This window comes from Populus alba, chromosome 1 (assembly GCF_005239225.2).
Source record: "Populus alba chromosome 1, ASM523922v2, whole genome shotgun sequence".
Classification (NCBI taxonomy): Eukaryota; Viridiplantae; Streptophyta; class Magnoliopsida; order Malpighiales; family Salicaceae; genus Populus; species Populus alba.
Window position 1 is genome coordinate 11865909 of NC_133284.1, and position 140582 is coordinate 12006490.

Sequence of the window (140582 nt, forward strand, 5' to 3'; positions counted from 1 at the left end):
TTTTTAGAGTGTCCCTTTGCTAATAACCAAAAATCCAAAAAATCTTCCTGTCATTGCAAATATATATTTGGTAGAATTCAACTTTATTTGATGCAATTACAAAATATAAAAAAACATATTCCAAGTCTTGAAGATGTTGCTCAAAGTTTATGCTTTTAACTAACATATCATCAACATAACCTCTAGATTTCTACACAGCTAACCTTTGAAGACCATGTTTACCATCCGTTGATAAGTGCCTCTTGTAATATTTAAGCTAAAAGCATTGCTTGATATCAAAAATTTCTTTTATTCATAATGAATGTTGCTTTTTCTTCATCATCCTAACATGAGTGAGTGTTTGATGATACCCAGAGTGAGCATCTAGAAAACTCAAGGGTCAAAACTAGTTATGGAGTCAATCAGCCTATGAATTTTAGGCAATGAAAAGCTGTTCTTGGAGCATGCCTTATTGATGTCTATGAAATCCATATACATACATCATTTTTCACTTGCCTTATTTACCATCGCTATATTTGTTAGCCACTCTAGGTACATCACTTTACAAATGAATCCGGCCTCCAACAACTTGTATATTTCTTCTAAAATAACTTTTCACCTTTCTTCACTAAAATTTCTTTATTTTTTTGACACATTAAAGAGAGAAAAAGACACTTATTTAAATGATGACAAGCCACCTCTAGATTGATGCCAGACGTATAAGATGTCTTGAAAGCAAAGTTATATTTTTTTAATATTTAAAAGCTCCATCAGGATGTTTAAGGTCTAGATTGGACCCAAATTTGATGACAACACTTGTATTAGCATAGATAATAACTTCATTCAAATATTTTATGGCATATATCATCACTTTAACTTTTTATTTAATATGGGTCATCTAGTACACCTATAAGGTATTTTTTTTCTTTTCATATAGGTTTATATGCATCTCCTGAACACCAATTGGTTTCCATTTACCATCACAACTCTTTTGTTAATGGGAAACTTCATTGTTAAATATATCGTATTGATCACTATATTGATCTTATGCAAATAAAAGGCCTTCCTAGTATGACATTATAAGCTAAATCTATCTTGATCATCATTAAAATTTCTTAAAGAATACGACACTTAGAGTAGGTGATAATAATGATAGTTAGGTTTAGTGCACCTTCTACTGACATGTCTCTTCCTTTTATTCGTACTAGGGGTGTCTTCGCTAGAGTTAACTTATATGGATTTACATTTATCTGTTTCATAATTTACTTAAAGAGAATATTAACATCCTTTTCATTTTTCATTAGCACTTTACCTATATTATGATTTTATAGGACTATGGTAATCACTAGGAAATCCTTATGAGGAAATGTCACTACTTTTCCATATTCTAGAGTAAATACGATGGGTTCATGATAATAGTTTTGGAGTTGCAAGTAAAGTACATGTTTTTCATAGGCTTGACCTTTCCACTTGAATCTCCCTATACTCATATTCCTTACAGGATCACATTGATCTCTAGTAGTGACTTTTAGGGAGCCTTAACTTCTTCTTCTTCTTTTTTTATGCTTTTCATACTCTATTTCTTTTTTGATAAATTGTTTGAGATACCTTTTTAGTAATAATTATCTCTATATTTTTTCTTGGGAGCATAATATTATTTTGTGTCATGTCCTTTGTCCTTATGAAAAAAAATAGTATTTCTTTAGATTGCATTTACCAACATCTCTTTTCATGGGTGATAGATACTGTATATAATCTTTTCTTTTAATGAATGTCAATAATTTTATTCTAGTGGTGTTTAGAGAAGTGATTGTCAATCTACTTTGTATTGGGCCCTTAGGGTTGCTTTTGAATGGCAAGGAGTTGGCAAGTGGCCACTTATGATTTTAAGATTCTTCTCTTCATCTGTGAAAGCATGGGTGCTCTTGACTTGCCACACTTGCTTCCTATATAATAATATGATTCTTTATTGCTTACTTAACATTAAAAAAGTCTTATCGAGGAGCGTATAAAGTCATCCATGGTGAGAATAGTTATGACACCCATTGATCAGGGCTTCTATCAAGGTTGTTAAAATCGCGATTTTAGAACGAAACGGAAAACCCTTCACAAAATCGGATCGTAAAAACGGATCGTAAAATCGTAAAATCGTAAGGAATTTTGAAATACATTAAAAAAAATTCATGTTTCAAATAAAAATTCATACATAGTTCAAACATATTAAAAAACATGTTTCAAATAAAACTTCATACATATTTATACCAGAAGAATTTTTTCTAGATGCCATAAGTTCAAGTGTTCAACAATTCAAGAATCAACTCAAATCAGCCCTGTAATCAATCCAAACATTTTATGATTATAATTACTGTTTTGTTATACATAACAATTGACAAAATACGAAGTTTAATAACACTTCTGTCGTAATTAATTGGGACTGTTAGCCATACAAAATTATTACTTATTATAGACCTCAACACTAAATCACTTGCAGCATCTAACAAAACCAGCCATATGCGGCATACAAGGTCCAACTTTTCTATCATTACACAGCACATATACGGCATACAACGAATTATTCAAAACAAAGAAAAAGCTTTAGCAAGAACATGGTGGCTTCTCTATCATTACACAGCACATATGCGGCATACCCAGAACAATTCCCTCATTTTATTTTCAAAAGAACACCAAAAATCAGAGAACATGAACAATTCCCAACAGGCCAACAATATACCCAGAAACACAACAAGCAAAAAAAATTCAATAAAACCAAGGTTTAAAGCTCGGATCGACTGGTCTGATCCCAAGCCTCTCGTTAATTTTATTTCTATTACACCCTCGAATTCAATTCTCTTTCCTGGATGGAAGAGACAAAAGAAAAGACTACAAAAACACTTAAGAAGTGCAGTAATGGTACCTGGTTATGGAAGCTGAAGGTTGGATGGTACTCGTGCATGACCCAATTGGTCTTGATCCCGTTAGGAAGCAGAGACCGAAGGTGAAGCAGAGACTGAAGCTGAAGACCGACGCTGAAGCAGAGACCGAAGGTGAAGCAGAGACTGAAGCTGAAGCGAGGACAGAGTCTTCTGACTTCTGTATTTGTTCAAGCCTTCAAGGCCGAAGCAGAGAAGCGAAGACCGAAGATGAAGACCGAAGACTGATGAAGATAGGTGGGCATTTTTTTTGGGGGGGGACGGGGGACTTTCAGTGCAGGCTGTGCAACAATTATATGGGGGGGAAATTATATTGAAATCGTACAATCGGTCCTGAAATCGCGATTTTAAGCGATTTCATCCGATTTCTGCGATTTTACCCGATTTCAACCCGATTTTACTCATTTTCGATTTTATAGTCCGATTCAACTCGTAATGCATGTTTTGACTCGTAAAATCGGACGATTTTACGAGTCAAAACGCGATTTTGACAACCTTGGCTTCTATAATAGTGGGCTATAACAAGCCTTTTACTTTTATAATCTTTTTGCTGGACCTTTTTAGGCAAGTTTTAGTACTTTTCCCCTCTTTCTAGGTAATAGAAAAAAGTTTGGTTGGAATTTTTTGGGTAGGGATGCTTGTACTAAAACAAGCAATCAACTTGTTGTATAAATCAGAAAACCGAGCAATGAACTAGGTTCTAGACTATGGTAACAGGCTCGAGCAGACCCACGAAATATGGTTAGGAGAATATTATACATCCCATCACTATCTTGTATCACTAACTTTAAATTGTTCTTAACATTCTATACATGTTCACTACGGTCAAATAGACTATTATAGTTGTTCAGACTTATTTTTATGGCTACATAATTTTTGGAAGATGAGTGTTTAATACACCCTGGCATGATATCAAATCTCTTATTTTATTTTCTTCTTGTCATGGCGTTTTATGCTCAAGACCACTTGAATTAGACACTATGGTGGGGTGAAGGTGATAACAATAATTATAGTCATGAGTGGCTATGGCCTTGCCTATTAACTTGTGGAGATCTTATCGAGAGGAGAAAATTGCCTCTTCATGATAATAAGACCTACTTCTTGGCATGGTAGTAACATGGTGATTTTCTTGTCTGCTCTCTTTCATGTCATTTTGTCCAGTTTTTTTTAGGAAATGAATTTGTCTGTGTATAGGTTATACATGATGAGAATACGGCGCAACTAATTATATAACTTGTATGGGGAATATCTTTAAGTTACTCTGTGTACTTCAAATAACCTTAATAAGTGCTCTCATTTGTTGAGCAAGTTGATGAATATATATGGAACTTGCGAAAATGGTGGGAGATAAATTACTCTTGCTCCTGAAGTTTTCATTTTTCTTCCATTAAAAACCTTAGAAACAATGAATAGGATGTGAAAATAAACATAATTTACGTTTATTTTTTCCACAAACAGCGTCATTGGTTAAGTTACAGAAAAACTTTAACAAATTTCTTAGGTTTTTCCATGGCTGACAATTAAACTAGAGTAATATGAAGTGGATTGGTGTTACCTGTAAAATAAAATTTCTGGTGCTTAAGTTAGTTTAAAACTCATCGAGAGAGTTTTAATAGAAATGATAAACTAGTAATGTGTAATAAGGAGTTGCTTTTTTTTTTTTTTTATATATATATCACTATGTATATTGGTATTTAAATATCTTGATTTATATTTGAAGATGAATAGAAAGTGTAGCTCACCATAATATGGGTGACAAAGATAACGTAACTTGATTTGCAAAGGTTGCTAAACTGCTAAAAAAATGGTGAAAGTCTGTTCAAGATGCTTAGCTTATAAAGCAAGTAGCTAACCTTAAAGAAAAAATCCTACCCTTGTTGGCTACAAAGAAAGCCGCTTGATTGGTTATGTTATCATCCAATTAAAAGAGATAGTGTTAAAATATTAAGATTATTTTTGTACAAATATTGTGGAACTTATGCAGAGAGAGAGAGAGAGAGAAGGTCGATCATCATGGTTATATAGGAACCTCTTATTTTACCCATATATATGTATTATTAAGTGTCACTATAATATATTCGTCAATTGTGTAGAAAGGAATTAGATCTTCATGGGCATCAAAAGAACATTTAGAATTATAATATTATTGCTCAAGAATATCTGAAATATATACTATTCAAATGCAATATAAAATATGAATTAACCTTCTTTCATAATTGGAACAAATTCATATAGATATGTTTGTACGAAGATTGAAGAATCAAATAGAATATAAAGTGTAGTTTTTGAAAAAATAAAAATGAAGTAAAAAAAGTAATTGTGATACTGGATGTAATTAATTTTTTTCATTCCTTTTCTTACGACATGTTAGTTAATTTATCTTATCTCATAAGTTAATTGATATATCTTGTTTATAATTGTGATAATTATAAATAATTAAGTATAATATTACAACTAAAAAAAAGTATAATGGGATAACAAATTACCTTGTTATCATGTTAGAGAAGAAAAAAGTATCATTTTAATTGCGAAAAAAAAATACTTTTAATGATTACAAATATCCAATCAGAAATTACAATTTAAATGTCACGTCATCATAAAATTTAAATTACGAGGAAAGACTAAGTTATTTCTTCTTTTTTTTTCTTTTACTTTTATTTTTTTTCCTTTACCACTCTCTTCGAGCCTGTTTATTTTTGTGTTTTAAAAACGTTTTTGAAAAAAATATAAATTTTTTTTATTTACTTCAAATTAATATGTTTTTAGTGTTTCCAAATCATTTTGATGTACTGATGTTAAAAATAATTTTTAAAAAATAAAAAAACATCATTGGCATGTATTTTAGAACAAAAAATTATTTAAAAAACAACCGCAATCACATTGTCATACAAGCTTTCAGCCATTAGTTTTTGTGGTAGAAAGTGTGGTGTGGTGTGACCACAATTAATGACTATTTGAAAATTATTAAAATGTTTGTTGAACAATATGGGACCCATATAATAATTGTGGCCTCACCGCAAGTTCATCAAAAGCATGTCATACCTGCTTTTCATGTTCTCCTGACCTGCTTTTCATCGTCCCTTTGTTTCCATCAACAATTTAAATTTTTTTCTTGAAACTTGTCATTATTTTTTTATTATCACCTTCATACAACATGTTGACAATGTTTAATGCCTATTGAACTTGTCATTGTTATTTATTTATTTAATTCTCTAATATCTAAGAAATACCATAAAAAATTTCTTAGGTATTGTGTTATATTTGAAAAACTAATGTTTAACATTATTTAATAGCACTATATAATTTATTTCATGGTATAATAGTAGTAGTTAAATCAATAATATTTCAATTAAAAATCATCAATATTAATGTCTTTTTTAGTTATTTTATAACCTTAATTTGAAAAGCATTCTTAACTAAACACATTAAATTACGTTTTGTTCAACCACAATTTCAACCAAACATAAATTTTTCCAAACCAATCTTAACTAAATATAATATTTATAAAAACAACTTTTAAACCGCAACGATATTTTACCACCCTTTTGTCCCTTCTTTTTCCTTTATCTCTTCTCTCTCCTTAAACATCAACAATCGAAATTCATTCATGCTAATTGAACTGAAAAATTAACCAATAAAACACACAAAAAAAATCAAACTTGAAATTTTTTAAACAAAAACAATATGTGTTGAGATCTTAGCAAATGCTGTGTACTACCTCAAGGATACCATGGCCATGGCCATCTGACCAATATAATTTGCCACGTTTCCAGATAAACCTGAGGAGAAAAGGACATAAAGGCATTCAATCTCTCTAGGACGGATTTTATCAATTTGCCAGAATACCAATTTGGACCTATGGATTCCGTGCTCAGAGCAATTGCCAATGGATTCTTGTATGTCTCGAACAATTGCTTAATTATATCAACGATTACCACGCTTGCACCAAAACCCATTATAGAGAGATTGAATACCTCGATGGCCCTCCTCATCTTGTAAAGGGTTTACTATAAAATTATAATTTTACATGGCCATGGGATTCCTTTTGAAATTCCTAATTTGTGCAAGCCTTTTCATGTGTTCTTGAGGATTCTCTATCTCTCCATTGTTGATACACAGAGAAAGGAATTTGAATCTGCTATTACAAGGGTTTCAAGCAAAAGGAAAGAGTACATAGTGTGCATATTGATAAAAGAGATTGCATCAATAATAATAATATATATATAAAAAAAAAACAAGGTACTGGTTAACTCAGAACCAGCTATATCCTTTTGCAGAACATGTGCTTATCTCGAGTGGATGTTTGACGCACCCGTGTTTTCTCCCTTGACAATTTCCCTGGGTGAAAGAAAGCTTGGTACATAAGGACTGGCTTCAAAGTTTTGAATCCCATAAATTTTAAGAAATCTGAAGCTCCTGTCTTCTGGATTATAGGAAACCATAGCCTTGGATTTATGTGACATCAAGATCTCGCCATTGCTCAGCAAACTTATTGGTCGATACAGGTCCCAGTACCATATGATATCTGTGCTTGGATTCTTTAAAATGAATTCCTTAGTCCAGGACTCTTGAACACCATATTGTTTCATCACCCATATATCAAAACTGTCACCCAGAGGATAATCAAAGAAGTAGAGGCATCCTCCTAATACCCCTAGCATCATGTCCCCAGTCCTGTCCTTGTCATTAGGGCCAAGATGAGGAGGTGCTGAAACTGGTTGAAACAGCTCCCGCCCAAATTCAAGACAGTATATAAATTCTGATTTGGAAGGATCATTAACAATCCAATGGAGACACCCACCTACAAAAGCATTATGGCATCTCATATCTATTGGAGGACTGAGGGCACCTCCATGAATGCTTGTCCATGTACCCTTTCCGAGTGTGTTATCTCAGCCTCCAATTTCGATGGCTGCTGGACGAACTGAATCACCTTGTACTCATCAGTCTTTGGACTGTGCCCAAACCAGGAAAAAACATAGGACTTGTGTTTCTTCTTCGTTAGGGGTAGGGTGATATAATCACCAACAAGGGGATTGAGTATGCTAATATCATTTGGTGAATGAAAATGGCGTATACATATCAATCCATTACAGGTGTTCACAATTTCAAAGTTCCCAGTTGGGAAACCGAAGTCAGGACTGAGCTTCACTGCTGCATCAGGACTGCATATATCCGAGGCTTCTAGATCGAGTAAGCAAAGGCTTCTAGGTCTGCGTCGACGTCCATGTCTGTGGGATCGAAGAATAAGAGAGGCAGGTGCTCTAGTGTGGTGCAGTTTGGCAAATTCTGGGGCTAATATAAGATCCTTCCATTTCTTGCACACACACATGCAACTGAAAATGGTTTTGAAGGGTAGCCTAGAGAGTATATCGACGAGGTTTTGAATGGGTAATGCTGAAATGGACCGGAAATCATCTCCTCCTCCTTCAGTTTGGGCATCATCTCTGCTACCCCTGGGACTGGGGTTGACATGGTTTCCTCTCCTCTTCATTTTTCATGGTATAGCTGCAATGGCCCTTTAGCCATTGATTTTGTATCCAAGGGCTTGTATTTGAAGAACGAAACTTATTGTGCTCTTAAGAACATGAGAGGATCCAAGACCCCTTTAGTTGATGGTGCCATTGCCTGGTAATATGGTGGCTAGGGTTTCATGTTTATAAGAATGGCATTCTTTCTTCCCTTGTTAGTGCCTCCTAATAAGGAAACTTTTCTTTTGGTATTTTGAATTATTTGCTGTCTAGTTCAGTGCGAAACAGTCGAGATTTTTCTTTAAATCTGAAATTATGATCATTCCTCGTTTAGATTGTTTCTAAAATTGGGAGTAATTAGGATTGCACAAAACCTTCTACTCAAGATGCCTACTTTCTATTGGAGGGCATACTAATTAAAGTATGTCTAGCCATTCAAATTTGAAATTGCATTCAAACAATATTTCATAAAATTTTAATTTTTTTAATTTAAAATTAATTTTTTTATATTTATAACCAACTCGTTACTCGGTTCAAAGCCAGAGGAAGAGCAGCGGTTGGATGAAAGAGCTCCAGACCAGTGTGCTAACGAGGCCTTGGATAACCGATACCTCTCAAGGAAGCTCACCCTGACCTCCTGCATCTGCCCTGGGAAGAGTTGACTTCTCAGTTCTTCCTATCTCCTGAAGGTTGCAAGGAGGAATGAATGGTAAGTATAATAATGGTCAGTCAGGCGGCAGGGGAGACAAGACGGTCAAACGGAACTACTGCACCGGGGAAGCATAGGGAGGAAAGGGAGCCCGGAAGGTGGAAGAGCCAGGGGAGGCCGGCTGATGCCAAGGAAAGTGTCAAGGAAAAGATAGGAGCGAAGATATTTCACCCGGCAGGAGCGAAAAACTAAGGGGTAGGAAAATTTTCGTTTGCCTCTGATACCCGGCTAGCTCATTTAGATGAGGAGCAGAAAGGGAAAGATCTCACAAAAACAAGCTCACGTGGACCAAAACTGTATGATTAGTGTTAGTCCAAATCTTGCATAGAAATTAGATAGAGAGAAGAGGCAATCATTCTATGTATGATATTTTTCAGGTGAGCATGGAGCAGAACTCCTCGGAATAGGTTTGAGACAGAGAGATGAACTAATGATGGATGGATGGATGGTGCCATTTACGTACATTACAATGGCAGTATTTCTAGAACCGGACTCATACTTCTACGTACATGCCTGACAGGACGACCACAAATAGGCTCTCTGCTTTTTTTAGGGTGAGGTGGACAACGGAGCAACATCACCAACAACAAAATTAGATTTTGGAAACAAAGAAAGCTAAATGATAACAGGATCAGTTCAAATATAGGTCATAGATACAATCTATTCCAGCACAATCCTTCAAAAAATCCCTGTCCATCTGCCTACAGCTCTCTTTCTTTTTCCCAGTTTTTTTTATGCCTCAAATGTGCAAGCATCATCTTATATTATTTCCTTTCTTTCAGGATTTCATTCTACAATGTCATTGGAATGGCAAGAAAAGGTGATTATTTTCTTTGCTTCTTAAACATTCTAACCCTCTTGATTTCGATGACTATCGTGGTTCAAATTTCTAAAACATGGGAAATCATCACCTTCTATGGCAATGCGAATTGTGCAAGCTTCTTACAAGTACCAGTCTTCATCTTAGGAGTGGCTCTTTTGGTTATCTCGGTCCTCGGATTGATGGCTTTGTTTTGTCGAGCATCGCCTCTTCACCGAGTGTATCTGTGGGCAATGTTTTTGCTTGTAGTTGTTCTCTTAGGTTTTACAATATTCTCCTCACTCGTAACAGATAAGGGTCCCAAGGAGACAGATTCAGGTAAAGATCAGAGTAGGCTTCAGGATTTTTCAGGATGGTTGCAAGGTCATCTGGTAAATGAAAAAACATGGGTAAGAATCAAGAAGTGTTTAATCAAGGCCAGAGTTTGTCAGGAGTATGCCAAGAAATTGTCTGCCTTACCTCCCGATGTCTTGTCGGGGATGTTGCTTCCTGTTGAGGTATCATAACATCTCCATCTCTGCCAGACTATTGATTACCAAAGGCTTTATGATCAAATTGTTTGTTAAATTTAATGTTATGTTCAAGTAAGTTTTACATATATGCTTTCTCGATTTCTTTTTTTTCTTTTTCCAGTCAGGCTGCTGCGTGCCACCAAGTAATTGTGGGTACAAGTTCAAGAATGCGACGTTCTGGGATGCTCCGAAATCAGGCTTGGGTTCTAAAGGTGATGGATGCCTTTCATGGAAGAATGGCCATGGCACTCTATGCTACGATTGTGGAACTTGCAAGGCTGGATATCTTCATCAAGTGAGGAATGATTGGAAAGCTTTGAACATTTTCAACACATGCTTCGTCATCTACCTCATCCTCATCCTTGCCTTTGGATTTCTTTGCTGGCCAAGCGATCAGAGCAGACGATTATGACCCTTTTCCCAACTCTGCTAAATATTTAGGTAACTTCTACTAGGAATAGGATACAGATAGGCACAAAAAACCTGTATAGTTTTCATTTCAATCTGCCTAAGGCTTCCAAGAAAAGAAAAAGGGAACCCTTTTCTGCAAATATGTGATTTCCTTCGCCAATTTCTGCAGGGTTGGCATTTTCTGAAAGCTTGAGCTTCCTAGTAGGAGCTAATGGTGCATGTTCATACAAGTTTAGTTTTTTTTTTTTTTTTTCATTTCATTTAATATGTGATTAACATTTCTATTTGCATCATAAACTTATTGTATACGCGATGTCCTCATGATGTAATCTTTTTTTTATTCTCTTAATTACAGGAATAAGTAGCATTGGACTAAGCTACTGTTGATTTTAATCTGATGAAATGAAGGCTTATCAGTAGTCATATAAAAACAATTTGGTGCATGCACTCTATTTTCTTCAAAAAAATCACATCTAAAAAGTCTAGTTGAAGTGCCAAGAAAAACCAAGGAGCAAGCAGCAAGATGTAGATTGCTTTGATATTAACATGATCTTGGACAAATGTGCACACGAGGCGGATTCTTCGTGTTTCTCTGACAAATCATTGTCAGTTGTCACAGCCATTTTCAGCAGTCCATGCAAAGTCTCTAACTAAATTGGCCACGAAGTATTCTCGGTGAAGCAATGCCATGGTAATAGCAGGGCAAGCTCTCCTACCAGCACAAAAAAGGTACCATTTTGATCTCTTTTATACCCTTCATATCATAAACTACTTCTCGATCGTCCCCATTTTTTAAGAACCTCTCTGGTATAAATTCCCCAACATTTGCATCCCATGCCATGTCTGCTACCGTGAAATTAATAATCGAATTTTTGGGTACATCGTAACCTTCTAATTTTGTATCCTCCGTGATCCTATGTCGTAGTGTAAAGTGTCCTAGGGGATGCCGTCAAGGAGTTTCCAAAATTACAGGCTTCAAACAAGACATTCTCTTCAAACCCTCCTCTTCGATTTCTTCTCCTGGTTTTACTGCAGCATTGATTTCTTTAAGCAAGGTTTTATTGTATGTGTTGGTGGCTAACAATATTAGCCATGACACTTTGCAATAGTTATTGAATTGTCTGTCCCGCCATGAAAAAACTCGAACACAAACTCACCAATTCTTCATCCGAATACTTCCTTCCACCATGTGGAAACTGAAAATCTGTCAAGGTGCAACATAGGACAAAATGCTTTCTTTTCTTGTGCCTTTTCTCTCGTTGTGCGTCGATTAGAGGCAGGAGGAAGTTCTCTGGTTCACAGCGAACTTCTAGAAGTTCTTTCCACAACCTGTGAAACAGAATCTTTCCCGACTGAGGCATGAAATTACTAAATTTAACTTTAAAAAAATTTGTGGTTATTGCACGGTGCACTGCTGTGATGTCTAATAACACTCTTCATATTTATCACCAAAGCACAGATATATTAGCAAGCATGTCACGGCACGTTGAAAATGATCGACAACAACAATTGCTTTGTGGTCCGTCCTGGAGCTTCCAGGAGTTTTTTCCTTGGAATGTTCATTGCCCATTTTCGACAATCAAAATACAAATGTAAGCGTGAAGGGTGAAAAGCAGACATGAAATTTTGACGGAGTTGGAGCCATTGTGATCCATAAGGTGCAGGAGTCACAGCAGTAGTCTCGTTGCTTGACATGGCACCGGTTGTCTCGAGAGCTGGCGGGTGACTAGCAAAGGTTGAACCATTCTGTACAGGCACCATGTGGGCAGCTTCAGGGGTGGTTAAGAAAATGGAAGGCTCGGATCCTAGTTGTAGAATAATGACAGGGCCATGTTGAGCACATAGTTTGCGAAGAACAGGCTACAAGGAAAAAAAATTCCTGGAAAAGTTTCCTAGGAAGGGCAAGGTAAGGGGCCCTGGTGACAAGTTTTTGTTATTATGGGAGAGATCAAGAAATGATAGAAGAAAAACGCACAGGCAAAGAAATGCAATCAGTAACAAACAGAGCTCCATTGTTGCAATGAATTAGAGAAAGATTTATAGTTCAACCAAGAGAGAGATTTATAGCTATTAATTGGTAAAAGGGGGGGCAAGCGGATAAGATATTGCAAGCCAAAAGTTAGAACCAAAACACTGATATACATCCATATTGAGCAGTGATAGAGATGAGTATAAGATATTGCAAGCCAAAATTTTGAATTCGAAAGGAGATATCCACACATTTATCCCACACTCTCCTGCTTCAGACTCTGGATACCTTTGGGCCATCTCCCTTTGCATCATCTTTGAGCAAAGCAAACCTCAGTTCATGAACAATTGCTCTTCCTTCTATACTCAGCAATGTGTAACTTTCAATTTCTTGATCATACCAAACCAGAGTTTTATCCCACAACAACAAAACATCTCCATCGTCGAAGACAGCTATCGCTCTGAAAATAAACGGATTCTGAACCCCCACTTCGTTCTCAATGACAAACATTTTAGTCCATGACTCCACAACACCATACTGTCGCATTACCCATATCTCCTTAGTCTCTGCACTTTCAATCTTGTCTTGACCGCAGAAATAAATAGAGTCTCCCAAAACCCCAAGATTGAGTATTTGATAGCCCTCGAATTCAACAATTTCAGGCAATGCAATCGATCCAAATTGCTCAGTTTCAAAATCAAAAGTGATTATTTGATCCAAATCATCATCCATATCCACGAGAAGCCAGTGAAACGCACCATTGACAAATGCTTTCATATAACCCCAATGGTAAAACAAACAAGACTCCAAAATATCTGGGGCAGTCCCAACAGTTTTCCAACTGCCATTGCCAAGTGTATACACATCGGCTTGCAAATCTTTCTTCTCATCTAGCTTGTAAATTCTAATAGCCTTAAATTCATTGGTTTGGGGGCTAAAACCAAGTCCACTTAATTCCGTCTCCAAATCCCTCCCCACTTCAGCAGGTGGGACACACATATACTCCCCCGTGACAGGATTCAAAATGTACATTACGAGATCGTCAAAATAAGGATTTCTAGACCTAAATTCACGTAAATAAAGCAATCCATTGCAAGAATTGACAAACTGATATTTCTTGATGAAGTTGGCAACAGGATTAAAGAAGCATTGTTCTCCTTGAAATTCAAGCCAGTGGAGGGTTGTGTAGTCTTTCATGCAGAGAAATAAGGTGGAGGGTTCTTTAAGGGATAGGTAAAGATTGCCAAAATCAGGGTCTAGGAGAATAGCTCTCCATGACTTGCAAACATACCTGCAATCATTTAGAAGCATTCCGATTGGGAGTTTGCAAAAGATGACCCTGAGCATGTCGTCAGGAAGCCTTGATATGTAGCATTCAATGGCTTCCGGCTTCCCATTCTTGTTTCTTGATGAAGCATTTGCATGGTGGCGACGCGGTGGACCCGTCATGGTGCTCTTTGCTGGTCAAGGGGTTCTTGATGTTTCCCACTCCTTTCGAGAGAATGTGGCGTAATTCTGTGTTTTTGGCGTTTAGAAAGAAAGAAAGGAGATGGAGAGAAATGGGCAAAACCCTCGAGGACTGAGAGACTTGGCCCGTTACAGATAAGATAGAAGCCCAGATAAAGGAGGCTACAAATTTCAAGAATTTTTTTTTTTCTGGATTTTTTTTCTTTAAACATTTGTGTGTTTATTAGTGTGATGAAAAATATTTTTTAAAAAATATATTAAATAATTTTTTCATATATTTTTATATTTTTCATAACAATATATTAAAATTATAAAAAAATACTAAAAAACATTAATTTAATATTTTTAAAATAAATATAAAGTAATTAAAAGTAAATATTACCGCACTTTCAAATATATATTTAGTAATAATTAGTTAAATAATAATTGGATATAAATTTATCATTATTGAAGAAAGTTAAAATTACAAATTAACCTCAATTCCCTTTCCTTTTTATTAAAAAGTTTCTTTCCGAGCAAGGTTAATGTGTCATTAACGTTAAGTTGATGTAACAAATACTAGACTTTTTTTTTTAAAATAAATATTTTTTGTTATTTTTATTTATTTTTTTTAACTTAAGAATTTTTTTATTCAATGTTATTAGATTTTTTTAGTCTATTTTAAAAAATATTTTTTTCTATTTTGTTTTTCTGTTTAGATTTTATATTTTTTGTTCTACATGTAAAGGTTGTAATAGCTTTTTGGCTAGTAAAACTTGGATAAATAAAAATTAAATATTTTAATTTATAACAAACTTTGTTATCCCTTATTTTTTACAGCCCATGGTGGAACTTAGGGCCTGAGGGGTCTTTCATAAAACAGATATTAAAATCATTTAAAATAAGCTAAAAAAAACATTTACAGATTTTAGGGCAGAATAGTTTGGATTCTTTAAACCTAGTTAGAGGAAATAGTGAAAATTTATAATTTTTTATTTCATGTTAATGTTTTGATTTCAAGTTAAACCATGAACAAAACAATAAGAAATGGTTTTTTTTAAAAAAAAAAAGAATGAAAAATATTAATAACTTATTGCTTAGTAAATCAACTCTAGTGTGTAATATTGAATCGGTAGTTGGGCAATCCCAACCTACTTTAGTTTATAAAAAACCTACATTGATTTTTGAACAATATTCTACTAGAATTATAAGAAAAATAAACATGAAATTATTGACATTGCTCATTTAATTCAAGATCCAGATAATCGACCATAAATTTAGAAATACCCAGTTAACCAAAAAGATGAAATCTAAAGCGCATAAATTAATCTAGGGTCAACCTTTGATGTCTAAATATTCGTTGACTACTAAAAAACATCCTTATTAATTTTAGTCTCACTAGTTAAAGAGTATTTTTAGCTTGAATCTACAGAGAAAAAAATTGTATTGTATTTTGTTTTCATTGCTATTTATTTTCAACTAAACTAATTGGAAAGCCATGATCAAACATATTTACTTTTAAAGGATTAAATTATTGGAAGAAAGTTAATGATGAGGAATAATATGTTTTTTTACTCGTATGAAAAAAGATTCAAACTCAACTTATAGATTTGTTGTTAGATGCTTGGAAAATGTAAAAAAACAGTTATGTCATATTGAGAAAATGATTGAAAGGCAAACTTCTCAAGAAATTTTAAATAATCAATTGTGTATTAAAGCCTCAGTAGATATTATTTGTTGACTTATATTTTAAGCATGTGATTTTAGAGGACATGATGAATGATCTTAATAAAAGAAAACTAGGGTAATTTTCTTGAAATGGTGGAACTTTAAGCATCATATAATGAATAAATAGGTGCTCTTGTTTTAGGAAATGCTCTACACAAAACTAAATACACATCACCCACTTCATACCAAACTCAAAAGGAATTTTTACATGTCTTTGCTAGAAGTATTCGGTCTATAATTCGTCATGAAATTGGCGATGCAAGAATTTATTTGAATATTGATAAGGCTCAAGATGAACCCAAAAGAAAACAAATGATCCATTTTATTGGATTTGTTTATAGAATTGAATTTATATGAGAATGATTTTTAGATATCATGCATGTCAAAGATACAATTATTGGTAGAGATTTTCTATGTTTTATCTCATCATAATCTTGATATTTAAAATATTATAGGATTAAGTTACAACGATATTAGTAGTATAAATGAAGAGTGGAATGGTTTGCAAGCTTTACTCATTAAAGATTATTGTTATGTATATTACATACATTGTTTAACCATTAATTATAATTTGTTTTTTTTGTTGCAGCTAGAGAAGTATTTGATGTTCACACTTTATTTTAGAATTTAATTTTTATTGTCATCATTGTTAACGCTTCTTGCAAGCACAATGATAAATTACAGGCTTTTCAAATAGCTTAAATTGAACATTTAATTGTTATTAGTGAAATTACAACGGGTAGAAGAGTTAATCAAGTAAGTGGTTTGTAGTGACCTAAAGATAGTAGATGAAGTTCACACTTTAAATAATTTATAATTTATTATAAATATATAGGGTAACTTGCTTGATTTTTGAGAAAATTATTTCAGATGGGTCTATTTATTCTCAATGTGGTGATGCAGCTTTTACAGTTAAGTTGCTAAAAAAAATTGATTTTTCATTCATCTTACATGTAATGAAGAATGTTATTAGAATTACTGATCTACTTTACTAAGCCTTGCATAAAAAATCTCAAGATATCATTTGGTGTATACCACAAAGATGTTGATTCAAAAGTTAAGAGATGATAGTTAGAAAAATCTTTTAGAAGTGACATCATTTTGCAAGCGTTAAGACATTAAAGTTTCTCATATGGATGCTTGTTTTTCTATTGTGGAATGATCTCATCGTTAAAAAAAATCAGTAATAATTGAGTATTACTATCGAGTTAATATATTTATAGCTATCATTGATCAATAATTGCAAGAGCTAAATAATAGATTTAGTAAGCAGATAAACGAGCTTATTATGTTAAGCGCAACTTTGGATGCCTACAAACTATTCAATGTTGAAAATATATGCAGGCTTGTTGATAAGTTCTATCCTTAAGATTTTTCTGACCAAGAAAAAAAATCAGTAAAGATTCTAGTTGCAACATTATGAGCTTAAAGTATGAATCATCTAGAGTTAAAGAATTTATCACCAATTTCTAATTTATGCCACGGATCGGTAGAAAGTGAAAAATCAATAATTTATCCATTAATTGATAGATTAATTTGGTTTATTTTAACTCTTTCTATTTCAACAAAAACTACCAAATGAGATTTTTTAGCAATAAAGATTGTTAAAACAAGTAATCTAATGAAGGATGATTTTTTTATAGATTATTTGATTGTATATATAGAAAAAAGAGATTGTTGAAAGATACTCAATAAATATGAAAATCAATTATTTCTATTTTATGAGAGAACAACGAAGACAATTAAAATAAATATGTAAAAAATTTTCTTTATTATTTTATTGTTATTGTACTTTATTTTAAAAAAATTAGCTAACAAAAATAATGCTTTATTTTAGATATTGTTTCTTATAGACTTTGTGTGTTTATATTTGATGGTTATGAAGATTAACAAAATTAAAGTGGTAGATGCATTATGAAAATTAAATTAATTCATAGCTTTGATTCAATTTGGTATTTCTCTTAGCCTCTTAGCTCATACAAATGTCGTTCTATATTTGTAGTAAGTTTTTATATTATTTATCTTGTTTGTACTAAAATTTGTATCATTTTATGTTTTTCTTGGCACAAAACTAAAGCATGCAGTCTTTTTGTGTTTATAACTCATGTATGATATATTAGAAAAAAAATTACATGTCTTGTTATATTAGTTTTGGCACTCCCAAGAAAATTATTCTTGATCCGCCTCTATTTGACAATGTAAATTGATATCAAAGCAGGACAACATGTTCGTGGTGGAGGAGGATAATTTTCAATTGAGGGTTTTGATTTATAACAAACTTTATTATCCTTTATTTTTTACAACATTAATTAGTATCAAAGCAAAGGAAACATGTTCATAGTAAAGGATAATGGTTTTCAAATGCGGAGGTTTTGCCTTAAAAACATTACATTCAAGAACTAAGCTCTATGATTATCATGGTTGAAAGTCACAGAGGATGCGTTCAAAGTGGAAAATGATTTTCTACTGATGAGATTTTGCTTTTTATTTCTTCTTATTCAATTTAATTTTTTTTATATTCAATATTTTTAGGATTTTTTAGTTTTCCTATTTAAAAGGAAAACTTTTTCCTATTTTATTTTTCCATTCAATATAAAAAAGGTTTTATGTTTTTTTTTTCTATATAAAAAGAGTTGTGATAACCCTTTTATAAATGAGACTTTAATGAATTAAAAATTAAATATTTTGAATATTTTCTTTTAGTTATAGTTCTCCTGATCTTTAAAAGTTTTGACTTATAACATACCTTGTTATATCATTTGTTATATAGGACTCATATCCTAAAAGGGGCCATAATAAATAATTTAAAATTATATAGTAAATAATAGTTGGACTCTAGTTCTTTTAATTTCATCCTCTCATGTTATGTTAGCATAATTTTAAGTTTGTGGTTTTTTTACTTTGGTAAATTTTAGGTGTTGTGAAACATTTAAATATTAAATCAAAGGTTGGTATTACAAAATATAATTTTAGGTTATTTAAAAAAAAATTTAAATAATAAGGACCAAAGCTAACATTAAAAAAACACATAAACCTTTTTTTTATTATTATTGTTTATGGGATGCAAACAATTTAGTCTAGTCCCTAAATTTGTTATTTTTACAATTTTGTCCATATTAGCATTGTACATTTCAATCCTCAACTTTTTTTTATGTTTTAGTCCTTGAATGATAAGAGATAATAGCGAAATGAGCTAAAAAAAGAAAAAGCGAGAGAAAATGTTTGATTAACCACCTTTCAATCATAAAAAAATTGATTTTAATGTCAATGAGTTTGTATTGAATATAAAAGTTCAATAAAGATTGTTTTTCTCTTAAAGCATGTTGGAAAAAAAGATTGGGACACATAAATTTAATTTGATTCGATTGAATTTTTTGTTTTGAGAGTGATTATAGGATGTCCTAGGGGTTAAAAATTGATTCATTGAGTTTTTTTTTTTTTATTATGTTTATAGGATGTTTTTGGTGAAAACAAGTTGAACATTGGACTTCTAAAATCCAAAAACTTGGAACCTAAGTTTTCAGCCAGGACTTAAATTTGAGCTAGAAAATGATGCATTGTTTATTTTATTGATAAATTAGGATCCATTGAAAAAAATGACATGCTGGTTTTACAATTCAAGTCAATACGTGTATGGGCTTTATTTTTTAGTCCAGACTCGCAGGCCCATCCTTTAAGGCGTAGGTGCGATTGAACTTTTTGTTAAATATCTCTTAATTTTTTTAAAAAAAATCTGGAATAAAAATTATCTTTAAATAAATTTATTAAAATTTACAAAACACTTAAAAGGTGATGCTTTTACCATACACTACCTTACAAAGCACTGTGTATTCTAGTAGTCCTTTTTTTTTTTTTTTTAATCTATGTATCTTTTTCTATTTTTTATTTTATCTTTCAACATTTAGTTTGTTAGAGATTAAGTTTCATGATTTATTTTAATTTGCTTTATACATGATTGACTCAAGTTTTTATTTATTTTTTTAATTGACTATTTTTTTTTAATTTCATCCTTCAAACTTTTTATTAACTTGGAATTAAGTTTTATAATTTTTTTGTATTTGCTTTCTACGAGGTTATCTCATCTCATGACTCAAGTCACGAGTTTTGTAAATTAATCTGAGTTAACTTAGGTCATTTTTTTAATCCCATTTTAAATTGATGTTTTTTTTTTTTTTAATCTTATCATTCAACATTAGATTTATTAGGAATCATGTTCAATAATGTATCTTAATTTTCTGTATATATAGTTATACTAACCTAATGCCTCGTGTCTAGGGTTTGGTAAGTTAACCCAAGTTGTTTTTTTGATTTGTTTTCTATGAGATTATCTTGGTCTTATAACTTATCTTAACTTGAGTTTTTTAATGTCATTTTTTAATTGATTTTTTTTTAAATTTTATAATTCAACATTTGATTGATTGATAATTTAATTTCATATGTTTTTATTTGATTTCTATGGGGTTCTCTTGCTCTCATGAATTAGGTTGTAAGTTTGACAGATTAACTGGAGTTGACTCGAGTAATTTTTTGTATTTATTATTTTTTTAATTTGATTATTTAACATTGAGTTGATTGAGAATTAAACTTCATAATTTATTTTAATTTACTTTTTGTATGGTTATCATGGTCTCATTAGGAATGTTTTGGGCAAATGGATTGTTGGTTTCATTATTAATATCGGGATTTAAAAATTAGTAGGTGCTGAATTATGGGCAATTACTAATGGCTTACAATTAGCTTCGTCCAAAGGATAGCATAAAATTATTTTGAAATCTGATTTGTCATCGGTGATTGATTTAATCACTAAAGTTAATATTATCATTGACAAAAATTATAATCTAATCATGCAGGCGAGGGATTTATTACCAAAAGAATGTGATATTTAGATTATCTATGTCTACAGAAAAACATATTCAGTGGCCGATTGGCTAGCCAATTATGGTTTAATTAGGATTTCTTTTGATAGATCTTCTATTTCCTTTAATGACCCTTATGTGGGTCTTTACTGTATCTTGTATTATAATATGATTGGATTAACTCTACTGTGTTTAATTTAATTAGGTGTTTGGCCCCGATTTCAACAAAAAAAAAAATCATAGTCTCATAACTAGAGTTATGGACTTCACAAGTTGACCTAAATTATCTAATATGTTTTTGTCTTAAGTCTTTTTTAAAGATGTCTTGAATGTTTTTAGTCAAATTATATTTTTACTAGTCATTTGAATTGTTTTTGGACTTGCCAAGTTGACCAGGTCAACTCCTGTATGCTTTTTTTTTTTTTGCTAGAAAAAATATTAACAACACCTATATAATTTTTTTGTGCTAAAAAAATAAGTATCTAAGAAATTATCCAATTATATCAAGGTTAAAACTTTCAATAATGATATTGAAAATTATTTTATAAATAATTATGTACATGTATATATTTTTTTAAAAAATATTCTCATTATTATTGAATATAGAAAAAGAATAAAATATTTTTTTATTATAATTTTTACATGATTTTTTATATTTATACTTTTTAGGTGCATCCAAATCATCAATTCATGATTTTTTTTATTTTTTAGTCAAGATTTATTTTTATGATCATAATAAATTTTTAATTAAAAAAATATTTTTTTATCAAGACAAAAAAATACATGGATAAGACAAAATATTTTACAAATATGTTTTTTATTATTATTATTTTTTATTCAATAAACAATGTTGATAATGAAAAAAATATTATTGTTAAAATAAAATAAAAAATATATAAATAAAAAATACAATTTAGAATATAAAATATACTCTTTGTAATTTTTTATAAATATTTTTTTTATTATATAATTAAATAAAAAATAGATTTTAAAAAATATTTCGAGTGTTATGTTTCAAAACGAAGAAAAAGGCACAGCTATCCTGCCCATATACACATGGCATGGCTAGGCAAAAAGCGAGCAAAAACCAATGGCCGCCCACGCGCGCAGTCACATAAACAAAACGAGAGGACCCACCACACAGCATTCTTTTTATTTTTCCTTAAGAACAGATCGTATCAAATCAGAAGGATAGATTGTGAAGAAGAGAGAAAATGACTCGAGGAAAGCAGAAGATCGAAGCCCAGAGGAAAAACGCAGAAAGGAATCAGAAATCTAAGGGATCTCAATTTGAAGCCCGAGCTGTTGCTCTGAAGGTTACCTGCCCCATCTGTAAGGTTATCACTACTTTACTCTCTCCTTTTCTTTTCTTTCGTATCATCATACACTTTTATTTTTTCAATCTGATCTGTTTTTTTTTTTATTGTTGGAATGATTATAAATCGTGAAATTAACTCTTGATAAATTTTGGGTTCTTTTCCTCTCTTTCTCTGTCGTTTAAGACTGTGGGTGTCCTTTTCAATATGGTGCGTTTTCAGATAACATGGTGTGGGTTTGAAATTATACTTACTGAGTGTTAATATAGTGGAGGGGGAGGAGATTGGTGATATTGTAAACCTATTATCCGATAGAGAGCTCCCAAGTTGTTGTTGTTTACCAAAAAACACTTGGAGGGTATAGAGACGAACTTGAAGAGATATGATTGTATTAGGTTATTTTTCCTGTTGTTTTTGTGTCATTAGGTTTTGTAACATTTTTTCTTGGTACGGCTTTGATTTCTCTGTGTATTTAGTTTCTCAATTAGAAGTTGAGAATTTAAGGTCTGCCTGACGGCATTCTTATTTAAGACGACCTTTTTCAGTAAGGTTATTGCTCATTCACGAGGGTTTTACTTGTTCTGGAAGCTTTAAGTCGAAAATCCTCCTACAAGCTTGTCTTTGGCTAGTCAATAAACCAGATGGTCCAGACAAGATTTTGAATATGATTCACACTTTGGACTGTGAGATGCACTATTTTACATAGGGACTTTGATGATTTACATGTTAATTTCACATAAAAACTGATGTGGGTTCTTTCTGAAATTGATGCTTGCCTGTAGTGCCTCAGTGCAGCAAATTATATACGTCATTGTAAATTTAATTGTGGATCAAAGTTATGGTGGTCTCTTTAGAGTTACCACTTGATTCTTATGTTTTCAATCTGGATATGGCGTGGTTTGTATGTTTATCTTTCCTTCAAAACCAAAGTTTGCCATTCCAAACTAAAAACATTGTGGTTTTACTCTTGACTGTAATCCTTTTTAACTATTAACGCAAGTTTTTGAAGTAAAAATACAGTGCCGTTACTCTCTAGCCATAACCTTTTGTAAACTCTTATGTCACTTTTTTTTTTCATATTACTTCATTATAAACAGTCACTTCATGAGCTAAGATCCAAATGCCACCTTTATACCTTGTTCCTATTCCAAGTGCTGTATTGGCCAACATTTGTGAATTGGATTCTATAAACTGCTTTCACTTCACTAGTTGAAACTACCTTGTGTTTTAGTGAGATTTACCCAAAAAAAAGAATAGAATTTGTTGAACAACTTATTTCCACTAATTTCTTAATATTTCAATGATCAATAATCTCCTAATGCTTTTCTTTTACATATTTTTGCATGTATCTATAACTATATATAAAGGCGCAAGGTGCATAAAAACTTTTGATTAACTATGTTACCCTTAAATACTTTTGAAAGTCTATAATACCTTTAAATCATTTAAATGCCTTTTATACACATTTGATTTAATACATATATATTTCTATATTACTTTTTGAATATGTGTTTTCTATTTATTTTTCTTTTTTCTAATTCATGTTTCCTATATAATTTTTTTCCTGTTTTTCTAATTATACCATGTTTCCTATATTCCTTTTCGAATTTAGTATCCGATCTCATGTTTCTATATAACACATTCAATATGCCTTTTTTATAACACCACAAACTTTTTTTCCCGAACACTTTTGTTGTAGAACCTTTGATTGTAAGCGTGCATCAAAACATCATAGAATCTTCTCTTTTTCTCAATCCATGTTAGGAAAACCCCTTTTTTCTTTATTCACTAAATTTTATGGTTTCCACTTATTATATTCGATTCAATAAACAATAAAAAGAAGAATACATTGCTCAGCAGCCCCTCTATAATTTTAAAAAAGGGCTTCTATCATTTCCATAATATTTTTAGCTATTAGAAATAAAAGACTTTGATTTTTTTTAAAAAAAAAATTAAGTATTTTAAACTATGGATGTTATATATTTTTTTAATATTTTGAATATAATTCACGAATATAAAGCAACTCATATAGTAATGTTTAACAACAATTGAATAATCCATGTGCAAACAGAATTGCCTAAAAACTTGTGTTTAAAGAAAGCATAAATTCACTTCCAAGAGTACAAAACTCTAATAAGAAATTGAGATAAGCAATAGTTAAATATTTAAAGGATTTAATTTCTTGTTTAGAATGCAACCAATTCAAGGATTGAGGCTTTAAAAATTATGATATCTGAGGAACTTAAAGGAGTGTTTTGGATTGGGTTTTGCAAGGTTTTAAGTGGCTTGAAATTCCAAAATATGGTTTTTAGAATGACCCATTTGGGATTATGAGCCTGCATTTTAACTTGAAAAACTGAACCACAATCCCTAACATGGACTTGCTAAATTATGAAATGAGTGTTTAGGAGTGCGTTAGCTTCTGCTTTTGGGCGTGTTTCAAAAGCATGTTTCACTTGAAAAATCATCAAATTGATGCTTTCTTTCAGTGCTATTTGATGATTTTGATATGTTGATGTTAAAAATAAAAAAAAAATCTGAAAAAAAAAATCATTTTGATGTATTTTCAAGTGAAAAACACTTTTGAAAAGTACCGTGCACCACAATACAAAACACACACATGAATTGTGTTCTTGTCTAGAAATGCCTGCATATATCTCATTTTGGTACATATTAAATCTTGCTCTTTTTATTCAATTAACTACGTGTTGGTGGGGTCATGATGCCCTTTATGGAAGAAGACTTGCCTTTTACTCAAACTGCAATTTAAGGAGAACAGCCAACAGGTAATGACAGGTTCATGTTATTGGTCATATCTTCAACGGAGATGATAAGAAATTTAGACAAGGTTTAATCTCGCATGTGTAGTTTCGGGAGTTCATTTTCAGTGATCAACCTGAGATTGTGTTTTGGTCAGTTTTGAGGGACGGTATAATTGCCCCATTAGCAGTTCTTCATGAGAACATTCTTTTGCACATCAATCCTTTACAAAATTCTTTATTACAAGCAATTTGTAAGGTTTTTGCTAATCCTTTTATGGCAGCTATTGTTGATCTTTGTGTTTTTGGTTCATAGATTTGGTTTATACTAAACACAAGTTGCCTTTTTTGATTTTCAGGTTCAGCTGGCGAATAGTAATCAACTAGGTGATCATTATGCCTCTAAACATCCAAAAGAGAAGCCTCCTGCTGAATCGAGCTGATTTATCTTGGTCACTTGTGTAAAGAAACGAAGTTGTTCCAAACTGTCAAAGCATTATGTCAATGAATGTGTGTGACTATTTTGTCATCTGAACTCCAGGAATTGATGATGTTTGTTTGTTGTTTTTTCATGTGCGAGCGATAAGTTTACATGGCTTTGGTGTTGATTTTCTCGTTATTGATGTTTGTAACGACCATCAAGAACTGTTTCTTTCAGAATCAGCAAGTATGGCTACATGATTGAAGGACGGAAAATTTTGAAACATGGAGGTGTAGTTTGAAAGTGGGGAATGGAAGTACATCGTTATGGTGGGGATAATAGGCACCAATTAAGTCTTTTGTGGGAGAATTGTAATGGAATCTGGGCTATCGCAATGGTTCTGTCGTTATCATTGAGAATATAATGAGTTGTGCTATACAATCCCAGATCAGATTAACATTGTTAGCGTTCAAATTGCTCCGTAGGATGATTTGTAGAAAAGGGAGGGTTGATCGGTTTAAAGTTTAAACTTGTCTCCGGACAGTCGTACATATTCCTGGATGTGGTTTTATTGCTTGGTTGGCAGTAGAGTATGTGACGACCACAGCAGTACAAAGGAAAATGTGAAGGAATATTGATCCTAATTATGAGATCATCAGGCCTTTTTTTCACTTGCTCAGGAATGAAAGCAGTGCGGGAAGCAAGTCATTTTGCAGCTTTGATTTTTTTGGGTGCAACCTGTTTTTCATTAAAATTTGAGATTTTTTTTCTTTTAATTTTTTTTTATATATTTTTAGATTGTTTAAATATATTCATATTAAAAATAATTTTTAATTTTTTTTAATATATTTTTCCAAACAAAAAAAAACTTTTAAAAATAATATTTATCATATTTTCAAACTAGAATTCATTCTCTTCGCGAGACTGGCATAGTCCAGTTACATATCATAATCTTATTGAATAAGAGGCATCGTTATAACCAACAAGAGAATGCTGTTGTATTATTAATTTGATAGATTGCCAATGTGGTCCAAATATAAGCTTTGCAACAATAAAGTTTTAAGAGAAGCAGCTTGAAAAGCAAAATGCTCTGCATTTTTCTTCTTTGCAGCAATTGGAACTTTTAGTGTTTTTGAGTTGTTCCTAGGAATTTCTTCCTTCTTGTCAAAAAAACAAAAGGGTGAAGCATGAAAAGGATCCTGTGCGTGTCAGTACAGCCATGAGATAGGTTAAAAATCTCAACTTTTGATAAAAATACATTATTGGAGTAAAGTTGATATTTAAAACTAAACTAAATGCATACAGATCTATCAATAAATATAAGGTTAGACGGGTAGTTAAGGGATATGATCATATATTTCATGTTGATTATTCATATAACTTTGCTTCTGCTGAAAAAATAGACACCATCAAACTATCGTTTGTTGTTATTGCACACAAGAACTGGAAAGTGTTTCAGTTAGATGTTTAAGTTAATATTTTTAAATGATGTTTTGCAGAAAAATATTTATGTTAAATAACCAATTGGATTTGTGATCCAAGGAAAAGAAGATAAAGTTTTCTTGCTAAAGAAAGTTTTATATGGATTAAAGCACACCTGTAACCTGATATAGCAAAATCAATAATTATTTTCTAAGCTTTGACTTTCAGAAAAGCTTATTTAAGGCAATTTCCTATGTAAAGAAAAATAATAGTAATATTCTCATAATATTCTTTTAAGTTGATGACCTTATAGTAATGGGTAATGGGAAGCAATGCACGACAAGTTAAAGAATTCAAGCAGAAAATATAAAATGCAAACTTTTAAAATGATTGATCTTAGCCTCATGACATATTTTATTGGAATGGGATTCAACCAAAGTAAGAATGAAATATTTATTTGTTAAAAGAAGTGTGCAAATGAAAATTTGAAGAAATTTCATGTGGAAAATTGCAAACCAACCGCTACTCCAATTAATCAAAAAGAAAAATTTAGCAAAGAAGATGTAACCAATAGAGTTGATGATGAAAAGTTCAAAAGCATGATTGGTTGCATAATGGATCTAATGACAACTAGACTTGATATACTCTATGCTACAATCCTTCTATTCCGTTTCATGTATTGTTCAAGTGAAATATATTTAAGAGCAACCAAACAAATTCTAAGAATTGTTAGCTTTGGTGTTCAGTTTTAGAGGAGTCAAAAGTTAAGGTTGCATGGTTTTTTTACGGTGATTAAAGGGATTTAGTGATGATATGAAAAACATTTTTGGATTCTGTTTCAGCCTAGGATAAAAAAAATATTTTCATGATTATCAAAAAAACAAGACATTTGATGCACAATCTACTACAAAAGCTGAATTTATTGCAGTAGCAACAATAAAAGAAAATTATAGAGGTCTCACTGGATAATCAAGCAGCCATAGAAATTTGCCACAATCTAGTGTTTCATGGAAAAACCAAAGCTAACAATGAGGTGATGTTAATTTACTAGAAGTTTGAAGATCAGCTAGTAGACCTGATTACAAAACCAATTCCAGTTAGCAAGTTTGAGCTTTTAAGATAAAAGATTGGAATTCACAGTTTTTAAAGTAAGGAAGAGTGTTAAAGATTACTTCAGGACTGACATAAGTTCATGTTGCCTTTCTGTAATGTTAGTTTTAGTTTTTTTATGTTTCAAGCAAATAAAAGGTTGTGTTAGTTTGCTAGTGTCATGATTTAATGCTATTAATTAGCATTTCAGCCTTTTCTTTTACTATGTATTGTAAGGATGTTTATCAAATCAATTATCCTCAGCCTGCAATACACTAGTATTCTTATTCTTCCAGTCTTTTAATCTCTTCTGATTTCTTTATTTGCTTAAAAACTATCACCTCAGAAGCAACCTGGACACCTATGTTGCTGTGCTCCGACTCGTAATCAAAGATGGAGAGAAATGTGAAGAACAATATTGTATTCTAGCTTATTTGGTATTGCTGTTGTATGGTGGAGGTTGGTTTTTACCAGAATTATTTATGTAGTTGTAAGGGTCTATGATTACAATATTATATATCTATGCTTCGTTCCATTTACACTTCAGCTTTTGACTCAAAATTTGACATTAATTATGGTATTATTATTATTATTATTTTCAGTTTATATTTGCCAGTGACTCAAGATTGCTGAAAGGCAAATGCAATGAAGAAAGAGGAAACAAAAGATAAGAAAATTAATGATAGAATTGATAATCCAAAGTAAATTCCTGATTTTTGAGTGTGATTGCTACCGAGAGTTTCAGGATATTTTTGTGTTGTAGTTGTCCTTTTCCATTAAAGGAAAGCTGGGTGACCATCCAAAGGGCCTGCCTAGGCATGTTACCAAATGACAGGCTAATGGAAAAGGTGGAGGAGGCGAATATCAAGCTACATACAATCCTTTTGGATATGCCTGAAAGCAGAAATAATTTACTTGCTCGAGAAAGAGAAGGCCAAGAAAGAAAAAGGAAGAATCTGAGCACCTAGCTTAACACGCTCCCTACTCCTACCTTACATAGAGGTCCTTGAGCTCCACGTGAACGCTTTGAAGTGCAAATGCTTGGGCAAAAATTGAAGGCAAAGTTTCTTGTGTAAATAAAGACCATCATCTATCGCTAGTGGCTTCAGCTAGCACCAACATGATTTCTTTGTATATAATTCAAGCTTTTTCAGAACAGGGTTTTGCAAGTAGAGTTCCAAAAGACATTTTTAGTTGAATATTTGGTCATAGCAAAGGCTGCGCCTTTGGGCTAAGGGATAACTAGAGAAGCCACCATTTAAAGCCTGCTGCTTCAGTTTCTGAAAGACCTACACCTACGTTTCTTCATCCAGTAAAATAGGAGTGTTGTTTTGTCACAATTCCCGGCTTTTTTGAGGAGTGGAAGTACCTTGTAATCTTTGCGAGCACGTTCCGGGTTCAAGCTCAAGCTCAAGCTCGGTTGTGCAGGATGGTGGGGAGGTGCTCAACCACAAGGCTACTAGGGTTAAAAAAGTATCTAGCTTACAAACCTAACCACCCCCATCCAATCCAGAATGCCCATAGTCGAAGGTTAGCGATAAAACTACTTTTATTGAAGAAATGCTGATTTATGTTATAAACCAAGTGCAGTACGTATCAACAGATTGGCTTCCTAGATCCATTTTACCATTCTTTTTCCCAAAAGAAGTTTTGATGCATTATTTAGTTAAAACTACACAATTTAAATCTGCTGGTTGAATATCTCTGCATCCATCTCTTGTACAAGTAACTAAGAGATTCCTCTCACCTCATACCCATGGGAGACTGTGAGAGGTGATTGCTTTGAAACAGGCCTATCTTCAGACCACAGCTCCAGATTTACTGTCCCTGTTCCCCAATGGATGTAACACTTAAAAACCTCATTAATGTTAAACCGATTGACTAAAGCCAAGCCCTGACATTGATCCACCAGCATCCATTCACCTGAAAGAAACGCAATGAATGATATCAAGATTGACAAACATTATTAGGCTCAATATATGCACTATACACGCTCTCAATAAACTATGTTACTTTATTAGGCCCCCAGTTCTTGCAAGAATTAATGAAATGTTTAATGACTGGAGCAGCGCTGAGGTTATTGTAATTACACTGTTTCTTGATACTTGCATTAACTAAAATTTGAGCATTGTGATTACGATTATTTTGTAATTATGAAGGATGATCAGAGTCATTTCAGCAAACCTCGAGGATTGTTACTTGTTAATGAAATTTTCCCTAGAGCTTCCCATCTCTATTGTTAATTTTGGGATTAACAACAGGGACTTGAGTCAACTTCAGGACCTCTGCTTTGTAAGCAATAGTCCTTTGCCAACTTTGCTTGATCTCATGGTTTGTTTCCTTTCTTTATCCATTCCAGTTCCATTTACATTCTACATTTTCCGCTACAAAAATTATATAAAAAAAATTTGTATAAACACCATAAAATAGGGTGACATGGAACTTACCATTAGGCAGAAGATTCTCTTGATAGAACTGATCCCCAGATTCAGGCCATAATTCATGCTTTGATCCATCAATGGAGGTGAATGAGACAAAAGTTTCAGTGGGGTGAAGGAGAGTAAACGTCGGGTGTACTCTCAAGCAAACCAGTCTACAACAAAGAAACAACAATAGTTTGGTATTCATAGCTTTATATACATGTTGGCGCATGCTTGTATAATGATTAATAGGAAAGAACGTGAGCTTACAGTCCTAGTACACATTAAGCATAGGGGAGGACCAAACAGGAAGAAACAAAGAATATTCAATTGAGTTAGCATGAGGAAAACTGAGTACTTTTTAAGGTCATGTAAAAAGACTGCAATCCTGTAGAGAAACAATGAAGTAGAAAATTGTTTCTGGGAAATTAACGTTTTTGAAGATTATCTCACGTGAAAAGACTGATTTTGTAGAGAAACAACAACGTAAAATGCAATTTCAGAACCAATTCCAGAATGCATCTTCTGGTAAAAGACCGCAAAACAGCTTGTGCAATGCATGTTGTCAAACTTCATAATTCATGTTCTTGTTAATTTGTTTAGCACAACAAAATGATAGATGGTAACTGTGATGGAAAAACAGTTAAACAATATTCCATGTGATGGATTGAAAATGTCATTATCGGTTGGTGCAAAGAAAGCCTAAAGAGCACAGATCCTCTTAATGGTAGATGAAAGAAATTAAAATCATCATAGATAAGGAATGTTTCTGGATCTAACCTTGAGAATCCACCAGAACCAGCACCAACGCTGCGGGCTATAATGCCAGAGTCAATCTGGAGAATCTTTGGATTATCTTTGAGTATAGATATCTGCCGTCGAAGAACCAGCCCTCCACCAATATTACCTTCTAAAATAAGAGATTCATCCTCTTCTGCATGCTCAAGATCCCGCCTACAAGCAGCGATTACAGGCATAAACATGGGTATCTAGCAGATACATGAAAAAGCCAGGGACTACAGTTCTTTTCAAGTATGAGAAAACAGAACAAATGCATTAAGGAAAGAAGAAGTCCCCAAAAAGTGCCTCAGTAAGGTCAAACTATCCATATTGAAAATAGGGAAACTCCATAAATTTGATCCACGTGACAAGAATAGAAATTTATCTATTTATTTTTATTTTATTTTTTTGATATAGTTGATTGTGTGACCATTGATATTCTGAAAACAAAACAAATTCTCAAGGAAGTTAAGAATTGTTGTTTGATTTATCAGTTATATGAGTTAATAACTCACTCTTTTTCTCTACCCTGCACTACTTGAATATTCAGTCATAAGGAAGAATTGGTCTTTTGTATCAGAAAGGAATTACATTGGAATCATTTATGTTCCCAAAGATCAAAAACTACAATGAAATTAGTACAAGTCAGCAACTTACTCAATGACACTATATTCTTCAGAACATCCTGCTGACCGGTACTCGGTTCCACTATACTCTTCATATCCATCAATCTCAACCCTGCTATGAAGCCACTGTGTTCCTTCAATCATTGCCAATAAAAGGAGATAGTGAGTTTTTGGATCATATTAGGTGAACCTCTACTCTCAAGAACTTCAAATTACCTTGGCCAGGTTAGAAAAAAAGAAGAAGAAGAAAGAAAAGTTTTGCTGGGTTGTAAGCATTACCCGAAGGAAGGTGCTCCATGGAAATAATTCTGCCTCCAATCCAGGGAACTACTTTAGCAATCCAATCACCGTTTTCCAATTCAACAGGGACTTTTGAAAGCTCCACTACTCCCTTGGGTCCAGAAACCTCTTCCAACTCTGGAATATGCTTGGCACATTCTGCATTTGAGAAGTTATCTATGAGGACACAAACTGATTTGAAAATAAAAAATAAAACCTAAAAAATAGCATTTTGAAAGAACTATGTGATGCATTCAAAAGTGTGGAATGACAAGCCTATCCACCTAAAATATATACATTAAATATTCGTAAAAAGACTGCAAGGAAGTCAAGAAATGATTTCCATCATTCCTGCATCTCAATCACCATAAAGGAAAAAATTCCACGAACTCTAGCAATAACACATAAAGGCAGAGTTAGAAAACCACAAGCAGCCTCCTCAACTACAATAAGCCAATTAGTGTCTATCCTTTTGAAAACCTTTAAACACACTGAAAGCCCTATCCTTGGAGGGCATCATAGCCATCCAAATATGATTACCAAAGGAACACAACTACAGTTGTGAGAATGAATGAGACATACTAAAACGAAGATGTGCAAGTGAAATTTCAAGAAGAAAGGAGAATATTCTATTCTGGCCCACATATTGAATGCATATGCCCCGAGAAAAGTAAATATTCTCTTCATGAAAATCAAAATGGAGACTAAACTAAAGAAGAAAATGATGAGTTTTTAACCAACAAGAATTATGGGCCTGTATATTTTAAAAATAGCTTATAACTAATGTTTAAAAAATTACAAAAAGGCTGAAAATAGAGGATATTGACAACCAAAAAGAAGTACCAATACCTAACCGGATCCTGTATTGTTTCTCACTGGTGGACACCAGTGTAGAAACTTCAACTTCTGTGGGCATATTGATTTTCAGGACATCTCCATCTATGCCCCATGAGTCAAGCTGCTCAAGGATAAAAAGATTAATAAATATTTTAAACATATGTTTCACCAGTGGTAGTTTCCAGTGAACGCCAAGTATGCCCTAACAATGTTCATTGACAACAGAAGACATACCATTGCACCTCCACCAAGCAATAACTGCACACGCAGACGGCGTCTGGGCCTCTTCCATGATCCTTCCATATGGGAAACTCTGACAGTAACAGCTGAAGATTGAAGTTCGGCGACATAACGTGTCAACAGATATCCACCTCTGGTGAATTCATACCCATCACCTTCATCTTCAAATAGTAATCCTTCAGCATGCCCTACAAATGCAGGAATGTAATGCAACCAGGTCAAACCAATCCATCAACATACATTCTCCGACCAATACACGTGCACATGTAAAGAGCCAGAAGGTACCTTTTACCAACCAACGTTTTGCTTCACAAAACAGTAGGACAGGCTTAAAAAAATGTCTCATCAGTTAAAAGTGAATAAGATTGCATTAGTATAATGCGGGTTGTGGGAACACTGAGGGGAAAATGATACTTTCCCCAAACTTACCAATTCCTAATACTGGCATGCTAATTGCAATTGATACTCTATTTTTTTTTTTTTTTGGGGGGGGGGGGGGAAGGGGGGGGCATGTTACTATTCAGAGTATCCAAATTCACCATGCTTAACACCCTATAACTCCATGGCTTGCCATGGTCTAATTTGCAAGCTTATGAATGGAACTAGCAGTTTATGAGGTCCGATATATCAAACTGCTATCATAAGGCCATATTAAACTTCACATCTTTGAGCAAACAATTCAACACCTGCCCTTTATAAAAACTAACAAGCGTGAGAAATACCATTTTGATCTAAAGCTACAAGGAGTGTCAAGTCATCTGACAGATTTGCTTCACCAACATGCTGATGTGGGGGAGCCAAAGGAATTATTGATCCTCCTTGCAAATATAATGTCGGTAAATCCTGTTGCATATAAAGGTAAGTAAGAAGATATAATTAGATGAAGTAGAGCAAGATGAAAATAATAGATACCGGGTGTGAATCATCAAAATCAAATCTCAACCAGATTCCCTTGGGCAGCACTGGATGCAATCTATCCATTCCCTGATCAGCAATGGTGCTGATGAAAATAAAAGAGGATTAGTATGAATTGCATAGGGATGCTGCAAGAAAACGCTAACTACAAAGAGCTCTACCAATTATCACCCAAGAGACAAACACAACCAAAAAGAATTATGACAAGGGAAGATGATGACATTGTAATTGTTCCTCAATGCATACAGAACTATTATACTGTATAGGCATATTCTACTCTCTTACAAGAATGTTAGGCATCAAGCAAGCAAATATACAGTATTATATAAATACTCCTACCAACACTGCCCCTCAAAATGGTACACAACAGCACAGGTGTCTCTCAAGCACATCTTGCAAGAAATAGAGATTTTATCACCAAGACAGTTAATAAAGACACTGGCCAACTGATCTCTATACCATGTATAGTGCATATAAGTTAACCCCCTAAATCAAACACATTTAAGCTAGTATGAATCATTAAATAAGGAGAATGAGAACCTTGAAAAGACAAGAAGAGGACCCAGCAGGAAGGAATTTTCAGTGGTCCTTAAGCCAGGATCTTTTGGATCTGCATGGGCAATTTACACAGAAACAATAAGCAACCATAATGAATGTAAAAACATTCTGAAGTTCCTTGAATGAAGTAAGATTATTCAACTGCACATGGACATACCAGCAAAGAAAGTTGGAGTTGCCACCGGGATACCTGTTGTGTGTGCCAGATAAAACAGAGTGTATATATGTGGTAGAAGTCGATAGCGCCTCTTTAATGCTAGACGGCACACTTCTTCACACTAATGGAACTAAAGTTAGTAAGCAATAAAAATTGATGGTAGAACATAAAAAGTAGCTACATTAACCAGCAACATGGAAAAATTATGGTGGCAACAAAGCTATAAAAACATATGATCTTAACAAGAGGTATATGTGGAAGGTAAACTGTTAGCAGTTACAACAGATGACAATGTTCTTGCAAATATCAATTGCTCCAGACTATGCACAAAATGAAACATCCAAGTTCATATCACAAGTAAGAAATAAGTGAGAGGTATCAAATTGCAAGCATGTGTCACCAACCTCTTCCCCGAAAGACCATGGCTCATGATCATTTGTGCTCTTTTCAGAATGCCCACGGCAGAAAGGAAACATAGCACCCACACCCATCCACCTTCCAAAAAGTTTGGGTGTTGCATTTCCAGCAAATCCACCAATATCAGGTCCAGAGAGTGGCTGACCACTGAGTCCCTATCCATAGTGTAAAACTTAAATTAGAGCAAATGACCATATTGTAAGAAGAGAAAGTAAAACTTTTAATTTCATTTCGTAAAAGGGAGCACTTTCCCTTTCTGACAACAGTTTCTCTCTCTAAAGAAACAAAACCAAGTACTAAATTTTGTAACATATGGTGCAATGGTCAAATCCACGTGGTTACCATTTACACATGACCTTTAAGAGAAGCTATTAGGAAATGACTCTTCAGCTTTGGAAGGGAAAAAATCAAAGCATTACAAAAATGATGATGTGAGGATCTAGGGACACATATGAGATAGATAAAAGCATAACTTATAACATACTAAAAGGTGAAAAATGAAGACAATTTGCCTAATTCTCATTGGGTAAAAAATAGGCTTACCAATTGAAGTACCATGGAGATAGACATGTGTACGTGCTCCCAGTTTGAAAGGTTATCTCCTGTCCATGTTGCAGCATACCTTTGACTACCAATAAATCCAGCTCTGGTGAGTACAAAAGGACGCTTATTTTCATTAGCTAACTTCATCCCCTCATATGTTGATCTTGCCATAAGCATGCCATATACCTATAAGTGAGAAACCAACAAGAATGACTAGAATTTCAAATTTTATTTTCTTCACAGTGATGAACGCAAACAAACCATCAGAAGAGCAAGCAGTTCATAAATTAGACGAAATAGTTCTTCCAGAGGGTTGCTGGCAAGAATGCATAATACTGAAGAAAATAATAGCACTGGCATCCCATTCTTAGATATCATTATCTTGCCACAGGGGGGAAAAAGATTATAGTTTTGGGGGAATACATTGTGATAGTGTGAGTGATTCTGACAACCTCCAATTTCTTCATCTCCTAGATGTAAATTGCTCTCAGGCATCGTCTTTGTAACAGTCTGAAAAGCAAAGTAATGAGACCAAGAAATGACAGCCAGAAATGGAAGGCTTGAGAAAGAAGCACAGTATTACTTTGAAAACAGCTGGCTCATTCATATCATTCCATATGCCATCAACACCATTAGATGTAAAATCTTTAACTAAAAGAGCCCACCAAGCACGAACTTTTGATTGTGTGAAATCAGGAAAAACACAGGGCCCAGGCCATACCTCCCCTGGACGTGGCAATAAAACCATAACTTGTCAATGATATCCTAAAATGTAAGAAAATTAAGGGTAATTACTAAAGCATGCTATGCTACATTCATACCAACAAATGGCTCCCCATCTGCTTTCTTGATCCATGCATCATTTTCAGAACCACTGTCATAGATCAGATATCCTTCTTCTTTCTTGATACCAGGGTCAAGCATCCAAATCGCTTTAAATCCATCATCATGGAGATCTTTTACCAAAGATTGTGGATCTCGAAAACGTTCCTGAAAATATTAGTTATAATATGACATTATAATTCAATAAATATTTCCTTTATCTGCCCCTCATTAAACATCGAAACTAAACTGATGTCCTTTCTATTAGTGAAACCCCTTCCTACCCCAAATAAAAATCCAAACCCTCTTCTCAAATACAATGAACCTGTCAACAAAGGATCATTCAAGCAAAGCACATGCCTGGTCAAATGTGAAACAGCGAAAGCCATCCATGTAGTCAATATCCATCCATATAACATCACATGGTATACCCTTCTCTCGAAAAGTTCTGGCAATCTGCAAATTTACAAGGCTCAGCAGCCAGAACGGATATACAATGTCAAATAATATGAATGAAGTAAACAATTTTAAGCAATTGAGGGCCTCTAATATGGGGTGAACAGAACTTTGGGAAGATTGCATTGAAAACTGTCTTTCCACAGCTAAGAAGAATAGATCAAAACAGGGGGCTAGCTTGAAATCCTGTAATAGTTAACATTTTACATGCATGAATCCTAAAAAAGTGCACCTCGCGAACTCTCTCGTCTGAATCATAGCTCCACCGGCATTGTTGATAGCCCAATGACCACTTCGGAGGCATAAAAACAGTTCCTGAGGAAAGTGACACAGCATAAACAAATAGCAAACCAGATTTTTTCAAATATAATAAAATAAGATCCTATTGTCTACTCTGGCTGTTACTGAATGGTTTCTAACCCACAAAGTGGCAAAAATAGTCTTAGATGTTCCAAATTTAAAGATAAAAAAAAAAAAAAAAAAAAAAAAAAAAAAGGAAAGAAGAAAGCCATCCATTGTGAACTGAAAAGCCTTGTCAGCAATGCCAAATTAATTCAAATTCTCATTTTGGCAAAGTTCCATGCCCCCATCATCTTAGGAGCCTGCCCCTAGCAAGATCCCAACTGTTTCATGGCAGTTAAGCCGCCATCATTATGCAGCCCACTCCATCATTTCAACCTTTTATATTCCCTCCTCTTCCCGCACATATTTCTGTTCGTTTTAGCCAATTCAAAAGTCAATTTGCCATTACCCCTCCACTATTATTTGCTAAGGAAGAGGATATACACTGATTCCCATTTCTCTACTCTCTAATTTCTCCACAAGCCTCTCTACATGCTCATAACAAAAGCCATTATCACATAAGAAACCCCAGATCAAAACATCAGAAACACCAAAACAATTCCAAAACCCAAAAAACAAAGATCAAGTCACCAAAAATCCTCTCTAACTGTAACAGTAAAGTAAGAGTCCATTTTTTACAATATATTTTTCATTCCATAAACACACACAATAAGTAAATGGACCAAATGCAATAACACATGAAATGAGCAGACAATTAACAGGACATCCATAAAAAAAGCAATTGAACCAGGGCAGAGAACAGATTCAAGAAGCAAATCAAATCTAAAATGGTTGGGAAGTTACCAATGGCGTGAGACAAAGATTTCAGAACGTCTGTGGGAGAAGCAAAAGGACCAAATGTAACAACAGGGTATGATGATGGAGCAATGAACTGAATTATTGATTCCTTCCTCAGATCAATCTGCTTATTGATGGTAAGGGTGAAAGTTAAAATTAGGGAAACATACAAGGGATAAAACAATAAAAAATGTTTTCATTATTGGAACATCACCTCACAGCGTAGCGTGGTGTCTGCAAGAACCCCTAACGCCTCTCCATTTGGAAGAACAGCCAGCACCCAAGGATGTGACTGGTACAATGATGTAGTTCCAGGACCATAACCCCATGCATCCGTGTTCCATGTGAAAACCTACATTAAAAAATCTTATATGTAAAGAACCACATACAAAAAACAAATCAATCACGGCTGTTGCATCAAACAAAAACACTTACTCTTTTTCCGGTCCTCTCAAGCTGTCCACTAACTTCTCCAGTTCCATAAAAGGTGGTACCATCAGGAAACTAAAACCCCAAACAAATTGTAAGCTGTCAAACTCGGAATAACTCAAAAATATGAACATAAAAGATTTCAAATTTACATTTAGATAGGTACAAATACGGGAAATATGTAACTACCCACCTCGAATTTAACAATCTGCTTCCCAGAAACACATTCATAAGTAGGGGTATATGAAGGAACACTGTGACTCATGATTGGCGTGTCCCTATCTTTGCTACGGGTGAATGAAAGGCTGGGATATGAAGCAGCTCTAGCTTCTGCAGAACAATCAAATCGAAAAATCCCATCCTCCAAGATAGGCTGAAAAATCATATCCCCCGCGACAACATCAGCAGCGACTACCTTAGCTTGATCATGATCAACCATTTTTGACATCGATCCCCTGCAACTTAGCTTCTTATCAAGCCTCCTCTTTCTGCATGCCAAAGTTTGAAAAGAAATTCAATCAATCAAGCAGTGAAAGAAGCACAATTAAAAAAAAGTCATGGACAAATGAAGCACTACTTCAGTAATTAAAGGGAATGAAGGATGTTACATGATCTTAGATATCAAAATAATGATTCCTATATCAATAGAATTAATAGGTCAAAAAAATTTCAGAAAGTGGGTACGCTTCCGCATGCATGCATCACATATAAAACTGAACTAACATGAACTTGTTGTTTCAAAACTTCAACCAGCTGATTCACAAATTAATATTTCCTACCTAAACTCAATCAAGAAGCAGAAGTAAAAAAGCCATGGTCGAGTGATGGTTGAGAAAGAAGAACCTGGAAGCGAATGTAAAGGCTGATGTGCAGGTAGTTGTTGAAGTGGGGAAGAGAGAGTGAGGAGGAGGGAGTTTATGATGATGCCTAAGCTTTGAGATTGTCGGTGTTAGTCCACGTTGTTGTCCACTACTGCCCACCAGTACTGTTTCCATGGGAAATGCCAGAATCCTGTCTTATATTATATTACACTAGTGATATTGGGTACTTTGATCGAAAGATCAAAACAAAAATATAAAATAGATTAATTTTAGAATACACACATCCCTCCTTCCCCACTAAGGTGTTAATTATTGAAGGGGCGGTTTAATTTGGTAGGCAAAGAGAGGGAGCACGTGGAACTGCTACTTTCTCCTTTGCCTCTCTTTTTGGACGTTGTGGCAAAGAATCAGCTTTCGGAAAATACTGCTGATGGACACCGCAGCATACGAGAAAAGGAAGTGGGACGTGAAAGTTGCCATATTTTTCACCCTGAAAAATGATTTGCTTGACCAAAGGAGATTTGATCTCGACGAGAGAGGGATTTGAAAACTAAAAATCGACGAGAATCTCTAAGAAATTATATCAACACTCTTGTGCTTCGACCGCATGTGTAAACTTCATGCTTCATTGCCTTGGTTAAACACATCCGGTCGACTCTATGCTGTTTCCCGGCGTTGTCATTCTTGAAAAAATGTTTAGTTTTCAGAATGGACCACTCAGGGGTCTAATACACTGTCCTGTTTCAGGCAGGTGAATGTTCACGAGGCTGCTTCAATGCTTTCTTCTTTGTGAGTAAGCAGCTACACACTGAGTCACTGTGATCTCTTTTACTGCATTGTTATACCAACTAGTTTTACAATTGTTTTTATTCTACACACAAGCCATAGAGCCAATATCAGTTTACATTCCAGTCGCCATTACCATTCCAAATGCAATCTGCATTCAGATAACCAATTAGGCAATTATAGCAATTAAACTGGCAATCTAGCTTTTCTAATTTCGTTTTTTGCATTGAAAATGGCTAATCACATGTTGCTTCAGATCTTTAAACCGAGGAAGGTCTCTCCATCTGACTGATCTTAATCCTGTTGCAGAATGTCATGTAACTACATCAAACCAAAAGAGGAATTACAGGACAACTGAAGGCAATAGTTGTGTACAGGAATGGGCAAACTTTGGGACTCCACAATCAAATATCGGGAAAATCTGAACATGCTCCTTGTCTGTTATGCATCAGCACTCATCCTGCAGGCATACCAGAGCTAAAATTGTTAAATCAGAAAGATAAGCGGCAGCAAAAAAACTCAGAAATCAAAGCAAGCTTGAGTTCAATATGTTCATTACTTGGAATCACAATAATCACGCCAACAAGAAACACAAGATTCAAAATCTAGCAGCAAACAATATCAGCAAGAGCAACAAATAGATTCCATAATGAAATCAGACCAAAGTGCGTGGTAAATATAATTACCATTAAATTGGTTTTTATTTATACTCCTGAACACAGAAAATCGAAACCAATAACTGGTTTCAAAATGGTATAAGAATGGAAATTAATTTTATCATTGAAAACCAAATATTTAGGGTGCTGCTTTAAGGAGACACAGCGGTGGGGGCTCAAAAGTTGGGATGAGAGAGAGAGAGAGAGAGAGATGATGCAAGGATGATGGCACAAAACAGCAAACCACAATTTTTATAATCGTTCATAATGATGAAAAAACTATCTTCGTCCTACAACCATTTCTTGTACCCTTTTTATTAGACATTGCACCACAAACTCCAAGCAAATTAATTTCAAAGAGCCAAGAAGGCTAGTATGATAACAGGTTTATCTGTCTTTCATTATTTGATTGTTTTTTTTCCATTTAAACTTGATTGTCAAACAGAATCTTAAAGATACAGCCCCTGCTCCATTCTAGCACCCTTTCAGTGATCAAATGAGTTAGGGGAGCAGCTAGAGGAAAGAAAAAAAGGGAAGCCTGTCAATACTTTCTCCTTTTAGTAAGGTGCAACCCCACTAATCTTATTTCCTATTCCCAATTATTTGCAAAACCCCTAACATCTTGTCTGAAATTCTCCTACAATAACAAGAATTCTCAGTGGCTTGACCTATATGATAAGAAGCCTAGAATAACTCTGGAACCTGATTTCATTAGTTTTGCACGAACTTCGGAGCTTGGGCAAGAAAAGGCATTTGGCTAAGATTATTAAGTGAAGGCCAATGAAAAAAATAAAAGATGGCCCCAGTCAACACTATAAGGATTAAATACTGGGGCCAGTAATAATTACCAGCTAAGAACTTAAAGATAATTCAGACAGATTAGAACCCGCAATCTCAAAGCTTATGCAACTTATGATCTTCAAAATTGAAATGTAAAAGCATTTTAGAATAGCAAGAGTTTGTCAAAAAGCAATTTTATTCACATATGATGAAATTTTCATTCCAAGTTCACAATAATCATGCTTCAACATGAATCATCAGCATTTGCATTAGAATCAGTGAAAATAGTTAAGCAGGATTGAAAAACGATTTTCATCTAAAGTATCTTCTGAAGCAACAATAGCAATTCAAATTTAAAAGCATTTTAGAATAGCAAGAGTTTGTCAAAAAGCAATTTTATTCACCTATGATGAAATTTTTATTCCAAGTTCACATTAATCATATCCTTCAACATGCATTTGCATTAGAATTAGTGAAAATAGTGAAACAAGATTGAAAAACAATTTATTATCTAAAGTATCTTCTGAAGCAACAGTAGCAATTAAAATAGCATAAGACCCATAAATTCCTCATAGTATCTGAAATTCTGAAAAGATTCACATATATATCACTATAAGCATCAAGACAAAGTATCCCAAAAAACCTATTGATGGAACTGGTATGTCTGCAATACTCACCAAGAGAATCAATAGCCAATGTAGCTGGGATCTCCAACATATTCTGCAATTTGCTCGAGTTTGACATTAAGCAACCCATGGCTACCATAATCCTGCACAACCCCAACCTCTCTGTCCAAGTCCCTTTGAACCAAATTCCCATAAGCTCCCTCATGCTTCCCATAAAGAACAAGAACTGGACCCCCACGACGTGGCAATGCATTCTCAAGAAGATCCTGATCTACACTTTGCACCAACTCCCTACTTTCATCCATACTTACATCACACTTGTAAGGCCCAACCACATCCACCACCTCTCCTTTCTTCAAATACAATTTACCCCCTTTCAAGTCCTTACTAATTATCCTAACCCGAATATGACTCCTAAGCCACTGAACTCCTCTCTCTTTAACAATGCCACCATTCCCAATTATCAAACTTTCTCTACTCTCCACACTCCCCTTATTAACTGGCCGTTGTTCCCTATCCCCGTCACTCGATTTCTTCTCTTCTTTGATCTTTAAATCCTTCAATTCCTTCAAACACCTCTCCTCTTCTCCCGACCCCAATTCCGCAACATCAGAAACCCGAACTTTCACACTCTCCCCGCTCTTTTCTACAATCAAAATAATCGAATCCGAACCCAGCCACTCTACAATCGTACCTTTCAAACCCAAATTTTCCTTTTTACCAAAAATCACTCTAACTTCTTTACCCACAGAAAACCCATCTTTATTCTTCTCTGATTCTTTCTCTTTAACACTACCATTACCATTGCTACTATTTTTATTACTATTTTTTGAATCAAGTGAGGCAGAAAAAAAGCCCAAACCTTCTTTATCAGTTCTTTTAGTGTACTGCTTGATTTTAACATCTTCTTTAGCATTCTTTCCAACACCTCTCCCTTCATGCCAGCCATAACCCTTAAGCAACGCTTTGGCAAAATCCTCAACTGGCATTTCTTCAAACTCCTCAAACCCTCGATCCTCTGGCAACCTCTTCAAATCATACCTCAATTTCTCCAACATTACATCCTCAACTCTAGCTTCTTTGGTCAGAAAAGTGGCGGTGGCGGTGGGCAGACGGAGATTGAGGCCGAATGGCATGGAATCGGGGGAGTCGGAGGAGAGGGTTTGGAGTTCGAAACGGAGGTCGGTGGAGGGGTCAGGGTGGAGAAGGAGATCGATGTTTTTCAATTTTTTGTGGGGTTGGTATTCGTTTTGTATAGGTTGGATAATCGGGGTTCGAGTGCTTTGTAGGGTTTTTGTGGGATCGAATTCGGTGACATATTGTTTGGTGTTGTTATCGTTTGATTGGCCTTCGTCTTTGTCTGAGACTGGTTTTTTTGCCTGCGAATTCGAATTTGATGGAATTGAGAAGGAGAGCTTCATGTTATTTATTGTCTGTCCGAGGCCGTCTGTGTTTCGAGATGCTGCTGCTGCTCATGATTCATAATAACGAGGATGAAGGATTTGATTGAAAATTCTTAAAATTCTTTAACAACACCTGGGCTGGGTTCTTTAAGCTAAAACTAGGAAGTTGCCCGGCGCTATCATGATCGTGGATAACTTCTCAGCAATGTTATTAAATTCAGTGAAGCTAAATAAATCATTATGATGACTCATAACCTGCTCGTTAGATCCGGTGAAGTAAACTTTGTCAGGTCTGATTAAATGTCGCCTAATTAACTTTTTAAAAAACAATCAGTTAGAAAGCAACATTCATTTAATATTTTTATAGAAAAATGTTGAACTATAATGTTTTTTTTTATTAAGCTTCTGTATAGGAGTTGTGGTAGGGTGATTTTTTAAAATATTTTTTATTTAAAAATATATTAAAATAATATTATTTTTTTTATATATTAGGATATCAAAATGATATAAAAATACTAAAAAAATAAATTTAAAGTAAAAAAATAATTTTTTTTTAAAAAAACACTTTTAAAATACAAACACACTTGTAAGCAGATAAATTCCCACAACCACGTGGCCTATATAATGGATATGATTTGGCTTTTTATTCATGTTGTTTAAAAACTATTTTTAATCAATTAAATGATTATAAAAAAATGTTTGCAAAAAAAACAATTAATTAAATTAGCATAATTATATTTAACCAGTGTTTTTATCTATTTTTTTATCTTTATATAGCAATATTGCAAGGTTGTTTTTCTGGTATATTTTTATGCACAATCATTCACACAAAAACACAAACAAAATTTACATAGTTTGGTAACTTAAACTTACTTCATAGCTCGAGATAGCTATAAAAAATTCACTATATAAAAAAATATTATAAGATGTCAAATAAAATTGTTACACCACAAATTTAGAATAACATAAAACTTTTTTAGGTTTCGCATTTTTAGAAACAAAATCACCTTTCCAAAGCAAAACGACATGAAAAAGGAGGGATTTAGCCAGTTTATTAAAACATTGAGAAATGACTAATATCACACTATAAAAAAAAAACTAAAAAATAGTATAATTTAGAAACAGTCTAAACTTTTTCAAAAAAACAAAACATAAAAACTAAATAAAGCGACTCAAAAAAGGCTAGAACTTGAATTAACAAAAGCTACACCAAAAAGGAGTCTCACAGTAGCCTGTGAGTTAAATCATTATTCACTGGAATAGTGATTTCACAATTTTATCCCTTTATTCAAAAAAAAAAATTAATATTGGCTATTGGGGTAATTATATTTTTTATAAATTTTATTAGTCATTATCAAATTTTTAAAAAAAGTAAATTTTTATTGATTCAAATGCACAATAGAATAATCAAAATGTCCTTATAAGTAAAACAATTTAAATTGGCATCAAGTGGCAATTTTGTATTTTCTTTTGTTATCATTATTTCAACTAAAGGACAATTTGTTATTTGACCAAATATAAAAAATAATGGATAAACAAACAAAAACATATAGTAAAATGACCAAAATACCCTTAAAAAATAAAATTGATATCAATGGGTCTTTTATCTTTTTACAATGGTTTTTCGTTATTATCAAGTCTGTTTAAGAGAAATTTTGTATTTGATCAAAAAAATTTAAAAAGTTATTAAGGCACATCAGAGGTGTCAACGGAATCAAGCAGTGCAGATTGCACTTTCTAACATCTAAAAATATCATTTCATCATTGGAAGCATTGTCACGGTATCTTTCTAGTGATGTGATGTGTGTTGATGATGATGGTTTAGTTTGTCATTAGTGAAGTTTTCTTTTTCTTTTTTGTCTCTCCTCCTCTGAAAATTGCATGTTAACCACCCTCTTTGTTGTTGGTATTTCAACTTCAATCATTATTTTTTTAATTTTTATTTTTTAATTTTTGTTCCTAGATTTTTTGCTGAAGTTTTATTTTTTGGAATTTCATCTTTCAATCCCAATTTACCATATATTATTTTTTTCCAATTTTTTTATTCATTCTTTTAATTATTTTTGTAGACCTTTTATTGAATTGAATTTTCTTTTCAATTTTATCATTCACTTTAAAATCTGTTTTTACTTTTTACTTAAATAATGATCCTCATTTTTTTTAATTTTTTTGTCCTTTTGTTCAATTTGTTTTTTCAACTTCATGCTTCATTCAAGAGTAAACTTTATTTTGTGTTTCATTTTTAATTCTTATTCTTTCAATTGTCATTTTTTTTATTTTAGATCTTTTGATATAATTAATATTTTTTTCCACAAAAATCATTCAATATTTAATTGGTTGGAAATTAGACTTCATAATTTTTTCAGATAGAGTGTTTCCAATCTAATTTCTCAAGTCATGATTTTGGAAATTTAATGTGGGTTGACATCTTTTTTTTATATTTTTTTTACTTATTTTCTTTTTAGCTTTATGATTTTCTACGTTTTCTTTTCTATTAGGTTATCTCGATCTCATGACATGTGCTTAGTGGCAGAGCCACATAGTATATTAGGGGGGCAATTGCCCCCTTAATTGTTTTTGAATAATAGGTATTAATTTAATTATTTTGAATTAATTAAAAGTTATATTATTTTTAATTGAATTAATAAAGGTATGGAATTAATTTTTTTCATGGGATGAATAAGCAAACATTTTAATTGTTGTCAATGAATAAGTATTGATATTTGCAAAATTAAAGGTTGGTTTTTAAAAAAAAAAACTATTTTTTTTGTTTTTAAAAATAATTTATCATGATAAATTTAAACTATCAATGTTGATCCATATCCATGCATTATAATGGTAATGGGTGTGTGAAATGAGTTGTGATGAATTAATGTGTATTTTATCATGAATTCATATGGAAGATTTACAATTATTATGTAACTGAACTTAATTTTGTTATTATGAAAACTTAAAGAGAATGATTATAATGTAAGCTTTTTTATGTTAAAAGTATTTTTAAATTAATTTTGCTTTATACGAGTCGCTATATTTATTTCGAATTAATTTTTAACGCATATCCATATAATATATTTGCCCCCTTATTTAAAATATTTTGGCTCCGCCACTGCATGTGCTGTAGATCTTGTTGGTTAACCTAGGTTGGCTCGCTCCTTATTCCTTGAGTTACAGATTTGTCATGTTAACCTGAATTGACTCGAGTTAATTTTTTTTTTTATCCAATTTCACCCTTTTGTATTTAGTGGATTAAGAATTGAACTACATCGTTTGTCTCTTTTTACAAAAATATTTTTTTCCTATATTATTGTTATCACTTCTTTTTTTAATTTAGTCCATTCATTGTTATTATCTTTTTTATATATATAATCTCCTTAAAATATAATCAACTTATTTAATCCAATCCGGTCCATGCTGAATTGCAATTTAAATAAAAAACATATATGTATATATATATATATATATATATATAAAGTTGCATTACCTAACATTACCCGACAACCATAAACACATCCTCAGCGTGAGAATCCTTCTCAGATGAACCTGACCTGTCTTCCAGGGAACAAGAGCGAGAAGCCTGTTCATTGACAGAATTCCCAGTTCCAGATGCTTTACATGCTTCTAATAAAAACTTAAATTCAGATTCTCTCGTACAACTTCTCTTTTCTGTCTAGTAAATAACTTTATCTGGTATTGAACAGCTTCAACTTCAGTTTCCATTGTTTGTTTCTTTTGTCAGAAAGAGTTCTAACGGTATTCTGATTGTGTTTCGTGCTGTCTTCTGCTAAAACAAACGAAACAGATTGGTTTTGTAAGAGAGACAGCAAGGCATGGGGGATGGGTAAAAGCTCCTTCCTATGGTTTGGGCAGAATCCCAAAAGGGTTAAACCCAGTTTTTTTCGTGGGGTCATCATGCAGAAGGACGCATTCCTTTTTTATTTTTGTGTTTCAAAAATATTTTTAAAAAATTTAAAAGTTTTTTATTTTTTTCTTTACTTTAAATTAATATTTTTTTAGTATTTTCAGATCATTTTGATATGCTAATATAAAAAATAATTTTAAAAAAATAAAAAAATAAAAAACATTTTGATATATTTTTAAGTGAAAAGAAAAGCAACTACAACTATACTCTGAACAAGACCATCTAAATGGGTTTCACCGAATTTTTTTCAGAAATCAATTAACTGATTTGGGTGTTTTCCTGTTTGTTAAATATGTTTACATTAGAAAAGTTAGTGGAAAAAAAATTGGCTGAATGAAAAACACAATTCAGTTAAAATAAAAAAAAATATTTTGATTTTCAGAAAAATATTAATTTTGAATGGTATACACTTAAAAAAATGCAGATAAAAATAAAGTAAAATGACTATATTACAATTAAAACTAAATTTGTTAAATTGATGTCTTGAGATTTTTTCATCATTTCATTATTTTTTGTAATTATTAAGTAGATTTCAGGGCAATTCGGTATTTTTATAAATATAAAATATTATTTAAAAAAGATTGGTCGGCATGTGCAGTGGACTTGTTGTTTGTTGGAGGTGTCCACGCTCCTCAAGCAACAAATGCAGTGCGTCCTGTCGACCAAACGTTGGCTTCTAGTATGACAACTTTTATTTTTTTATTTTTTTTATTTTTTTTTAATTAAATTTTTTTTATCTATCAGATTTAGTTTCATTTATTTTCATTACTATTTATTTTATTTGAAATAATTTATAAAATTAGAAAGTAAAAAAAAATTCAATCACATCCTCTTTCAAGTTTTTTATCTATTTAATTTGATTCCTTTTTTTAATTGTTATTTATTTTATTTAAAATAATTTATGAAATTAAATTTTTTTTTAATTTTTATTTTCTTTTAACTTTTTTATATGTCATATTCGGTTCCCATTCTTTTAATAAATTTTTAAAAAATATTAAAAAATTATTTTTAATAGCATAATCAATACTAGAAAGTGTTTTTCAATTTATTTTCTAAGATACTGCCAAACATAAAAAATTAATAAACTTTTTAAGAATTTACTTTCCAAAAAAAACCACTTTCTAAAAATCAAACTATTTTTCAGCGAACAAACATAGCCCTTTTATTATTATTATTATTATTATTATTATTATTAAATCATTATAACAATATAAAATACCCCTTAATATCATTTATAGGTTTTTTGTTTTAAAGTGTATTTTCCCGCTTTTAAAATGAAAAGACTTGTTTATTCTCTATAAATTTAATAATAATTAATGAGCCTTATATACCAATTTCGATTTTTTTCTTGTGAGGAGTAAAATCATGAAAACAATATTTCAATTAACCAAAAAAAAAAGGTGGTGAAATGTTTTTTTCCTTTTCATTGATAAAAAAAATGTAGCAAACATTGAATATAAGTGTTTTCAAACTTTAAACCAAGACATGCCAAAATTCTTTTCAATTAAGAGGATAATTGGGTAAATAATCACGCCATTTGATTAAAAATATAGAGAATTTAGAAATTACAACTCATGTCTCGATGGATAAGATACGATGTAGTTTCCGTGTATGTGAAAAGTTTCACATTATAACAGAAAAACATTCAAGACTCCCAGGTAAGCACAGTAAGACAACACTCACAGAACATTTTAGTGCAATACAGAAAGCAGCAAGGCGACGACGATGAAAGGTATTAGCTTTCAGAGCTGTAGGATGCTTCGCCTGATGAAAAATTCTCTCTCGAATGACGCTTCATCTCCTCATATGCCCATTCAAGACCGGTGCAGTAATGGAGTGGCGGGTTAAATCTGCAATCATTCATATCATCTGGCAAGAATGCACCGTTCTCTATTAGAAATTTGACTGCTTCTTTCTTCCTTTCCTTTGCAGCACGGTGAAGTGGTGTCCCTGTGAAATGTGAAAAAATATGTATCAGCTACCACAGTTACAGAATATAAATTGCGAAGAGAAATAAAGGAGGGCAGAGAGGGAGTTAGGTGCTTGAAAACTCTATTCCATGAGTTGAAGATACTTACAACCACAGGCACCCAGGGTTCTAGCATCAATATTAGCACCACGTGCGAGCAATTCATCCATAATCTCAAGGTGACCACCCTGAGCAGCAAGATGGAGCGCGGTCAGGCCTTTTGATTTTGGGCCCCATGCAGGCACATTAACATCCATTCCTTCATCGAGTAAATGTTTCACCTGTTCAAAAAAATCCTCAATCAACAAACAATACCCACAGTCTAATTCTTTGCACAGCTTCCTTCAGTACAAAAGAGCGCCTCTCTTGATATTTACACAGAAGCTTGTGTAAGTGAAAATATACACAAACACAATGATGCAAAGCAAATAAAGTTAAAATGAGAGGATACTGTGACATAAACAAAATAAAAAACTGGCTCTCGAGGAGCCCCATTCTTCTATCTAATTTTCCACCCCTAGAATGGAAGAGATAGAACAGATTATTGTACCAACAACTACAGTAAAGCATGTGTATGTAGCAGATTGTGGAAGATCCAATGAAGGCATAGGCATAAAGGGAGAGTGGGGACTTTTTTTTTCTCAAATTACTTCAAATGAAAAGGAGACTTCTATGGCGAAAGATCTCATCTTGGTGTTTAGGGCGCCAGCTAATTAAAGTTGTTCAATGCCAAAATAGCTACCAATAATCAGACCAGAACCTTCCAATAATTGTTCAAAATAACTAGCGGGGATTAACTAACTAATTCAAGAATCCAAACACTTTATCCTCATTGAGCCACGAATTTTTGATCTCCAATCCACTAAAATAAAGTCAGTAACTAAAGACAAGGTTACAACTTTGAAAGAAAGAAAGAAAGAACACTATTTTGCAGCTTATAAAGAAATTCCCGTCATATTGCTCTGGCAAACAACAACTCGTTAAAAGACTCAAGTAAATCTTTAAAGGGCATCCATTAACATAAACAAGATATAAACTATACAACTCCTCATCAATATAAAGTATAAACACCAGAGTCGCAACAAGTAGCAAACTTAACAAGCTCCGGAGCAAAATAAAATAAAATAAAAAGTGAGAAAATAAATAAAGCCAAAAACAGAAAGGAAGATATAATAATTACCTGTTTGAGATCACCTTTTCTAGCACCAATATGAAGCGAAGTCCAACCTCTATCATCTCTGCCAACACCCCCAACTGACCTAAACGACCGTCTTCTCGACAAGTTACGCCTCAACGAAACAGCAACACAATCTTCCTGTGGCATAATTTTTAATTTCAACAAAAATACGCACACGCACACAGAGAGACCAGAATCAAACACAATCCGACAATTAGCGCGTGCCTGTTCTTTTTCAATCAAGTCCTCAATAAGATCCAATTAGCTTTTTTTAATAAAAAAACAAGAAGAAGAAAGCTCAGCAAGAAAAAGGGCAAACGACAGATTTACATGTTCAGTTTTCAAAGAAAAGAAAATCGATTTAGCGAGAAGTTGAGTAATGATCAACACAATACGGAGAGAAAGGATTGAGGCCGGGACCGAAAACACGAAGATTTTCACAGATAAGAAAGGCGAGAGGTGAAGAGATTATAATCATAGTAAGAAATTCGATTTTTGTGAACCCTAATTGGTATTTAAGAGGCGATTAATTTTTCAATGAATCCGGATATGATATGATATGGAGATTATTTACGAAAGAGAATTGATTTTTTATTTCTTTGACGCCCAAACCAAACCCTAAATAGTTTTCAATACCCAGAGAGAGAAACAGAGAGAGAGTGAGAGTTCTGTTTGTCTGTTTTGGGGGGGGGGGGGTTATGCCTACGACACACACAATCACAAATCGCGTGTTCTATATTCCTTATTATTAACTGGTGCCTACCTTCAAAACGCTGCGTGTTGGTACCTAAATTAAAATTGAAAAAGACAAGGGAAAGCATATATAGGTTCCACCGAGACTTGAACTCGGGTTACTGGATTCAGAGTCCAATGTCCTAACCGCTAGACCATGGAACCACCCTTGATACCTACTAGCCTCAGTAAAAATACTACATGTTAATATCCCAGCAGATACATCTCGTCTAAAAATACACTAATTCTAAAAAAATATGTATATTGAGTTTTTAAAAAAGTTTCTAACCAACTGATAATATATTATTTAAGAAATAAAAACGATTTATAGAAATTTTACATTCTAAAAAATATATATATTGATATTTTTTTCATTGTTATATTTTTATTATACTTCAAAATTCTATTATATGTAAGTTTTTTTTTTTTTTGAAAAAAAACCTAAGTCTCATTAACGTTTTAAATTGGAGCAAGATTAAAAGTGCATTATGGACTGCTATAATGCATTAAAAAATTTTCCCTCCACACAAGGGGTGAGCTGAATTTTAAAAGGTAAATTTATCTTTTTATTAGTTGGCATTAATAATTTAAATGAGGTAAATCATTCTTTTCACATTTTTATTACATAAAAGAATTATTAATTTACCCTTTAAAACACATAAAAAATAACTTGGGGTCAACAGTGTTTTTAAATTTTATCTTTTTTTTTTTCACGAGATAATTAGTAATTATCCTTCAATTTTATTTAGTTTTTGATTCATTCTTAGTTCATTTCATTTTAAATTCTCTCTCTATGTATTATAGTTCGTTTAAGATTTTTTTTATAACACATATAAAAAAAATGTCTAAGATTTTTTTTTATAACACATAAAAAAAATAATCAATTAATGAATTATTGAAACTTGAGAAACCTGAAAGTATTTATTTGGTTTTTCAAGTTTAGAAAAATGTCAAAAAAGGTATAATAACCCTTTAAAAGAAAAAAAAAACATATAGATATATTAATCATACAGCATGGAAAAAATAACTAATATTTTTTCTGTAAGAAATGAGGACATATTAAGAAAGATTGTCAAGAAAGATATACTCATGTTTTTAGCAAGTCATGAATATGGTTTTTATTGAAACTCCTAGTAATACAAGGTGAATTGATTCTAATTCTTCAATTCATATTATTAATATCATGCAAGGCTTTCCGAGTCTAACGAAGCCGAAAGAAAATGAAGGAGCATCTATTTAAAAAATTTGATGTGCTTTGAAGTTGAAGCTATAAGAACTTTTAGATTAATTTTAAAATTTAGATTCGGTCTGGATTTGAAAAATATCTTTTATGTTCCATCATTTTCTAAAATTTGATTTCAATTTCCAAAACATTATGATATTAGTTATGGATTTTCATTTAATGGAAATATTTTTATTATTTTAAAAAAATAAATTTTCTATTGATGATAGAACATTAATTAATGGTTTATATAAAATTGATTTAGACACCACACTTTTAAGCTCAACTATTTGTTAATGCATGCTAATTCTAATATTAAAAGGAGCAGAATTGATGAGAATCCCTCCATGTTATGGCATAAGAGATGAGGTCATATATCCATTGAAAGAATGAAAAGATTAATGAATTGATAGAGTTTTAAAAACTTGGGTTTGTTACATGAGACTAAACAATTTCTTTCTCAAAACTTTGATACGAAGGATTTGAATGAAGTCTTTTATGTCATTGACATAGAGATTTACAAAGACAAGTCTCAAAGGATATTAGAATCATCTGAAAAGGCATGTATTAAATTTTTTTTTTGAAAAATCCAAGGATGTCAAATTGTACACCTTTTATTAGCACTTCTGTCAAAATGAACAAATTCAATCAAAATCAATACCTATAAAATGCATTGGAAATATAACATCTCTAATTTTTTTACCAACTTCTGACAACATATAAAGTCATGGTTATTAAAACAAGAGTAAATTTTTTTATTCCAATAAAAAATTTCAGCAGAATTTCTCCTAATATATAATGATCTCAAGTGTCAATATCAATATAAATTATGCAAATCAATCTCATTCACCAGTCCAATTTATCTGGAATCGCATCCCATTAATATCTCAATAATATTCCACCGCATTATTTTAACATAATCAATATATTACACTATTAAAGCAATGTAAAACTTGAATAATAAGGAAATGGTATAAGATAAACATGATTACTACATAAATACAAGTTCTTCTATGCTAAAACATTAAAGTTCATTTACTTCAGTTTACACACCAAAAGAAATACTTGAGATATTAGGATTCATTGTCTATACATAGAAAATTATGTACAACACTTTTCCGATAATTAGTACAAGGAAGTAATAACAAAAGTTCATTCTTGACAACTTCGTAAAAGACTTGAAACAAGAATTCGCATGACAATACATTAATCTTTTTTCATTATGGATTAATATTATTTCAAATAATTCTTAAAGAACCCATTCCTAGTTGTACTTTTTTCTTTACTTATACTTTGTTCTTTTTATTCTAATCATTCAAACAACAAACTTGATAATTTTTCACATCTCATTTCTTCTCCAATCTTTTTAATTATCTTTCTTGAATAGCTTAGTAACTCAACTATACTACTTCCAAGCTGATTAACTCAGTTATTCATTACAAATACTAATTAATCTGGAAACCATTATTCGATTATTCATAAATTCAATGAATTGTCATGATTATCAATTGTTTCAATGTTCTTATCTAGAAGCCAATAATTCTAGTAATCATAATTGAATACTAATCAATCTAACAACCTTACTTGGATACCAATTATCTAGGCATTCCTATTTACAAGCCAATAATTCATGTAATCGTAATTGGATACTGATCAATCCGACAACCTTACTTAAATGACAATTATTTTAGGTTCCGGTAATCCTAACCAGGTACCAATCAATTCAACAACCTTACTTGGATACCAATTATTCCAACAATTATATTTGGCGGCCAATAATTTCATTAATCTTAAATGGACACCAATCAATTCAACAACCTTACTTGAATGCCAATTATTCTGACAATTTTATTTGGAGGCCAATAATTTCATTAATCTTAACCGGACATCAATTAATCTAACAGCTTTACTTGGGTGTCAATTATTTTGGCATTATGTTTGGAAGCTAATAATTCTGATAATCCTAACTAGATATTAATCAATCCAGTAATTTTGCTTGAATGGCAATTTTTCCAGCATTCTAATTTGGAAACCAATAATTCTATTTTCCAACATAAATTTCTTACTTGAACTACATATTACCAACTTGTGAGATTTCAGTAAAATCTTGAAATAAAAAAAAATAACATTTAATTTTGACTTCTAAAAGAAAGAATAAGAGTCATTGAAATGTTGAGCATCTACCTCAAGTTTATTATCATCTAGCTATTTCTAAGGTTCCTTTTTAAACTTATTCATACATAAATTATATTTTCATCACTCTTGCTATGCAGGTCGAACCAACTTCATAAATTATAAGGTTCTTTTTTTTTTCCATGCATATTAAACCTAATCATTTGCAATTCACACCATTCATCATATAATTAGTCAATATTAAATCAAGAATTTACCAAAAACTCATCCTCTCACCCTAGCATGTCTGGCCAAACTTCTTTTCTCTTAAAGGAATGCATAATTTTTTCTTAAAATTCTTTGAAATCATTGCATTGTTTGTTCATTTAGTATCAAACTAACATAATTCTACATGAAATACATAAAAGATAATTCAAACAACATTAAACCCTTTTTTTTCCATCATCTTGATCGAACGTCACACTAAGGTGGAAGAAGGTTTTTCTTCTTCAATTTTTTCAATTAATATCTTACCCAATGATTTCTCATATTAAAAACCTTAATCTAACATGAAGACATCTATTTAATTATTTATTCATTTAAACACAATTTACATAAAACTCTCACTTGCAAAACATATCAATTCTCATCAATAATTCACCCCAAACACAAATAAGGTTTCTCACCTTTTAAACACAATAAATGAAGGGAATAAAAACAAGAAAGAACAAGTTTTATTCATTTATTTTCCTTTTCTCCATTTTTCTCCTCCTATTTGTAATCCATGTTTAAAAGGGCTACAATGATTTTTTTTAAGGAGATTTATTATTTTAATTCAATTTAATACACATCAAGTGTACAAATTTCATACGATACCTTTGTAAGCTTAAGAGATATACACTTCAATTCGCCAATTTGGCTCAATTAGTGATGCTTGATTAACACATATTAAAAATAAAAAAAAAAAATTAAGACGAAACATTAACCTGATCCGTCCCAAACATGTTAGAGCATGTTTGAGAGTGTGGTTGCTGTTATTTTTCAAAGTGCTTTTCACTCAGAAAAACATGCCAATAATATTTTTTTATTTTTAAAAATTATTTTTGAGATCAAAACATCAAAATGATTTGAAAACATCAAAAACATATTAATTTAAAGTGAAATTTTTTTTTTAATTTTTTAAAAAATACTTTTTCACCACAATGTCAAACACCCTATAATCCTGAGCCCTAACCCGTCGTGAAATGTGGGGGCGAGAGATGAAAATTCAACCCACCTCGACCTGTTGTCATCCTAAAATTAAAATTAAAATTTTGAAATTAAGATATTAGAACAATAAAAATTAAAATTAAAATTAAAAAATATATATTAAGAAGAACACTTCGTCACCAGATGACTTGATTCATTTTTTTTTTAATAGATTTTCTCTTTATTCATGCAGTAAAAATGAACGCACAAAGAGCAAGCACACAACACTGCAATAAAACAATGAGATAATTGAATCATCAATGAGATGAAAAAAAAAATCTTGTATTTAATGCTCCAATCATTTTCAGTTCTATCTTCTCACAGAAGAAAATGTTTACAGGCATGACCTGTTCCTTGAAGCATTTCTCTCCGAGAGATACAGTCATGAATTAATACATGTATAGATTTCCCCACGTTGATACACCAAAAGAATTTCTCCCATCATCCGCTGATGTCCAACTTGGCAAAAAGAGTTCCTCTAGTATTATACCAAAACAAAAGGCAACTGTCTGTACGTTTACTGTTCATACGTTTTTTCTTCTCCCCCCTCATCTCAATACAGTTTTTCCTATTGCTATTCGTCACCCACAATGCAAACTTCTTTTCTTGACTATCCTAATCAAACCATACAATTTAAAAGCAAACGAAAGATCAATCTGAGAAAGTTTTTGACCTGCTAGTTTTATATATTATTTTCACGGATGAGTTTGTTCAAAAGGGTTGTCAGCAGGGCATCTCTACGCTCAGCCCTGCTCTCTTCTCTTATCCTCCTCTGTTCTTCTCTCTCCCTCCACGCCTGCTCAATCATTAATCTCTCCCTCTCGAGCTTCTCCATTGACTGTCGCCATTCCTGCTCAAACATCTGCCGCTCATGAGAACGCCTTTCCATCATCTCTCTCCACTGCATCTCCATCTTCTGTTGCTGCTGCAAGAACTCCTTGAGCATTTCTTGAATGCCACCAACAGTACTACTGCTTGCTCTTGGAGACTTCTCCGCTATAATTTTTTCAACCTTCCTCTTCCTAGAATTGCTTCTGACTGGCTTCTCCTCCTCACTATCATCTTCATCCTCATCTTCTTCTTCTGAGAATTCATCCGAGGATCTATCTCCACTAGTTCTTTTCATCTTTTTCCTTGACTGAGTAGAACCTGCCTCAGATTCAAGAAGTAGTCGCTGCATGTTCTTAGCTCTTTCAGTGAACACTGCATGCAGTTCCTCAAAGAACGGGCATTGCCGGCCAGTCTCAGGATCAGATGTCTCCTTTCCCTGATTAATTGCAATCAACAGTATTGATTAAGAGCACATGGTGCACGGGATGGATGAATACATCAATTTAATATATCAATCACTTGTTGGGTGAAAAGCTCAAAAGACCCAAGAGACTACAATAATGGAGCCATTTTGAACATATAGTAGAGGGTATTCATTAATATTCTAGTTTTTAGACCAAAAGATGCAGCAAAGGAGTTTTTATCATGCATGCCCATATAAACATCTTTGGCTAACCAAGCCAGTGGTTGAATGGTCCTACCTAATAAGAAGTTACAATGAAGGGTTTTACTAACAAGCACCTAGAGCACTTGTTAAGGTGCATTTGTTATAGTGTTTGGTAATCAATACATGCAATTCTAATCATTGTTGAGCCATTCACATATTGAATTTCAGTATTAGATTATAATTTTCAATGCACAATGAATGCACCTTAACTAATGCCACATGGGCACCCGTTCGCATTACCCGTAATTTTATAAGAGAAAGTTCAGTTGTATTAGAAGAATAGGTAAGTAGGCATCGCGGAGAATACAGCCTATAACTGACCTACTTTAAACTAAACCAAAACTCACCAATGAGAATATAAACAGTATCTGAAAGAAGTTTAAAAGGCAGAAAAATCCTTCTAATATTTGAAGTTCAATTTTGAAGACGTTGATGTATACGGCATAACATGGCTGTAAAATATCTCATGGGGAAAAAGGGAATTGAAAGCAACGTAATACAATGGAAGGAGATTCTGATTGTTTCTTCTCTCCATTAGATCACATCACATTCTACCAAACATTACCAAAGGATATCAGGTGCTCCATGGCGAAAATCATCCTGAAAAGGACACAAAGGTCTGCTGCAGCTAATTTGATGTTCGCATAACTCTCTCTTAACTTTTTTTAGACCTATTTTACAGAAGGTTCAGCAAAGTCATAATTTAGGGATACCAGCAAGTTCGTGATTTGTAACTTATATTGGTATCAGTTCAACATTTAATGTTTTCTCAGAGACTGAAATTGTTTCCTTGATTAAGGTAAATGGGAAACAGGTTATCGACTGTGAAACTATCAAGGTAAATTGCTGTAACATACCTACAAGGTGAAGCAAGCTAGATGCCCTTTGCTGCAGCTACTTTTAATTGCTTCAAAGCATGTAACTTGTAAGTTGTAAGTAGCTGACGCACGAAGGTCACATCCCATGTAGCTAAATTAGTGGTCTAGAATCCCTTAATTACTAAGTTAAGTACAAGAAGCCACATGTTTTTTTTTGTTTTGTTTTTTTTCGTTGTGTTGTTGTATAATTGAAACTGCGTTGGTTAGCTAGAGAATCCAATAACATCCTATCCCCCTTTCTCCATAACCTTCTGCATAGATGAGTAAAAGAGCACAAGTTGGTTCCAAATCAGATAAATAAAGGAATTTGTAGGAAGGAATGTTGAAAATCTAGCATGAGGGGATGGGATAGGTTGAGGGGATGCTGGCAACTCTAGAAACAAACTTCCAATGTAACACATTCAAACTAACACAATATAACTTAAAGACCATGCTACACCCTTTTATAGAGAAGATTTTACAAAACATAGAATTTGCTTACAGACTGCAAGGTTGTATGCTATAGCATGCAACTGCAATTAACAGCTAAAACACAACTAGTATCCTTCCCCGTTAAGTTACTTCACAGTAAATCATTTTTTTTTCTTCATTACTTTTGAAAGTAATATTTAAAATCTGACATTGAAAAACATTTCAAGCATTTGTTTTTTCTCATGCAACATGCCCTAGTATTTTTAAATATAGAAAAAATCGCCTCAAAACAACAAGGTATTTGGATAACCATTCAAATTGCAGAATCATTAGACAGTCTATCATCCAAGGCTAACCGCTCCATACAAAATCTAGCTTCCAAAAAGACAGTCTTTTACACTAAAACACAATTATGTCAACAACTACACTCAATCTGGGAACAGATCGAACTTAACCCCCCAAGCTTGCCCTACTCCTAAAGTCAGAGTTTTTAACTTCTAATGATCTTCCTTCTCCGTTCCTTTCATTCCCTTTTTGTTCCACCACTAGCATTATCCATGTCCTAACTAAGTTCATTCCCTCTTTTATGCATCATTTCTATGCATTACACGCTAAACTTAAAACAATCATTTCAATTTAACTCAACTGATTAACAAGTTATGGGTCACAGATATTTCTTATCAAGCTAATTACACTCATTTTACAACCCTATTAAACCTAGCAAATCCTAGATTTACCAAGCAATAATCTCCCCCCCCCCCAAAAAAAAAAAAAAAAAGAGGAAGAAAGGTGAAAAGGACACAACTTTCTTAAAACCCATTTCTTATTACATCCGAACTCCAAAGACACAAGAAAACAATACCTTGTAACGATTGACGAGGTTTTTCCACTTGCACTTACACTGTTCGGGTGTCCTTCGGTAACCCTTCTCTCTCATTTTAGCACTCACTATCTCCCATAAAGTCTTGTTCCTCTTCGTCACAGTAAAATCCTTCTCCAACTCCGCTCTAATCCCAATAAACTCCTTCGTTTCTTGAAGTCCCCACTGCGGTTGTTGTTGAGGTGGACCCCTCGGCGAGATCTCCGCCGTTGGACTTAGCATCGCCGCCGTTGGCATCATATTTATCCGCCCTAGCCCGTCCCCTTCCCCTCCACCGCTAAACATCATATTTACGGTGCCGTATTCGGGTTTTATAACGTCTTTGTATATAATCTGAATCGACTATGGCTTTAAAAAGAAAGAATGGAAGGCGTGTTTTTTGATGATGTTGTTGTGTTTTGTGCTTTTGGTTCTATCGCTATGGTTTTGCTTCTTGGACAAGACAGGTATCTCTTGTTGAAAGGAAAGTCGTACTTATGGGTGGAGACTGGAGAATGGGTTCAAGGAAAAAAAGGACAGATTTTGCGTTTGATTTTTACTTTCCTTTGTTTAATAAGACATGCTTTCTTTTTAAATACATTTTGGTTAAAAAAATATTAAAATCTTCTCATACGTCATAGAAAAACATTTAAAATAAAAAGTGGGTTAGAAAGTTAAATAAAAGTTAGTTTTTAAAAATATTTTTTATTTAAGAATATATTAAGATAATATTTTTTATTATTAAAATTTATATATATATATATATATATATATTAGCATCTTAAAATAATTTTAAAATATTCAAAAAATGATTTTAAATAAAAAAATTAATTTTTTAATAAATAGTATTTTGAACATAATATCAAATATATTTATAGTCTATGTGTATTTATTTTAAGTATGATAATAAGTCATTGGTCCATCCTATGATGTGAAATTTTTAAAAGTCATTGGTCCATCCTATAATGTGAAATTTTTAAAAAAATCATTGGTCCATCCTATAATGTGAAATTTTTAAAAAAGTCATTGGTCATGATATGAAATTTTTTAAAAAAATAATATCATAAAAAACTATTTAATATTATAATTTAATATAGACTTTAAAACTCATGGATTTGACTTTTAATCTAACTCAAGTTTTAAATTAGCTCGCGTGGATGTTAATTCAACGTAACTCAGTTGATTTAATAGGTTCAAAATAACTCGAGTGATCAATAAAAAATATGATCTAATTTTAAAAAAATCAAGATTATATATTTTTTTAATATTAAAACAATTGCATATTTAATTAATTTACACTTCATGGTTTAATTTGTCAAACATGCGACTTGAATCATAAACTCAACTGAGATTAACAACTTTATTGTTTGTAAACTATTTTGTATTTAATAATAATAATAATAATAATGATAGAAACTCATAAGATTGAACATCAACAAAACATGGAAATATTTATTTGAGATTATAATAATCTTCTAGAAAATAAATTTAAATGATTAATAAAGATTAATTTAAAATCAATTTAATATTAAAAAATTAATTTTTTCAAAATTAAAAAAAAAATAAAAAGGGATACGGTCTTTACAACTCATATAAAAAACTCAAGTTCCTTTAGTTTCATAGATAACAATAATAACAATATTGTGAAATTTATTCAGCATCAGGTTTCACATTCTTAGTTATATCAATGTCTTTTATCCATTCTTGATTTTTTGTTCTTTGATTGTGATATATACAAATGTTAGGACAATTTGTTTGTTTATCCATTGTTTTTAGTAGTGAATGAGGTTTGATGTTACTTTTCGTTATACAGTGCAGGCCGCTACAAATTTTTTAATTAATGTAAAAAGAAATCAAGATGATTTAGAAAATAATATATTTAATTGATTTAGATCAATTTAGATTAATTCTATTAAATTTATAATTTAAATTATTAATTTAATTGCATCTAATAATATATTTTTTCATTTAGTTATATAATAAAAAAAATAAAAATCAATTCCAAACTGAATAAATATTTACCAATGAAATTAAAATAAATCAATAAATAAACCAACAAAAATGAAATATTAAAAGCAAAAATCAGGAGGGAAATAGAGAGAGAAAGAAAAGCATGCTAGGTTGGGCTGAAAACAAAATGAAATCAAGTATTCATTAAAATTCAAAATATATTATACAAATAGCAAATAAGCAAAGTTTTGTTTTTCAAAATAATATAGATCTAAGAGTTATTTATAATTTCATTTTTATAATTCTTCGTAACCTGTTAAATTATGATAATTAAATTATATATTAATCATTCTTTTTCTCATGCATTTCATGTGGTGAACATATTGATTATTATATTTTAAAATTATATTTCAAAAAATTATAATATTTTAACAATTTAAATATATATTCAATTATTAACACAGACACGAGAAAATGTGAATATATTGCCAATCAAGATTTATTTTTGGGTTTTTCAGAAAAAAAACAGCTATAACAAATTGCACAACCTAATATATATGTACAATCACACACACACACACACACACATATATATAATTGTTAAAATATATATTCGATGAAAATGTCCCTTGAATTACCAAAAAAAAAAAATTTAAAAAAAAAACATAAAATAATAAAAATTATTAAGAAACTTGAAAACCTATAAAAAAAATTTTTTTTAAAAAAAAACATTGTATAAAAGAGAAAAAACAAAAAAAAAAAGGAAAGGAAAAAAAAAAATTCAGGCATGCGGAGCCTAGATTGAATGACCCAACACACATGGGCCTCACAGTTTGAGCCATGTGCACATGAGCTAATTTTTGTTTTTTTCTTCTTATTAGAGGGTGGACTGTAAATCTTGGGTTGAAATTTTTGTCAATCTTATGATTAGGAATGAAATCCTTTGATAGTTTGTGTAAAACCTTGAGTAATTGTTTTTTTTTTTTTAATTTTAAGTTGAAGATGTTTTAAAGAGTCTAAATGGGTATTAATGTGACTAAGTTGTAAACCCTTAGAAATTTAAAAATAAAATAAATAACAAATAAGTAATAAATTAAAATGAGTGTACGCTATAAACATGTAAGAAAAAAAATGACATGAAAAAGTGTTGGTGTAAATTATAATGTGAAACGGTAAAAAGTTAGTAAACAAACTAAATAATGAAAAAGTAAAACAAATATATTTGAAATAAAAATGTGGTCCTAAGAATTTAATGAAATAATTAGTACAATCCATGAAAGGGTGAAACAAGAAATTTTTTATTTATAGTGTAAAATCACCTACCATTTATTTTTATGCTATTAGGTATAATTCTCAATTTAATTGTCAGATCAAGCTAAAATTTTATAACGAATCACTTGACACATTGCTTTATTTTAGGTTAAAATCTTAGGAAAATCAAAGAAAGAAAAGTTCATACGAAAATGACAATAATCAAACAAAAAATAACATAGAAGTTCTTTAATGACAATTTTGTAAAGAAGTTAAAAAAACTGAAAATTCAGCTTCTTTTTCTCCTATAACTGCCAGCCGAAAAGGGAAAGGAAGTAAACAAAACAAAAATTATAAAGGAATCCACCATTAAAAAACCTTGAGAGAAACAAAAAATTTAGATAGACTAGTGAGGAAGTGAGGGTTTAAACACAAGATTTAAAAGAACAAACGAGTAAGGAAAAAGGAATAAAGAGAAAAAGCTCAGGCAAAGAGAAAAGAAAGAAAGGGGAAGCAAAAAACTTTGACTGGTTTGCATTCGAATATCATATTATTATTAGGTAAAATATTACAAACTTGTTTGTACAAGTTTAAGTGAAGATTAATAAAGTTTATATAAAATTTCTAAAATTTGAATTAAAGTTCTTAGATAAAAAAAATTGTGATAGCGAATGTTTTGAGGATGGAATAGAAAATAAATAACTTTAGATGATGATAATTGACAAAGAAAAAATTGTTGTTTTATGAGCATTAATCATAGGCCACGTTAACGAAAAATAGGCAAGGATGGAAAATCAAATAAATGAATCTAATTATCATGTTTAATTGAAGTTGAGTTTACAATGTTACTCTGGACTAAGAACTTTTAAAAGTAGACAATAGATAAATTCTAAGTATTTTTTTTATTGGGTTTGTGTTTTTATATGTATTTGAATATATTTTAAAAATATTTTTATCTTAAAAAGATATTAAATTAATATATTTTTTAATACATTGACATTAAAACTTTAAAACATATTTTAATATATTTTTAAATAAAAAATACTTTAAAATACCAATCACATGCATAGTGACATCACTGCAATGCATCTTGACGTATTCACGAGGCTTCCTACGTTTAAAGCTTGGTGATTGAACTGATTTTTTTATTACAATGTTTGAACTGGTTTTCAAGAAAACCGAGATTCTGTATTTTAACTTAACCCCAACTAATTTGAAAATTAGACTTAGTTAAAGTCTTTTTCTGTTGGTTTTTTCTTAGTTCGAAGCTTTTTAAAATTGAGTTCAAGGTCCCGCATGCTTTTAGCTATTTGAAGAACCCTCGAAAAATACTAAGATTCTCGATCGCACGTTCACATGTAGTCCTTTTCATGAATTCAATGTCAGTATCAAGAGACTATTTAGCTTAGTTGAATAATAATTAAATTGTTAATATTGATGCTGATAAAAATCTAAAGTAGGTGGGGTTGTCATGTGTGCACTTTTCACGAAGGCAGAAATTATTTTTTATTACTGTTCAATTCGGTGGAAATTCTATGATTTTTCCAACTTTGATGTATGCTTATGATAGATTTTCTGGTCACTGTTTCATTTTGATCCCTAAAGTCAATTTACATGTTTCTTTTACTTTATTTCATGAATGGTTAGTGGGCCGAAAATTAAGGGGAGAGATGACGAGAAGTTGTCATCGGGGAGTTTGGTGACTGTTTCGGCTATGATTCCGATCAAACGGATGTCAAGAAGTTACATCGATAAGTATATTTGATTGATGGACATGGAAATAAGTGTTGAAAAACTCATTAGGATTACAATTAAAAATAAAAAAACCAAAGTTATTATAGCTTTGCTCACTTATTATTGTGTATCAAAGTAGTAATTACAATAATTTCTTTTTTTTTTCTTTAGTTTTTTACAATTTAATCCTTTAATTTATGATAAATTCACATGTATTTTTTTAAAAAATAATTTTTAGTCAAAATCCATATTTAAGTGTTAATCAAAAATCTCTAGGCATATCAGGTTCAAATAACATGAGTATGACTTTATTCCAAATCTAATATCTTTGAGTTCAGTTATGCTACGAGTCCAATCAGACACGAATTTGATAAGCTACCAGACTCACCATCCATGGAGTCATCTACAGGTTGAGCCCAAATAGACATAGATCTAGTAAGTTATCGCGCTCGATGTTCTTGGGTTCAGCTACATGTTGAACCCATTATATACATGGGTTTGGCAAACTACTAGACCTAACATTATTAGGTTCAGCTATGTGTTAAGCCCAAATATATGGGTTTAACGAGCTGTCAAACCCAACATCTTTGAGTTCAGTTACACTCAAAGCCCAAACAGAATTGAGTTTGACAAACTATAAAATCCACCGTTTGTGGCTTTGGTATAATACCAAGTCTAAGTGAGTACATGTATGATGACTATTATAGACCCCATATTGGGTCATAAGGTTTCGTTTGTTCATTCTTATGACTTTTTAACATAAAATGTTAATGTCAATAATACTCATCTCTTTACACCTATAAATATATAAAAGTCTTCCAATGGCCTACTATATTTTCATTGCTATTAATATTGTGTAAGAGATATATATCCATCATTAATATGGTGTAAGAGATATTTATCTCTTATTAATGCTATCAGGAAGAAATGACTCTTCACCTCTTATATTCCAACAACATGATAAGGTTTAGGGTTTATAAATACCATTTAAACCATCTAGATAAATGGTTCATAGTTTCTATTTTTTAAGTATTTATACTTTAATTCTCATAGCATTTATCATAAAAAAAAAGAACAAACTCTTGTTCTTGGAATTTAGATCTCATTCTCTCACTTAATTACAAATATCAAGTGTGCATTTGTTAAATAGAAAACTAATTTTTGAAATTAATTAATAAAATTTTAACATTAATTACTAGCAACATTAAAAGATTTAGAGGGAAAACCACCTAAATGAACAATGAAAGGAGGTCCCTTTTTTTATTTTTTTTTACTTTAATTTTTAATTTTATTCTTTAATAATTGATTGATTTTAAATTAGCATTCATAATATATTTTGATTTTTTTTTATAAGGTTATCACAATCTCAAATAAATATCATGATATTTGATGAGTGCTTGATTTTGTGAGCTTCTATCCTTGGTATCATATAATTAAGTAAAAAATAGTATAGAAAATAGAGTTATTAAACCCAAAGAAATCCAAGACTTAAGTCATGGACTTCGCAAGTTAAGATGTGAAGTCGGAGTCGATTTAACATGTCATCGTCTTAATATTAAAAAAAACAAGATATTATCTTGATTTTTTTTAAAAGTCAATCCATATTTATACTAGAAATTTAGGCAGCCTTAGGATACACCAAGTCAATCCAAGTTAAGGCAAAAAAAGTTTTTTTAAAAAGAGTTATTAAACTCAAAGAAGTTCATAATCAGGTTATGGGTTTAAGGGCAAAGCCACGAAGCTCAAGTCCATCTAATAAGTCACCATTTCAATATTTTTTTAAAAAATATATATCATCTTGAATTTTTTTTTTAAAATCATATTATATTTTCATGTGTCATCCAGGTTGTCTTTAAACTCGCTAAGTTAATTATGTCATATCAAACAATTTTTTCATGTGATTTAATTTGAAACCCGAGCTATATAATGATTCAGGTAAAAGTTTCGAGGTTAGCTTCTGAAGCCATATTTAATAAGAAAACCAAAGAATTCTTTGCAGCTTTAAAATTGTTTTTACATTAATATTTTTTATTCCGATCCCCAACATACAGCAAGCAATAAACTACGATTTATTAAATCATTTAAAAACCCATTTATGATATGCACGTGGTGGGTGCATCTTACAGTGGCAAATAAAGGAAAGAAAAAGAAAGAATCTCAATGGGGAATGGAGAAGGCCCTTTACTTCTTAACCTCTTTTGCATGGCAGAATCTTTTCATATGGGACGATGGGGCTGCTGGTCGTTATGTCTTCGTCTTGGTTTTATCTTTTCTTCTGTGGAAAGGAGGAGAGAGCTCATCAGAGTCTGAGTGATGGCTATGAAAAGTTAGAAAAAAAAGATAAAAGAAAAATGAAAATCATTTCGCAATGGCCAAAACTGCACTGTTTTTTTCCATGTTATCTTTCTTCTGCTGTCTTTTTCCTGGCATTTCTAGAACAACTGTATGCATGGGTGGGGGCTCAGATTCTCAACTTCAAAACAAAATCTGCCCTCAAAGTTTACTAAACAAAAAGTTAGTAGTGCCCATTGAAACAAAAGATTGGTAGGCTACTGAACGAGCGAACCAAGCATGGCTTGGACCAAAATATATCGAGCCATTAAATTTATTATCTTATTTAAATTTAGTAGTTTAATTAGATGGACTTTTTTTTTTAAAAAAAATTTGATCGACTTTGTTTATGCAACATTATGATATAATTGCCTTTATATATCCCAACAATGTCGATGAAAAAATCAATTGTCAACTGTAGATCATTTAGAGACTGTTTGGTAATGAGTTGAACCTGCGTTTGCCGAAATTTTGATTTTTTTTTTTTGCTAAAATTGAGTTCGGTTTGTACTTTTTGGATCGTTTTGATGTGCTGATATTAAAAATGATTTTTAAAAAAAAAAAAAATATCATTGGCATGTATTTTCGGCACGAAAAGTTATTTAAAAAGCAACCGCTATCACACTGTCAAACACACTCTTAATAAGCTTATTTCTGCACGAGCTTGTTCAAAGACCAATTGAATAATGACAGAAGTTTTTTATTTTGATGTTTTAAAAATATTTTAAAAAAATATTGATTTTTTTTAAATTAATATATTTTTTAATGTTTTAAAATTATTTTAATACGCTGATGTTTAAAATAAATTTTTTAAAAATAAAAAAAGTATTATTTTAGTATATTTTTAAATAAAAATATTATTTTTTGACATTATTAATCATTAGTATAGAACCTTTTTTTAGTTTAAGGTGTGTTTATTTTTGCCATGTTTTATAAAATTTTGATTTTTTTAAATTTTTTTAATTGTTCTAGAATATTAAAATTAAAAATAAATTAAATAAATTTTATATATTTTTAAATAAAAATATTTTAAAAATTAATTACATTTGAATAAGAGTGTCGTGTGATTCTTCATCACTGCAGCAAACCCCAAAAATGCTACGAGGATAGTCGTTAAATACACTGTATCTTACGGCTCATTTATAAATATGGTCGGAACATATTTAAAAAACTAATATATTTGTGATGTTTTTAGATATTTTAATGTGTTGTTATTAAAAATAATTTTTAAAAATTAAATAAATATTATTTTAATATATTTTAAAATAAAAAAAATATTTTAAAAAATAAAACGTACGAGCAACCTTCAAAGCAACTAGTAGAGCCCTGTCTCTTTGTGAATTTGTGACATAAGGCTAGCCGGTAGCCACCTTCATTTGCGGGTAAATGGCAAGTGTAAGATCAGCATTGGTCAAAGCTTGAGGTGGGTTGCTTTTCATCTCCTGTTTAGTAACCAAAATAAATAGGATAGGGACACGTGTCTCATAGGGCCATAGGAGATACTACTATTCAGTGCTTCGCATGCACAGCGGAGATATTTTCTTCTTCTTTAACAATGTTATTGAGTTCAACCATTTTCCTAAAGTCAACACAGTGACTCGTGGATCTTATCTTTATGCTAGATATTTTCTTCTTCTTTTTTTTGACAATGTTATTGAGTTCAATCAAGTTCGCCTGAGTTAACACGGTGACTTGTTGATCTTATCTTTATGCTGGTTTGAGTTTCAAAGTAAATTATGTGTGAACTTTGAATTGATCTTGTCTTTATGCTGGTTTAAGTTTCAGAGTAAATTATGTGTGAGTTAACCTGTTTAAAAAACCTGATGAGTGCTTCAATTTGATTGTTTTTGAAAATTAAAAACAACATTGAGTTATTTTTTTTTTTAAAAACGAGAACAATAGCATTTTAAATTGGTATTGGTTAAATTAAATTAACCTTTTCCATCCATAATTTAGATCATGACCTTGGCTCTTATTTAATAACTTAATTTTTTAAGATCTATCTTTTTATCTTATTAAAAGATTATAAAAACAAATATTTGCGGGAAAGAGAATGAATAAAACTATCACTGAGAAATGCATTGCTTCAATCTAAACTTAATTTCCTTATTAATGCATATATTGATCATTTGAATGAAAATATGTTTTTTAAGCATTGTTTTTTAAATAAAAACATATTATAATATCAAAAACAAGGTTTTCTTTAATAAAAAAAGCTAAGATAATGTCTCGAGATATCTCGTATATGTATGAAGGAAAAAAAATTTAATAAATGCAACAGAATAATGTAACAAATTCACAAAAAAATTAATGAAAAATAATTTTATTTTTCTGTGAATATTCGGTAGCAATCTTTCATTTTTTTTTATTTTTACAATGTTAGTTACACTGCAATCCAAAAAAAAAGCTGTTAGCATTTTTCATAAAAACATACAATATTATTTAAGAACCATAAAAATTGAATCCTAATTTAAATACCATGCTAATATTTTTAATAGTGCATTTCCTTGAAGATTTGGGAAAAAGGACAAGGTGACTAGGCCAAAAAGATAGGCCCGCGTGTGCTTGGCCCAGTAAAAAAAAAGGATTAGCGCACCTGTACACTCCACGTTGAAAATGCATTTTCTTATAGGTTTTTATTAATGTTATTGACATAGCCCGGTTAAGCAAGGGGCCACTTGAATAATAAATAATCCAACTATTTCTCAAATAATAAAAAGCTTCAAAAAGGGAAAAAAGGGTTAAGTTGATATAACAAACCAAATTATCTGATAAACAAGATGAACTACGAGTCCACACGAACTGAAGGGATAAAATACAAAAGAAACTATAAAAAGTTAAGAGAAAGCTGTCTTCTAAAACAAACAAATAAATAAATAAATAAACAAAAAGGTGTAGCTGCCACTGGTAGTGTATATATGTACCCGGAAGGCGTCCCTCGCTACAGTTCCCAAAACCCAACCAAAGCAAGCGAAGCTCCTCTGAAAGTAAATGGCAGGCCAGGAAGGAGATGCAGCGAAGCCAAAACAAGACCAAGAAGAAAAACCAAGAGAAGACAGGCTTCTCTCTTCTTATTTAGGCCTGAGTTTCTCTCTTTTTTTAGCGATTCTGCCTCCAAACTCCATTTCCTTAATACCAAACCTCCAGACCCAGATCAGAAACCTCTCAATACGCCTTTTACAAGCAGAAGAACAGCTAAAACAAATGAAGTCAAGAAGAAAAGAGGACTCAAAAGCAAATGCAAGAGTTGTAGAGATCTTTGCTAGCCACAGGAATGCCTGGCAAGCTGAAGAGAAGAGGTTGCTTCAACAGATCGACTTTGCAAGTGAAGAAGTGTCTTCATTAAGAGCTAAAGTTGAAGACTTTGAGAGAGAGAAGGAAGAGTGGCAAGGAAAGATTCAAGATTTGGAGAGAGAGGTTGGTGAGAGAGAGGAAATGATTGGGTTTATGTCACGAAATGTTGTTGCTGGTGGTGGTGGTAGTGAGTTTGTGGGTGGCGAGGAGGAATCTGGTAGGTGTGGGAGTGGGGAATGTTATGGTGGGGAGGAAGAGGAGGAGGAGAATGGCAATTTTGTTTATGGTCAACAGTATTATCAGCATTTACTGCATCAGCAGCAGCAAGGGAGTGATGGAGGTTTCAGTTCTGATTTATTAGCTTCTGCGTCTAAGTTTTGGAGCGAGACAGCTAGTACTCTCTGGCAGGTTTTGCTCTTCTTTTAATCTTTTCTGTGCCTTCACTTCAGATTCATTTGAACTTTGGGGATGGAAATTATATTATCTTCCTGAGTGTGTTTGGACTTGGGATTTTAAAATGGAGGAAAAGTTAACAGAATTGTAGGATCTTAAGATGAGTTTATGTTGTCTGTTTTGGTATTTTGGATCTTCCTTGTCAATTGTCATTCACAGACATCTTCCTTTGACATGGAAATTCATCCCTGCATTTTCTTTGAAGAGAAGGAAGAGAAAAGGTTGAATTCATCTCCTTTTTCACAAGCCAATCCAGAAAGTTATTTAGTCACTATTGACTTTCAATTCAATTTTTATCTTAGCCTCAAGCATGGATTAATTTACTACATCTTCTGTTGAGTGTATAAAACAATCCTTCAATTGTCTGATTCTTTGTCTATCCCTAATTTGCATTTTGTCCCTTTTTTTCCATCTAGGAGATTTGTTGATGCATATTTTAGTTTTTGGTGCCCAATTTAAAAAGTAGCTTTGGATATATGTTAGTTTTGGCTCCTGCTTGAAAAGTAGATGGACTAGTTGTGCTACTCTTACCATATAAAGTTCATTGTTTCACTGGACCACCCATGCTTGTCCAAGGCATGACAACTGAAGTTTGTTTTTATATATAATGACACTGTTGATGTGGCATTAGATTTCAACTTAACACAAGTGATCATGCATGATAAAACCACGAAAACCACTAAGAAGGATGTAATGATTTTGATGGTGTTATGATCCTGGTAAAATACAAGTCTGTTATGATTTCTCAACATCTGCAAATAAATTCTTATATAGACAAAATCAGTGGTTATGAGTATCTAAGATAGTTAGATAAATCTATCGGTTAACTGGCACTTTTCTCGTCTTACAACAAATATGAATCTCTTGGCTACGGTGGAGTCACCCTGCAGTTGATGGTGATCCAGTATATTTTCAGGAACATTGCTTATGGTTAAAGCAAGTTTTTTTTGTCAGCTGCATAATTAGTTTTTACCTGGGGCTGGTGAAACATGGCATCTGCTTCAGTTATAATCATGCTTGTTTTTCCATGTGAGTGGAGACTATTGTCCTATATTGTTGTGGCGACTTGTCTCTCTAAAGATGACTTGTCAGTGAAACACAAGGGCCCATTTGGCCCTCTAAACTCCATAGTCACTGATCATGTGCCCGTTCAGTTTGGCCTTCCTAGATTTCATAAAAAAATCATGTAGTTGAAATTTTAGAGTTTAAAAACACAAAAAATGATATGGTTTTGTGAAATTTCTACCCATAGAATCTAATTCATGGTAAGTTGAAATTCTACCTGTTTTGTACAGCAAATGCCTTTTAACGTTTTGGCAAACTTGGTACCAATATGATCAGTTAGTTAAGAGACCATTGGCTGCTTCTTGACCCTTTACCTTGTTTCCACTGTAACAGTTGGTGGGGCATTTGATTCTGTGAGTTTCCAGAAACTAATGCAAAAAAGCGATCTATTGCGGAATTCTTTTTCAAAGTAATTCAATTTTAAATGTTTAGTTCCATGGTTTTTTAATTTTAAATATTTATTTTTGCAGGATGTACAATATGATTCCCATGAATCACTCTATCACATGAAACATTTTGTAGCAAGGTAAATCTAACATCCTTTCTCTCTCTCTCTCTATACATATATATATATATATATATATATATTGTTGCTGCAGTGTTATAACTAATGAAAGGGCAACTTACATTTCTTGATCAGAAGAGAGTCCCCGTGGAAGGTAGATGGTGATTCAACAGGTGTGTCCTCTAAATTAAAATTACTCGAAGAGGAACTTCTGAATTTGGAAAAAGTTGGAAAAACAGATATATCAAAGGCTCCATCACTAATGAGGAAGCAGGCAAAGAGATATCAAGCTCTAGCAGGAAAGATTGATGATCTTTGCAGAAGAATGGTAATGCATAAGTGATATATCCTCTAGTTTATACAATGTGCTGTCATATAGTTTTTTATAAGTTGATTTTCTGTTTTGTTTTTCATCCTTTAGTACTTTTAGGACCATCTACCTAAAGTTGAGCATGATTCTGTTTCTAAAATATGCAAAAAAACTGCATAGTTACATTGTCCTTGAGCATGTAGCATTTGATATGGTAGAGCATGCTTGTCATTTGATATTGGTTTGCTCATAATTTTGTTTACCTAGGATGAAGCTGAAATGATGAGTTGTTTGCCCCATTGAGTTATCTAATTAAACCTTTTTTGATTGCAAGTTGCATGGTCTCAAGGAAATTATTTATTCTTATTTGAGAAAAAAAATTGAAAGGAAAGTTCTCAGTTCCGCATTGTGAACAATTTGTATTAGGAAATCCATTAAATCTCTTCCAAATGATTGCTTATATGGTGTATAGTGCACATATGTAGACTGCTTTAAAGTGAATCCACCATGAGTTGATGAGTTTAATGTTCGCTGCACTTCCTACCTGCCCCAACATTTCTTTTTTCCATATAGGCTTTCATTTGGATAAGTTTTAATTTATGGAGGTGTCTCAAGAGAAGAAACTTATAACAAATCTCTCGTGCTCCCTCAAATGCACTGTTGAAGGTAGCTTTAGTTTGTGCATTTGTGCTGGTTTTGTTTTGGGGTCAAAACTAAACCCTGGTCTGCCTGTTGATCTTAACTCTTTTCTCTCACAAACACATTCATACAGAAATGTAATTCTGTGTCCTATGCTTCTCTATTAATATTTATTGAGTTCTTTTCTATGTCAGGCTTGTTGCTTAAAATCTTTCCCTGCTTTTACAGCAAGCTAGTGATCCATGTGAACCTACACTCGGTCCAGAGTTTCGAACACAGAGGCAGACAGAGTTTTTGCTTGAAGCATTTCGGCTCAAGGAACGGGCATCCGAAACTGGACAGAAGCTGTTGGCATTACAAAATGAGATCATTAAGAGCTACTCTGGGGACGAGGTGGGGAGCCAGGCCAAGCTCACCATGAGACGTTCCTTCGAGGCCATAAGGAACAATTTAAAAGAAGTTCAGAGAAACTTGGAAATATGGCTGGCCAGAATTATTGGAGATCTTAAAGGGATTCTGGCCAGAGATGGTGCCTCTTGTCAACGTGAATATTATATTTCTAGGTATCCTTTTGTTCAATAGAATCTTCTGACTGGTAGTCTCGAGTACTGATCTAACTGAAATATATTAGCCCTTCTGGTAAATATGCTGATCCAAGGCTTGAAAATAGCAGTCAGCAGCCACATGGAAATATGATCGTTCCACTATGTTTATGGCAGCATTCCTATAGCAATCTATCTAAATGTTGAATAGTAAACATGTTGATCCAGGAGTTCTAGGACTGTTATTAAAAGTTGATCTGTTGTCCTTTCTACCTTTAGAAATATGGTTTGGAATTGAAACAATAGATCGACAATAACTCTTCTAAAAAAGATGTTTTGCAAAACATACTTTTTCGTCCAGTATGTTTGCTTCAAGGCAAAATTCAACGCTCTTTCAAGTAAATATTTGGCAACGAGGGGGTAGTGAAAGGATCATTACCATTTTGTTACATGATAGCAGCCTAACAGGAACTATATGTTGGTTTGAAATGGTCCATTCATAGAGAAGTAAAGAAAGTAGCTGTTCATGGACACTGCAAAGGACCCCAACAGTGGTCGATTTACAGCTCCGTCAAAACATGCCAACCGCTAAGCAGCGCTGCCTCTAGTAATTACCTGTAGGCTTCATGCTATTGTTTTTACCTGTTCGAAACATTGGCGTTTTGTCAATTTACTGTTGTTTCTTGAACAGGATTTGTCTATTTTCCGTCCATTGCTTTCAATGATAGCGACAGCTTCCTACACATGGAGGAAGTATAAATGCTATTTAATTCAGGAGTAGATCAAGTTTGTGGGGGAAGTCCCCCATCACACCGTTTGATTCATATCCATCGATCCATGTGCGTAGGTTACCCAGGGCGGCAAGACACATAGAAGCTCTGTTTCGTGTGATGTTATCTATGTTAGATCATATTTCATTTTTTACTTGCAAATGTAAATCCAGCAGTTTTGCTCAACTTACAGTAGCTACAATCTGCAAACAACAACATGCATCTTGTCTCCCAAAAGAAGTAGGGTTAAAGCTGCCCCATCCAATTCATGCAAGAACCTTAGGTAGGAGTGGGCGCTGCCCCCTCAGATGCTCGCAAAAAGTGAATCGAATCATCATATATATATCAACCATCAGTTTGTAAATATATAGTTTAAATAATCTTCTGATGTAAACACTGCATTCTTTTTTTTATTTTTTTTCTGTAGATTGATATTTGGCTTCTTGTGGGAACCCAGTAAGGATCAGATGATGTTAAGGCATTCACTATAAAAACCATCCCGACAATATTTCATTGTTCCAAACCAGTTTTAATGAAAGTACATGCTAATAAAACTAATTCAAAGCAGCAGAATTCAGAGTAAAAGTTTCAATACAACAAATTATTAACTTGCGTTTTAACTATTTCAAACACAAGGAAACATGAAGAACATAACTAAAAGGTCAAGACACTAGGCAGAAGCAGCAGCTTCTTCCAGCAACTGCTTAACCTTGGTGATATAGTCACTCATTGCTTCCTCCTTGGATTTTCCTGACCAAAAAGATATATATCCAAGAGTTAAGAAATGTATCAGACAATGAGAGTGGCTATCGTTAAGAAAAACAGGCAAGAAACCAACATCCTAAGAGCATAAATTGAGAATCAATACCTTCAACAGCCTTCCATGCATCCCACTTTGCCCTGTCCCTCATGTTGAAAATTCCAGGGCGGCCTGCGAATTGCCACAAATAGAAAGGGTCGGTCAAAACGGACAGATGGAAGAGAAAATGTTGATTCCAATAAAAAAACGCTTTATGTTTAAGAAAAGCATCAGGGGGATACAATCTGAGAGGAGCAAAATACTCACTGGTGTTCACTGGTCCAACAGTGGCTTGCTTGTAGAGTCCATAGAGGATAAGTTTGTTCTCATTTGTTGTATTTTCTGGCAGAGTCTTGGCTTTCTCAGCATGCTCCTGAAATTCCTCCTGCGCGAAACCAAACCCCATTTGTGACATCAAATAAACAACTTAAACGTCAAGCATGCAAAGCAGCTGAAGCCAACTGGCTAAAGCAAAGTTCTTTGCATTTCACATCTAACTGCACATAAGATTTCATAAATCTCTTGTCTTGGAAAACTAGGAAGGAAGAAATGCACCGTCTAAAGAGATCAGAGCCTGAAATTGATTTTCCTAAATCTATATTAATCCATGACTAGACCGTGACTCTAAGCATTGACTGCAGAATATTAAAATTTGACTAAAGCAATCGAGTAAGATGTCATTACTGCGATGGGTCGAAACAAAGATCCACAACTACAAGTACAAGATCTGAAAACCAAAGAATCAAGGTTTATATTAAACAGAGTGACCAAGAATTTCATGCAGCTACACCGACACACTAAATGCGCTAATAAGCATGAAAATTAAGACTGCCCCTTAAAAAAAAAAATAAAGGGTAAAAAATCCACATGATCTAATTCTAACGCATAAGCCAATCCTATACCATCGATCGATCATTAAATCCCATGTTAGATCTAATCAAGAAAGATTGATTACTGTGTGCAAGAGATCAATTTACAAGATCATGATTATCACACCTGCAAACCCATCGCGTTACTTGGAGTGGGATTTCTCTGCTCCTTGTTTTTTTTTTTTTGGCGTGTCAGATAGCGAAAATGGAGAAGAGGCGTGTATTATACAAGAGAGTTTCAGAGTTAAAACACTTGCTGATTGAGGAGGATATTCAGGTGATGTTGTTCCAACACGTGGCTTGTTTCGGTTGGTTGAACTAAATGTTAAGGGCCAGCAGCGTTACATCTGTTAGTTTTTGACCACCTATCTTCAACTGGGCGCCTCTCTTCTCAACACCAACAACACAACCTCTCTGCCTCCACCCACTTTACTTAAATTTTTGCATTTCATTCATGATTCTGTCATGGAATTCAGCCGAGAGCAACGTCACGAAAAGCTATGGAGGCGCATCTATAATAGTTAGTAATATAGGAGAAACCTTACATTTCTCACCATCACGGTTGCTTATATTCTGTTGGTTTGCTAGCTGGTGGATTGGTTTCAGGGCACCGTGCTTTTGCTCTTGCTGTGTTTTTCTGGTTTTGGGCTGTGTTGTCTCCTTCAGTTTATATCACATGAACATGAATGTAACTGAAGATTTCTTTTGCATTTACCATGACTGACATACCTAAACGAAAAACAAAAGGAAAAAACCAAAATGCAGTAGATGGGTGGAAAGATTCAAAGATTTGAGGGAAGGAATTGACTGAAAACCGTATGCAATTCATCTTTTCTTCTTCTCTTCCTGTTTTGTTCTTCCCTCTCCTCTCTCCCTTTTTGTTCCATTGTAAAAATGTTGATTTGAAATAAAAAATATATATTCTTTTTTATTTGTAATATCCTTTTTTTTAATTAAAAACCAAGGTAATTAAAATAAATATTTATAAAAACTTTCAATGATTTAAATTAAGGAGATAGAAATATACCTTTTTAATCAAAGCTCCATTTCCTTAATCATAGTTTTCTTTTTTTTTTAGACAAAAAATATTATTTTATATCATAATACCATCTCTTAAATGAAACTATATCATGATTTGAAAAACAAGTTTCAATAAATAAATTAAAAAAAAAATCATGACTCAATAGTTTTTGATAGATAATATAAAAGTATAATTAAACGTAAACGCGAGAACAATGATGTTCAGGACTTAAATGTAGACACTTAAACAACAGAAGGACCAAATGGATTTTTTTAAAAAAATTAAGGGATCAAAATGTATTTTGTATCAAAGTGTACACTAATGAATAGTACTTTCATTATTCGAAAATCCGTTTTGTTTTAGCACATCAGTAGTAATGCTCTAAGAATAAGTTTTTTTTTTAAAAAATGATTATTAAGTAAATCATCCGAACCTAAATTAAAAAGTTAAATCCTATTTATATATAATTAATTAACACGTTCATGAAAATATATTTCTCACATATACTACCCTTAACATTATTTTATTACTGAAAATCCAAGTCTCCAAGTGAAGAGGACAGGACCTCCTTGATGGCGCATAAGCCCTTTTAGTTGAAGGGGACCAAAACCTCTTTCAAGGCCCATAAGACCGTTTTGTTGAAGAGGACAAGAACCTCTTTGCCGGCCCATAAGCCTTCTTGTGTTTTAATTTGCTGTTGCTTCGCCCAATCCGACCTGCTTCCTCGAACTCAATGCTCCATTCTTCTCTGCATCAAGCCAACCTCCCAAATTCAGGTAAGCAAACCTCTGCTCAATTTCTTTGCACATCACGTCGTAGCCCTGAAATGGAACTCTGCATACTGTTTTAATTCCATTTAAGAAGAAGAAGCAAACGCATTAAAAACATGCTCTCTTTACTGTTCTTAAAGAAAACATATAGTACTAATCACCATCTCTTCCAAATTCCCAAAAGACTATTTGTTGCTCTTAGCTCAACAGCAACATCAACTCAATCCATAGAAGTTGAAAGAATTGCAAGAATAATCAATGACCATCCATTTCCAAATCAACCTCTACATCCAACTCTCACCCACCATATTCCACCAACTCTCCTTACCACCGCTTTTGTTGAAAACGTTCTTGGCCGCCTCTTTGCTGCTCACTCTAATGGCCTTAAAGCCTTGGAATTCTTCAAATATTCGCTCAATAATCAAACCCATTTTTCCCCAAGTCCTGATTCCTTCGAAAAGACGCTTCACATACTTGCCCGGATGAGATATTTTGATAAAGCTTGGGATTTAATGGTTGAAATTGGAAAGACGCATCCTTTTTTGCTTACCCTCAAGTCTATGAGCATAATGTTATGTAAAATTGCTAAATTTCAATCTTATGAGGAGACCCTTGACGCGTTTGAGAAAATGGAGAAGAGGGTTTTTGTTGGGAGGAAATTTGCCGTTGAAGAGTTTAATGTGTTACTTCGGGCGTTTTGCACTGTGAGGAAATTGAAAGAGGCGAAATCTGTGGTTGTAAAGATGCATGAGAGGTTCCCTCCTAATGTTAAGACCATGAATATTTTGCTGTTGGGGTTCAAGGAATCTCGGGATGTTACTGCAATGGAGTTGTTTTATCATGAGATGGTTAAGAGGGGGTTTAAGCCTAGTAGCTCAAGTTATGGTATTAGGATTGATGCTTACTGTAAAAAGGGTTATTTTGCTGATGCTTTGAGGATTTTTGAAGAAATGGAGAAGGCTAATTGCTTGCCGACATTGGAAACAGTCACCACGTTGATTCACGGAGCAGGGGTTGCTCGAAACGCAATGAAAGCCAGGGAGTTGTTTGATGAAATTCCTAAGAGGAATTTGCAAGCTGATACTGGGGCATATAATGCACTGATTAGCTCACTAGTTAAGTGTAGGGAAGTGAAGTCTGCCATTCAGTTGATGGATGGGATGGAAAAGAACAATATTCATTATGATGATATGACCTATCATACAATGTTTTTAGGCTTGATGAAATCAGTTAGTATTGAGGGGGTTTGTGAGCTTTATCACAAGATGATTGATAGAAATTTCGTTCCCAAAACACGAACTGTGGTTATGCTGATGAAATTCTTCTGCGTGAATAGCCAGATTGATCTGGGTTTGAATTTTTGGGGATATCTGGTGGGGAAGGGGTATTGTCCTCATCATCATGCATTGGACCTTTTGGTAACAGGATTGTGTTCTAGGGGGAGGTCGCATGAAGCTTTCAAGTGCTCCAAGCAATCATTGGAGAGAGGAATCCATGTCAGCGAAGCAGTGTATCGAATGTTGGAGAGATTCTTACTACAATCTAACATGACGGACAAGCTGGGGGAGCTCAATCAGATGATAGAGAAGTTACAATCTGTTTTGCCCCCATCAAGTGGGAATTATATTCATAGTCCTCCCTCTGGTATGGAGTAAGATGTTTCTTTTAAGAACATATTAATACAATTTTATCTGAATTGGAAGAAATGCTCGATGGTCTGATGTGATTTTGGTGATTTTATACCAATTAAAGGGAGTGAGCAACATTATGGATTCCTCATTATAATCTCGGATTTTCTACTTTACAGTGAATGAATCTTATGATAGTGTTCTGTGATGGTTATGGAAGTTAGCAAATGAGAGCAATGTTGAGGGTACTGACTGTAAGATCACAGGGAGAAAATAAAATTGACCCAAGAAATTAAGACCATAGTTTCTGGTCAGGTGCTCAATCCATGCACGGTATATATGAAATCCTATATACTTGGCTATATCACGATTTTAAATGTTACACCATGCAAAACCTGTTAGATATGGTGATCATGAAGGCGCTTTTACTTTGGAGCAAAATGCGAACAGAAGAACTGTTCTGCAAATTGGTGATCCACAGTATGATATGTGCAAGCCACTGTTATGACAAATTTATGGAATTTCTTTGCTTGTCCGTTCTTTGGGCTGCAATACTTTCAAGAACCTATGTATGCTTTTGCAACATTTTGTGAGCATCATTTATCGTGACTTTAGCATCTGCCCTGTGGGAAACAACATAAATATGAAACTGGCTTCACAATTCCAATCAAACAATTTCTTTGTCATTGGATGTAGGTCTGTTCTCTGTTTTATTATGCCTCTTGAATTTGAACTACAATCTTTTTCAAGATGAAATATGTTGATGGAACTGGATGATGAGCTATATAAGAAAAAAAAACAAACCCAGGAAATCTAGCAAAAAGATAGAAATTTGATTACATTAAAGCGGGTTTTCTCTTAAAATTGTTTCATTATGGATGTGCTCTAAATGTCGAATGTTTACTTGAAAGAATCTCAATTGCTTGAATTCTGTCTGCTCTGGGTTTTAAGTATGACTTCAAGCAGTGATTGATTGATTTTTTGATATCTTTGTGAGTATTTGTCATCTGCTCTGGAGGATTTACAAAAAAAAAAAAAAAAAAAGGGTTGAAATGGGCGATTATATCATTTGCTTATGATTTCACTCCATCAATTGTTTTAGGTCCCAGATGCTGGTTGTTTAAACAAACTTTTGTTGAATGCTCCAATAGATTTGAGGGTAGAGAATTTGGATAAGATGTGGGTCCAAAAGCTCTGGTACTGATATATCGACCATAAGGAATGTGAGGATACATCTTTGTGATATGATTGGAAAGAATGAAGAGGAGAAAATGGAAGAGAAAGGCATAATTCGTTCCATCGTAGATGAAAGCTCCAAAATGGGACATTCTGAAGTTTCAGGTCAACATCTCCAGGCTCTGATAGCAGGAAGTCCACCCAGCAAGGCTGCATCACCTAATTTGGTGGCCACACTCAGTGAGAAAGTGTTCTAAGGCAAATCATTACTCGTCTCTATTGGCAACGAGAATGAACCCTGAGGCTCCATAGCTATCTTTTGCGATGAAAAACCTCAAAAAACAAAAAACAAAAAAACCGACATTGAGATATAGAACTCAAACCAACAGGCTGCAAAGTCCTAATGTTAAGTTCTTTGCTCATGCTTTAAAGGCCTGCAATCTGGGAAACTCCAACCATGGGGTAGAGTAGTAACCACAACCACGCAAGGAGAGCAAGATTCAACATTTTGAAAGATTTTTTTTTTAATTCCTTTGTAAACACATTGAGTTAATCATAAATTAATCCTTATACTTTATTGAAATTAATTAATTAATCAATCCTTGTAGTTTCAGAATCTATCTATTCAATCTCTCTGTTTTTTTTTTTTTAATAACAAGAATCTTGACTACAACGTAGTACTTTTGTCAATAAAATTACGATAAAAAGAAAGAAAGAAAGAAGAAGAAGACATTTTTGACAAAAAAGAAGAAGAAGAGAGAGCACGTCGAGGAAGTAATTAATTATTTGTTTTAATACAAGAGAGCTAGTTAATTAGCGAGGAGTAAAATGTCATTTAGGCTCAAGAAAAAACAAAAAGGAAAACAGGATGCTTTAGCTCATTGAGAGCCCGACTCTGCAAATGGAAGTTAAAAAATTTAACAGCAAAACATAACTGCGTTTCTGCAACAAGAATGGGTAGAGGCAGAGGCAGAGGCAGAGGAGGAGGAGGAGGAGGAGGAGGAGGAGAAGCCGAGCTTCACGCGGCAGCGAGGTTAGGTGACATGAAAGCGATGGAGACAATTGTCAGCTCAAACCCTTTGGCTATTAACTCTAGAGATAAGCACTCTAGAACTCCGTATCCTCCTCCCTTTTAATTTTTCAATCATTGATGCAGTATTTTAATCAAATTTATCTACGAATTTGGGGTTGCTGTGATCCATTTAATCGCATTTTTTTCAAGATTTTGTTAGCTTTAGAGTACCTCTACTTTGGAGTTTTTGATTGGATGCTCTTTTGGCTAATTGGTTAAAATAAATCATGGGTTTCTTTCATATCCATATTTCATGGTGCTAAGTCGAAACAAAAATTTGTGGGTTTTTGTTGTGTTTTGCAATGTATAATATAATGCTAATCTGTTGTGATGTTCATTTTCAATTGTTGAAATGCTAGATTATCAATCAGATGAAGGCAAACCTTTTTGTTCATTAAATTTCTCTGAATTAATTGCATGTCAAGATAGCCGGTGTGTGATCTAGCGTGAAGCATAGGTCTTCTGAACTGACAACGCTAGTATTTTGGGTCTTTTGGCGATGACTTGAAAGGGAAATTCCATACTTACAATTTTCGTACCAGCACAGTCAATCTTGGTAGAAATGTTAGCTAATTGCACATTAGTGAGATAATAGATATGAGTAGAACAATCTTTTGTGCTGTCCAATTATCTTCGGAAAGGACTCAGAGAGTAAAGTGAATTTTTTCTGTCTTTTGTATATCTACAAGCAGGCTAGATTTCTATGTAGTTTTCTTTCGTTGTCTATTAAAATTTCAATATAGATATCAGCACAAGGAATAAATAGTTAATGGAATTATAGCTGAAGGATTGACTGGAGAGAAGTCCTATGTTTGCTCTATATCCATTTGCTAGCTTGTTTGCGTTATTGACATATTTGAAATTTATAGTTCAGGGAAAGGCTCTTTGAAGTTAATAATTCAAGCTTTATGTACAAATAAAGATACTTGCTAATGTCCTATCAAATTGTGAACCATTTAAACTTTTGTCATGAAATGAAATAAGAAAATAATTATATCAGGCATCATATCGACAGTTTTCAACCTTACATTGGCTCTTCATTTTCTTCTTTTCTTTCATGAAATTGCTGGCTCTGGTGTTTCGTGCTAATTTCTGATAAGAACTTCAAAAGATAATGAAATTGCAGGATTTAGAATTTTGCTTCCTTGACACAGTACCCTCGTTTCATAGATTGCATTTAGCTGCATGGTCTGGGCAGGCAGAGGCAGTGACTTATCTCTGCAAGCACAAGGCTGATGTTGGCGCTGCTGCCATGGATGACATGGGAGCAATTCACTTTGCTTCCCAAAAGGGTCATTTAGAAGTTGTCCGCACTCTGCTTTCATCCGGGGCTTCCATCAAAGCTTCCACCAGAAAGGGCCTCACTCCGCTTCACTATGGTGTTCAAGGGTCCCATCTTGAGCTAGTCAAATACTTGGTAAAGAAAGGAGCAAGCCTTACTGTCAAGACAAAAGCAGGAATGAACCCTCTTGATCTTGCAACCAATGAAGAAATCCGCCTGTTTCTGGAAGAAAGTGAAAAGACACCGAAGAAAGAAACCCTGAATGGAAAAGACAAAGCTGAAGTATCTGAACCAAAGACATCATTGGAGGATAAATCAGAGTATTCTGGTGGCGAAGCTACTGCTGGGGAGCATGAAGAACAAGTGAATGAAAGTGTTAAGAGGAAGGGTGAAACAGATGATACCAAGGAAACCTCGTCAGAACTGAAGAGAGCAAGAGTTGCACTTAATCATCTTCTGAGCTCAGACGACACTCAGGAAGAAGAAAACCTGTGAGGATAGTATATAAGATAGCGGGCTAACTAACCTTTTAACCAAGCATCCTGGCAACAATGTTCTTGTCTTAGGGTATATCATTTGTATGACTTGAAAAAATCCTTCTTTTGCACTTGCTTTTGGACATGGATTTACTAGTTATCTTACTTTGTGCAAGCTTTCATATCTCCATCTTTTTCATGCATCGAAAGTCAAAACAAAGCTACTAATCGCAAGGCATTTTGCATGATTCCTGCACTTAACGCCTATGTATCTTTCCATTATATTTCGTCTCTGATAAAAGCAACAGATCATGTATAATGCAGCAGCCAAGTGTGACGTGATTACTCTTGACGTCATAATGTAAATCAAATTTCATAATGTAAATCAAAATAAGATTGATATATTTTTAATATCAATGGATTCTTCATGATTGATGTTTTTTATTGTTGAAAAGTGGATGGTCGGGAGCTTTTTTTCTCCTCTCTATTTCGAGTTTCGACACAATGATTGACATTTTTTATCATCAAAATGTTATTATTGATCAAAAACTTTTTTTATTTTTATTTTCAGTGACCTTTTCTTTTATCTTTCAATATCTATGAACTAAAATATAATAAAATAAAGTTTAAAATAAAATATAAATACCTAAAATTATAGGGTTCAAATATGAAAAAATAAAAGATTTGAAGGACTAAATTGTGTTTCGTGCTGTAGATATACAACAGCCACATTGTATGTTTGTTGTTGTTACAATAAGATGAACAGTAAAAAACGATACTGTTAGTTTATTTTTAATTTAATTTAATTTTAATGTAACGTGATTGTAATTTTAATTGTAACTTATAATGTAATTCATAATCGTAATTGTTAGGAAGTAAATTGAGATGAAAAAAAAAAAAACATAAAATGAAAGCATTAAAACGCCAAATGAAAAAAATGAAGAGAAGAAGAAAAAAAACGAAAACACAGGACTCTTTCTTCATTTCTGTTTAGAAGGTGATTGTATTTATTTTTTTATAGTGTTTTTTTATTTGAAAATATATTAAAATAATATTTTTTATATTTTTTAAAAATTATTTTTATATCAGCACATGAAAATATCTGAAAATACTAAAAAAAATATTAATTTAAAATAAAGAAAAAAATAAAAAAAATTTAATTTTTTTTAAAAATGCTTTTCTAAGTGGGATTAGGGAAATATATTAGGTTTATAAAAAGTAACTAAAGCATAAAAATCTTTGGGAAGTTTATGTTTGTAGATCTACTCGATTGATCTACAGTAAAGGAAATGTAATTTGTATGTTGTGCCCTTGCTAATTTGCTTTTAATGTTATTATTCACAGTTGTGCCCTTGCCGATTCGCTTTTAATTATGCTACTATGCACAGTGCTACAATGGCTATCTATGATGTGGTGCAGCTTGTGAGGGCTGATGTTTCCACAGTTGCTCTTGGCATTGCAGCATCAGCAGCTTCTATAATTCTTGGTGGTGGAACGAAAGGCAAGCATTCATCGACCTCTTGGAGCCTGGAGGAGCTAGTGGGCAGGCAATAAATGTGGAAATTCAAGCACGAGAAATTATGCAAAACAAGAATAATGTAATTAGAATTGTTGCAGGTTTCACTGGTCGCACAATCGAGCAAGTGCAAAAGGATATTGATAGAGATCGATACATGTCTCCAATTGAAGCAGTTGAATATGGCATAATTGATGGAGTTCTTGATAGAGATAGCACCATTCCTCTGGCTCCAGTGCCAGAAAGAGTGACACCAACCCTGAATTATGAGGACATTATGCGTAAAGATCCAATGAAATTCTTGAATCCAGATGTCCCTGATGATGAGATATACTAGCTCAGAGCATTCTTTACAGGTATATCCTACTCTACATGTGTTCCTTGCAACGTACACTTCCATGAAGCCTTAAGAATTACATGTTATGGCTTGGGGACTGTCGTTTTGCCAAACTGGGATTTTTTGAGAGCAGATGCAGGAAATGGTTGCTTGTTTGTCTTCTTAAATCATTTTCTCATTTTCTCTATATGTTTGCCTTATTAAAAGAATGACCTATATGAGAAAAATCCTTGTGTCTTTAAGAATTTCTCGCCCTCCTTGTGCCTGGTCTCTTTGCATTTCCTTGCTAGATATCCACCACAGGGAAAGCAGCTCGGTGACCGGAAGAAGACTCCTTAGGTCATTCCATATTTTTATTCTTGAAGGGTTAAAAGCACTCCAAGTACTTCCTTTTGACACAACAAAGCCCCTTCTTCCGGCTAGGGAAAAGAATTATTCTGTTCTTTCCCTACATCTTTCCTCCATGGATTCTATGCTTTTCTTTCCTTCAACCAAGGACCGGGTTAACTTGCATATTTAAGAACATTTTCATACACATAAAAACCAGAACGAAGAGCGATAATCAGAAAACGTGGCCCCAAGACCAGTCATGGAAGGAATGACGGAAGCTAATGATCAAGCAGAAAACACAAGGTCAATAAGGGATCTTCCACCAGCTCACTACACATTTAAGATCGAAAACTTCTCCCTATTTTCAAATACGAAGGTAGACAGCGTCGAATCAGGTGACTTTGAAGTTGACAGCTACAAATGGTACGTGCGCTCAACTTTAGTCGCACGCATATGTAGTTTGCCTCAAATGGTTTCTTCTTCCTCTATGTAGTTTGCCTCAAATGGTTTCTTCTTCCTCTGTGTTTACTACGCCGCCTTTCATTCCATGATTAAATTTTTTTTCTTGCAGGAGATTATGCCTCCATCCTAATGGAAACAAGAAAAGCAATGGGGATGGACACATATCTCTATATTTAGCATTTTCCAAATCGAATTCCCCCCCTCTTGGTTGGGAAGTCAACGTGGACTTCAAGCTGTTTGTTTATAACCAAATCCACGACAAGTACTTGACCATCCAAGGTAAGCGAGCACACCACTCGTCAACTCATCAACTCATCAACATTGTTGTTAACTGTTTTGGTAATTGAGCAGATGCTAATGGGAGGGTGAGACGCTTTCATGGAATGAAAACAGAAATAGGTTTTGATCAATTACTTCCACTGACTCTCTTCAATGACGAGTCAAAGGGATATCTAATCGATGACTGTTGCATGTTTGGAGCTGAGATTTTTGTTATAAAACATACCAGCAAAGGTGAATGCTTGTCCCTGGTGAAGCAACCTGTCCACAGCACTTTCACCTGGAACATTCAAAACTTTTCAGCACTAGATCGAGAATCTTGCAAGTCCCAAGTGTTCGCTGCTGGAGGGCACAAATGGTACGTAAAATTTAAAGAAATGCTGTGTAATCAAGCGGGCGGGCCGGGTTGATGATTGTATGACTGTGTTTTCAATTACATTTGTTTACGTAGGGCTCTGTTGGTTTATCCCAAAGGGAATTCAACATTTGAAGGCAAAAGCTTGTCTCTCTTCTTAACCCTGGAGGATTCTGAAACCCTTCCATCTGGACGAACAATGTATGCAGAATTCACGCTGCGCGCGAGGGACCAACTTTTCGGAAAACACCTCGAGAAAAATGGTCAGCTGAAATTTTTCTATAAATTGATGTTCTTATTCAACTTCTTATTGAGCAGAAAAGGTGGGACTGTTTCTATTCTTACTAATCAATGGTTTAATTGATCATATGCTGCAGCTAACTGCCATTTTTCTAATTCAATCAGAGATTGGGGTCACCTGAGCTTTATGCCTCTCGATGAGCTCAATACTCTTGCAAAGGGATTTCTGGTTAATAATACTTTGGTTGTTGAGGCACAAATTCATGTGCTTACGGTGGTCAAGGAACTCTCCGGGAGCTGTGCTGATATGCATGGCAAGACCTAATTTGCTATATATATATATATATATATATATATATATATATTCTCAGGCACCATTGCAAGTTAAGAACTCGGTAGCAGAAATTGGCTCTGCTCTTGTCTGTGACATAATTAATTATCTATTTTCTTTAAGTTAATGTTGTTCACAGTTTTTAATACGTATTTCTGAACAACATTTGTAGTCTTATCACTCAATTTCGTGACATGATGTGATCATGCCTCGTTACAATTATATTGTATTACCCAAGAACATTACTTCCTTTATCCAGATTCTTCTTATATTACATAACAAGCTTGAAAAGCGGACAGTTCAATTAATAATGTCATCTTCGTAATATAAGTGTCCGATCTTGATTAAAAAAAAGGTTAAGAAAATACCCTAAGTGCTCAACACTTAGTGTTTGAGATTATACGTAGCAATTGTTTTTCAAAAGTATTTTTTATTTGAAAATACATCAAAATAATATATTTTTTTTTTTTAAAATTTATTTTTAATATCAGCATAATAAAACGATTTAATTTTTTTTAAATAGTTTGAAACAAAAAAAAAATTAAAAAAATTCAGAAAATGTTTTTTGAATACAAAAATAAACACACTTTTAGACATGAAAAACAACAAAATGCTAAAAACGTTATGGGAAAACCTAAATTTTAACCTTGTATTACCATATTATCAATACCATTTTCTTTTTTTATCAATTTTATCCTAAACATAATAAACATTGATAATGCTATTCTTCAATTCATTTGCTAATGATATTTAAGCGTTTTATTAAATTTGCTCATTCTCTTTAAGTATTTTTTATTAAAAATCTCAAAATAAACACCAATTGACTTGATCTTCCTTTTAAAATATGATCGATTGGACCTTTCTTATTAATGAATTTTTTTTTCCTTGAAAACAAAATTTAATTAGTTTTTGTCCCTAAAAAATAAAGTTATAACTAGACATTTAAATATTTTTCCTCTTCTTTATAGACATATAATCAATGATCCTGGATTCATCCTAAAAATTGTTTGAGATAGTATAGGAGCACATGTTCTTTTTTATTCTCTTAAAGAGAACTATTGATGTGTTGTTTTGCTTGTGTTATCATCTTGGAATGCAATATATTAATCCATGGTCTTTTGATTGTCCATTAAAAAGAGTTAGAAATTTTGAGCTTCTTATCTTTTGGGACCCTCGCACACCTAGACCTAGGATTTATAAGGTTAGTTACTGTACATAATTTTCTCTATTGTGCACACTATCTTAAATGGATTTTTTATGTCATGTTTTTCAAGAGCTCTACTAACAAAGATTATTCCATAATTAACAACCAAATTGCACATGATCCATCCCTATATATTAGTTAATTTTTCTAAGTGTTATGTTCCCTCCTTAACTTACCACTTTTATATTTTTCAATTGATTGATAGTCATGATTTTTTGATTCTTCACAAATTGATGCGTAGATGTCTTTGATGCCCAACTTGTTAAGTGAAACTGCTTTTGTTTGTATATATGCTAATTGGTTTGTAAATTTTACGAATGGATACTAAATTAATTTGTTCTCGAGTTTTTCTTTAATAAAGTGTTGATCTATCTTAATATGCTTTGTTCAGTCATGTTGAATTGGATTGTAAGCTAATTCTATGGTTGTCTTGCTATCACAATATAGTCTTATCCTATCACTTGACGTGTAGTTATTTTTAGTAAGTAGCTCATTCAGTCATAACATCTCACACAATCTTTCGTCATTTCTTTGAACCTGGCTATTACACTAGATAATGCTATTATTTCTTGCTTCTTACTACTTCATGAAATAAGGTTACCTCCCGCAAAGATAAAATAGGTTGATGTGAATTTTCTAATCTATATTTGTATATCCATCAACATTCAAGTGCCTTATTCTTTGAGATCATAACCTTTTTTTAGAAGTTAATCTCAAATCTCAAATATTTTGATTCACTATATTCATGTGATTTTCACTGAGATTATATATAATTAGACTTACTAGACGTCTATCATAAGCTATATCTAGACATGTAAATGATAATTAAATTAGTTTCCTAACCAGCCATTGATATCTGTCTTTATTAGGGGGAATTTGCTTTGTTTATTCTCTAAGGTCAAGATTTTGTACCATTAAAGTGTTAGCTAGTTTAAAATCTAGCATGTTTATTTTTAAAAGCAAGTCTAGTATATACTTTCTTTATGATAAAAAAAAATACCTCTCGTTGACGTAGCCTCTTCAATAAATAAAAAATATTTTACCCCCCTTAAAGTTTTTTATTTCAATTTCAACGGCTAGATTTTCTTAAAGTTTTGAGATTTCTTTTGCATCACTACTTATAATTATCATATTATCACCATATATTATCAAGGTTGCTACCTTTCCCCATTTATGTTTAAAAAACATGGTATGATTTGAATTACTTTGTCTAAATCCATACTTCTTCATAGTTAAATTGAACCTTTCAAACCATGCATAAGTTGATTGTTTCAACCCTTATAAACTTTGTGCAATTTACATAATATCTAACCAATGAGCTTATAATGTATGGAGGTAGAATATCCATATACACTTATTCTTCAAGATCTTCATGGAGGAAATCATTTTTTTATATATACAATAAACTGATATAATGTTTAATCTAGATTTGTTGCTAGAGATATCAAAACTCATATGTATTCAAATTTGATGCTGGAGAGTAGTTTATATCATATGTTTTAATATATCCTTTCATCATAAGTCTTGATTTATACATTCCAATGGTCTTGTGTACCTTATGTTTTATATAAAACACCCATATACATCCTATAATTTTCTTTTTTTTAGGTAGAGAAGAAAAAACTCCATGTATGGTTTTTCTATAGTGCCCCTATTTCTATTATATCGCATGAGTTCACTCTAACAAAGAAAAGGACTTTCTATAGGTTGCTAGGAACATACATAAATAAGAATTGGTGTACAAAAGCTTGTAGTGATTGGTATAGCTTTTGAGAGGATACATGGTTGAAAATTAAGTATTATGATTTCTCAACTATATATTCTAGAGAATACCAATTTGGTGGTTTCCCCTAATTATGCTTAAAAGGTAATTTATATCTATTAGGAGTAATATTATATTAGGAAATGAAGTTTAATGAATTTTCTTAGGAGTATTCTTAAGAGATGTCTTCTAGTACTCTTGAAGAGAAAATGCCTTCTTCTTTTGTCTCAACAACCTATAGTTAGATTGGTTCTAGGCCAGTACCTTTTTTTTGTTTCCTATACCATCAAAGTATAAGTTCATCAATAACTCATTTTTTCATGTGTCTTGCCTTAAAGAGGAGAAGTTGATGAGGTTAAGAAATGTTGTTCTGATTCCAAAAAGATAACATCTATATTGACATATATATGTTAAGTAATAGGATGATAACAACAATATTCTTTTTGACATGTTTCATATTCTATAAAAATATAACAAACAACATATGAATCAAGCTTAGTGTATTGATTTTTATGGATATAAACAAAGGCAACGTAACTAAAGATACAAAGAGTAAGAATTAATATGAATGAAGGAGTTTTATATGTAAAGATATGTTGGATTGAAGTCTAAAAATCTAATTCATTTGAAGTCATTGGATTCATTAGGTATAATGTTATGATAACTACCTTATTATAGTGATAATATAGCAAGTGAGCTATGGTAATGAGTGCCATAACTATTTTTAAGATGCATGTTCTTTCTTTTTACAATACCATTCTATTAAGGTGTTTGAATACAAAATATTTCATGAAGAAGATCGTGTGTGTGGAAGTATTTGTAAAATTCTTGATTATATATGAGAAGAATCTCAATATCATATGGAAAAAAATTCAAAACCATAAAATGAAACATATTGAAAACGCTAAATACCTCATGTTTATTTTTCATTAAATAGAGCCAGGATATACGAGTGACAAACTAATGAACACTAGACAAAGTGGGAGATTAGTAAGAGTTTCCAAACATTCAAGTAAATTAAAGCAAATGGTGTGTTTCTTCTATGAGAGCTTACTAGATATGATACTTGATGATTTTTGGCTAAGATATATCTATCATATTTGCAATCAACTCATTCAAATTTAGAAAAAAGCTAGGAAATAAATGCTTGAAATAGCTAAATTATGGATACTCTAGCTAAAAATATCATAACTAAATTTGTTTCTATCAAATATGTGACGAGCCTTGCATGTTATATCTTTTATTGGTATAAAGATCATCCGAGTAATATAGTGCCTCTCTTTTATTACTATAATCAATGATTTTGATGAGAATATCTTGAAAAACACACAAAAATTAGATACATTAGGACACAATAATATAATTTCTTAGTAACATGTTTGACAAATATTATTGTTTTAATAGCAATGGAATAAGTGAAGTGTTGGATAGTAAATGAGATGGCGAGATGAAAACTATTTTAACTCTAATCTTTTTGGTGTTGTGATGTCATTAAAGTCTTTTTAATTGAATGTCATGGTTAGTGGCTCGTAAATCAATTATCCCATCATTGCAGTCTTTGTAATCAATAATAAGGAGAGTCGAATCATAGTTACTTGATTCACTAAAGGTAGTGGGATCTTTAAATAGTGAAGTTAAGAAATATAGAGATTGTCACTAAGACTATAGAGATCGAAAGTGGAAATATGTAAAATTGAGGGACTAAAATGGATTTTCACCTAAAACTATAGGTCAATATGATAATGGACCAAAATTAAATTTCAAAAGAACTACAAGGACCAAGGTTAGTGTATTAGTAACATGCAACTCGTTTTATTTTAACACGAACGAAGTTATGATGTTATAATAGTGTCTAATTTCATGTATCAAAGGAAAAAGTTGGAATAATTTAGGTCATTTTATTAATCCAACGCGCAAGCTAGTCGAAGAACCTCCTGAAAGAAATACATCAGGCATTCATCAGGCATTCCCTGGCATGAAAACGCCTTCTCAACTGCCACCATGTTATAAATAATCACTTAACAAAAAACAAAGGGCAAGTGCACATGGTCCCTTTCATTGCTTCCATCAGACCATTTCTTTAATTTGTTTGAGCTAAGCATCTACTTCTTCAACGCATTTAATTAGGTTTGAATTTCGATTTCTTATTATTATATTGTTTATTAAGAGGATGTTTGAATATTCTTCTCTTAAGAATTTTAAAAAATAATTTTAAAGAATTTCGAACAACTTATTGTATATTTTTTAATGTTTTTTGTACTGTTTTGATGTCTTGATGTAAAGAATGATTTAAAAAAAAACATATTTTATTTTAATGAATTTCCGGAACAAAAAACATTTTAAAAAGCAACTGTTATCACACTCTTAAATATCTCTTTAAATTATATTATTTTTATTTTATTTTGTTATTACTGTTTTCCAAATGTCAACTTAGGGACAAATATAATAGTCAAACTGAATAATGATCAAGAGTTCCTATGGTTTGATAGACAATGAAACATTTGTCTCTTTTGTGCAACATCAAAAGTAAAAGTTAGGTTGTCTTGGTGCAATTTCTTGCAAAAATGTGTTCCCTATATTTGTCAAAATTATTGTAGTTTTTTTTTTTTTTTGTTTTTAACTGAACAAGGGTTGTACTTTTGCACATGTTCTCTTGACTAGATTTTGAACTACTAATTATAGGGATCTAAAGTCCAGTTTCGTATTTTAGTCTCTGGCCCCTGAAGTTTCTGATCGTTCTTTCACTGAAAGGATTCTTTTTCTTCCTTTTCTTTTGTCGCAAGTATTACTAGTCCTTTTTTGAGGAGGGAGGAGGTTTGACACATCTACTTGCTTCTGGAAAAGGTAATATGATCAATGATAGATAGAAACAAGGGAAGCTTGACAGGCAATTCAACTGTAAATTCAAAAAGTGGTTAGCAGCACAGCTTCAGTTTTTTTATCAGAGACGCGAGGGGGAGAAAAGGGTGATGGAGACAGAAGGAAGAGGGTTTGCAGACTTGTATAGGAATTCAAGTGAAGAGTTATTTCTCAAATCTTTGATGGAGACCTCAATTGGGATGCCAGTACCCACCATGGAGATGTTGGGGTTCAATAATCTCTCTCACGACTTTCGAGCTAACAGCGAGGAGCTGTTCAAAAGCTGGCTTACAAATGGAGAGGCAAGAAAGAAAGTTTAATCTTGATTTGAGCATCAAAACCTCGAGCTCATCATATGCTTCTTCTGCCTTTGCAGGATTATTGACTGATCATCTATACATACCATGAGTATTTCTGTTCTTATTTTCAAAACTTGAAACTCAATTACATGTAGTTGGCTGCCTTTTAGCGCTAGATCTTCCTCGTCAGAAAACCAATATTAGACTGACAAAACATCATGATTTGTATTTTTTTTTTAAAAAGGACTTGGTTATGGTCTAATTATTTTGTCATTTAATTGGTCAGCTTTGACTTTTGCCAGGCTTTCGATTCATTGATTGTTGTCAAGTGGTTGATAATCTGAAGAAGTGGCTATACAAGTTAATAAACCAAAACATTTCAGAGCTCATCTGTTCTGTTAAATCTGTACATGACTGTTTAACAATAAAGCATCTGCCTTGTAGTGTTATTCAGAAACATAAGAATTTTTCATGAAGTTAGAAGGCACATTCCATTATAAACTGTTATTCATGCACTGTTTTCACTTTCCTTATATATTTCTTTTCCTCCTCTGATTTCCCACCCTAACCGAGTGACATCTCTTCTTTCAGAATGGCTATAACTCAACAAGCATAGCACATCGGACGCGACAAACATCAAGAAGGTGAGTAGATTGAAATAGTAAATTTTGATAGAGAATCGACGAAACCATGCCATGCTCCAAATTCAGGTTGCCCTCGATTTTAAGATTGTTTTGAAAAGGGTTTTTCTGCCATGGTTTTTTTTTTTTTTTTTTTTCTTGTGTTGTTTAACTTAAAAATCTCGAATACAGCAAAGTAAATCTTAATGGTGGAAAGTGCATAGTCAACTCACACTCTGGAGCTAAATGTAGCTACATTTCCGAGCAACTACGTTACAAGTTTGTTTGACTTAAAGGAAGCTATATTACCACTTCATCCTCCACAAACTTGGGAAACACCCAGTAGGTTCCAGTCGATTGAAATGCATGGCCGGCCCATAATTCCCTTGCATAAGAACATCATAGTAGAAAATCATCTACCCTTCTCAGTTCTAGGTATCTAAACAATAGGGCGCTTCATAGGTAATTTGTTTCTGTATTGGAATTTGAAAACTGTCGTTCGAAAGGCAAGTTCTTCTTGGGTCCTCTGGAGTTGAATGCCTGAAATTGAAACCTGATGTCCTTTGGCCTGTTAGGAAAACTTAATTTGCTCACGGACTTAGCAATGCCATGTTTGAGAATTAAGAAATATGGATAGCAGAAATATGAGTTCCTTCCCTGCAGATCTCTGAATTCTTAGAGCTTTTATTTTGAAACCCTTCTTGTTCATCACATGGCCAGCTTGAGATTGTTATGGAATCATCTAGGTGAGTCATAATGGCGGTAATAGAATATACACGTAATGCTTCATGTGCCATTGAGGTAATATAACCTCTTGGGGGTTCTGGCAACTATGCATGTCTCTTTTGCTTCAGTTCTTTTCCCTTGTAACTAAGCATGGCTTAATAGATCCTTCCCAACTGATTGGTTTTTGATAGAGGACAACTATTTTTCCACCATTCTAAGGGGAATTCTACTTTCTGCACCCTCAACCACAGCTACTTTGCTCCTTCTGTCAAGTTTTCAGTTCCTCAAATATTCCTTACTAGCACGTGATACTCTTTAAGGAATATGGTCATGCAATCTCAACCTTAAATTCTTCACACCCTTGTATCTAATTTGTTGCTCCTTCAAAGTTTGAAAAATTTCTGAGCACCGAGTTCTGTCTATCATGATTCCATAACTGAAAAAATGTTCAGTTAGGAAATAGAAGTTTTCTTTCTGACAATTACATGGATAACACATGAATTACGGGAGTGATAATTACAGGATATCCACCGAACTAGTCAATTTGACCAGTCAGCAACATGGAAGTATACCACAAAAGAAAAGGAGCAATGATGTTTTATTCACACAAAATAATCCAATAGCTGATGATATTTCTAATGACCTCAATCAACAATCAGCCAGGTAGCTGCTGCACCCTTCTTCCATATGCTCTTGTTTGTGCAAGGTTACATGATTTCCAGATTCAATAATCTATATGGATATCGTATGATCCAAGAGAGTCGGTATACTTTGCCGTCAAGAGAATAGCGATTCTGATTTATCATTTTGTTGTTACTACTTTTAGCAGGAATGCTGCTGAAAGGACGATGCCGGCTAGTAATTTATATCTGGCTAAGGTCTGTTATAATTTGTTATGTGCAGAAACTTTTGTTCAAATAAGACTCTGGATTTCTGACAGTGTCTCATCTCTTACGCAGACATGGTTTCACAGTTCTCAGCCCATGACAAGAAGTCGATCCTCTGAACTAAGGTATTAGCATTACGGTGCACACATTCACATCAATCACATCCTTGATAAGTTTTAGTTAGTGATGCTTTAGTGTGCTACTGGCTTCAAATTCTTCACGTAGATGATTATCTTACATCTGGCAGAAGTCAGTGGAATGCATTCTTTAAGTCATAGAAATAAATTTTACTCCAAAGAAAAATCGTTTCTTTGCTTCATTGTCCAACTTGTTTTGCAGGAGAAGGTATGTTGCTATGCAATGTGCTCAGACAAATAGAGGTATGGAAGCTATGCAGGATGTTTCTGGGCATGGTGTCAACAATTTGAAACATGAGTTTGGAAATCGAAATGGTTTCAATGACCCTCCTATGCATGACACTGCCAATCAGCTGGGCCTGTTCACGTCTCCATCCAATTCATCCTCATCTACTTTTAACACCCCACAAATGAGCAGCATAGACAAAGTTTCTTCTGTTGTTAACATGTTAAAGGGTACACTGGAACGCAAGAAGCTACGTAGCCAGATTGAGAAGGAAACAGTTGAAGATAGTCTTAATGCATTTTTTCATTCTCAAGAAGTTATAATCAACTCTACTTCCGATCAAGGAATAGGGAATGGCATTTACGAGATTCCTCCAGGAAGTTTTCAAGAAATATCATCTGGTCAAGTTAAGGATCTTGGGGTTTTGCAGGCAGTTCAAGGACCCATTGATCTTGACTTCGAAGGTTTTGTAAATACAATTAACCCAATTCAGCTGGGCACAGTTTCTCGAGAACCTTCTCAAAGTGAATCTTCTGCTGCTGCGCCAGTAGTTTCATCTGGCTTTGATGCATGTGATGGTCCCAGCAACTCAAGTCAAACTCTAAGCGTTTGTGAGAGCTCAAGGAAACAAGTTGGAAATGGTAGGAGTTCAGAAAATGGTTCTAGAGCCAAAGGTGTGCAGTTTAAAGAATGGCCTCTGTTTTATCTTGAAACATGATTGATTTAGTTTCTAAGTTTGTTCGTGCATCTTACATTTCAAACGCAGATTTTAGAGAACGGATAATTGACAATTTGAAGGATGATCGAAAGGTATCTTACACGCTTCAATGGAGAATAAAGTATTCTGATTAAATATGGATTTCCTTACCTACTTCCTTTCTCTCTTGCAGAAGGGGGGGCTCATCCGATATGGATCCGAGACTTCGGCAGGTTCAGGTAATCACCTTATCCTTAAGAATTTCATCAGCATGACTGTTGGCTTTCCTATGCTTGGCATTACTGAAAGGAGGAGGAGTCACCATGAATGTGTTGCACTTTTGGTTTTGATTTGTTCATGATACAGAAACGTAGTTCCTGAATAAATCTGCAACTTCCAGTTTTGCTTGCGGAACACAATTTTCCTGTAGTTCTTCTTTATTATCACCCGTTAATATTGTGCTTGAAAACTTCATTCGTTTCATCTGGTATGCTTATTGTGATTTAAGCAAAGCATAAAACCCATGAAGATGCTTCTCTGCATTAGTGTATTGGTATGCAATATCTGACCAACCAGATTCATGCAGTGGACAAGGGGGACCCAACTAAAAAGCGGAGAGTGGAACGTTCGCGGAAGTAAGCTGAACTTTTAATCTCTCAGCTTTATTGGCTCTGTTATTCAAACTTTCAGAATCATTTTGATATGACCTGCATCAGGAATAGATTGATCAGTCAGTTAATGGTTAGCAGTTGTACTGTCAGATACTTACGATATCATGACTCAAGCATCACAGTTAAACAACTGAGAAAATCAAATGGCTAATTATCCTTTCGTTGAAGTGTTTAGCATAAGGATATATGGAAGATCCAGACTGCTCCAAATTGCACCGCTAGACCTCATGAGCTATACGAGGATAACAAAAGTAACTTGAAATTAGTCTTACAGAGAAAGACAGCATGTACAGGTTTTAGAGGGTAGTTTTTTCCTGCTAGGTTTGATTTACGTTGAATTCTTTGGTGATGTTAGAATGGCGGAGGCAAAGGAACGGAATATGACACCAGCAATCCCGACCGATATGCAGTCAATCCTTAAGCGATGTGAAAATCTCGAGAAGGAAGTACGATCACTCAAGCTGAACTTGTCTTTCATGAACAGGTAATGACAGGGTTAGAACTAAACTGCTTCCAGTTGAGCTGTCAAGGAATGCATTGAGATTTCATTTCTCCTATCGTGTTTATTTTGGTGGACGTTTGGCTTCCAAGTTGTAGGTCTTGTCTGTGTTATGATCTAGAAATTGTTTGTCTAGTAATCAATTACTGTGAAATACTGCTACAGGAAGGATTCTGAGCAGACTAAGCAGATAGAGGAGCTTCAGAAACAGAATGAAGAGTTGACTGATGAAAAAGAACGCCTCTTCGAAGAAATTGAGAGGATCCTAGCAGACACAGGAAAGATGTGGTAAAAGTTACTCCCCCTTTGACTCTTGCATACCACAAACTGGTGGCAATGTGTAAACGGCAAATCTTCTGCGAAAGCTGCAGTAATTCTGGAAACCCGATCCTAGTAATCCAAAGAAAACCCTACCCAAGATGTTAAACCTAGCCTCAATATTCCAGTGTTGGTGTTGTGACTTGTTTGTTCATCATACGCGCATGAATGTAACTGCATGGCATTGGTAAATGCAGCCGTATCTGATAAACTGTGAAAGCGATATAAATTTTTAATTTTCTGCAAGGATGAACCAGTAGGGTGTAAATTTAAAGCTGGGAGGCTTTTATCCTGAGAGATAGTTCTAGTCTCCGTGTTTAATAGTCACCTTGCTTCTGATGATCGCTAATGTGCGTGGATAATTTTGAACCACTTCCATCCCTCTTTGTTGGAGATTGTTTGCGTTTCCCTTGAGGTTCTACCACAATCAACATATTGAGGATTGAGGAAGTTTATTCTTACATCTTTCCCAGGCATCAGAAAGTACTAGTAAACATGGACTCTGTCGTGCTCGTATCCTTCGCAGGGGCAGAGAAGACAGTTATTCTCTCTTCTATTAAACATGGCCTTCAAAACAAGATTTTACAATATAATACATCAATGAGATTTTTTTTCCCGTATAATATGATGCCTATACATGAAAGACTTTCTCAGCTACATACATAAGTTGCTCAGCGTTTACTCTATCAAAACACATCTGGCAACCACATGAATCATGTACCTATGGGCCAGGAATGCGTCGAATTGCAGCATCCAGGATCCAGGAAGAGAAAAAAGGAATTGGCACTTGCAAAAAGAGTGCTGCTAGTAATTATAAACTCTGCGAATCTCAGGCAGACCAAGCCTTTTCCCATACTGGATTGTCAACCAACCCATAAAAGAAATGTACGCCACAAGAAAACAAGTGCGCTTGAAGAAGACTATATTGGTGTGAGAAAACATCCTAGCTACAGAGGGTAGACGAAACCATGATTTTATGTGCTGTAGGATTATTATGAAGCTGATGGCGATTATAGAAGTTGAAAAACCAGCAATAACTCCAGCTATGCACCTCCAATAGCCAGCCTTTCCTTTCTTTTGGACCATCAAGGAGTGTAGCATCTCTTTAGATCTGAACATATAAAAGCCAGCGATTTTACATTAAATACTGCCAAAGCCACACAACAATTGCAAACAGATGCCTAGCATTTACATCATTTGCAGCTAACCATTTCCAAAAATATAGGAGCAGTATAGGTTTAATCATACAAGGACTACACTTTCTACCAGAACATGTGGAGAAATGAAAATTATATTCAACTCATTCAATGATAGATGAGTCACTCTGATGGGTGAGGACCGTAAAAATACAAGGCATATCCACGTTAACGGCCATTAATATTAGCACAAATACATAACTATCATTCAACTCATATATCATGACAGTCAAATCAAACTGTTTTATACACACTCAAGAGCATCCCTTGGCCATCCATCATCTAGTTTGGATATGTAAATTCACCATCTATATTGAAGACATCAAATGCCATAGAAATGCACAGAATATATATAAAGTAAATAAGATTGTGTTGTTTTTCTATTAAAAAAATACTCACAGGATGAAAAAACGTTTAATCATCTCAACTTGAGATGGATCTTTTGCTTGACAACTGAAAAGATCATCACGATATAAGCTCACTTTCAAAATGCCAGATGTATACCAGCAGTTGTAGGTTTTATTAACCTGAAGAGAATGAGTAGAAAAGAATAAAATAATAGACTTGAGGAAATTTGACGTAAAATGTAATACAATGAGTGAGACTGGAAGCTTTGCAATCCCTACCTTGAATTTATCTTTGGTCAACCATGCAGCACCAAAATTAGGCCGGCAATTTAGAGGTAGGGCCTCATTTGGAGCCTCTGCTAATGCAAATTGTGTCTGACCCAAAGAGTAATCTTTGTATTCCACCTGCAAATGGAAAGTTGACAAAAAATAATATTAAAAAGACCCATTCTTGACACCAATGCCTCAACCCATTGCACTTTTAAAACTAGTCAGATACATGCTCAAGAGTGTGCAAAACTTGACTATATGTTGCAATGAGAATTTGAAATGTGCAAGCATGAAACTTGCAGAAGTGGTACTTTGAAATCCTAACTCAACCCGATCTAAAAGCGCAGGTTAGATTCATGTGAAACTACAGCCACAGAGAGGTTTCTGAACAGGGGAAATGAGGAGCTCCAGACATATTATTAGAGGATCTGCTCATATACATGTAATATATTTCCATTTTCTTTCATAGCCATATGCTAAATGTTGAAATTTTTCTATTGACTATGTGTACTGTAAAACTAATATTAAGATATTGTCAACTGTATAGCTACATCAAAGCAAATACAGAAACAGAACGTGCAGATATATAATACAAAAATCAAAAGCAAATTTTCTAATCTGCTAGAATTTCTTGATCAAAGCAATCATGAAAGGTTGAAAAACTGGCAATGGAGACAAATTAACAGAATATTTGTTGCCCTCTAGTGTATCTAATCCGTCTCAGTGTACCACCTGCATAGAGTTTTCAGAGATTTAGCAGGATTATGGATGTATGTGTTAGAGAGAGAGAGAGAAGGAAGAGTTGATCATGAGTCATCTAGAGTAAGTCTTCAATCAGATCATCAGCTAAGCTAAGTAAAATGGGGTGCCAATTCATCCAGAAAATGTAGTGATGGCACATAGAAGACAGCTTTCACATTGGCATAAGCATGACCTGAAATAACAGTCATATAGAACAATGATGACAACAAAATAACAGAGGCAACTATCTATTTGCGCATGTTCCTTCGAAGAATGTGGGGTACATTGACCATAATCCAAGGTACGATAGGAAACAATAAGGAACCAGTGTTGCATCATATAAAGATTATTAAGGTGGCATGTAAGAAACAAGCCTTCCGTTGTCCACTGATTTAATTCCTCTTGTAATGAGTAACAAGGCAATTTTCTTCAAATACAGCTTCCACAGACCCAACAAATGTGGTGTTTCTTCTTTGAACAAAAAGATAGGAACTTTAATAGTACATAACAAAGTTAAGAGATTTGTTACATAACAAAAGATTGAAAGTACCCACTGATATAAAGAAGATATTATATCATAGTGCGAGGTCCCTAGTTTCATCCTTTGATATCACCTCTATAGGGGATGATGTATCCAAATTTTGCACTTCCTGATCTCCCTTTGGATCATAGATCCTTGGAGATTAGTGATAAAACAAAGGATTGAAAGCACCCACTGATATAGAGAAGAGTTTATATCATAGTGAGAGGTCCCCCGTTTCATCATTTGATATCACCTCTATTGGGAGTGATGTATCCAGATTTTACACCCGTTCTCCCTTTGGGTAATAGATGCTTCTAATCAAATACAAAAGAACTACACAAAATCTTCCTTCTTGCATTGAAAGGCTTGAAGATTAAAATACTCTTGAGTTAGAATAGGGTCTGCACTCCTATCAATTAAATGTTAATCTTAACCAAACTAGAAAACCAATGTTATTTATCAGTATACAAACTTTGTGATGACTGAAAGTAGAAGATACTCCTAAGGAGTACGGAGTTAGGATATCCTTCAACTGGAACTTCTGCAAAATGAACAAGACCACCAATGATCATGACATTCCATACAAACACCAGCCCTTGTACATCTATTAACCCGACAACAAATTTCAAGCTGAAATACTCCAAGCAATGCCATTCCACATCATGACACAAGACCATGCTCTCAGAAACTTCACGTGTATTGAGAATGAATTATTGGAATCAGCATTGTTTTTAGCTTGCATAATCTCAACTTCTAAGTTACCTGTCTAACTAATTTTAAGTTCAAATCTACTTTTGGTATTTCAAGTATTCAAGGAGTACATTCTCCCTTTCTTTTCCACTCCCACCACGCATTACTCTAGCAAGACAACCGATCTCAGTTATCACAAGAAATCATTACTCCTAATCACTTGCAAAATAGAAATCATGTATACTTGCTAAAAAGAACAAGATAAAATCACCTCAAACACTGAAGCCCAGTAGTAATCATAGCGACAGCGGAATTTGCTTCTGTTATATGGATAAAACACATGCTTGGCTTTATAATTCAAAAACCCAGGCTCACAAACCTTAGATGATCTAAGATCCACACCTGAAAAACAAAACAACCCACTTACACAATTCAAAAACAAACCAAAACAAATGAATAAATCAACAAAAAACTCATTGTATCAAAAACCAAAAAATATATAAAAACAGATATTAATTCAAGCTTAGAATCACATGCGTAACAGTGAGAGGGACGTACTGCTGGAGAGAATCTTGCACTGAGAGGGAAGAGAGAGGGGAGTTGTAATTGACAAATGACCCATGAAAATTGCTAAAAAGCCTAATAATATTGACAAGGAAAGGAAGGCAAAGATTGGGAAAAGAAGAGCTAAAGTTAATCGAAAAGCTAGATATATGAAACCCTTTTTCCCATTTTCAGGGGTTTCTATTTCCTTTTCCATTTCATCATCACTAACATCCATCACTACCGCTATGCTATGCTATACTATTATCAGTACACACAGATTACTGGGATTTGGGTTAAAAAGCCGGTCACCGGAATCCTTAATCCAGTGATCGGAGATTCGGGTGTGAGAGGGTTTTCTTTTATTTGTGTGGAGAAGGAAGAAGAGATATAGCTATTTTTTCGTTTTTTTTTAGAGGGAAAGTAGTGTATGTGGGCTAATCACAGTCAAGAACAATCACTCTACTCGATCAACGGCGCAAGGTTTTTGTTGGGATTTTCTCTTTCTCTTTTTTATTTTTATTTTTTGGAAAGTGATCATCGTGACTTGTGACATCCATAGTCAAACACTTATGGGGTGATCGGAAGTTTTTTAATTGTCGTTGTATAAAAAAACTAATATATCAAAATAATTTAAAATTCAAAAAACAAATAAAAAAACTAATTAAAATCTTATTTATTAATTTGTTTTTCTTATTTGATATAAAAAATTGATTATCAATTACTCAGTGATCATTTAAGCATTTTAAAAATGATCTAATAATATTTGACAAATAATAAAATTATAGATTTAGTAAGAAAACATATTTTGGGGATGATATTTTTTCATGGACTTTTCAATTTAATTTTTCATGAAAGCTTTAATTTTAATGTGTTATAATTTTGTTGACAGTTTAATTATTTTTTTTTAAGTCAAAATTCTTTAGTCGACAAATCAAAATAATTTAAGTAAAATTAAAATTCCAATAAATAATTCAAGGATATGTTTTAGGAAAGCTCTTATAAAATAATTAAAAATTATGGTGAACTGGGCTGAATTTGATAGCTCAAAAGAGTCCATTGAAGATAGGCAGTAACCGAACCCCAGGCCCAAGAGTTCCTAGGTTTTTTTGAGAAGCTTATTTAATATAAACGAAGCTAACCCTAAAAAATTCTACAGCTTTCATTTGTAATTGACAGCCGCCCTTCTCTCGCTAACAGGTACCTCTCGGCATCCCCTCTCCTCTTTTACTTCGATTTTGATTTTTGATTTTTTTTGTATTTTGTAAGTAACCCAGAACTTGGGTAATCTTTGCCTTGTACTCTGTTTCCTTTGCGAAGGACGTTGTTTGATCTGATGACTTTTAAGGATTTCTTACTGTTCTGTTTATGCTTTTGCTTCTTTCTGTAATCGCTCATACATTTTTGGGCCCTGAGAAAGTGAAAGGGGTAAAGAGCTATAAAGGTAAATATGATTTACTTCTTTTATTTCTGGAATTGTGTTCACTTTATTTTCAAACTAGTTGATGTCTGTTACCTTACTTTTCACAAGAGTTACTAAGTGATTTTCTGTTTTGTGCTCTTTCCTTTGTTTAGTCTGTGTTTTCCATCCTGCTGCTTCGACGTGTAGCTCATTTTGTATCGAATCGCTAGTTTCACCACGATATTTAATTTCTCAATTTTTTGAATCAGTCTAAAATGCTTTGGAATGATTGAGTCATTGCATTCTAACGACCTGGACAGGTCGTTAGAATTGTCGGTTGAGTTATTTTCTGCTCTCCTTGCTTTCTTGCCAGCCTGCTATTGAATGCTTTTTTTTTTAAGTTTCTTATTTTTATTTATGAATGAATTCGAAGACCTTTAATGGTTACCCTAAGTGACTAAGTAGTTTTGTTGTCAGAAGGTAGTGCTCACAGTGTTTCGGTATGAACAAATTGAAATTGCTGTGATTGTGTTATTCTTACTTTAAGTTCTGCCTTCTCTATGTTGCCAGATCCATTCCTTTTTGCATCAGTAGAACAATGTCCTTTTTCTAACTCCTCAACTCACATACTGTTTCAGGTAAGACATGGTTAAGCATAACAATGTTGTGCCCAATGGTCACTTCAAGAAGCACTGGCAAAACTATGTCAAGACATGGTTTAACCAACCAGCTCGAAAGACCCGCAGACGCATTGGTGAGAAGCCTCTAGCTAACCTTTCCTGTTAATATCTGTAATAGAACAGCCTCATACCTGATCCTTGTATGTTGTACTGCACATGTGACCCATTGTGTACTTTTAGTAACTATTTTTATTATCTGTGTAACATTTTTCAGCTCGTCAGAAGAAGGCTGTCAAAATCTTTCCCCGGCCTACAGCTGGACCTCTTCGACCCATTGTACATGGCCAGACTTTGAAGTATAATATGAAAGTGAGAGCTGGTAGGGGGTTTTCTCTTGAAGAACTCAAGGTCAGTTGGTTTTCTTTTTCCTGTTTTTGTTGACTACTTTTTTATGTTTAATCATTTTCTAGGCTCCAAAAATGGCTAATTTTTTTTTTGCAATTAATTGTATATTCCAGGTTATGGTGTCTATATTTACTCATATGCAGGGTTGTGTTTTTTCTGTACCCAGTTTCAGATTCTAACTTGTAGTGTTTTGTGTTAACAGTAATTGGAGATGGATATGTATATATATCTAGTATTCGTGGTACATTGCTTTGTGAGCAGGAATATGTAAATTTGTTTTAGGTCTTGCAAGTCTTTAGAACAGTTTTCTCTTTCTATCTAATATTGCATATTTGTGGTTATATGGTCACTATTGATATTTTTATTAGTATTGTATGTTGAATAACCCATTTCTTTTTCCTTCACCAGGCTGCTGGTATTCCAAAGAAACTAGCACCCACAATAGGAATTGCTGTTGATCACCGTCGTAGGAATCGCTCCTTGGAGGGTCTCCAAACTAATGTTCAGAGGCTGAAAACATACAAGGCCAAATTGGTTGTCTTTCCAAGACGCGCTCGCAAGTCCAAGGTACTTTCTGTGGTATGGCTGAGTAATAGTATGATTGTTTTTCTTTTCACATGGAATTTAATTTTTATGCATGTATTTTGCAGGCTGGTGATTCTGCTCCTGAGGAACTGGCAACTGCTACCCAAGTGCAAGGACATTTTATGCCTATTGTACGTGAGAAGCCATCTGTGGAGCTTGTGAAGGTCACTGAAGAGATGAAGTCATTCAAGGCTTATGACAAGCTCCGTGCGGAGCGTACAAATGCACGCCATGTTGGTGTCAGGTTGAAGAGGGCTGCAGAAGCTGAAAAGGAAGAGAAGAAGTAGAGTTTGACACTGTCAAGTGGGTTTTTTGAGTGGATGTTGAGTTTTTGTTGTTGAACTGGGTTCTATTATATTTCCGACATTTAGTCTCTACCATAACTTTTTAAAATGCCAATTGAGTTTTAGAAGTTTCAAGGATTCGTAGTTTGCGGACATGATTTAATATATTTAACACTCTCAAGTTCTTATTGCATGGTTTTGTCTCTACCATCATAGCCTGGCTGGTTGTCTCTGTTCTAAATCGATAGATGTGTACAATTTGACAATTACAAAAGGTTTCAGGTTCCCCAAGTGTAATTGTGAACTTGTGCTAAATGAAGTGAACTTAGCTGGCCGTGTGAAGACAAAATGAAAGCCTTTGTTAAAGGATTTGATGATGGTTCATTTAATTTTTCCTGCATTTTGCAGCTTTGCTTGGTGCTCGTGCAGGTGCCCGTTTGTTCGGTAAGGTCTGGCATCAACCTTCCTTGACAGACCGAGTTATTCAAGGTCGATCTAAAGCTCTCTCGAACTCAATTTGATTTAGAATCTATTTAAGAGAATTTAATTTCTTAAAAACTACTAGGATCACAGTAGAAACTAAGTTTTGATTGATATTCAAGATGACTTGAAAATATTTTTAATAAGTATTATTTATATCAAGTTTTTTCTATTCTACAACGAAATATTTTTTACCCTGAAAACTCAATATTAATCCTACTTCTATAATAACATACATGTTATGGCAGAACTTTAAGAAAATTACCTTTTGCCCAAAAGGGGCAAATGAGGTTTCTATTTCAAACTAGGAAAAAAAAAGGTTCTAACAAATAAATGCACAAAATCACCGAATACTAGAAAAACACAAAATCCTTTTTTTTGTTGAAAATCAATTTTATAAAAACGCATGCACAAAATCATCAAACACGTTCATTAAGATTTGTATTGCATGGGAGAACTTGATCGTAAGGTACGTAACTAGCTATTTCAACCCCCTTTTTCGTCGAATATATATTTTCTAGAAAAAAGAATAAATATATAGGTTTTTCTAATGCTTTTTTGAAAAAAAAAAATCCTAATAATGAATTAAAAAATCTATGCATGGATTTAATTAAATAAATTGAGGCCTATCCATGCCACTAAATACAAAAAAAAAAATATTAACATGTTTATTCGACTCATTTTATTGCTAGTCAAATAATTTTTTCTAATGCAAAAGAATGAATACGTAAGTATTGTTAATATTTATCAAGTAAAATAATATAATCGTAAATTAAAAGGTTGATGATTACATAAAATAAAATAAATTAAAGACCATAAGCATTAATAAAAATATTTAAGATCTTATGTTAATTTTTAACGTAGTAAAAAATGAGACAAAGTTGCAATTATTATAGTGAAATATCATTTCATTTTAGTCTTGATATAATATTTTTCTATAAAGAATAAAAATTAATAATTTTTTTTCCAAAAGAATGTAAAGAGAAAAGAAGGGAGAAATAAAAAATATATATAAAAAGAATGAAGGTAAAAATAAAAGGAATGGTCATAAATAGAGGAATTATAAAGTAATAAATATGCAAAGTGTAAAGAAAAAAAAGATAAAAAATCTAAACAATTTACTTTGGTAAAAAAATATTCAAAAAATTATAGATTTGTCACAAATACAATACCTACTACAGAAAAAAATAAAAGATTTTACAAATATACTATTTCTACATGGAAAAACCTTTTTCTTTTAGCAAATGTATAAAATAATAATAATATAATGATTGTAGATTGCGAAGCATCTCAAAAACTTTGGATGAATAAAGGCAAAATTAGACGTTAAGTATTTTTCAAAAATAGATTTTAAAACGAAACAATAACGTTTTTCAGTCAAATTAAATATTTAGAAGTCAATACCTTTCGATGCAAAGACAAAACAAAAGAAGTAAATACCAAAGACTCTCTTAAACATCTATCACACATTTACTTTGCTAGGATGATGTTTTTAAAAAATATTCCGGATATGCCAATGTCTTTTTTAATATATATATTAGGAATTTTGATAAATTTAAAAATAATTTAAATAACCGATAAAAATATAATTAAAATGAACTGACTATTTGAGAAGAAAATTAGAGTTGACGACTCCTTCAAATAAAAAACCTAGTAGGCATGAGGCTTAGACTTGGGACTCAAATTAATCATTTGGTTAAAGATGGGAACTTGCGGACTGGTTCTAGTGTTCAGCTGAATCAGTACACTTGTACTACCGTTCAAGGCCGCATATAAGTTTTTTTTCTTGAATATTTTGTATTCTTGTTTGGAGAATGAGAAAAGGATATGTGTTTTATTGTGGGATTTGAATAAAAAGATTGTCACTTTAGGGATTTTGGGTATTGTCTGTGTAATTTGATAATAGGTTTGTTTCTGTTATTAATGTAACTTGCTCGTTGAGTGCTAAGTATCCGCTGTAGTGTTGACAAAACATTTTCTTTTGAAAGCTTTTGTGTGGGTGCCGGTGCATATGCCTCAGGAATCCATGTGGAAAATATAGACTTACGCACGCATCTTGAAGTGGAAATCTTAACAATACCAGTAGTTTTTGGAGCAATTAAACTGTACTTCCTTTTTTAGTGCTATGATATGTTCTTGTTGGTGGTGGTGTTGTTTGTTCATTGAATTCAGGATTATTATTGTTCTTGGATTGGCTCTGATAGCAGAAGGATGTGAGCTAATTGGAAATCCTGTATCGGCTCAAAAAACTTCAGGGCCTTCATCATCGTCAGGTGATCAACCAGGAAGAGTCAATGCAAGTCTTCAGTCATTTGGTACCAGCTCAGTTCATGGTGGCATGGTTGGAAATCAAAATATGTCTGTGGCATTTGTACACAGCCCTGAGATAAATCAGTCTCATGATACTTCTTCTTCTAGAAATTATGGCTCAGGAAGGTTTGCTCCGACAAATTCTCCTCCATTTTATCTGTAAGTAGAAGCTGCTGCTGGATCACCTGGATCAGTTCCATCAAGTGGGTGTTGTATGCTAAACAGAATGCAGGCCTCCGCAACCCTAGATCAAAAACTCCACAGCCTAATATGGGCGGTTATTCTTGCCCCCCCGCAGTCAGCATATCAGCAACCATCTCTGACGTACAGTAACAGAGGATCATTTGCGAGGAATGAAGCTCCTCCTAGGATCGTTCCAATTACTGCATTGAATCCATACCATGGTAGGTGGACACTTAAGGCCAGGGCGATGACAAAAGGAGAACTCAGCCACTATAATAATACTCGTGAGTCGTGGGATGGCAAAGTTTTCTCCTTTGATCTTCTTGATTGTGATGGTGGAGAAATCAGAGCAACCTGCTTTAATCAAGTGGCTGACCAATTCTACAACCAGATTGAAGCTGGAAGGATTTATTTCCTGCCGCCTGCTTTAGGTTGGTGAATTCTGATATTTTATTTCAGGAAGGAAATAGTTCTCGGCATACAAGGTTGAGAATCATTTGATTAGAGCATCTCAAATGCTATTTTGAAGTCCCATAATGTTAACATGGTATTTTGCGTAGTATAAATATAGTTTTTTTTTTTTATATACTCCAATAAAAAAAAATTATTTGAAGAATTAATTGTATTGAAGAGCGAGAAAGAAATATACTTTTGAAAGAGATATGTGGGAATATTCTCTAAGGGCTTTATTTTTTTTCACATGGCTTCCCTTTTTTTTTTTTTTTATTGTTTCCACTTTGATGGAGATATGTGGGAATAGCATTTTTGAAAGAGAAAAGTCATTTTAGCTGTCCTTCTACCATTGGCTTTTCTTTTGCCTCCTACGTTGGAGATGCCCTTGTAATTGAGCTGCAACTCGTGTTACATAAAAAGCACAAGAAATAAACAGTTCATATGTTACATGCTATAGGCTTCACTGACTGTTTTAATCTCCAAATCTTGGCATTATTCGCCATGAATACTGCTGCCGTATTTTTTATTCCATTCCACTCACAGTTTGTGTTGTTAGAAACAAACACTGGTAGATGATTTGCTTCCACTAGCCTTGATAAGAAGAGGGTCCCATGACATCTCTGTACCACAATTACTGCCAGCATTGCCACTAACCTGGCTTGGGCTGTATCTGTCAACGGCAGCAGCAATAGCTGTTTTTACTTTCAACCTTTCCTTGCTAGCCACAGTTTTCAACCGGTGCCTCTCAGCTCTAGAACCGATAATCTGCCCTAGGATAGAAGCTCCAATGGTCAGTGCCATGGCAGTTTTTGGCATCAAGACGGACTTCCTTAGCATGGCTATGAAGGGCACAGCTGCATGCACAGCTGCAAACCATTGAAGAGAGAACTTCTCTGTGTGTTCCTTCCACATGCCCAACGGTACATTCACGGCCATTCCCAACAGAGCAATGACAAGCACCTTTGCAGGTAGTGGCTGCGGTCTCAAGTTTTTAACAAGGGCAGTCCGGGCTAGGGCAGCCCTTGCCGCAACTATAGCAGGCGGACACCTAAGCTTCATGCTAGGGGGTGGCTGAAGAGTCGATGCTACTAGTGGGAGTACACGGCTCACAGCTCTATAGGACTTAGCTATGGGGCAGTTGCCTGTTTCCAACCATTCGTTTCCCATTGCCTCATGTTTTGATGTGTTTCCTTTCTGGAAAGTTAAAAACAAAACACATTGTGAATAAGACTGGTTTTGGTCATTTGCAGGACAAGTGACTCAAGAGTCAAAAAGAACAATTTCACTCCACACAAGCAAGAGGATATCCGTTTCTATTTTATATACCAAGTTTCATAAACAAACCATTGTTGAAATCTGTTGCCTCAATATATTTGTTTCAAGATGGCATGATTGGATCATTCACCTGAATTAAATATGTTTGCTATACCACAGGAACAAGAAACATATTTTTCTCTTAAATTTGAGTTCAAAATGATTCCCTGCATCCAAATCAATTACATTCAGGTAAAGAGTGTTCATCTACCTGAGAAGATGGTTCTTTCTTGCTAGCTGATTCTGATTTCTTTTTCTGATTCTTCCACTTATCATTGAAGGAACCAAAGCCAAAAGGTCCACCAGGACCAAATGCGGACAGACTGATGGTGGCAGCTTTTGCAGCTAAGGGATTGAAGTGAGGTGCAGGCTCGGGTTCCAAAGTGTTATCATGAAAGCTGGACTGATTTAAGAGTGGGACAACCCCATCCTTGCCATGAAAGAGCTTAAACGCCATACCAAAATTCGGACCATCTTCAAAAATTGGACCTTTAGCTCCTTGTACCTTAAGAAACAGAGATAAGAGGTCAAATTTAAGGTACTTAACCAGCTTTTGCAACCAGAAAAATAACATTAACAAACTGCACAGATCAAAAGGCAAGATGGTGCTCATTTCAAAGGTCAACAACTTACAGGATTGAGGAAATTCACAGGAGAGAACGAAAAGCTGGTTGGCTTGTTGATGTTCCTAAGAAATGGGCATCTCTGAATGTCCTTGTCATCAAAATGGCATTCAGATGTGTCCTCGTTTGTTCCCTCAAGCAAAAAATCCATTGCTTCCTTTTCTGGAAACAATATAGAAAAAAACCCCACTTGAGAACTTAACAGAAAAGGTGAAAAATAAATGAAATTTCCAATCACCGTCAAAATAAATAAAATCCCTTGTTCTCCATGAAATCAGAAATTAAAAAATGGTATTCTACCCATCCATGGCAGCAAATAATCGAAAAACTTAGTGTAAAATGAACAACATCCGCTCTACCATGACAGGCAAAAAAAAATTAAAAGATGGAAAATGACAAATATCTCACACCCAATTGTAACAGAAAAGGCTAACACTCTATATTTATGAGAAATATTGCAAAGTTTCTATCTTCATTAAATCACATGGAATTAAATTACCATATTGCTACTTTGATCATAAATCTTGCGAACAATAAAACCATAACTTAGCTAAATTTAACAATAGCCCAATCCTTTCTTGATAAAAGTTTCATGGATTCTCAACACAAACTCAAAACCCACCATTCATAAAGAGCATCACTTGATACACAAATCAATCAGAATTTCTCAAAAAGATAAATAAACAAACTAATCACCATGATCAACCATGTAATCTCAAAAACCAAACCTCGCCACCTCTCATTATTAACCACATCGCAATCTCAAATTTTGATTACAACAAATACAGTAACTTAGAGCACAACAAATTAATGCCAAAAATAAAATAAAATCAGCAATGACATAATTCTATAACATGATACATAATAGCCAGAAATATAATTGCATAAAGAAGCGAATCTGAGGTAAAAGTCTTGTGGGATTTAAAAAAGGAGAGAAATTTGTACCAGACGAAGTTGATGCGTCTCGTGGTTGCCGCCGGAAATAAACAGAAAATTGGAAATGACGTGTGGTTAACACGGACACCTACACAACAAAACGATTCGGGGTCTTGCAGGTTTTATAGGCTATGAACAGTAAGTGACTGGCTTAGCAGGTCAATTGTCACGTGGGTTACTCTTGTTCTGGACTTGTGGTTGGAAATTAGAGTTCTGTTTGGGAGATAGGAAATGGAAAAGGTAGAATTCGAAAGGCTTTCATTATATATATATATATATATATATATATATATATATATATATATATATATATATATCCCATTTATGAATAGGGATATCTTGTATCATTTTCTTAAGTTTTTATTATTCGGTAATGTACATGAAAATAAAAGGAGATTTCTTTTTCTTGTCAAAATAATTATAATCAATTATTATTTTTAAAAAAAATCATAAACATTAATTTGGTTTAGTGGTTAGTTGTAGTTGTGATTGTACTTATGGCTCAGATAAAAGAAACATTGAGTTAACATGTACATTTGAAATTGAGTATATTAAAACTAATTAAAAAATATTATAACAATATATTTGATATATAAAAAAATATTTTACTTATATATATAAAGATAAATATTACATTAGTTTTACTAAAAATTACAAGTGAAATAATGAAAAAAACCCTCCAAAATAAATCTTCTTAAACATTAAAGTTTTGAGTAAAAAGTCTATTAATTTAGGTTTCATATCAAGACTAATCATGTGCAAACGAATAATCAGGTTGCTTATAGTACCGTGAAAATAAACACTCTAAATATTAACGCAACCTTACACCCATTTTAGATAAGTTATAAAATTTAAAGATTAAATTTTTATTTTATTTTTAACAAGAATATGAGTGATTATTGGAATTGGTGTAAATATGTCCTTATTAATATTTAGTTAATTTAGAGATAGTATAAAAGAAGAGTAAATATCTTGTATCTATTTTGTTCATAAATTTAATTATATATTTAGTGTCAAAAGATATGATATGGTATCTTACAAAATTCTAACATTCTATTTATAAAGTATATCTGATTATTTATAAAAAAGTAATTTCCAATCTTTGTTTATCCTGTAAAAAAGTGAGGAGAGAATACGAACTCTCTTTTCTATTTTTATTAGTTTTCATTCGAACTACCTTCCATGTCCTGTCTTCCAAACACAGCCTTATTGTGTTAAGTAGACGCACGCACTTGCCTTTTAGTTTTAAGACAAATAAATGAATAAAAAGAGTTGGACCATTTTCAGTAATGATAGGGTGGTCATTAATTTGTCTTATGGTTCCCCTTCCATTGGTGAAAAATGAGACACGTGGCTGCTTATTGTGTTATTTTTTTGTCTCTTTAAACCAAATTTGTTTGATTTTGTTGTGTACAATACATATTTAATCACATAAAATATGTGATGGGAAATAATAATATATAAAATTCCTCCTATTTTTTTATTAATATAAATATACGAATTAATTTAGATGTAATTCAATTAATTTCACGAGTTTTTAAAATTAAATTTTTTTATATTTTTTATTAACAAGGATGTCTAAGTTGATTTGTGTACACCTCGACTAATCTTATAGGTCCTGAAATTAATGATCAAGCAAACTTCTAATGACCCTGAGATTTGTAGAACTTGAATTAAAAATCTTTAAAAAATAAACCTAAAATTTAGCCAGTTAAATTATACCTTTAAAAAAATTTAAATTCTCTCATTATTATTAGCAAGGGTCGGTGGTGAGTTGTGGTGAAAAAATTGAAAGGGTTCTACCCTCTTGAGTTTATTAATTTTATTTTACACCTGGTGTGAAAAAGAACATATATTAGAGAGTTAATTGACAGAGAATAAGCTTTTAAATAAAAATTGATAGTTACTATATATATATATATATATAAAGGAAAAACAAAATCAACCATTCTTCAAATAGAGAAGCCTAGAACTGAGGCATGCACCCACTTTATAACTTTTTTCTTCTTATTTTAGGGATATTGGATTATCTTGATTAATTGGATTTTTCTGCACAAAATCTAATATCTTTATCCAAATAGTATAATGTTAGAGTATAACTAAGCTCATTACAAGGATTTTGTAGTAGAATCCACATAAATGCTTATAAAAGAAGAAGATAGAAGCACATAGTTTGTTTACCAAATAAGAAATCATGTGGGAGGATATAAGGTACAAATCTTAATTAAGGATTGAAATTTCATTGTTGCTTTTCTTGAATTTAAAATAAGCAATATGTATTTCTTTTAATTAAATAATATTATATATATATATATATTAATTAGGATTTTTCTTCATAAAAGTTATATTAGGATAAAAAAAAGTTTTGAAGAAGACTTATATATAGAAATAGATCTAAATATTGTAATGGATAATATTAGATCATTATATAAAATTGGATTAAGAATCCTTAATAGTTATTATAGGATCTGAAATGACTGGATTAGTAAGTAAACGAAGTTAAAATTATTGGATTTAGGTGCTTAATGCAGAGGGTCGCACTTATTTGGTGCTATTAATTTGTGGCACACATAATATGTGTATAGAAATCTTATAGTGTCTAGTTTCTAATACCGTAAATGACATATTTATGTGATATTCATAAAAGAATTCTTTATTAAAAGAGTGAAGGGCATTTATGTGATATTCATAAAGGGATTTTTATTAAAAGAGTGAAGGGTGACTGCACGCCCGAGCATCATAGATTTTTTCATTCTAAAATAAAATGTTAGCAATAAAAAAATAAAAACCAGATTAAAAAAAATTAAATCACATAAAATAATGAGGGATGAAATTAAAAAAAAATCAAGAAAAGGATAAAACACACACAACAAAAAACAAAAAAAAAATGAAGACTAAATTGGATTAAAAAAATAATTAAATAAAATAAAATGCCTATGGATTAAATAGGAGAAAAATTAAACTTAAAAAGGCATTAAAAATAAAGCAAATAGTAATCAAAATTAAAAATAAAAGCCAAAATTGATAAAAATATAAATTGGAGGACACAATAAATTTTTGGAAGGGCTGAAGTGAATTTATAGGCTCAAAGAGAGAAAAGAAAGAGGAAAAGAAAAAAATTCATTAGAGCCCAACCTCACCTCTGTCGTCATGAACACATGCTCCACCAAGGTAAAGAGGACATCAAGTCGCTCCCAACACCTTCATGCAGTGGCGGAACCAAGGGGAGGCCAGCAGGGGCCCAGGCCCCTGCAAAACTTTTTTTTTTAATATAATAAATTATAAATTTTTTAATATTAAATTATTATTTTATTAGTTATATTTGATTTTAGTGTTGTATCTCCGTCTCTGCCTTTATTTTATTCCTTTCCTATCGTGTCTCTTTTTCTTCTCTTCTCTGCAAGCCTGCCCCTAACCTAATAATACAAAGCAGTGAAGCACAAAAGTTAAAGCAAAGCTGCTGTCTGCTGCCAATTAATTCTTCATCAAGGTAATTAGTAATTTTTTTTTTAATGTTTGTTAAGAATTTGATATATATATATATATATATATATATATATATATATATAATTCTGCTATTTTAGATCTACTAGTTTTACAATTTTTTATTTCTTGTTATAGTGAATATTGTTTTTTCTAATTAATTGGATATATTTTATGGGTTTACTTGTTTTGATTATGCTTGGATTTTTTTATGTTTTGTTTTTAGCAGAGCCACCAAAATTATTAATTTTTTCTCACATGTACCTTACTATCACCAGGTCCAACATATAATTAGACACGATCTTTAGCCAAATTGAGTTCTTTGAAAAACGTCTACCCAACTTTGATTCAGTGTAAGTTTTCTTATTTAGGAAGTAGTAATTCCATTTTTTAATGTTAGATATGCTTTTATATATCAATTTCTTTTTTTAATATGTTAATTTTACTTTTATATGTCAGTGTTGTTTACATGTAAAAATTTATTTTTGGTTCTGATTATTGCTTCAACACATCGTTATTTGTATTTATTTTTTAAATAGGAAACAATAAAAATTTATGATGTTTTGATTGTAGGTTGAACCATGAACAAAATAAGAAGAATTGATTCTTTTTTTGAGAAAAAGAGGAAAAATATTGATAACTCACAGCCTAGTGAACCAACTCCAATGTGTAATGTTGAAGTTATGGGTGAACAACCCCAATGTGATTCAGTTTATGAAGAACCTGCATTGATTAATGAGCAGCCTCCAACTAGAATCGACACTGCTCATCTAATTAGAGATCCAAGCAATCGTCCTCAAATTTGGGAATACCCGGTTAATCAACAAGATGAAATTAGAAGGGCATACATTAATTTGGGGCCATATCAACCTTTGATGTCTGAATATCCGCTGACTGGTAAAAAACATCCTCGTCAATTTCAATCTCATTGGTTCAAAAGTTATCCATGGCTTGAATATTCAGAGAAAAATACTGCATTTTGTTTCCCTTGCTATCTATTTTCAAGTAAGTCATCTGAAAAGCCAGGATCAGACACATTTACTGTTAAAGGATTTAATTGTTGGAAGAAAGTTAATGATGGGGAACGATGTGCTTTTTTGACTCATATGGGAAAAGGTCCAAATTCAGCTCATAGATTTGCTACCAGGTGCTTGGAAAATTTAAAAAATCAGTCATGTCATATTGAAAAGGTAGTTAAGAGGCAAACTACTCAAGAAGTTCAGAATAATCGATTGCGTATTAAAGCTTCAATAGATATTGTTCGTTGGCTCACATTTCAAGTATGTGCTTTTAGAGGGCATGATGAACGTCCAGAATAAAAAAAACCGAGGTAATTTTCTTGAAATGATGGAACTTTTAGCATCATACAATGAACAAGTAGGTGCTCTTGTTTTGGGTAATGCTCCACAAGATGCTAAATACACCTCACATCAAATTCAAAAAGAAATTTTGCATGTCTTTGCTAGAAATGTTCAATCTTCAATTCGTCATAAGATTGGTGATGCAAGATTTTGTTTAATTGTTGATGAAGCTCGAGATGAATCTAGAAGAGAGCAAATGGCCCTTGTTATTAGGTTTGTTGATAGAAGTGGATTTATACGAGAACGATTTTTGGATATAGTTCAAGTCAAAAATACAACTGCTGCAACTCTTAAGGAAGAGATTTCCTTTGTTTTATCTCATCATAATCTTGATGTTCAAAATATTAGGGGTCAAGGATATGATTGTGCCAGTAATATGCGTGGAGAGTGGAATGGTTTGCAAGCATTATTCATTAATGATTGCCCTTATGCATATTATGTACATTGCTTAGCTCATCAGTTACAATTGGCTCTTATTGCTGCAGCTAGAGAAATATCTGATGTTCACACTTTCTTTCAGAATTTGATCTTTATTATTAACATTGTTAGTGCTTCTTGCAAACGTAATGATGAGTTACGGGCTTTTCAAGCAGCTACAATTGAGCATCTAGTTGATATTGGTGAGATTGAAACAGGTAAAGGAGTTAATCAAGTAGGTGGTTTGCAACGACCTGGAGATAGCAGATGGAGTTCGTATTTCAAATCAATTTGTAGTTTGATAAAAATGTATGGGGCAACTTGCTTGGTTCTTGAAAACATTGCTTTAGATGGATCTACTTATTCTCAATGTGGTGATGCGGCCTTTTCATTTAAGTCGCTAATGTCATTTGATTTTGCATTCTTCTTACATATAATGAAGAATGTTATGAGAATTACTGATGTGCTTTGTCAAGCATTGCAACAAAAATCTCAAGACATTTTAAATGCTATGCATTTGGTGACTAGCACAAAGACTTTAATTCAGAAGTTAAGAGACGATGGTTGGGAAACTCTTTTAGAAGAAGTGACATCATTTTGTAAGCATTAAGACATTGAAGTTCCTGATATGGATACTTGTTTTTCTAGTGTGGGACGATCTCGTCGTAAAACAAAATCAGTAACAGTTGAGCATCACTACCGAGTTGATATATTTACAGCTATCATTGATCAACAATTACAAGAGCTAAATAACAGATTCAATGAGCAGGCGATCGAGCTTCTTAAATTGAGCACAACTTTAGATCCTAGAAATAGCTATAAATTATTCAATGTTGAAGATATATGTTTACTTGTTGACAAGTTCTATCCTGAAGATTTTTCTGACCAAGAAAAAATTCATTTGAGATTTCAGTTGCAACATTATGAGCTTGATGTACCCAATCATCCAAAGTTAAAGAATATGTCATCGATTGCAGATTTATGTCAAGGATTGGTTGAAACAGAAAAATCAACAATTTATCCACTCATTGACAGGTTGATTCGGCTTATCTTGACTCTTCCTGTTTCGACAGGAATTACTGAACGAGCTTTCTCAGCAATGAAGATTGTTAAAACAAGACTTCGCAATCGGATGGAGGATTATTTTCTTGCAAATTATTTGATTATCTATATAGAAAAAGAAATTGCTAAAAGATTCCCAATTGATATGATAATCGATGATTTCTATTCGATGAAAGAACGACGAGCACAATTAAAATAAATATGTAAGAATTATTATTTATTATTTTATTTCAAAGTTTATTAAACATAAATAATGTTTCGTTTTAGTTAATGCTTCTTATATATTTTGTATGTTTATATTTAATAGGTACAAAGATTATTATATATTTTGTAATACGTTCTTTAAATAAAACTAAATCAAGTAGTTTTTATTTTATTTTTACTTTTTTATATATAATAAATTTAAAATATATATTATATTTTTTGGCCCCCTAACAAATAATCCTAGTTTTTGCCCCTGCCTTCATGGACAGTGGATTTTGATAACCAGACAAAACCCTAAATGTATCGCCTAAAGGGTATGAGGTCCATCATACACTAGTGCGTTAATAATTTTTTAAAAAATTATCAAACAACCCTTGAGTGAACCTTAAAATTACAATAAATAAATAAATAAAACGTAATGAAAAAACTAAAATGTCCATGAAACCAGCCTTATATATTTTTGTAATGGCAATTCCATGATCTCACTGTTAAAAAAATAAAAAGAGAAATAAGTCCCTCTATGCAAGTTCAATAGTTTTTCTTTGCTTTTAAGGGTGCTAAAATAATTTCACTGTGCGAAAAATATTGAAAAGAAAAAAAAAACCCTAGATTAAGGTTATACATTTTTTTTTGTTTTTGCTTTTAAGAGCTACAAAGTTTTTTTATTGTGCGAAAAAAGAGTATGTGGATCAATTTATCTCCAATCAATCTTGTAATGCCTAATAGATCCATTGAAAAAGATGATTCTAGCTGCAAGCTTTGTTAGTTTTTTTTTAAAAATCAAATATATCATTACACTATTTCAATAAACAATGCAATGTACATAATGTTTTACCAATCTTTTATGTTTTGTTATATATATATATATATATATATATATGTGTGTGTGTGTGTGCGCGCGCGCGCGCGCATTTTATGAATATAATCTCAAAATGATTTGAAAAGGATATTAGGTATTCATGAAAGTGTTTTATTATGATTGCAAATATGTTTTGCATAAGAACTAAAATATCACTCGTGGATTGATTGGATTATGAAATAAAATGTTTTCAACTCATTTTTGAAGGGTTATGTATTGATACTTTAGATATGATCTTTGGGGTTATAGATTGACACTTTAGACCCAGTCTTTTGAGATTATATATCAACATATATAGACATGTTTTATTTAAAATTTGGTAGCTAGTTGCAAAGTGAAATATATATATATATATATATATATATATATATATATATATATATATATATATATATATATATATATTATTAACATGGGTGTCTGAGTCAACTTACGAGTACTTCTACTAATCCTAGGCATTCTAAAGTTAACGACTATATAAATTTTCAGTAACCCTGAGATTTGTGAAACTCAAACCAGTGATTTTTTATAGAACAAATCTAAAATTTAACCATGTTACATCTTTCAGGGCGAGTTGCAAAGCAAAACCATAGTTTTTTGTTTATTTTGAATATGAACATATAATCTATACTTGTATTCAAAATATTTAACGTGAATTATCTAATATTTAAGAAATGTTTGTGTTGAAAGTGAATGTGTGAAAGTGAATTCTTTAACAAGTGCTAGCGCGCGGTATTGTCACATGTGTTTTGAAGAGGCATAGCGTGATGGCAAAGAGCTTGAAATTTAAATAGTAGGTCTCGAGTTCGAGTTAGGGCATATATCTCTTGTAAAAGCCTGGAACAATCAGGATTTCTCACTCACTGGCCCAACAAAATACGATTTTTAGAAGATAAGATTTTCTCTAATCCAAAAAAAAAAAAAAAAAGTATTGTCACACGATATTTTATGTATTTGAGTCCTCTAACAAATGGATGGTCAGGATAGGCACTGGACCAATGACGTGGAACTAAGGACGAATGAGAAAAGATACAAAACCATGGTTGTTGCGAATAGAAGGAGAACAGAGTTTAGCATCGACGGGGACATGGAACTGCGGTGGTTTGAAAATCGGCACCGACCACTGATTAGCATCAAAATTTGTGGTGCGGTTGGACTTTCAAGTTCAAACTACAAAATTGTATCGTTTCTGTCGGGTGTTTTCTCTTCTTTTCTTTTCTTGTAGAAAAGATTATCATTTTGCTCGCGTTTTCCTACTTTCTGGTCTCTAATATGTTAGCAAGTATTCAATACATCCATATAATTATATTCCCATTCTTGTATAAAATAGAAGACACAAGTTGTCTAGCTTTGTTATTTGTTACTCACCACCACCTTTTTGTTCCTGTCTGCTGCAATCTTATGATCCTTCTGTTCATTAATTTCCTGTAGTTGAGAGAAAGTATTTATCATAACAGCAAATATATATATATATTTTATTGGATTTTTTTTTTAATTTCAAAAGGGACATGGGTGTCGATTGAATGAGAAGCAATTTCTTAACACGTGTGTGTGTGGAATTAAAATCATATCCATACAATTGCCTGGATACTACAGGCATCAAGTCATGTGTACGTACGTGGTCTTGTTTTCTTTTTTCTTCACAGATTTTTGTTTTTGTATTTTGTTGCTTATGGAGACGGGCTTTGTCATCCAGATTTCGATTGCTCTTATGGGCTTTTCGATTCTGAGGGGGCCGAGGCCCTCTTCAGTCCACTCGTTTTCCCACTCCTTTAAAACACCAAATACCTGCCTAATTCTCTTCTCCAATTTGCCAAACCGACAGCCATGGATGCACAATCTGGCCAAGGCTGTCGTGCAAGCGCGTATATTATTATCCCACCCTGCAAGTAAAGGATGCAGCTTTATGAAATTGAACTAGCATTGCATGCCCCACGATAGAAAGAGCAATTGACAAAGGAGAAGACAGTCTGGGATGTGTAAAGGGAAAAGGAGATATAAAATTAGACAAGAAGCAATCTTAGACAGATCAATATTGGAGGATCGCAGAGGAATAAAATAGTTGAAAGGGAAACAAAATAATGTAGGTATACATGTAACAAGATGAAATCAAGTCGAAGCCAGGCAGTTTTAGGGGAACAGCTCATGGTATATATGATGCCATGACGAGCTGGTTCGTGCATTTAAGAGGCCTCTGATCTAGTCAGTTCTTATTGCGATCCATTTGAATTTTGTCAAGATTAGGCTCTTAGGTGATGTCTAATTATAAGAAAAGCTAGTCCATTAAATAAAATGTGATAGGACCCACATGTGAAATCATGCATCTTTCCTTGTATATTTTCAGTCTGTACCTCATCGGAAGGTACCTATTTTTCCCTTGAAACCAAATATATATTAAGCTTTCGGTTATTGGCTCGTCTTTATTTTTTTTCTTTTAAGTACATAATAAAGTTAAGGTCATATCATTGGGAGGGAGAAAAAAAAACATGCATAGAGGGCTTCTTTTATCTTTTTTATTTTTTTAACAATTAAATTACACAGTTACCCTTGAATTAAGAAAAAATAAGGCTGGTTTCAAGGGAGTTTTAATCTTTTCATTGTGATTGTTTTGTATTTCTTGAATAAGGCAGTTGTTTGATAATTTTAAGTAATTAAATATGATAAAAAAGATTGTTTAAATGTGTAATGTGTGTGTCAGCACGTGACAACCCTTTGCTATTTAGATGGTGCATGCGAGATTGTACGGTTATCAAAATTTTTTATATGTGGTGGCATTGAGAGTGGCCAAACATCCTTTTCCAGCAATGTGGTGCGTGTTAACAGTGAAAATCCGATTGCACTATAATTGTTTTTTTCTCTTTCCTCTCCCATGCTCTTGAAATTTAGGTCAGCTCTTTTAAAAAACAATTGTGCCCTCCAGTTTGTAATGTAATCAATTTTTGTCTTTATTTTTTTAATTACCAATTATTGTTTTTTATGGTCTTTGAATTTTAGCTTTTTTTCAATTTCATCCTTGATTATTTTATTTTATTTTATTTTATTTTTATATCCAATTTGACCCTTCTACTTCCTATAGCTCTTTTTATGTGTTTTATATACTTTTCTTGATATTTGTTTTTCAATTTTCTCCCCTATCATTTTATTGCATTTTTTTAAATTTAATTTTGGTCCTTGCTCTTTTGACTTCTATTTTCTTATCATTTTCTTGATTTACTTTTTTATTTATTTTTCCCCTCAATATTTTATTTCATTTTTTTATTCAAATTTGTTCCTCATTTTTTCCAATTATGTTTCTTATCATTTTCTTAATTTATTTTGTTTTTTAATTTAATTCTAATTATTTTCTTTCATTTTCTTTTTTATATTATATTTGGTTCATATTATTTAAATTTTAAATTGTTTTACTATTAAAAGTTTAACTTTGTTATTTTTATCCGGCTGCCTTGCTATTTTCGTGCCACCATTCATCCTTGCATATTACAGGAGTAACGTGAGATGTATTATGCATCGGCAAGTTCCTTCTCACCTTCCTTTTGAACGAACCATGGCACAAGTCAACAAGAAGCTGCCATTTCATAAATTGTTAGGGTTCTTTCACATGGAAGTGCTCATGACATGTGGGGATTGTTGGTGCCATGTTCCATCTATTTATCTACTCCACAAATCAAAGTCCAGGGACGTCTATTAATAATGTTCTTTTATTGTTTTTTAAAATATTTTTTATTTAAAAAATTATTAAAATAATATTTTTTATTTTTTACAAATTATTTTTAATATAATGCATTAAAATAATTGAAAAATATTAAAAAAATATTAATTTAAAAAAAATATTTCAATGTTTTAAAAAAAAAAAACGTTAAAAACAAAAGTGCCTAATCACTTTCTTAGCATAACGCGTCTCTCAAATAACGTGTTGACTTCAGCGTCGACAGGCCAACCCTCCCTAGATCATGTGATGTCATTCAATCTCTCTTTGAGATTCTGTCATTACATGATGGGTTTTATTAATTAATTAATTAATTAATGAGCTTTTTTTTCCTTGCATTATTTTGTCTTGAAAGAGCTCAAGAGTTTTTTAAACTTATTTTTTTTATAAGGTGGATTTTGAATTCTCGAAATCATATTAGTAAAATAACAAGTAGTAATTTACTTTCTGGGATGTGATGTCGTGGCAGTCGTGCCGACCACTCAGTGTTCTTCTTCCTTGCAAGAAGAATCTTACTCCATCCCGTCCATCGGTTCTGAAATTACTTGTCCACGATGTTGACAAAATTAATAAATTATTTGTAATAATTATTAAACTCACCAGCTCAATCCACCCTTCCGTTTACATGCAATGTTTTTTTAAAATCTTTACATTTATAGTTTAATAAACTTGGTGTTGTTTGTTATTATTGTGTTTTAACTTTTATTTACTTTTGTTTTAAAAGTAATGTTTCGTGAAAACATGTTTTCTTTGAAAGCAAAATATATAATATTTTAAAGAATAGCTTATTTTTAATTAAAATCAAAACAATTAATCTTCCATCCATTACACACACCAGACACCGTACTATGCTGCATGGCTGTATCAATTTTTTTCATAAACAATATGGTTTGTTGATTGAGTCCAAAGAAAAAAGGTTTATTAGCTTCATAGCTTTTCAGTGTCGAGCATAACCAGTGAGTTCAAGTAATTTGATATTTATTTTTTAAAAAATAAAGTTTTTGAATTAAGTCTTATGAATGAAATATACCATTATTGGAAGAGCTCTACCTCTTAATAAACAGTCCTGTCTCAATCAAATTAGTTGGGTCTAGTGAACTTTTAGATATTAGGATCTAGAAAAAAAAAAAAAAAAGTGTTGAGTTTTTCCTCCCAATAAACCAAACCGATCCTTTTTTTTTTTTTTTGGATTTGAGGAAACCCCACCCTCCGGAAAGCGCACTTTGTGGGCCCAGATAAACAAGTAAAACCCCGGCTGTTCCAGGCTCTTACAAAAAATGCACGCCCTGACTCGAACTCAAGACCTGCTGTACAGATCTCAAGCTCTTTGCCACCACGCTACACCCTTTAGGGACCAAACCGATCCTATTAATAACCAAGAACCCATATCTGGATAGAGTCTAGAGTAGTTCTGTATCAAAAATTTCAAAAGCTATAGGAAACCACAAAAGCAAGTTTTATATATATTTATTTTAACTATCATGGTAACTACAATAACAATAAACTTTTAAGGTATATTTAGAAGTGTAATAACGGTTGGTTTTTAAAGTATTTTTCATTCAGAAATGCATCAAAATAATTTTTTTTATTTTAAAAAAATAATTTTTAATATCAAAACAATCTAAATTATATATAAAAAATTAATTTTAAATAAAATAAATAAACTTTTCTCAATATTATTTGAAACACAACACCAAACAAGCGCGTGGCAGGTTTTTATTTTTGCAAGGGACAAATGCCAATTAAAGGTTAAAGGGCCTAGCTAGATTTAATGGAAAATTCAGAAAAATGTAGAGGTACTCGAGGAAACTGGCCGAAAGTGGTTGCTGCATGATTAATTGAAGAAGAAGCTTATAAAGAGGGAAAATTACATCACTGCTTTTACATAAAGAGAAAAATAGTATTGAATATAACTCGCTAGGTGCTTGGTTTGTGGAGCACGTTTCCTTAAATTATTATGAGCATAATAGTTAGAGCAATAACTTAAGACATTAATTAATGCTTAACTGCTTTCATAAGTTTCTATCCAAGCTATGATTGCAGATGATTAGCTAGGTTAACGTCGTCAAGCAACCTTTTGTAATGCATTTCTCCTTTTTCTTACAAAAAGTTTGAGATTCTTACATCCCCCTTTTGTGTTCTGCCTGTCTAAATGGATCTTTACAGACAAATAAATTGAAAGATTACTAGGGTTGACATGATACGTAATTCTCTACGTACGTATGGGTCAATTTTCTCTGATCCACACCTCTTTATTATTTTCCTTTTCCTTTATTAATTTCTCATCCTTGGTACTTCCTTAATTCCCTGAGGCCATCTCCCTCATGGCTTCATGTTTTTCATGATTATACTCTGCAATTATCATTAATAAAAATATATAAAATACATATAAAATAAATAATAATAATAATAAATCTGTTAGCTCTTTTGCATATCACGCACTATCGTGTGGAAGACACTTGTACCTTTTGAGAAGAGCGTGTACAACCCTTTTTAGCTGCCAAAATCCTTTTTTTACCATGTCGTTGGAAGTGTCACTATATTCTTTTTCTATTGGTGCGACGTGTAGGCAATGTGAGGCAGTTTGTTACTAGTGGGAATTTTTTTTTTTTTTTTATCTCTTCTCCTTTGAAAATTACAGCTTGGTCTTCTTTGTTTCTTTAGTCCTTATTCTTTTAATTTTTAATTTTTATTATTGGCTATTTTTTTAAGTTTTATCTATTTTTAATTTCATCATTCAATCCCAAGGTGTCATATATTATTTGTCATAGACTATTCCCCATTCTTTTTATTTTTTTAGGCCTTTTGTTAAATTGATTTTTCTTAATTTTCAAATTAACCCTTCAATCATAATTTATTTGTATTTTTTATTTTTATTTTAATTCTCATTCTTTTTTTGTTTTTTTTTTTTATCTTTTTTGTTAAATTAATTTCAATTTTATCCTCCATTCAAAGATTAAATATAAGCTAAGAATTGAGCTACAACTTTGTCAACTTTTGAAAAAAAAAATTATTTTTTTCCAAGTTATTATGATTCATTTTTTTTTAATTTGATCTATTTGTTCTCATTGATTTTTTTTTATTGTCTAGTTAAAATAAAACCAACTTAAACTTCCTTGTCCCAATTAAATCTGACATGAGTGGCAAATTTTTCTTTATTTTTTGAAATACATTTACAGCACCTCTGAGCATTATTTTTTTATGAAAAAATGCAGCCCACGACGAGCCTGGGTCCACTAATAGTATTTGCTAAAGATAGATTTTTTAGATGAAATTATCATTTAAACAGAATACTATTCTATATACGTTTTTCAATTGAACCTTGAGGTGATAATTTTGTTTTATCCAACGCTACATGCTAGAGTAGTATTTGTAACAACACCTATAGAAATAGTTTCTTTATTCTCCCTGCTTATGAGTTGTGAAAACATATGAATAAGAAAAAGTGGATGACTTGTATATATATATAAGAATGAACTCATAACTCATCAGTATAATGAACTCAGAACTCAGAACTCATCAATCTAATGAACTCACAACTCACCAATCTAAATTTTTATTAAAGATGATGTTCACTCATATATATAAGTCGTGACTATGTAGGATCTTTTGCAAGCCCGAGCGAGGGACTCTCTAGTGCAAATCTTTTCAACAAGTGCACTTAAAATAAGGTGCAAACTAGCTTTCATGGTTGCTATCTTCATGGCCAAGTAAAGAGCTAGCTAGAAGACAAATTAATACGAGCTCTTAGATGAGCAAAGTGTTCTTAAAAAGACCACTCAGTTTCTTTTGTTGCAGCAGTAACGTGGATAAAGATGATATGCATCTGTCGAGGTATATATATATACTCAATATGAGCTGTGAAAAATCTCACTCTTTATTTTTTTTTTTTTTTCAATTGGTGCCTAGTGGTAAGAGCTTGGGACCGAGATGTTTGCTCTCTTTGTAGTTTGATCAGGTTCGAGCCCTAAGTTGCTCATATGATGACTACTGAAAGCTTACATGGTCGTTAATTTCAAGACCCGTGGGATAACTCGAGGTACGCGCAAACTGGCCCGGACACCCGCATTAAACTAAAAAAAAAAAGGAGTCTATGTATTTATATATACGTTGAACGTGGCGGCGGACAATGTAGCATGACTGGTTTAGTAGCTGGAGAAGTGGATACATCTCAAAACTATACAAGAGTTTTGGTTGGATGTCAGGATCAAAGTTTGAGTTGTCAAGGTGGTCGCTTTTGCTGAGAAAAACACCATTAATGTCGTTTTGAAGAAATAAGATACGTGTATGCATTGGTTTATAGTACTTTCGTTGTTGCCGACACCTTCGATAGGAACAGGCTTTGCTTTTCTAATTCCAACTACCTGCAACCAATTCTGTCTCGTGTTTATAATAAATAGTACTCGAAGTTATTAAATTTTATCACATCTGATAGGTTAATTTTATAGTTAGACTAGTTTAGATAAGATAAAAAAACCACATTAAGTAAAAAATTCAGCAAAACATGAATGATTTATAACTCGAATGACCTGACAAAAATATATTAGAGATTCTTTTTTTTTAAAATTAATGTTTTTTTTTCCTCATAATTAGAGATTTTTTTATATATTATATTTTAGTAATTTATTAATTTTTTTTAAAGTTTATTATATAAATATTAGAAGGATATTTTATTTTTTTAATATGAAATTTAAAGTTTTTTAATATATATATAATTTATATTCAAAGGAAAAAAATATTTTTTAATATAAAATTTAAAGTCTTTTAATATATATATATATTATATAAAAAAAAGTATTCTTTTTAATAAAAAATAAAAAAAAACATTTTTAATTTAAAAAAATAACATAATATTTTTTAATTTAAAAGGATAAAGAGTCGTAGCTCGAGTATTTGCATTTTGCAAGATACCCCGATTCTTGACATACAAGCTACCCCATTGCATTCTATCATCTTTTTTTTTTTCTTTTTTTTGTGTCCTACAAGCATGTGCCAAGAGGCCCAAGACAGGCTATTAATGATGGGCACTGTACTGTACTATGAAAAGCGGTCTTTCTTTTTTATTTCCTTTCAAAGCCGTCCTGTACTATTGCACTGTTCATGTTGCTTTCGATGATAATTTTTATTTCATAACACCAGCTATTTGAAACTTGCAAGGATGATTCATCACAAACTCTCGTAAGGATATGATGTTGAGTTTATAGTTTTTTAAACCACATATTTTTTTCTTACGAAGCTACATAAAAAAGAGTATTAATTAACACATTATACTATATGCTATTTGATCTTTAAAAAATGTTGATGTGGGTGGAATCATCATCTCCTATGAATAATTCAACATATTTGATATCCATCTCACATCCAGTCAACAAATAATATATAGAAGAGTCACTAAATATGTGCTACATGAGACGCTTCAGGAGGACGGGTTAAATTTCTTTCAACATAAAAAAAAAAAAATATTCGAGTGATAATAATTTGAATTAACTTGGTATAATTTGGATAAATCACTAATTATTGGTTTATTGATTGAGTCCAAAAAAGAAATTATCCTAGCTAGCTCTGGCTTTTTTCTAGAAGCAAATTCTGGCTGGATAAATCACTAATTATTGGTTTGTGGGAGTCTTGTATTTGCATCATTCTTTGCATCCAATATTATGTGAAGACATATCCAAATCCAAAGGACCACAAAAAAGCCAAAAAATCAATCCTAGTGTTCGAAATGTTTTGAAAATCCAAAAGACCACAAAATTCTAGATGGTGATTGCTTCTTCTTTTTTTTTTTTCTTCTGTGACACTCTACCCTACAATTAATGCTACTAAAACAACTAAAATAGATGAAGTGAAGTTGGTATCACTGATCATATGAACATTGATGCTGCATGCTCCATCTGTTTTTTTTTTTTTTTTTTTTTTCATTTTTTTGCCAGAAGTTTTTCTTTTTGTCCTCTAATTTTTATTTTCCTTTCAACTAAACCCTTTTAGTTCTAATTAGATGAGGTTAAGCTTGAAATTAAGGTAGAGAGACAAAAATAAAAGGTAGGGAATGGAAATGTAAAACACGAAAAGAATCATTATCTTCCTCTGTTCTTTCTTAATATGCTATTCTTCTTTTTCTCTCTATTCTCTCTTCAAATTCTTCTTTATCAACAATTTGTTAAGGGCAAAAGCCTTAACACATGGATGTAGTCAGTATCATGCCTTTGATCTCAACCAGCTAGTGGAAAAGTGCACTTGTAATTAAAAGGCATTGGAGGTGAAGAAAGTAATGTTTCATCTCTTAGAGACCCATCACAGTTATAGGATGGAGTAAATCAAGACTGTGAACTATGAAGCTGCACATTTCATTTACCTTCTTTTCTTTTTGGTGAAGGCTTTTGTAGTTTGATAATATATTCCATGCACCAAGTGCTGTATTCATGAATTAGAATTTTGCATATTTGAAGGAATGCTAAGATGAAAAATCTTGGTGTGTGTGTGTGTGTGTGTGTGTGTGTGTGTGTGTGTGTGTGTGTGTGTGTGTGTGTATCAGCTGACATTTATAATAAAACACGTATTGCTTTTTCAGTTTTGGGACAACATGTTTTTGGATTCATATCTCATCATCTCACATGCACAAGAAAAAGACATTTCGAGTTCTCTCTCTCTCTCTCTCTCTCGCCCCTTGCTTGTTTGTGTTTACTTCTGTGTTAACCTGTTACATTATCATCTACAAGTGATTGTTCTTCAAAAATTTTAAAAATAACTAGTGTAATAAATATTGCACAAGTTATTATAAAGACAAAACATTAAATTTGAAAGTCGATTGAGATAATTGAAACAATAAAAAAATTAGAATGGGAGGGATCAAATTTTTTTGAAGCAGTTAAATAAATTTTAGACCATCCTCATTTTAATCTTATTGGAATATTTTTTAGATATTTGAAAAAGTTATGCTTTGAATGATTTGAGAAAAAAGGTGGGATGATAATATGTTATTAAGGAATTGAAGTTAAGTATGAAAGATTTGGGGAAAAAATGGGATGATATATAATATATTATTAAGGAATTGAAGTTAAGAACTAATCACAAACTTATTTATATAACTGTCAAAAATTTTATTTTATAATAAATGAAATGATTTAAAGGTAAAATAATTAAGATTGTTAATTCAATTTATTATTATAAGTATTCTAAATAGTATATTTAATATTTTATTTCAAGTATAAAAATTATAATGGGTTGTCAATTAAATTTTAATTGTGACTTGATTGGATTCAAAATTAAGGAGAAATATAGTTTCCTTTTAAAAGAGATGCCGGTTTTAATTGTCGGCGAGTTGACCTAGCTAGTTAATTGTCATCGTAGTAGGTTAATAATTGTAGAATATATAGTAGTACTATGGACGACGTATCAATCAGTGTTAGAATCTAACAGGCTGCCATTGTTAGAATACAAAAGTCGGAAAAACTCAGAATCACAACTTACTGTGTACAGAAATCGATGGTATCACATTGATTAGCGGCTTCTTTCCAGATTCTCTAGAGTGGGCAAAAGATAAAGAAAAGCATATAATATGGATGCATGGCGCTGACAAAGCAAAGAATAAAGTCATAAATTAGCAAACATATGTCGGTGGATAAATATTTTGTCTACCTAATATGTGACTCCTTTACCCTAGTTGCCAGACGCAGTGGAAGATGACAACATTAATATTTTAATATTTTCTACATTTCCCTCCCGGAATTCTTCTCTCTAGCAACCGCGTTAATGGCTAGTCGATCGAGTAAGTTTCTATTAAGATACCATGTGTGTATACATCGTCGGTGGTTTATATATATATATATCGTCGGTGGTTTTGTATTGTATTACATGCATGTTCAAGCTATTAAGAACCAAGCCATTTTCCACATGTGTGTGTGTGTGTGTGTGTGTTGGGATGACCTATGATTCACTATTTACACGTATCTTCTTACACATAATTTAGTTGAAAGTTCTTCTTGTAATAGAATTTCGGTGTAAGAATATATAATTTTTTTTAATAAAGTGTGAAGAATTATTATGAATGCTTAAATTTGACTAGTTATTTTAGTACTTGGACCCATTCTATTGTCATATCAATTTTGGTGGATAGGAATGAAATCCTTTGATATTTCAATTTAAAGAAAAGTAGATTACATGGACCAAGATAAAAAAACAAAAAAAAAATATAAGAAATTAAGAATAATATTTCAATCACACAGTACATTTTCTTTTAAAAAGTTTGTTTGATGATAAGATTGATTTTTTTGATTGAAATCTTGAGAGCAATATTCAAGGAATTGTATACAAAGAATTTGGTTAACTTTTACCAGATAGGTCTGACATTTAATGCCAAGAACAACTAGCAGTAGGAAGAAATAATATACATGTGAAAATGACTCCCACTAGCTATCCCATGAATCTACTGGCTAGTCATCAAAGCATGGAATATTGCGACGATGGAGGGGGATTTCATTTTATAAACTTGTTAGCTAAACATGGCGGTGTTGACTGTTGACAAATGAATGGCATCTTTGTTTTATTGTATATGAAGTTATGAACACAAGTCAAAAACCATGCACATATTGTAAACCCATGCTTTGCTGCCAACTCCTTCTCTCACAAATACCAAGGAACACCTAGTACTGCTAGTATATTATATTTAATGATATATATTGCGTAATTAAGGTTGTACTTAATGCTATATATTTCTTCTTGAAAAAAATATAAAAAAAACTATTTATTTCTTTATAGTTTAGACTTCAATAATAAAATCGCGAGAATCCACCTAGAAATGAACAGCTTTTAACTAGTTTTGCTGGGTTCTTCTATCATTACGACACATTTTGATAAAAAGTTTTTGAAAAAATAACAATAGTTATGAAAGTATTATGAAAATAGCTTAAGGATGGTTGTTGATAATAATGGTTGTATATAATTATTATTAAAAATAGTAGTTATTTTAAAAATTATTTTATATTTAAATTAATGAATAGGTATAAAAGTCAATCTAAAATTTTATAAAGATCTAATTAGATTCAAGATTCAAATGCTAAGAAAAAAAAAATAAGTTGATGTGACATGAAAGAGAAAAAAAAAAAAAATAATAGGTCACCGGCAACACACTAGAATTCTATTTTCAACACACTTAATATTTTTAAAAAGATTTCGATGAGATGATTTTAACAACATACATTGAAAGACCACCAAATAAGATCATAATTGATTATGAGTTTTATTCGGGATTAATTTAGGGTTAATTATGAATTAATTCATTTGGTGAATTAATCCCGAATAAAACCCATAATCAATTATGATCTTATTTGGTGGTTTTTCAATGTATGTTGTTAAAATTATCTTGTCGAGATTTTTATAACGATACCAGATGCGTAAAAAACAGAGTCCTAGTGTGTTTTCATTGACCTATTCTTTCTTTTTTTTCTTTTTTTTTTCTCTTTAATATCTCTATCTCATCACATCACCTTATCTCCTTTCTTTTTCTCGGCTGTAAAATCTTGAATCCTATCTCTTGAGTATTGGATATTCATAAAATCTTAAGTTAACTTTTTTTAGATTAATTAATTTATAAAAGTTTTATTTTCGAAACATGACTGGGATAACGGTTGTTTAGCTATGTTTAGGTTAATTAGCTTGCAAAAAAATATATTGTTTTTCAAATACTTCTTAAACCCATATCATCCTTGCAAGATTTTTATCAAATTGTGTTATATATACATTTAAAAAAAAAAAAAATTCGTTTTGTTGGGAGCTAGGCACTTGGGAACCCGAAGTCAAGTCAATCCAACTTCGGGAGGAAATCAAAGGAATTTTAACATTATGCTTGGATCTAAAATCTAATAAAAACAACACGCGTCTGGTAATTTTGATTTGCAATGCCGTCCATGATCGCCTGTTGCTGTAGATGTTCCAGCAGTTTGCGACCGTGTCATTGGTTTTAACAACCCTTCTGAGGAAATTCAAATTGCAAAAAAAAAAAACTCTTCAACTTTTAACTTTACGTGCAGCTACAAAATCTCGATTTCAATTGTGATAAGGATGGTTGCTTGATATCTAGCAGGAAAATCCCCCAAAACTTGCCCACTTAATTATAGCTAATAATCAAGCATAGAGCTCTACTATTCCCAAGCAATTTCCCAGTTTTTTTATTATTATTATTTTATTTTGCAAATAATTGTTTTGTTCAATCAACAATTGAAACCGTAAGGAATTAGCATGACAGAGCATACGCTAATGTCCCTTCCGGACCCTGCCCATATGCAATCTAAGTTAATTTATGTCAGATAATCACATGCTGTGTTTGAAACAGCTAACAAGTTTCCCAGAACATCATGGACTTCTATCTCAAGTGTTATGATTGTCTAACACGCGTGCCTCGCGCATGAATTACCGGCTGGAATCCATTTTACATGCTTTCAACTTGCCATAGCTAGGCTAAAAAACATATTCCTTTGAGTGCCTTTTTTTTTTTTTTTTATGTGACTGCAAAGAATATATATATATATATATATATATATATATATATATATATGAAAGTATATGTTTGAATAGTTTCACAATAGATTAAAAATAATAGCTAAAAAATATGAGTGTTTCACTATAAGCCAAGATATAGTTTATTGTGGATCTAAATAGTAAAATGATCTTTTTACTCTTCTCAACTAAAACAATTTAATTAGCTATTAAGAGCAAACTAGTGTTTTTTCATGAGGTTCATTTATTATTAACGCATTGATAAGAGATAAATCGGTTTATTTATATTTAGGGTGCATAATATAACGACTCATAAACCCTTTAACGACACATTTAGCAACGACGCTGGAAACAATGTGGAGTCCTCTTCACGGTGGTCAGGCTCGTGTGTATAACAGAGTAGCAGTTGAGCTCTTGCACTTTTTTTTCTTTTACTTTCTATTTTCTCTCTCCTAGCCTCGAATTTCGCACCAACCCTCCTAAAAATTAGTTATGTCCTGTAGTTTTATTAATTTTGGTTTTTATTCTTTTGATTGCTATTTATTTTGTTTTTTAATGTTTTTTTTTATAAATAATGAGGCCCTAAATTGAAAAATAAAATAAATTAAGAAAATGATAAAATAAAAAATAAAAAAATAGCAATCAAAATAATAAGGGCCAAAATTGGATACAAAAATTAAATGAAATAAAATGTTGAGGGATAAAATTAAAAACAAATTTCAAGAAAATGATAAAAGAAATAGTAAGCAAAAGAATAAAAACCAAATTGGATATAAAAATTAAATGATTGGGGAATTTTTCTTCATGATTTTTTCGTGTTTTTCTTTTATGTGATAATCTCGATTTCATGATCCTTAGTCAGATTCAATTTTGATCTTTTTTTAGTTTTTTTAAAATTTATTTATTTTTATTAATTTCATTATCCAATTTTAGGTTATTAGATCTTAAGCTTCATGATTTTTTTTTCCCGTGGTGTTATCCCAATCCCATATCTCAGATCATGAGCTAGTCAAGTTAACCCAAATTAATTTGATTTAAAAAAAAAAACTAATTTGAAAAAACTATTTTTTTTAATTTAATCATTCAACATTATCAAAGACATTCAACTAAATTTTATATAATTGGTGCACAATGCATTACATCTATCTAGGATTATGAGAACACAAATTCATTTAAATGATGTTTATAATTAAAAAATGTAAATTTTAGAGATATAGTTTAATTTGTCAGATTTTAGGTTTTTATCTAAAAGTTATTAATTCAAATATTATAAATTTTAAGGTTATTAAAAATTTATATAGTTGTTAATTTTAGATTCCATATAATTCTTTGAAATGCATACAAATTAGCCTAAAATCTCATATTAATAATAATAAAAATGTAATTAACATGGGTGATCCCAAAGACAAGGAATCATTGATTTGAGGTGATGACAAATAGGAAGCTCTGTCCAAAGTGCGTGTAAGAAAGCGTTTGTCTGCGTGGTAGCTTCCGCGTTTTATTGTTACCACAGATATCAGCTGTTTGGTAAATGCTAAACCATTATTTACTGTTAATGGGACCTACCAAATTTTGTGGACGCGTCTGCGTTCCGTTGAAAGTAGCTCCAAGCTGCTTTACCTGCGTCTGCGTTGTAACCAGTAAAGTTTTTTTCAACCCGTGCCTCAGTGAACAGTGCAATTCACTTGCACTGTTCACGCGAACAGTGCAAAGTGAATTGCACTGTTCACAGTGCAATTTGCTTTTTTTTTTTTTTTATGTGTTTATTTTTTTAATATTTTTTTAAAAAAAACTAGTTTAAAGGGAATTATTTTATAACCTCAATTTTAAAAGTATTTTTAACCAAATACATTAAACTATTTTTTTGTTCAACCTCAATTTTAACCACACTTATAACCAAACACCTATTTTTTCAATCCAACCTCAATTAAAAGCACTTTTTATAAAACAACTTTTTTTAAACCACAATCACAACAGCTACCGCAATACCAAACACACTCTAAGAAATCATCCGGGTCTTGTAGCCTTTTACCTTTTCACCTTTCACTCTGATGATGAGGGATTTACAGCCAAGTATGTTTACACTACTAATTTTAAAAGAGATAAAATATTTAAAAGACGAGAATAAAATAAAACAAAGGCAGAGAGAGAGAGAGAGAGAGAGAGAGGGAAGGAGCAAAAGGACACAAGACTGACAGCTAAGCAAAAAAAAAAAAAAAAAAAAACAGCAAGCACTGGAGACTTTTTATTTAAGGTTTTGGAGATGGATGGATGGATAGGTATCTGTGTGTGCCCGGCTGCTTCTGTCTCGGCGAGGTTTTAATGCACATCCCATTATCCTAGCCTCACCCTTCGTTCTCTCCTCTGTTTTGAAAATTGCAAGCGAGATCTCAATTCCCCTTCATTCTCTCTGTTTTGAAAATTGCAAGAGAGATCTCAATTCCAGCGTCCATTTCTAAGTATTCAGTTTTTGTAGCAGGTGGAAAATTAAGGTACAATTTCACATTAGCAGTGACTAGTTCCCACTTGATCTTCTCTGTCTGTGTTTTGTCATTCTGGTTGCGTTGCTCTTTCAACCCCCCCAATTACTCTCTGCTAGTAATTTATTTTCTCTGACAGATATATTTATATGTGCTGCCCATATGACATACCTGTCCCCTTCTTCTTTGCTTTCTACAATTCAGATCTGGCCTTTTTCTGGGTGCCCTGTTTCCATTCTTGATTTTTTTTTTCTAGACTTTTATATCGTTACTATCTTTTGAGTTACTCTGTTTTTGTATGGTAAGCATTGCTTCACTCTGTTACTGCCCCTTCTTCTACTGCTTCTCTGGCCTTTTATGGTATTTTTTTTCTGTCAAGATTTTGATGAAATTCATGGAACTATATTTTCTTCTTTTTTTTTATTGAACGGTGAAAGATTGCTTTTTGGATTGAATGGGGGTCATGTAATGGTACTACTAGTATTAGCCATTGATGGTGCATGAGAAATGAAGAAAACAGCTGATTGGAACAGAGTGATGATTGAATCATGGGAAACCTTTTCTTGGGTTTCAAGGAAATCATTAAAATTACTTAATGGTTTATTGTTCTTTTCCTCTTTTATTTCCTTTTTGCTTTTTCATTATTTGGTGTAAGATCTAGTGCTTCGCCTTTTGACTTATTGGGGGTGGGGGGGTGCTGCCAATTTAGGACGGCTGTGTTTGATAGAATTGGGTCCCAATACATGTGAGAAATGTAAAAGTAGCGTGGATGTGATAACTAGCATGTCGGTTGTTGCTATCAGATATTGTACTACTAGTATGTATCCTTCATCTTTCCAAGTCGTTTTAGCGGTTCAGCTCCAATCAACCTTTTCATTTCTATTAATTACTGCTTTTTCTTCTGGGGTTTGTTGGAACTTATTTATCAGTCACTAATTCTATATACATGAGTTGGATCTGTCTTAAAGACTAAGGCTTGTTGCACTGACCTGCTCAGTTTTGCCAGTTTAGTGTTCACCAGCTGGAAGAATCGACTTATTTATAAGTTTGTGCTATGCTATGCTCTTGTTTTATCTTGATAGATGGATTCGAGTGATATAATATGCAATGTTTTTTCATTTGGAATTCTTTTTGGCATTGCTGTTCAGTGTCCAATTTCATATGTTGATCTGCCAGAAAATTTTTCTCCGATCTGTTTTACAGTTCTTAATAGCTCAGTACTAATGTTTATGGAATAATAAAAACTTTGCTGTTTAATAAGTCGATTACTATACTACTGCATTCTCTAATTAATCATTCTTAGTTTTACGAACGAGGTAACTTAGGAATAGGATTGAAAACTCCTAATGCTCACCTATATTTGTGCTAATTTTGTAATATTGGTTAAAGTTTTTCAATGTTGAGGTGGGAGTGATTGATATTAGCATCGTTGTTATTGTTTTATCAGACATTGAGACTTACCACTTGCCTATTGCTTGCAGATAGTTGTTCATTTGTGAAATCATGAAGCACAAAGATGGAAAACCTGTGTCTCATCCTGATAAAAAATCCAGGGCTGTTCCCATGGCAATAATGTTTTTTGTACTGTGCGGGTTTTCATTCTATCTTGGTGGAATCTTCTGTTCTGAGAAAGATAAAATTGAAGCCAAGGACGTTGCAAAGGTGGTCTCCTCTCCCAAGGAATCGTCCATCACTCCTCTCCAAATTAAATCCACTGCATTTCCTGAATGTAGCAGTGACTATCAAGACTACACTCCATGCACAGATCCAAAGGTATTTACTTAATTAGTTATTACATGGTGCCTTAAGTTATTTAGATGGTTATACACTGAAATTGAGATTTCGATGATGTATGTCTATTGCACAGAGGTGGAAGAAATATGGTAATCACCGGCTTACTTTCATGGAACGCCACTGCCCTCCAGTTTTTGAAAGGAAGGAATGTTTAATTCCACCACCAGATGGGTATAAACCACCAATCAAATGGCCAAAGAGTAGGGATCAATGTTGGTACAGGTATTTTGATATGTTTCCGATACTTGTTATTGTTTTTACAAGGTTTTTCTTTTAGCTAGAAATTGCCAAGTTCAAAACTGTCTTACTAAGTTTCACTTATTATTACCATGTGGATCTGGCTTCAGAAATGTACCGTATGATTGGATTAACAAGCAGAAATCTAATCAGAACTGGCTGAGAAAAGAGGGGGATAAGTTCCTCTTTCCTGGTGGGGGCACCATGTTTCCAAGAGGAGTGGGAGCCTATGTTGATTTGATGCAAGATCTTATCCCTGAAATGAAGGATGGAACCATTCGCACTGCCATTGATACTGGGTGTGGGGTGAGTCACATTCTCATCTTCATCCTACCTTCTGAAATTATTCGTGAAAGAAAATTTGATTTGTCAGAATCCATGTTGCAATAAGAATGGTTATTCTGTTTGTATTTAGGTTACCTATGTATCTCTACAGAATTCTGTCATCTAATCCAGTTGATTGTTTTTACATCTAGGTTGCTAGCTGGGGAGGTGATCTATTGGATCGTGGGATTCTAACCGTTTCCCTTGCTCCGAGAGATAACCATGAGGCTCAAGTCCAGTTTGCATTAGAACGTGGAATTCCTGCAATTCTTGGCATCATTTCCACACAACGGCTTCCATTCCCATCAAATGCATTTGATATGGCTCATTGCTCCAGATGTCTTATCCCATGGACAGAATTCGGTTAGTCTTCATTTTAACTCTGTCAAATGATGTGTTATGGTTCTTGCTCCAGTTTGTGTGGGATCTAGCTTTGCATTTGTGAATTGATGCTGAATAACTTTCACAAGGTTCATTTCTGTGGGATTTTAGAAAGGCTTTGAAATTCAGATGCGGGATGGGTGCCACCAACTTAATGAATTTTCTTTTCTTTTCTTTTCTCTTCATTAGTTCTATGATTGCTTGATGAGGTTCCTTTCCTCACCTTGGTCTTCCTATTATAATTGCTTATTATATTACTGCTTGCTGTTTTTCTCAAGAAAAGAATTTTGTTGCTTTCAGGTGGAATTTATCTTCTGGAAGTTCACCGCATACTCCGTCCTGGTGGCTTCTGGGTTCTGTCTGGTCCTCCTGTTAACTACGAAAACCATTGGCGAGGCTGGAATACTACCGTCGAAGAGCAGAAATCAGATTATGAAAAGTTGCAAGAACTGCTGACTTCAATGTGCTTCAAATTGTACGACAAAAAGGATGATATTGCTGTGTGGCAGAAAGCTTCTGATAATAGTTGTTATAGTAAGCTTGCTAATACTGATGCCTACCCACCTAAGTGTGATGACAGTCTTGAGCCAGATTCAGCATGGTACACTCCAATCCGCCCTTGTGTTGTTGTTCCAAGCCCAAAAATCAAGAAATCAGTTATGGAGTCCATCCCCAAATGGCCAGAGAGGTTGCATGCTACACCTGAACGCATTTCAGATATTCCTGGTGGAAGTGCTAGTGCTTTTAAGCATGATGACAGCAAGTGGAAGATTCGTGCAAAGCACTACAAGAAGTTGCTGCCAGCACTTGGGTCTGATAAGATGAGAAATATAATGGACATGAATACAGTTTATGGGGGTTTTGCTGCGGCTGTGATTGATGATCCCCTGTGGGTAATGAATGTGGTCTCTTCCTATGCTGCCAACACTCTTCCTGTGGTTTTTGACCGTGGCCTCATCGGGACTTTTCATGATTGGTAATCTGAATGTGCTTATATGAATTCTGAAGTTTTCATTTTGCAACAAAAGTACCATAAATAGGTGGGATGTCATTAATGATACTTCAGGATTTATTATGGTGTTGATTTATTTCTTTTCTGTCTTGTAGGTGTGAAGCTTTCTCAACTTACCCTCGAACTTATGATCTCCTTCATCTTGATGGCCTCTTCACTGCAGAAAGCCATAGGTAGGCTAAAGGGCACATTTCCCATATCTACTTTTATGGAATCACTTGGAATTTAATGTCTAGAAATGTGGGTCTGGCAGATTGTACCGGGTCCAAGTTTAAATGGTTAACTTCAAGGTGGTAATGATACCTTGTGTAGTTAGGTACAAATCCTTGTCTGGTATGATAAGGCGGACAGAAATGCATGGACAGTAGGTGACGCCATTTCCTCATGGTTAGGCAATGTAAATAGTGGCATTGTAGAAGTTGGTTGCCTAACTACAATATAGTTGACTATCATGAGGAAAAAATAGCACAAGATGTTTGATTGTTTGGAAATATGCAATGTGTACCATACCAGACCGCCACGAATTTCTTCCCAGGATGAGAATTGGCATGAAACCATGGTACTGTTGATTTGGAGTTGAACATTTAGGTTTGACTATATATCTCCCATCAGCTGGTGTG

General features: G+C 32.9%; 18 protein-coding genes, 1 long non-coding RNA gene and 1 other non-coding gene across 26 annotated transcripts in view; 11 read left to right on the forward strand and 9 right to left on the reverse strand.

Moving 5' to 3' along the window:
* Positions 1–7195: 7195 nt before the first annotated feature.
* Positions 7196–8403, reverse strand: LOC140956006 (uncharacterized). Its single transcript, XM_073411763.1, has 2 exons — positions 8004–8403; positions 7196–7710 (listed from the first exon to the last, which is right to left on the reverse strand). The coding sequence occupies exons 1-2, from the start codon at positions 8401–8403 to the stop codon at positions 7196–7198; spliced, it is 915 nt and encodes a 304-aa protein (XP_073267864.1).
* A 698-nt stretch (positions 8404–9101) lies between these two features.
* On the forward strand, positions 9102–10833 carry LOC140956009 (tetraspanin-7-like). The gene is made up of 3 exons (XM_073411782.1): positions 9102–9187; positions 9872–10406; positions 10543–10833. Exons 1-3 carry the CDS (start codon positions 9102–9104, stop codon positions 10831–10833), a joined length of 912 nt encoding a protein of 303 aa, XP_073267883.1.
* Positions 10834–21901: 11068 nt separating this feature from the next.
* On the forward strand, positions 21902–25512 carry LOC118038625 (uncharacterized). Its single transcript, XR_004685792.2, has 2 exons — positions 21902–22168; positions 25266–25512. It is a non-coding gene; the product is annotated as an uncharacterized lncRNA (long non-coding RNA).
* Positions 25513–29369: 3857 nt separating this feature from the next.
* LOC118038623 (uncharacterized) lies at positions 29370–39637 on the reverse strand. Of its 2 annotated transcripts, none has more exons than XM_035045032.2 (23): positions 39301–39637; positions 38651–38945; positions 38464–38532; positions 38243–38380; positions 38035–38152; positions 37121–37203; positions 36793–36888; positions 36432–36600; positions 36194–36336; positions 36034–36120; positions 35611–35796; positions 35055–35222; positions 34651–34771; positions 34476–34545; positions 33933–34020; positions 33743–33863; positions 33015–33208; positions 32793–32901; positions 31944–32102; positions 31696–31798; positions 31039–31212; positions 30286–30431; positions 29370–29761 (listed from the first exon to the last, which is right to left on the reverse strand). In XM_035045032.2, exons 1-23 carry the CDS (start codon positions 39450–39452, stop codon positions 29568–29570), a joined length of 3183 nt encoding a protein of 1060 aa, XP_034900923.1. In that variant the 5' UTR covers positions 39453–39637; the 3' UTR covers positions 29370–29567. The 2 variants fall into 2 exon arrangements, with proteins under 2 accessions (XP_034900923.1, XP_034900924.1); XM_035045033.2 differs by having other exon boundaries at positions 39237–39372.
* Positions 39638–40091: 454 nt separating this feature from the next.
* LOC118038624 (protein MOS2) lies at positions 40092–43816 on the reverse strand. Its single transcript, XM_035045034.2, has 2 exons — positions 42178–43816; positions 40092–40524 (listed from the first exon to the last, which is right to left on the reverse strand). The coding sequence occupies exon 1, from the start codon at positions 43545–43547 to the stop codon at positions 42186–42188; it is 1362 nt and encodes a 453-aa protein (XP_034900925.1). The 5' UTR covers positions 43548–43816; the 3' UTR covers positions 40092–40524; positions 42178–42185.
* A 5148-nt stretch (positions 43817–48964) lies between these two features.
* On the reverse strand, positions 48965–51301 carry LOC118038622 (phytochrome-interacting ankyrin-repeat protein 2). Its single transcript, XM_035045031.2, has 3 exons — positions 50598–51301; positions 49527–49698; positions 48965–49398 (listed from the first exon to the last, which is right to left on the reverse strand). The coding sequence occupies exons 1-3, from the start codon at positions 50739–50741 to the stop codon at positions 49184–49186; spliced, it is 531 nt and encodes a 176-aa protein (XP_034900922.1). The 5' UTR covers positions 50742–51301; the 3' UTR covers positions 48965–49183.
* Positions 51302–51419: 118 nt separating this feature from the next.
* On the reverse strand, positions 51420–51491 carry TRNAQ-CUG (transfer RNA glutamine (anticodon CUG)). The gene has a single exon. It is a non-coding gene; the product is annotated as a tRNA-Gln (tRNA).
* A 4678-nt stretch (positions 51492–56169) lies between these two features.
* On the reverse strand, positions 56170–60091 carry LOC118038621 (trihelix transcription factor GT-3b). The gene is made up of 2 exons (XM_035045030.2): positions 59558–60091; positions 56170–57175 (listed from the first exon to the last, which is right to left on the reverse strand). Exons 1-2 carry the CDS (start codon positions 59861–59863, stop codon positions 56591–56593), a joined length of 891 nt encoding a protein of 296 aa, XP_034900921.1. The 5' UTR covers positions 59864–60091; the 3' UTR covers positions 56170–56590.
* Positions 60092–69670: 9579 nt separating this feature from the next.
* Positions 69671–73894, forward strand: LOC118038620 (uncharacterized). 2 transcript variants are annotated; one of them, XM_035045029.2, is made up of 4 exons: positions 69671–70522; positions 72103–72158; positions 72276–72465; positions 73315–73894. In XM_035045029.2, exons 1-4 carry the CDS (start codon positions 69812–69814, stop codon positions 73666–73668), a joined length of 1311 nt encoding a protein of 436 aa, XP_034900920.1. In that variant the 5' UTR covers positions 69671–69811; the 3' UTR covers positions 73669–73894. The 2 variants fall into 2 exon arrangements, with proteins under 2 accessions (XP_034900920.1, XP_034900919.1); XM_035045028.1 differs by having other exon boundaries at positions 69672–70522; positions 72273–72465.
* Positions 73895–74884: 990 nt separating this feature from the next.
* On the reverse strand, positions 74885–76351 carry LOC118038619 (acyl-CoA-binding protein). Its single transcript, XM_035045026.2, has 4 exons — positions 76194–76351; positions 75465–75582; positions 75267–75329; positions 74885–75148 (listed from the first exon to the last, which is right to left on the reverse strand). Exons 1-4 carry the CDS (start codon positions 76203–76205, stop codon positions 75069–75071), a joined length of 273 nt encoding a protein of 90 aa, XP_034900917.1. The 5' UTR covers positions 76206–76351; the 3' UTR covers positions 74885–75068.
* A 1415-nt stretch (positions 76352–77766) lies between these two features.
* On the forward strand, positions 77767–81322 carry LOC118038614 (pentatricopeptide repeat-containing protein At3g61360). The gene is made up of 2 exons (XM_035045022.2): positions 77767–79501; positions 80588–81322. The coding sequence occupies exons 1-2, from the start codon at positions 77974–77976 to the stop codon at positions 80659–80661; spliced, it is 1602 nt and encodes a 533-aa protein (XP_034900913.1). The 5' UTR covers positions 77767–77973; the 3' UTR covers positions 80662–81322.
* A 156-nt stretch (positions 81323–81478) lies between these two features.
* On the forward strand, positions 81479–83679 carry LOC118038617 (uncharacterized). The gene is made up of 2 exons (XM_035045024.2): positions 81479–81778; positions 82904–83679. Exons 1-2 carry the CDS (start codon positions 81615–81617, stop codon positions 83508–83510), a joined length of 771 nt encoding a protein of 256 aa, XP_034900915.1. The 5' UTR covers positions 81479–81614; the 3' UTR covers positions 83511–83679.
* A 1192-nt stretch (positions 83680–84871) lies between these two features.
* On the forward strand, positions 84872–85344 carry LOC118038618 (ATP-dependent Clp protease proteolytic subunit 4, chloroplastic-like). The gene is given in 2 exon segments (XM_035045025.2): positions 84872–84998; positions 85001–85344. Coding segments are annotated over 2 exon segments (471 nt in total).
* Positions 85345–85895: 551 nt separating this feature from the next.
* Positions 85896–87589, forward strand: LOC118038615 (uncharacterized). The gene is made up of 5 exons (XM_035045023.2): positions 85896–86097; positions 86246–86415; positions 86488–86773; positions 86867–87033; positions 87148–87589. The coding sequence occupies exons 1-5, from the start codon at positions 85934–85936 to the stop codon at positions 87333–87335; spliced, it is 975 nt and encodes a 324-aa protein (XP_034900914.1). The 5' UTR covers positions 85896–85933; the 3' UTR covers positions 87336–87589.
* Positions 87590–92924: 5335 nt separating this feature from the next.
* LOC118038611 (protein CYCLOPS) lies at positions 92925–98308 on the forward strand. Of its 2 annotated transcripts, none has more exons than XM_035045019.2 (11): positions 92925–93468; positions 94057–94109; positions 95334–95474; positions 95641–95689; positions 95771–95823; positions 96038–96735; positions 96828–96871; positions 96952–96997; positions 97345–97393; positions 97785–97913; positions 98094–98308. In XM_035045019.2, exons 1-11 carry the CDS (start codon positions 93277–93279, stop codon positions 98218–98220), a joined length of 1581 nt encoding a protein of 526 aa, XP_034900910.1. In that variant the 5' UTR covers positions 92925–93276; the 3' UTR covers positions 98221–98308. The 2 variants fall into 2 exon arrangements, with proteins under 2 accessions (XP_034900910.1, XP_034900909.1); XM_035045018.2 differs by having other exon boundaries at positions 92927–93468; positions 95638–95689.
* A 465-nt stretch (positions 98309–98773) lies between these two features.
* Positions 98774–103098, reverse strand: LOC118038612 (uncharacterized). Of its 2 annotated transcripts, XM_035045020.2 has the most exons (6): positions 102572–103098; positions 102285–102415; positions 101796–101864; positions 100069–100194; positions 99842–99969; positions 98774–99357 (listed from the first exon to the last, which is right to left on the reverse strand). In XM_035045020.2, the coding sequence occupies exons 1-6, from the start codon at positions 102792–102794 to the stop codon at positions 99051–99053; spliced, it is 984 nt and encodes a 327-aa protein (XP_034900911.1). In that variant the 5' UTR covers positions 102795–103098; the 3' UTR covers positions 98774–99050. The 2 variants fall into 2 exon arrangements, with proteins under 2 accessions (XP_034900911.1, XP_034900912.1); XM_035045021.2 differs by lacking the exon at positions 101796–101864 and having other exon boundaries at positions 102572–103096.
* A 530-nt stretch (positions 103099–103628) lies between these two features.
* LOC118038610 (large ribosomal subunit protein eL13z) lies at positions 103629–106045 on the forward strand. Its single transcript, XM_035045017.2, has 5 exons — positions 103629–103756; positions 104597–104712; positions 104853–104986; positions 105392–105550; positions 105634–106045. The coding sequence occupies exons 2-5, from the start codon at positions 104604–104606 to the stop codon at positions 105853–105855; spliced, it is 624 nt and encodes a 207-aa protein (XP_034900908.1). The 5' UTR covers positions 103629–103756; positions 104597–104603; the 3' UTR covers positions 105856–106045.
* Positions 106046–109669: 3624 nt separating this feature from the next.
* LOC118038609 (uncharacterized) lies at positions 109670–112294 on the reverse strand. Its single transcript, XM_035045015.2, has 4 exons — positions 112161–112294; positions 111226–111377; positions 110804–111097; positions 109670–110472 (listed from the first exon to the last, which is right to left on the reverse strand). The coding sequence occupies exons 2-4, from the start codon at positions 111364–111366 to the stop codon at positions 109831–109833; spliced, it is 1077 nt and encodes a 358-aa protein (XP_034900906.1). The 5' UTR covers positions 111367–111377; positions 112161–112294; the 3' UTR covers positions 109670–109830.
* A 4687-nt stretch (positions 112295–116981) lies between these two features.
* LOC118038682 (uncharacterized) lies at positions 116982–118022 on the forward strand. Its single transcript, XM_035045105.1, has 2 exons — positions 116982–117208; positions 117344–118022. The coding sequence occupies exons 1-2, from the start codon at positions 116982–116984 to the stop codon at positions 118020–118022; spliced, it is 906 nt and encodes a 301-aa protein (XP_034900996.1).
* Positions 118023–135941: 17919 nt separating this feature from the next.
* The window catches only part of LOC118038608 (probable methyltransferase PMT20), a 5503-nt gene continuing 862 nt past the window's right edge, over positions 135942–140582 (forward strand). Inside the window, exons 1-7 of one of the 3 annotated variants that reach the window (XM_035045011.2) lie at positions 135942–136226; positions 137696–137987; positions 138082–138230; positions 138356–138551; positions 138722–138932; positions 139251–139926; positions 140058–140135. In XM_035045011.2, coding sequence (XP_034900902.1) covers positions 137718–137987; positions 138082–138230; positions 138356–138551; positions 138722–138932; positions 139251–139926; positions 140058–140135 — 1580 coding nt within the window. In that variant the 5' untranslated portion in view covers positions 135942–136226; positions 137696–137717. Of the gene's footprint in view, positions 136227–136301; positions 136516–136953; positions 137260–137695; positions 137988–138081; positions 138231–138355; positions 138552–138721; positions 138933–139250; positions 139927–140057; positions 140136–140582 lie in introns of those variants that run through there. The other 2 variants (XM_035045013.2, XM_035045012.2) reach the window with 2 other exon arrangements.

Coding starts and splice junctions, on each gene's coding strand:
- LOC118038610 (XM_035045017.2), top strand. CDS start 104,604: ATGGTTAAGCATAACAATGTTGTGCCCAATGGTCACTTCAAGAAGCAC. Junction 104,713..104,852: donor AAAGACCCGCAGACGCATTG/GTGAGAAGCCTC, acceptor AACATTTTTCAG/CTCGTCAGAAGAAGGCTGTC. Junction 104,987..105,391: donor TTTCTCTTGAAGAACTCAAG/GTCAGTTGGTTT, acceptor TTCCTTCACCAG/GCTGCTGGTATTCCAAAGAA.
- LOC118038612 (XM_035045020.2), bottom strand. CDS start 102,794: ATGGATGTTAGTGATGATGAAATGGAAAAGGAAATAGAAACCCCTGAA. Junction 100,195..101,795: donor CTACTTTCAGTCATCACAAA/GTTTGTATACTG, acceptor TTCCATTTGCAG/GTGGAATACAAAGATTACTC. Junction 99,970..100,068: donor TGACCAAAGATAAATTCAAG/GTAGGGATTGCA, acceptor CATTCTCTTCAG/GTTAATAAAACCTACAACTG.
- LOC118038682 (XM_035045105.1), top strand. CDS start 116,982: ATGGAACTTTTAGCATCATACAATGAACAAGTAGGTGCTCTTGTTTTG. Junction 117,209..117,343: donor CAAATGGCCCTTGTTATTAG/GTTTGTTGATAG, acceptor TCAAAATATTAG/GGGTCAAGGATATGATTGTG.
- LOC118038622 (XM_035045031.2), bottom strand. CDS start 50,741: ATGCCACAGGAAGATTGTGTTGCTGTTTCGTTGAGGCGTAACTTGTCG. Junction 49,699..50,597: donor GAAAAGGTGATCTCAAACAG/GTAATTATTATA, acceptor TTTTTTGAACAG/GTGAAACATTTACTCGATGA. Junction 49,399..49,526: donor AACCCTGGGTGCCTGTGGTT/GTAAGTATCTTC, acceptor CACATTTCACAG/GGACACCACTTCACCGTGCT.
- LOC118038614 (XM_035045022.2), top strand. CDS start 77,974: ATGCTCTCTTTACTGTTCTTAAAGAAAACATATAGTACTAATCACCAT. Junction 79,502..80,587: donor TATTCATAGTCCTCCCTCTG/GTATGGAGTAAG, acceptor CAATTGTTTTAG/GTCCCAGATGCTGGTTGTTT.
- LOC118038619 (XM_035045026.2), bottom strand. Junction 75,330..75,464: donor TGTTGGACCAGTGAACACCA/GTGAGTATTTTG, acceptor GGCAATTCGCAG/GCCGCCCTGGAATTTTCAAC. Junction 75,149..75,266: donor TGCATGGAAGGCTGTTGAAG/GTATTGATTCTC, acceptor CTTTTTGGTCAG/GAAAATCCAAGGAGGAAGCA.
- LOC140956009 (XM_073411782.1), top strand. CDS start 9,102: ATGGTCAGTCAGGCGGCAGGGGAGACAAGACGGTCAAACGGAACTACT. Junction 9,188..9,871: donor GAGGAAAGGGAGCCCGGAAG/GTGGAAGAGCCA, acceptor CCTTTCTTTCAG/GATTTCATTCTACAATGTCA. Junction 10,407..10,542: donor GGATGTTGCTTCCTGTTGAG/GTATCATAACAT, acceptor TTCTTTTTCCAG/TCAGGCTGCTGCGTGCCACC.
- LOC140956006 (XM_073411763.1), bottom strand. CDS start 8,403: ATGAAGAGGAGAGGAAACCATGTCAACCCCAGTCCCAGGGGTAGCAGA. Junction 7,711..8,003: donor CTTTGAAATTGTGAACACCT/GTAATGGATTGA, acceptor ATGCTTTTGTAG/GTGGGTGTCTCCATTGGATT.
- LOC118038623 (XM_035045032.2), bottom strand. CDS start 39,452: ATGGAAACAGTACTGGTGGGCAGTAGTGGACAACAACGTGGACTAACA. Junction 36,601..36,792: donor GCTGTTTCACATTTGACCAG/GCATGTGCTTTG, acceptor TAATATTTTCAG/GAACGTTTTCGAGATCCACA. Junction 33,864..33,932: donor ATTTTGATGATTCACACCCG/GTATCTATTATT, acceptor TATATGCAACAG/GATTTACCGACATTATATTT.
- LOC118038624 (XM_035045034.2), bottom strand. CDS start 43,547: ATGAAGCTCTCCTTCTCAATTCCATCAAATTCGAATTCGCAGGCAAAA.
- LOC118038609 (XM_035045015.2), bottom strand. CDS start 111,366: ATGGATTTTTTGCTTGAGGGAACAAACGAGGACACATCTGAATGCCAT. Junction 111,098..111,225: donor CTGTGAATTTCCTCAATCCT/GTAAGTTGTTGA, acceptor CTGTTTCTTAAG/GTACAAGGAGCTAAAGGTCC. Junction 110,473..110,803: donor AGAAAGAACCATCTTCTCAG/GTAGATGAACAC, acceptor TTAACTTTCCAG/AAAGGAAACACATCAAAACA.
- LOC118038617 (XM_035045024.2), top strand. CDS start 81,615: ATGGGTAGAGGCAGAGGCAGAGGCAGAGGAGGAGGAGGAGGAGGAGGA. Junction 81,779..82,903: donor GATAAGCACTCTAGAACTCC/GTATCCTCCTCC, acceptor CTCGTTTCATAG/ATTGCATTTAGCTGCATGGT.
- LOC118038615 (XM_035045023.2), top strand. CDS start 85,934: ATGGAAGGAATGACGGAAGCTAATGATCAAGCAGAAAACACAAGGTCA. Junction 86,098..86,245: donor GAAGTTGACAGCTACAAATG/GTACGTGCGCTC, acceptor TTTTTCTTGCAG/GAGATTATGCCTCCATCCTA. Junction 86,774..86,866: donor GCTGCTGGAGGGCACAAATG/GTACGTAAAATT, acceptor TTGTTTACGTAG/GGCTCTGTTGGTTTATCCCA.
- LOC118038620 (XM_035045028.1), top strand. CDS start 69,812: ATGGCAGGCCAGGAAGGAGATGCAGCGAAGCCAAAACAAGACCAAGAA. Junction 70,523..72,102: donor CAGCTAGTACTCTCTGGCAG/GTTTTGCTCTTC, acceptor TTATTTTTGCAG/GATGTACAATATGATTCCCA. Junction 72,159..72,272: donor ATGAAACATTTTGTAGCAAG/GTAAATCTAACA, acceptor TTTCTTGATCAG/AAGAGAGTCCCCGTGGAAGG.
- LOC118038611 (XM_035045018.2), top strand. CDS start 93,277: ATGGAGACAGAAGGAAGAGGGTTTGCAGACTTGTATAGGAATTCAAGT. Junction 96,872..96,951: donor ATTTGAAGGATGATCGAAAG/GTATCTTACACG, acceptor TCTCTCTTGCAG/AAGGGGGGGCTCATCCGATA. Junction 97,914..98,093: donor AACTTGTCTTTCATGAACAG/GTAATGACAGGG, acceptor ATACTGCTACAG/GAAGGATTCTGAGCAGACTA.
- LOC118038621 (XM_035045030.2), bottom strand. CDS start 59,863: ATGATGTTTAGCGGTGGAGGGGAAGGGGACGGGCTAGGGCGGATAAAT. Junction 57,176..59,557: donor ACCTCGTCAATCGTTACAAG/GTATTGTTTTCT, acceptor GCAATTAATCAG/GGAAAGGAGACATCTGATCC.